We start from the raw sequence: 129,459 nt of genomic DNA on the forward strand, positions 1-129,459 counted from the left end.
AAGAAAGCTGCGCATGGGACGCTCTTGGACTTTCCAGCATGACAATGACCCTAAGCACAAGGCCAAGTTGACCCTCCAGTCATAACAATAGAAAAAGGTGAAGGTTCTGGAGTGGCCATCACAGTCTCCTGACCTTAATATCATCGAGCCACTCTGGGGAGATCTCAAATGTGCGGTTCATGCAAGATGACCAAAGACTGCATGACCTGGAGGCATTTTGCCAAGACGAATGGGCAGCTATACCACCTACAAGAATTTGGGGCCTCATAGACAACTATTACAAAAGACTGCACGCTGTCATTGATGCTAAAGGGTGCAATACACAATATTAAGAACTAAGGGTATGCAGACTTTTGAACAGGGGTCATTTCATTTTTTTCTTTGTTGCCATGTTTTGTTTTATGATTGTGCCATTCTGTTATAACCTACAGTTGAATATGAATCCCATAAGAAATAAAAGAAATGTGTTTTGCCTGCTCATGTTTTCTTTAAAAATGGTACATATATTACCAATTCTACAAGGGTATGCAAACTTTTGAGCACAACTGTACATAGATTATTTGTACTTTAAAATATACTCTCTCTCTCTCTCTCTCTCTCTCTCTCTCTCTCTCTCTCTCTCTCTGTAAAAGTATCCATTAAATTATTTATTACATTTATCACTCATCCAAACTTCAATGACCATCATAATTTCAGGCCTGTTTGCTCCATGTGTGAGCATTTCATTCGAATCTTCAGATAATTCATTAAAGTTCACAAACATTTTCCTAACTGTAGGTTGCTTTTTGGCTACTAAGAAATATTTATATGTGAGTTCATGATGTGTGCATTGAAATTATTCTGATTTTCAGGAGTGGGTATGAAACTCTGAATGAGCGAAAGGTTCATTAGAGGTCTTGTAGTGTCCACTAGAGGGTGAAAGATACTTTTGGTAAGTATTTTACCTTATCCATTTGGCCAATGCTCTGAACCCACTTATGATCTATTTACAGGTAAAGACATCTTTCATTTATTTGATTTCAAAGCAACACATCAGTTATTTGAGAGCAAGAGAATGCAGAATTTCATCTTCCTAATGCAAATTCAGGCGAGGCATTTCTGTGTCCCCATGCATACAATTTTATTTTCAACTTGAACCTGTTTTGAAGCTGTGAAGTCCATGTTTCGGGTGATTCAGATGATTATCCCTTTAAGTGCCATGGTTTAGGATCTAGACTTCTAACTCATAGGTTGCAAGCTCACTCCTGGCACTTTGTAACTTGAGTTACAGCAATAAATTAATCATAGAAATAATACAATTCTTAAATATTTTGCTAATACCTTCATAATTCAGCTTTTTTGCTTTTTTTTTTACACCTATAAAAACTACATACATATAGTTTCGTCTATTTGATAAAACAAAATGCATGTTTAAGAAGAATATTTAAAACTCAGCATAAACGATAAGCATACAGTATACTGTAGCACATCACAGTGGCTGAATTATTTCAAATGACAATTTACATCCTGTTGCTTAGCAACTAGAAAACCAGCCCTTCATACCTGCCATGTTTGCCAACTGGAAAGACTAAATTAAATAATTAATTTAGAGTAATGATTAGCACAACTCCCAAAGCATCTACTGGAGCAATCAATAACTGTAATTGACCAAAACCCCATTATCTTTCTGAATAACTTTATCTGCTTTGCACACAGGGGACTGCGGGCGAATGTGGCTTATAATAGTTAATTGGAAGTGTGTCCAGAGCAATATAGTGCAAGAAACATCTTTAGCACTATTTGGATAGGATTAGTTTTCCTAAACAGCATTTGAGTTACAAATATTGATTCGAACAGGGTTTGGATCTTTGTAGTTCTTGCTAAGGTGGGAGGATGTGGGCGTTATGGAAAGTCGTGCTCTGGATGCATGCATCATAAAACCAACTGAATAATAAAAGATGTCTATATGGCATTAGCTATATAATTATAACATGATGTATATACAGTAATTAAGGGAAGGAATTAATTATAGTGAAGATAATATCTAATGCATTTGCACAGTTTTCGGGACTCTCCTTATTAATATATATATATATATAGTTGCAATCACAATTATTCAGCCCCCCTGACCAGCAATACATTCTGGTGATGTGAATTAAAACACATCAACTAAAACCTCAGTAAACAGTCAAAGTAAGTTTTTAATACAGATTTGAGTGATTTTGAGAACAAAGAGTTCAGTTTACCCAAATTTTAAAATAAAAAATAAAGAATTTTCTCCACAAATGTCATGTCAAAAATATTCAACCCCCAAAGTCAATCATTTGTGGAGCATCCTTTATCCTTAATAACAGCAAATAAATGTTTCAGGTAAGTGTTCTCAGGCTTCGGACATCTCTCTATTCGAATTTTTACACAAAAGCTTCCAGCTCATTGACATTCTTTGGTTTCTGTGCTGCCACTGCTTCCTTGAAATCCCAACAAAGGTTTGCAATGGGATTTTAATGATGGACTGAAAGGGCCATTTAAGGACATTCCACGACCTATCCCTGAACCAGATTTTGGACAACTTGGATGTATCCTTGGTGTTATTTTCTTGCTGGAAAGTCCAGTGATCACTGAGCTTCAATTTACACACTGAAGCCATCAAAGTTTTCATGCCAAAATGGCCTGATACCTGAAAGAATCCATGGTGTCAGTCACATAGTCAGGATAGCCGTTTCCTGCAGCCACAAAACATCCCCATAACAGGACTGACCCACCTCCATGCTTGACTGTGGGGATGGTGTCGTTCATGTCATCACCTTGTCATCTTACTCCAGACGTACTGCTGACCCATGGGTCTGAAACTCATTTTCAGTTTAATATCATACGTCTATAAAACCTTCTTCCAGGACTCCACAGGTCTTTCCTAATTACTTCTTGAATATTCAAGTCAACATTTCCCTTGGTGAAGTTTTGCTTTCTTCCACACCCCAAGAAGGTTGCTGTTGAATGGTGCTGAATGCTGCTGCCAGCATTGTCTACTGGAAATTGAAGTGGCTTGGAAATGTACTTTTAGCCATGACCTTTCTTGTGTAATGAAATAATCTCCTCTATTAGCTTCTGAGACAGATTATTTCTAATTGCATTTTTTGCATACAACGCAAAACTTAAATTTTAAAACTTAAATAAGTGCCATTGCAGATTGATGACTTAATTTTGTTTTAAAACAATTACTTGTGTAGCCTTACATATTTAAGAAACAGCCACATGCAATAGGGGTTGAATAAATATGACATGACTGTATTTAAAAAAAACTCCTGCTATTTAGAAATATTAGGTTATATATTCACACTATGACTTTGAATGTGTTACTCAACTGATATAGAGATAAAGTTAAAAAATTCTGGGTCATCAGAAAAGGGGGGGGGGGGGGGCTTAAGTCATAAGTTTACATACACTTAGGTCATTAAAACTAATTTTTTAACCACTCCACAGATTTAACAATAGCAAACTATAGATTTGGCAAGTTGTTTAGGGCATCTACTTTGTGCATGACACAAGTAATTTTTCCAACAATTATTTAAAGACAGATTGTTTCACTTTTAATTGACTATATCACAATTCCAGTGGGTCAGAAGTTCACATACACTAAGTTAACTGTGCCTTTAAGCAGCTTGGAAAATTGTCAAGCCTTTAGGCAATTAGCCAATTAGCTTCTGATAGGAGGTGTACTGAATTGGAGGTGAACCTGTGGATGTATTTTAAGGCCTACCTTCAAACTCAGTGCCTTTTTGCTTGACATCATGGGAAAATCAAAAGAAATCAGCCAAAACCTCAGAAAAAAAATTTGTGGACCTCCACTAGTCTGGTTCATCCTTAGTATGTACAATAGTATGTATCAACAATAGTATGTAAGTATAAACACCATGGGACCGTGCAGCCGTAATACCACTCAGGAAGGAGATGCAGTCTGTCTCCTAGAGATGAATGTAGTTTGGTGCAAAAAGTGCAAATCAATCCCAGAACAACAGCAAAAGACCATGTGAAGATTCTGGAGGAAACAGGTAGACAAGTATCTATATCCACAGTTAAACGAGTCCTACATTGACATAAACTGAAAAACTGCTCAGCAAGGAAGAAGCCACTGCTCCAAAACCGCCATAAAAAAAAAAAAAAAAAAAAAAAAAAAAAAAAAACAGACTACAGTTTGCAAGTGCACATGGGGACAAAGATCTTACTTTTTGGAGAAATGTCCTCTGGTCAAATGAAACAAAAAATTGAACTGCCATAAAAACCATCATTATGTTTGGAGGAAAAAGGTTGAGGCTTGCAAGCTGAAGAACACCATCCCAACCGTGAAGCATGGGGGTGGCAGCATCATGTTGTGGTGGTGCTTTGCTGCAGGAGGGACTGGTGCACTTCACAAAATAGATGGCATCATGAGGAAGGAAATTTATGTGGAAATATTGAAGCAACATCTCAAGACTTCAGCCAGGAGGTTAAAGCTCAGTTGCAAATGGGTCTTCCAAATGGACAATGATTAAATGTTATGACTTGTGAAAAACTGAGTTTAAATGTATTTGGCTAAGGTGTATGTAAACTTCTGACTTCAACTGTATATATTAATTGTAACAAATTAATTCTTTTTCTGTATTTTTTCCCCCAAGTTGTGCGAGAAAAACAGAGATGTGTTCAATTCGGATGGAACTGAAATCACAAAGTAAGCCTGCAAAACAAAAATTTTCCAAACCTTCTCACAGAAATCTAGTCCTGTCCAAACAGCTTCTGCCTACCAACCCAATACATGACAACAGTTCTATAGCCAACAGTAGGCTTTGATTCCAATTTTATAAGAATGAATTTTTATACAGTATTATAATATACTGTATATAATAAAAACTAAATTTGAAATGCATTAGTTTTCTTTAGTTTTATTTACATTCCCCACCCCTCATAAATCTCTGCCCGTGATTTGAGCATTTCAATAAATTGAAATGAGAAAGGAGAAAAAGTAGGGAAGACGACAACAGCAGTTGTACACTGGACAATCGTTTTTCTTTATTTTTTGTTTCAGTTCATAATATCTGTTTGTTGGGGTTTTTCTTTTTTAATTTTCATTTCAACTTAAAATTTTGACACTTATAAAAGACAGCATCTGCATAGAGTTCTCATCTTAAAGATCCATGGAGAAAAGAGGGTAGAGAGATCGTGAGAGAAGGGAGGAAGATAGCAAAGGGTTTAGGAGAGGAGAGGGATACTGGTACGCCACACTAACCAAACAGAACAGCAAACAGTATTACAAGAGAGAGGGAAGAGAGGGACAATTAGGTTGTTTGTTTGTATCTTTTTCCTTTTTTTTTTTTTTACAATACGGTACACACATACACACACAGAAAATAAAAGACAGAAGTTGCAATTCCAGTCAAAGTTGCAGAAATCGATTTAATTTCTTCCTTCCCATCCTCGGTGCCCATCGCATTGTGGATTCTGCCCTGATTGCACTTTCAACTTAGATCCTAGTGGGCAAGAAGTCATTTGGCAACACATAAATCAACGGTTGGAACCAGGGTAAGTGGCTGCAGTTTCCCACAAGTCAGCATCCATCAACTGCTTTTGTATGCATGTGTGAGAAAGCCCTTTTCTTTGTATTGCACAGATGAGTGTTGTTCTGCTTGCTTTATTGAGCATTTTTTCATTGTTGTCTCATTCTACCTTCATGTTCCAAGTCGTTCAAGACAGAGCGATATTCTTTGTATGCGAACAGAGTTTATTGAATCATCCCCTGACCAGGATAATACACGCAACTACATCAGAGCTTTCGAGTTTGTCATGCTACAATCGATGCACTCTCTAAAATGTATCTACAACACTAACCAACACCAATTGCAAAGGTGTCCTAACATACACCACGCAATGGGCCTCATTCAGAAAACAATAACAAATTTCTGCATACTTGCATTCAATTCAATGGGACAGTTTACATACGAATAGATTTCTAAGAGATGAATAAGGCCCCCTGTACATAAATTGATATAAATTTGACATTCCCAATGTGTTTGTCCTCTGCAACGGCGTTAAAGGCAAGAAAAAGTGGTCAAACTTTCAAAGTGCCTGGAAGCTACGGATGGTGATGTGTACATTTGACCTGTAGACCTATAGATGGCATACATGGAGGGAAGCACTTTTGCTCAGAGTTGAATCGCTAACGGCTCTCTGAGTTAACACAATATTGTATTGAATCTGATGGTAAAGCGTTGTTCCACTTTTCTCCGTAATAGAGCACCCCTGACATCATCAAAAACGAAAGATGTTGCTTTAAGATGAGCGAGCGGTCAATAGTAAAAAGCTGACCAGGGCAAAGAAAAAACAAACCAATCAACCTCACAACTTTGACAGGAAATATTTTAGTAGTTTTATACATGGACATGCAAGTCTTTTTTCTCTCTTTGAAATATTTACAATAATTACAAGACAAAGATTCAGTTCAGATTGACAAAATCGCGAGCATTCAATATTACCACTAATATAACACAACTTCTCGGGATTCTTTAAATCATCGTAGTCATATAATTCATCACATTTGATAATGGTATAATTCAATTATGTCATCCCCATCCTGTCAGCCAATGTTTACGGCGTCTTCCCCAGCTAATTATAATAATATATTCATCACATCATCGCAGGTCGTCCTTTGTAATAACCATGCAGATGATGATCATTTTGCTGACATCACAGTTTGAGCACCATCTCTACAAACCATTTCCTCATCCTAAATCTAACACTAAAACAAGAATACTGGTATGAAGTTTAATGGGAATATACATAAAAGGAATGACACAAAAGGTTATTAAAATAAGGAGTATTGTGGCTGGGGCTGTTGAGAAAATCACAATTGCAGGGTGCTCATTTGTATTAGCTGTGTACAAAGAAGAAGACATTTGTTTATCGTAACAAACGTCTTTGAGAGCTGTTTGTCGGGTGCAATATATCGACAAGACAGCTAAAGAAAATACTGGTTGTATCACGAGAGTGAGTGAATTAGATCACTCTCATTTTAATCAACAAAGCTGTTAAGTTGCATTCTTGCAGAGTATACAGCTTTGTTGATTATAACGGAAACGGTCTAGCTTTTGTCATGTCTCATCGCTCGCTTGCAACGTAGATTGAGTGTAAGGGATTTTTTTATTACCTGCAATATTGAGGCACTCAACAACCCCACCCAAAAAGACTATTATACAGATAAACTCTAAAAGATACATTGTTTTTTTTCTTATATATATTTATATATATATATATATATATATATATATATATATATATATATATATATATATATATATATATATATATATATATAAAATTAGTTTATAATTATCACTCATTTACAAAATGCCTTCTCAATGTGCTGTGTTATGCCAGTGCTGTCTGGTCATATCAGTGTTCGTGTGACGAACATCCAAAACAGTGTTGAAAAAATGAAAATAAGACAACTGAGAAAACTTCCATCCAGATGTGTGCCCATGTTATTACACCATTTTTATTTAATTGTTTTTTTTTTAAATTTTAACCAGAGCTGACCAAATGTCTATGTCTAATGTACTGCCAGCACAGAGGAAGCAATGCAAGTGAGTTGAACAAGGGTAAAAGGGCAACATAACAGCAAACTTGGGGCTAAAACAGACACACAAAAATTGGAACATTGTTGGGAGATATTAGTTTTGTACGAAGCTGTTTTTGGAGAAAGTGCTTTAAAACGAACAAGCTTGTGTAGTATACATTATACATATATTCTTCAAAACTCATAAATAAAGGAACAAATTCAAAACCTTTTTATTGAGAACTGTGTAGTTTGAATGCAGCGGAATTGAAAACATAATAATGTCTACGCAAGATAGTTCACAAGATGTACAGGCGGGGAGGACTACACAATACAATTGACTGTAACATTGTGCTCTGTACTCGCATAACGCTTTGGCTTTTTAGTCTTATTACTTTTCTTAACATTTGAATGAAGTCGGCACAAAACTGGAATGCTATAGTTGCATACCACAAACCTGCGGACCAGAGAAAGCCCTTGCGCCTGACAACGGTTAGTGATCCGGTGCGACCAAGGGCTCCAACAGCAAACAAGCACACACACACACACACACACACACACACAACCACACACACAAATGCTCATGCTCACATATACAGCAACGTGTACGTAAAAAAGGAAAGATGCGGAAGGGCACGCACACATGGCCTTTGAGTTGCACAATTCGACACTGCAGCACACGACTCACGATAAAGAATATTATCTTTACGAAAGAATTCACATATCATCACCAGTTAAGCACAACAATCAAGTTGGGAAAACATCCGGAAGAGGGGAAATGAATAAGATGCGCAAAAAATGGTTTCACACAGAGTGTTTCCAGAGGGGCAGGAGGAGGGGGGGATATGTAGTTTTACACCATGGACGTAGCAAGGAACAAAATATGCGACAACAAACAGGGATTTTGTATTCATGTACACATCCACCAGGGACTATGGTAAAACTCCAGCATTGTTAGGGGAACTATTAAAATATGTCAATCCCCCTTCCAGCCAACCCCTAGAGATCAATAATAAATAGTCGTAAATGAAAAAAACAAACATTGAAATGAAACGAAGAACAGTACAACCCAAAAAATGTGGCGGCATAAGACATTGTTTTCTTTGATTGTAAAGTGCGCACATGATCGAGAGCCATGCAAACTAACAAAGCGAAAGTTGCATGCGTTAACAAATAAGGGCCTTCCAGCTATATCTTCAACTAAAAACAACACCGACATACATATTTACCTCATTTTACCATACATGTAAGTGATTTGACACTAAATACACAGAAGTTTCAAAGAAAACATGCTGGACGTTACTGGAATGATTAAAGCAAAATAGTCCCGGCCCGCTGCCTCAGGCTTTGTAAAAAGTGTACAGTTTTTATCCCCAATTCATTCTTGTACCCTACTACTTTGCTTTGGGTAGGTAAGGGGGTGGTGGGGCTGGGGGGGCTCCTGTTATATATTCTGTGACAGGCAGTATGCAGAAAATGAATTCAATAGTTAAAAAAAAAAGAAAGAAAAAGAGGAGTGCACTTTCAGAGTTGGTTCAGTTGTGCGTGTTCTTTAACGTAATGAGAATGAGGACAAGGGCTTTCTAAGTGTGTAATCTCTCAAAGTCTGACACTAATCTGAATCAAGCGAAGAGGGATTGTGAATTTGGTGTCAACAAAAGCAAAAAACAGAGCTAAAGTTTGGTTTTGAATTTTAGCCCTTGAATTTAAATCAAGCAGTACATAATGAACCGAGCTGGCACTTTCTGTCCAATAAATCAAATAAATCAATCAAAGGGAAACAATGTATAGAGTAATACAGCTGTTTGATTTGTATTTCAACAAAATCTTTGGACAGAAACATGGCAAAATCTAAGCTTCTTATTCTAAGCTAGTGTTATCTTGAAATCCTGACAAGGGATTGTCTCCCTTTAAGGGAACTGCTAGGATGGGCGTTCTGAGCTAAATTTACGTATGGATTTATTTTATGTAATATAAAATTTGTCTCCATATTTAGTGACTGCATAACAAGTGTTTTTAATCAGTTACTGTAACATACCCATTAATAAATCTTACTACACACGTTTCTTCAACTGAACTGAGGAATGCATACGCGCCCACTGAAAGCATCATCAGGGTCTGTACTGACCCAATCTAGTGTTTCAGATACGTAGTATTAAATAAAGGGTGTTTATCCTGTCTCTAGTTTCAAAATGTATCATTTAATAAGCCTCCATCTCCATTAACTAGCACCAAGGTGAAAAACATCAAGCAAAGTCTCAACTCTAATCAATCCCTCAAAAGCAAAAAATGTTCTGTTCAAACTTTTCATTTATATTAAAGCAAATGTAAATAAATATGCAATTTATGAAAAACAAAAAAAGAGTAAAACAAATGATGAGCTGTAAACTAACATAAAATATTTCAGCAGAACTAACCACCTTCCAGAATATAATGTTTAGGCAAGGCATTGCTTCAAGTATTAAAATGTCCTAATATATTTTTCAAAACTTTCCTTATTTTAAATATGAAGTCTTGAGAACAATGTAGTCATTGTGTCTCTTTCTTAATTATTCCCTTTCTCTTAGTTCCTCTTGCGCATTTTAATAAAAAAATCAGGGGCAATTCACTATCAAAACTGCATAGTTTAACAGTTTGCGCAATGCCACCCTACACCCTCCCATTGTAACTTTCTAAATGCGTAAAAATGTCGCGACATTTAAAATGTGAAACATCAGGTCCTTCACTGTCTACTATCTAATGTACAGCAAATGAAGATGTTGGCAAGGCCACAACAACAACAAAAAAAAAATCATCATCTTTATGTACAAACTTGTTGATGTCATGACTTTCAATAATTTATTTATGTGCTTCTTAGATCCTAGTTCTTTTTTCTTTGCTTGTTTAAGGTTGCCCACAAAAACTATTAAGACAGAAATTCAGCTATGAGGTTAATAGTGCTGTTACACTCACTGTAACACTCCGATGTCACTGGATGTTAATGATCGGTAATAAATCGGCTAACAACGTAATAGAGAGAGATTTCATTTGAATGTAAGCAACCACTTTAGGCCATTGAAATCTGACTAATTCTACAATGTATAAATATCTAGGTATGTTTCTTAATGCTATAATGGTTTGCCAAACACCATGTTCTGCCGGAACATAAAACAATTTAGCAGTCGCGGCCCCCCCCCACCCCCCAAATGAAAGCACAGCTAAAAAAATAAAAGAAAATAACAAAAGTTGATTTGTATTCCTTTACAGGTAGTAACCCATGTGCTGCTTTTATGTTCAATACATATACATGTACAGTTTGTAAATATGTTTATTTGAACCCACTTTTGAATATATTTAAATCTGTTAGTATGTAACATCTCCTTTGTTATTTATTTTTTGTTTGTTTTGAATATTAGATTTTTAACCATATCCAACCCCCGTTTTAAGACAGTTTCCTTATCTCATGTTTTAAGTGGATAAAACACTCTTTTCAAGTGTTCGTCTGTCTTCAGGTCGATTAGAAGCCCAGGGTTCCTCCGATAGTGGACGCCAAAACCACTCCCAAAATTACACAGCAAATGATGATCATGATCTTCTTCTGCAGAGGGAGAGAAGGAAGGAAGGAAGGAAGTCAGAGAGATGTGTAAACAACAAGCCAACAGAACATCAGTCTTGTTTTGTTCATCTAGCTACTCAGTTATAAGTTCTGGGCTCTATGGCTATTAAATAAAAGACATTTTTTTAGATGGCAGCATACAGTAGTATACACCCAGAAGAAAATGTTATTGCTCAGAGGTTACTCTTTCATGGCTCAAAAGACTTAATGGGGTTCTCGGTTTTGTTAAATCTAAGTATTAACATCTCAGATGTTTCTGCTAAAATATCTTGAGAGTAATGAAAAGCCTAACAGAATGAACATTAAATTGAAATGCTTGTGGCTACTATTAAAAAGCTTGATTGGTCATGCTGCAGACATAAAACTGCGTAAAATGAAACATGCAGATTTTGATGCCAATCAAAAAATTGAAATGTATCCAATATTCATGTAAACATTCAGGTTCAGTTTAATAACTGATTTCATGGATCTGTTTATTGCAACATTTGGTTTATGAAAGGAGAATTAAAGCTACAGGATATTGCTGTAACAATTAAGATGACAAACCTTTTCATAACATGTAAAGATAATGTTGTAAGAAAATGGTGGGCCATTTTCTGTAATGGAATTGGCAATGGATGAATTATCATTTAACCAGTGGTTCACTAAAAGGCAACCACACAAAATCTGCAGTTTGACTCAAGTGAAACAAAAAGCATCGAAATAGGTGGCATACCACCATGAGAGAGCTATCTGTGGCTTTTGGACCAATGGCCGTTAGCCAGAAGCAGCAAAACTGTCAAGGGGTTCTGGGAGTTCACCAGCAAATGTTTGCTGGGTGTAGACAACATCTGTTGAGGAACCTATGAGTGCTAATTGCACAATCTAGTTTTTTCTTGCATGGTTTAAGTCTGTGGTTCTCAACTGGTTTTGCTTCAGAACCCATTTTTATGTCAAGTGCCTACCCAACACAAAACCAAATGGGTAAACTATATTTAATGTAATTTTGGTTGTTGTTTGGTTCATGGTTTTCAATGATGTGGGCATCTGCTTATTTTGGCGTTAACAACAAAAGATATGGGAAGCGTTTTCTCCTCCCTATTATTTGCAATTTTACAACCCCAGTTCTGTTGGGACATTGATTTGTAAATTATATTCACCCTGTGCTATATTAAAAGCACTACAACAACACATTATTTGATGTTTTACCTTGCGAATTATTATTTAATTTTTTTATTGTTGCCTTTGGTGTTGTTCTGCTGGAGAATGCTGGGACATCCCTTAAAAAGATGGCGTCTGGATGGCAGCATATGTTGCTCCAAAATGTGAACATATCTTTCTGCATTAATGGTGCCCACACAGATGTGAAAGTTACCCATGCCAAAGGCACTGACATACCAAGACAGACACTGGCTTTTGGACCTGACACTGATAACAGCTTGGATGGTCCTTTTCCTCTTTGGCCCGGAGAACACAACGACTGTTTTCTCCAAAAACTATTTGAAATGTGGACTTGTCGGACCACAAAACCATTCGATTCCACTATTCAACTTTCCGTCTCAGATGAGGCTGAGCCCAGATAAGTTGGTGGTGCTTCTAGACAGTGTTGATGTATAGCTTCTGCTTTTCATATTAAAGTCTTATCTTGCATCTGTGAATGCAGCGGTGAATGGTGTTGACTGACAAAGGTTTACCGAAGTATTCCTGAGCCCATGTCATGATACCCATTACAGATATATGAAGTTTTTTAAGACAGTGAACAGAGATCACATGCATTCAGAAGTGGTTTTTGGCATTGCCCTTTACACACTGAGATTTGACTGGATTCCTGTTATTTCAACTTTTTAGACTGTTATGAGTCCTAAATTGCCCGTCTCAGCTTTTTTGGAGCGTGTTGCAATCAACTGATTTGAAATGAGTGTATATTTTCAAAAACCCATAACAATTAAATTCCCCAGGTAAAAGCCAGGTCTGCTAAGCAACCAAACTGGCCCGGTTGCTAGGGAGGGTAGAGTCACATGGGGTAACCTCCTCGTGGTCGCTATAATGTGGTTCGCTCTCAGTGGGGCGCGAGTTGTGTGTGGATGCTGCGGAGAACAACGTGAAGCCTCCATGCGCTATGTCTCCACGGTAACGCGCTCAACAAGCCATGTGATAAGATGCGCGGATTGACAGTCTCAGACGCGGAGGCAACTGAGATTCGCCCTCTGCCACCTGGATTGAGGCGACTCACTAAGCCACCACGAGGAGTTAGAGCACATTGGGAATTCCAAATTGGGGAGAAAAAGGGGAGAGAATGTACAAATTAAAAGGTAAAATATTAAATAATGTGCTATTGTACTGCTTTTAATATAGCATAGGATGTTTAGAATTTACAAATCACTCCTTTTTTTCCCATACAGTTCCAGCTTTTCCTGAATTGGGGTTGTAAATGCACTATTATATGGTTAATTGATTTTCATCATTTTCATTTAGCATTGTTTTCCCCGGCTGTCTACTACCCTTTCAGAACAGACCTGCGGCTCATTTTGGGTTGCAACCCACTAGCTGAGAACCACTGGTTTAAGTCATAAGAGTGTTTAGGAATCATTTAAAAAATGCTCCTCTTGTTTTTGTTAAACATGGAATATGACAACTTATGACTAAGCCCTGGTATATCCTCTAGGCACTGAAAGCACGAATCATTGTACATAAAGGGCATATAATGAGGTCAGGTGTAACAGCTGAAAGGGACAGCATGTTTGTGTCTTACCTTGCGTGCCTGACTCTGGTATTTGACAGCCTTCTTGGTGTCAGAAACTGCTCTCTCTACATAGTCCACAGAGTGTTCCACGTTATATTCAATTCTGTCAATCATCTCTCCCTGAGATTGACACAGATACAAAAAAAATTCAAAATATCAACATACTCATATTTAATTAGCTTCTTAAATATTTAGGCTAATTTGATTATGCTTTAAGCTACAGTGCAGTAATCTTATTCTGTTGTGCTTGCTCAAGGGCACGTACTCAAGCATCACCTTGAGCAAGCACTTAACCCCAGGTTGCACAAGGGGAACTGTCCTTGTAACTTAACAAGATGCCATTCATACTGTCACGTAAACAATTTCCAGTGGCCTTAGTCAGAAAATTACATTTGAAAGTGAGCATCACTGTCCCTTATAAACTGACTCTAAAGGGTTCAGAGTCTCATATGTGGCCCATTGGTACATATGCAGCCTGTTAATTTTAAATGGGAATGTTACCCTGACGATGCAGCAGCGAAATTAGTATTTATAGCTGTTAAGATTGTTTTGGCAAGTAAGCACCACAGTGCTCATCCACTTTTTCAGATGTCTTGGTTCCTGAAGTATTTTCCCATTCTTTTTTCTATAGGGATTTAATAGAATAAAAGAGTTCAGATGCTGTTGATAGAGCTTAACTTCAGCTTTTGGCGAGGAATTGCCACACTCAATAACATGATCACAAACAGGCAAAATTACTTTCGTAGAGTGACGAAACTTTGCTAACAGCCTGGTGGAAGTGACCTTTGTAACGGGATTCCATTGCTCACTTGTGTTTGGAGCGACCTTATGAATAGTGATCCCTTCCCGGCCCACAGTGCCCTTCACTGACACAAAAGTGACATTTAAAAGTCGGTATATTTCATTCTTTGTTTTACCTGGCTCTCCACCAGCATGGCCATGTCCACGAACATGTCGTGCAGCTCACGGATGCTGTTCTCCAGTTTAATGATCTCGGTGTGTCGAGTTTCAATCTCGTTTAGAGCTTGCTTGGTCATCTGGGAGTCCATTTTGATCTGTTCAACAGAGAATTTGAGAGACAGGTTAACGACAGCAAGTTACTGCTATTAAACATGCATTTGCACAACAAGCAAGGATGGTTCACTCCTAGAAGACAATTCTTTTTACCATACAAAATATAATTGTAACAGACAACAAATCATGAAATTTTACTGATTATGATTCTATGAGACTATTCAGAGACTAAAGTCATAGTAAAATCAAAGGAATAGTTCACCTAAAAGTGACAATTTTGTTAACGACCCTCATGTCGTTCATACCCTATATTATTTTGTTTCTTGAGTGAAACACAAAATAAGAAGCTCTTTTCCATACAAAAGGAGATGCTCTTTTTCCATACAATGAAAGTGGACAATGACTATTCCTCACACAAAGCTATCATAAGACTTCTGAAGACTGCATGAGTTGTATGGACTACTTTAATGATACTTTTATAGTGCTTTTTTGTCCTTTTTGGAGCTTGGCAGTGTTAGTCAACAGTTTCTTTCCCCGTATGGAAACGAGAAGCTCTGAAATTCTGCCTTATATCCTGTGTGCTTCATAGAATTTATAAAATATAACAATGTTGGAACAACATGAGAAGAATTCACTCAGAATTTTCATTTGTAAGCTAAATATTCCTTTTAATATCAAATGATTGTCGACTATTAAACTCACATCGTCAGTGAAGATGGCAAGCTTCCCACTCTCCAACATGTCTTCCAGTTCCTCATTGGTAGTTGTTCTGCCAGCTAATTAAAGTTATTAGAAGTACATGGTATCATTATGTTGTATTCTGGGATATCTTAATATTGTGTTTAAGAGTTTTTAAATCTTCATTCCAGTAATGTGGAGGATGCTTTTCAGCCTGTGTTCGTGCATGCGTGTGGGTGTGTTCGTGCTTGCGAAGCTCACTAATTTCCAGTTGTCTCTGAATGCGATCCTTGCAGCGGTCCCTGTATTTGGACTGCGTGGTGTTGTACTCTGTCATCACTTCCACAAACTTGCGTGACAGTGTGGAATGCTGTGGGAATAAGGTAGAGGGGGTTAGGGATGTGAAAACCTTGCTGGTTTTTTTTTCTCCATTTAGCAGATCGGTATGTGAATGTACTCGCAAACAGTAGGCGGCTCAGGATAATATTGTGGGCTTGGAGTGATTGCTGTGAAAATAGGGTCCTGCTTTTGCTGCAGTTTGAGAGGCTACCACTCTGGTTCTCTTTCTAAACAGCAGATGGCACTAAGGAAGGTGTTTCACAGAGCTCCTCAGTGGGAGGGCAGAGGTCACAGGAAGTGTGATTGTCTCTGCCTTTCAAAGAACATAATAAATATCCCGATATCCCATTTTTTGAATATCGCTTTCATTTTAGAGAAACATTATTTACAACAACGTGATGACTTTTATAAAGCTTTCAAAATATGATTATTTCCAAGTGATTTATTTTTTGAATATATATATATATTTTCTATAATTTCAAATGTAGATAACCAAGAAAAGAGAGCACCTTTAAGATGACTCAACTGAAAAACACAATACGATTATTGTTAGGGGAAAAAAGATCATAATTAGATGAAATTATGGTTTGCAATCAAACGCTCTGCGACAACTCTTTCCGGTTCTACCGTCACCACGAAAATAATTTTTAAGTCTTGACAATGTCATATATGATTAATTATGCCATGAAATGTGTATTTAAGCAGCAACGATGCAAAATATTACATGATAAACAATGAAGATGTAATCGTTGTTTTATTTATCTTATCCTTAGACTTTGAAAGTGTTACTTTATACTAGGGCTGCACAATATATCATTGTGGCAGAGCGGAGGGCGGGGCCAGGTCGTGATTCTACACACCCGGCTCCTAATCAGGCTGATTAGCCCGAGAGGAATAAGGGCCGACTGGAGACGGCAGTGCGACAGAGAGAGGGTTACGGACAGCTGTCCGATACCTGTGTATGTTTGTCTTTTTGGTTCAGTTTATAATTAAACTATTATTTATATTATCAAGCCGGTTCTCGCCTCCTCCTTTCCATTGATGTGTGACACTGGTGCCGAAACCCGGGAATGAGGAGGGATGTGCCGTAGTAGAGTCCTCGCCACTACCATCCACCCCAACGGAGCAGTCGCGGCCATCCGCCGGGGGACGGAGGAGCCCGGCTGCCTGGAAGTGGAGGAACGGCCGCCAACTACGAGGGGAGGAGGGGCTCCTAACCGACCCCCTGGAGCAGTCAGGGGCGGAGGAGACCCCTACCAGCCGCTGAAACACGGCCTGGTCTGAGACCGCCGACCGTGAGTGGGGAGGGGCTCCTGGCTGACCGCCTGGAGCGGGAGAACCGCTGCCAGGGGCAGGGGAGAGCCTTCCTTCCACCGAAAACGCAGCGGGGCATTCCGTCTGCCAGGGACTGGAGGACTGCCTCCGAACCGCCTGGGGAGGTGCGGCTGTCATCCACCAAAAGGTGGAGGAGTGGCTGAAGACCAGGCTACGGTGTATCGGAGAACCGGCAATTGAATTTTATTTTCTCTCTCTCTCCCCTGCTGCTCTGTGTTGGCTTTTTCCCTCTCTTTTTAAATGTTTTTGTTAATTTGGCATGATAGCCGTTACGGCGTGTAGGTGCCACATTTGTTTTGTTTCCCTCCCCTTGTCCCCTCTCCTGATCCCGGCAGACGGGGCGGAAGGCACACCCTCCCCCAGGGAAAGAGGGGGGGATGTACGTCATGCTGGGGGCTCCCCGGCCTGAGAGAACGGGGGAGGAATGTGGCAGGGCGGAGGGCGGGGCCGGGTCGTGATTCTACACACCCGGCTCCTAACCGACTGGAGATGGCAGTGCGACAGAGAGAGAGTTACGGACAGCTGTCCGACACCTGTGTGTGTTTGTCTTTTTGGTTCAGTTTATAATTAAACTATTATTTATATTATCAAGCCGGTTCTCGCCTCCTCCTTTCCATTGATGTGTTACAATCACATTTATTAAAATATCACAAATCTAAATTTTAAAGACCATCAAAACAACATTTATTATTGAATTTTGTGATAAAATTGACAATTTGAAAGCTAAGACTAAAATTGTGTTTCTCCAAAAACTACTTCCGACTTTTGATGGGAGTGCTTCACATTTGTGTATATGCAGCTAATGGTAAAACGGTATATATTATACGCAGTCTATATGCAATTTGGAACAAAAGACAACTACGATTGTGATCTCTGGGATATAAGTCCTTTTTTTATACTTCTGATAAACTTCAATATATTTGAGTGGTGGGGGTTCCAATATTCCGCACGCTCCGATGACGTCATCATAGGATTATTGCATCGCATATTGAATATTGCCATATTCAGCTACTTATCGCATATCACATATTTCCTCCATATCGTGCAGCCCTACTTTATACATTTAAAGGGTTTCTATTCACCTGTTAAATGTTGATTGTTGTTTGACGTCACAATTATTTCATCAATGTATTGTAAAGTAGCTATATAAGGAATATTGTTTTGATTCCAGTTTCATAAATAAACTTTTACATTTAAAAATGTCTGTTTCCTCCATTCATGTCAAATACTTCAATTTATTAGATTCATTAATACAAATTCTTAAGATTGAGAATTTATTACCACTTACACTATTTTATGCCATAATATGAATAACTAGGACTATAATCGAATATTAATAACATCAATAAACATCCATTATGAGGGCATCTTTTACCCCCACATTTTGTATTTTGAGGGCATTTTTGGTGGCATTTTTGAGCCCTGAGCTCCCGTAAATCTCACCCTGTTTGATTCACATTCAAACTTTCACATACCTGCGTCTTGCGGATTCGCAAATCTGCAGACGATCTGTTCAAGCCCTCCTCCTGCTCGATACTTTGTTCGATTGCTGAAAAACGGAAATAAACTGTTTTAGAACATTCTCTTCAGTTTTCCTATGCCAAATCCAAGTTTATGAATATACTGTAAGCATGGGAAATATTACCTACTCAGCACACTCTAAATATTGACATATCATATAGCAGCTGTCAAAGTATGGTTACCAGGTTTCAACAGTTACTATGGTTGCAAAGCAACTACCACGTGATCAAATTTGCTGATGACATGAAAGTAATTGCTGTTCCAATGAAAGTGCATACACTCAAGGTGTCAGACAACGTGGTCCCAGTTGTAATAACGAGTTCTTAATCTCAGAAGGACAGTAGATCTCACTGTCCACTTGAGAAGACAATGGTATTCACACACTATTCACTTGTGATGGAGCAGTGTGAACCATCTGTCATTGGTTACATCAGGAAGAGTCTAGAGATGAACTTGCTATCAGTCGGACCATCAGTCAGTATGTTTTGTGCAGTTATAATCGAGCTACAGCGGGTTATTGCGTTGTCAAGCAACAGTCTTCATCTTTCTGTCCAAGTATACATGACACAATGCGTAATTGAATTTTTGAAGAAAGGATGTCTAATACGCTGGGGTAATTGCACATTGTGTGTCAACTCTGTCTTTCGGAGCAAGCGCACAACCCCGAGGCCAATTGTCCAATTAACGTGTATGTACATGCTCGACGAAGCTGAGCTATAATTGCATTATCTAGTTCTTTCTGTTCTGACTTAAAAATCATACTGGTATGGTTTTCGTTGGACTAAAGAGTTTACATGACATGTTAAAAAAGTCAAATTAGTTTTACTGAAATCGAACTTTAAAAGTACATGTTGCCCCAGACATTGCAACAAATAAGAGCTGTGTACTGAAAGAGACACAGGTCGTCGTAAACTAGTTGTCGAGAAAAGTAGACGACTAGTTTGCGACATGCTTATATTTTCTGTCGGCCTCATGAGCAGCACTTGATTCGTTTCAGGGGTCTCAGAGCAGTATGCTAGAATTCGTCCCGTATAATGTGCTTTGTACTGTTAATGCAAAGCTCTCCAGTTTCAATTTATTTTCTCATTCTCGTAATTCCAAATATATTTGGCTGTTCCATAGAAAACAAATGACTCGCAAATACACAGAGATGCAGTTTGTGGATATAGGAAATTTCCTGCTGTTGTAGCCATAGATGAAGCACAACATCAGTCACTTGATCCAAGACTAGTCAAAACTGACCCAAAGTATTGACTATTACTAATGTTCAACTACTTGGCCTGCCCTGATGAATGATAATATTATCTATGAGGTTAGCCAATCATAACATAGGTGATTTATATATAGCTTAAAGGTCTTAAAGGTACAGTTGCAAAGGCTGTTTAATTGTAAGGGTCAGAGAGATGGTGGAAAAGATTAAATTAAATTATGAATTATTGTAGATCAGAACTCATTTTTAATTTTCTCAAATTGTCAGTCTGTTAGTTACTGAAAATGTTCACTTGTTGTTGGGGTGGGGTGCAACTTTGAACCCATATGTTGTTTCTAGGGTGACATTCACTTCAAATGCGATTAGTCACACCCTTCACTTGTATAGGATTTTCTATTGCACAACTCCCTTAGCCTCAGGTAGCTGCATTATGAATCAAAGATTGTGCCTAAATTAGCTTTGCCTACTTGATGAATTGCATACAGACCTTGCAAACAGACCTGAACTTTTATATTTCTCTCACACTAGATTCAAAGAGTAAAATGTAATTTAAGAACATTTATCATATCTGTGAGGAGTAAGGTGACATTTTCACTGCCACATTATTAGATCTTAAAGGTGAAGTGGGGCTAACACTTTACAAAAAGGTTCCATTCGTTACCATTAGTTAATGCATTATATTTTGTATAGATTTTTTACAGTATTTAAACTACTGTTAATGTTAGTTAATAAAAATGAACTATGCATGAACTAATGTTAACAAATACAACTTTTGATTTTAAAAATGTATAAGTACTGTATATGCTGAAATTAACATTAACCAAGATTAATAAATGCTGTAACATTTTTGTTAAATTGTATCTATGAATTTTGATCAAATTGCAGTTTTTCTCAATCGCTTTGGCTCAATTCTCAAATGAGAATAATTTTTTTCAAAACAATATGTTAAAATCTCTGAACAATTAGTTTCTTGTTCACACTAGATTTGAATTTCTTATTCATTTAAAGCAAATTGCACGTGTTTTGGCACATGTGTGCAAAAGAGTAAGTACAATTATCTACAATTTGCACAATAACTAAATGCACATGGCTTGCTGATCAAAACCGATGAGCTGATTCTCAGTGAAATTGTCATACTCTTCACAACTTCTAAACATTATTTCATAGTGTGAGCCATCACATGCAAAATGATCCATTCAATAATCAAATATGTCAGACATACATGTATATTCCATAAATATCTATGACATGGAATGATTGTGATGTCTGCTAAATCTCTGGCCAGACCAACAAGAGCGACAGGATGTCCACCAAGAAGATGGGAACCTGTAGTGTTACGTACTGTGAGGAGGTACAATTTATTGTTTTTTACAGAACTACCATGGGGTTTTTTTTTTCTTCATTTTTGCATTTGTTTTTTGCATGGATGTCATTTTGTGGCAGTTTTCTGTTCACTCTATATGACTTTACATGTACGAAATGTGTAAAAATGGACATGCAAATGTGAATTTTCTGTTTACATGTAACACATTGCTACAAAAATACATTTACTGTATACATACAAATGTGCATATCCTTTTCTGTATACTACAGTATTGTACAGTATTGACTTTCCCCAGTACACTTTAACCTACTTCTGAAATCGGGATCTAAAAAGCTCAGTGTGATACACAATAACACTCAGCTAGACAAAACTGACATTCTTGTATAGTGTAGTAAGCAGTCAGTGTCAACAAAAAAGTAGAACAAAAATGAAACGTGTATATAGCAAACATTTCCAGGGTTGACTGCCATGGTGAAAAAATATCTAAATATTTTGACCAGTACGGCTCACACATTTACAAAAAACTTCATTTTGGTGGCATTGGCCAATTTACTGACACAATAACTAGGTTTTGAAGCATGAATTAAATGTTTTGGGTGAGTTATTACATTTTGCAAACAGGCAATAGAGTTGTGATGTCTCATAAAACAGTTGTGACAATTGCACTCACAGTTTAGAGAATGTTAAGACTGTTTCAGAAAATGAGCCAAAGTGATTATTATCGCATAAATATTCACTGTTGTTGCATTTTTTCTGAAAATAAGCATACACAATTCTAAATGTGTTAGTCAACCCAAAATTGCATTTAAAAAAAAAAAAAAAAAATTTACCTTTTAATTTAGAGCGCACTTTATTGGCTGTCTTCTTAATGTCAGCTGTGAGGTCCTCCAACTCCTGCTTGGTCTCTGTTGAACAAAAATATAAATACAAATGATAAGGCTTATAAAACAGATAATGTTACGTTTTTAATGTTAAAGAGCACTGGTTACATATCTTCAGTACAAGGTGACAACATACTGTCACCATATACACATTAATCTATATAACTGAACGTGTGCTACATTAACTCCTCATTAGCCTACTGGTGTGATTGAAAAACAGGTCTTTTATAGACATCTGAGTGGTTATGGAGTCAATCAGATGACAATCTATAGTTTTAAAATGTATAATATGTAAAGCAGATAGATAGATAGATAGATAGATAGATAGACAGACAGACAGACAGATAGATGATAGATAGATAGATAGACAGGCAGACAAACAGATAGATAGATGATAGACAGATAGCTAGATGATAGATAGATAGACAGACAGAGACAGACAGACAGACAGATAGATAGATGATAGACAGACAGACAGACAGACAGACAGATAGATAGATGATAGATAGACAGACAGACAGATAGATGATAGACAGACAGACAGACAGATAGCTAGATGATAGATAGATAGACAGACAGACAGATAGATAGATGTTAGACAGATAGATAGATAGATAGATAGATGACAGACAGACAGACAGACAGACAGATAGATAGATAGATAGATAGCATGCCATATAAAGTTCTCATTTAAAAAATTAAATAAAATAGTCTTCCGGTTAAACGGTGGATGTGTGTACATATTGAGACTGCAGGCTGCAGTCATATGTTGATTGATAGTTACTGCAGTGCCATTCACTCCTTGGACACCAGCTCAGCCTTTTCAACTCTCCACCTACACACTCCCTTTCCCTCTGACTAATCCAATCCCTCACTACTTTCTCTTATTTCTCCAGCCATGAAAGTTTGATGACCATGACATTTCTTCATCTCTATGAGTATTAAAACCTACGTCACTATATCACCAGGGAGCGATCAGGCATTTATTAAGAAGTATAATAGAATAATGCACTTACAAATTCAAATGGAGATTGGGTGAATTATCTGTGAACAATTGTTGACTGAAATATTAGTTTTGTCAGCATGTTAAGGACCACAAAAAAATCACTTAACAAGCATGTTTTTATTTCCTGTTTTGACATATTTCCTATTGAATCAGAACGTTGCAGCAGGATGTACAGTATTAGACGGCTCTGCCATTTTTTTATACGAAAAAGGCATAACAAATAGTGAATAACTTTCAGTTTACGTCACAGCTGACAACTTGCTATTGCGATTCAGAAGTAGGTGGAACTAGTGGACTAGTCTCATTCTAGAGAGCACTGTATTAGACAAAACTTTGGATACGCCTGTAAATGATGATGTCCTCAATGTTTTTATTCCGTTTTCTTTGAAAAGAAAGACTATATTTTGAATGTGTATATCTGCTAAAAGATACTTTCATAAAAAAATGTTCACCTCCCAAGCCACTCCAATGGACCCTTGTCACACTTCCGGGTTTTGGAAAGCGGAAGTAAACGATTGCAGGGTGAACTTAGATAGCGGTGAATGGGAGTGAATGGGAGACCATGTCAAATATAGTTTATGCTTACACATTTGCTCCAACATAAAAAAATAAAAATAAATTGCCACTATTACGTCTCCACAACTGTATTAGAAACCTCATCACATCTGTGGTAACTTGTTTTTAAAAACTAATATACAGTAATAATATACTAAGTATAATGTTATAAATTTACACTAAATAATTTAAAAATTGCAATTATAAAAAAGTTTGCAAGATTTACGCTGCGGAAATGCATCATCACAGTCTGTGAAAAGTGTCCATTTCAGTTTCATGGACTTTAAGTTATCGACATGTACTTACTAGGGCTGGGCGATATGTAAAAAATATTTTAGAGATAATTGCCTTAAAAAATATCACGATATCTGATTACATCGTCAGCCCACCTGCCGAGGGTCGGTGAATATTTCTGCTTTATTGATTTTGCTTTAAAAATTTTATTCATATATTGAAACACAAAAAACTTAAACAAAAGACATTTCTAAATTCAAATTGCACTTTAAACTAAACGAAAAAAGCATTAAAATAATGAAGTGATAAAAAAATCTAATTTAACCACCTCCCCAAATCCAAACATTTACCATCTCCAACGGGTCCATTTGCATCACGCAAGCATCCGTCAACGACAACAGGTGGAAAATTACTAATAGCCTACAGATTAAGAACTTAAAACAATTATAAATGTAAAGACAATGATAATCAAAATAAATAAGCCTAATAAATTCCCTTAATAATGCTGAAAAATGTGTGTTCTTATCGAATTTGTGTTTGTATTGCATTTTGGTAATAGCCTACAGTTAATGCTGCCAAAAGAAAAGAAGAGAATACTCAATTTTAGGTTCAAGGTGAACATGTCTTGTATTGCTTTATGATTTATTCACTTTCGTCTTTGTTTCTTTAATACAAAGATATATAATACATTCACAATGCATGCTAAAATAAAGTGAACTAAAGTCACAGCACCTCCTGAGATAATCAGAGATCATTTGCACCATTCTCATAGATTACATTATTCTTGCAAACAGTTTTCAGATGAATGAAACGAGTGAAAACTCTTTACATGTGCTTGCTCCATGAGACACAAGACCTGTTCCAGCTTGCGCTGCATGCCTCTGAACAAACAGTGAATCAGACAGAAGCAGTAGCTATGTTTCCATCCAAGTTGTGAATTTTATTTATGCGAAAAATCAGAATATCGCAAAAACTACGTTCGGAAAAAGCCGTGTTTCCATCCCTTGCGTTCAAAAGAACAAAATCGTCACTTCCAGGGAAACTGTAGCGACTGTGATTATTTTATTCATAAAATACTTGCGGTTTAGGACGCGCGGACAAAACTTTAATAACTCTTTCATGACTGGAAATGACAGCACGTCTCACACAGTTCTGGGAGCACTATGTGTGTGTGCGTTCCTCCATCTTGACTTTGCGGTGTGGATCTATAAGATATTCTTTAAAAGTATCAATAAACCTTTTTTTGTGTTTAACTTATTTGCTCTGCAAACTCTATGCAGGCTTTGGATTTTTAGGACACCTGTATTTCAGAATGACCAGGGCAACAATTCAATTGCGATGATTGGTCCGCTGGTTCTTCCAGTTATGAATGAATTATTCAGTCACATGATTTGTTTGATGCGCATCTTGTATTCCTGTTAAATTCAATAGAAGTTTATTCTGTAAATATGTTTCCATCATAGTTTATGTTCATTTCTTCTTATCGAATAAAAGATGTATCCACCTCAAAAGTTTTCCATTCGCATTTTGGAGATTTTATTCGCATCTTGGTGTTTCCATCCAGCAGATTTGATGCGATATCCTACAATGCGCATAAAAAAGCATTGATGGAAACACAGCTATTGACGGCTTTTCTTTTGTCTGTTCTTAAAAATATAATAAAGTGTGTTTCTTCAAGTGCGTGTCTTTGGGTCTAACAGCATTTCTTGTCATGTGTCACTCCGAGACGTCTTGCAGCAGGTCGCCTGCCTGTTGCAGGTAGATGAGCAAAATTACCTGCGCATGATATACATTTGGACGAGGAGCTCACGAACTGGATTCAGCCTCGTTGCATTTGGCGGGTGATAGTTTCACACCCTGGTCACTGTTTAATATATTTGGTGACTTCCCAGATCCATGGTTTTGCCATTTCCCGATATTGTCGATCATGTGTGTTCGGAATCGGCATCGGGATCTTTGTAAGACATCGTCGATATCTGATTACATCGTCCTATCGCCCAGCCCTAGTACTTACAGATGAGTTTAAAACATGGGCAGTTGAAGCAGCTAGATTATGTGATCTAGCTCTTAATGACCATAAAAAACAAATGAACTTATTGTGCCCCACTAACTTCTAACTTTTCTCAGTTTTAGCATATTTAATCCCCTAAACCACATACAACATTTTGGGAAATATAACAACACATACCACCAAAGAAAAGGGTATAAGGATGTAAGGGTTGAGGATTTAGTAATTATACAAGCACCATACTTAAACGCTGTCACCGCTTCCACCTGGCCATCAATATTCTAACTCATACTACTGATCACTTTAGAGGGTATGGATGGTGCGCGGATTGTGGGGGAGGGGTGATAAATTGTACATCTATACATTGTGCACAGTAATCAATCGCACTGTTTGTCATTTTATATAATATACTAGTATCATTTCACGTTTGAGCAAAATTGTTCTTGGGTATTCCTACGATTTTTATTCAAATTCACCAACAGAAAAATATTTTACAATTACAACACGGCTCTCTGGAATACTTGGAATTCTGATTGGTCAATCATAACATTTTATGGTCAGATATTTTTGTATAATGACTGCTAAACTATATTATTTACCATTGTCTAAGGCATTCCGTAGCCATGCTACTTTTACTTCTCTCATAACGCTCTGTGCTTTCTTCTCACATAATAAAAATATTTTTTTCACATCTATTTATTAATTTATATGGTGAGTAGCAGTGTAGTAAGTAGGATAATGCACTGTCAGCCGGTCATTATCGCAAAATAAACCCCTTCAGGTTGATACAAGTCCTGATCATGCTGTTGGGGTTTAATTTCTAATAATGACTGGCTGAACGGTCATGCCTTACATAAACACGAATGTACTGTACATGCCTTACATATACATTTACATACATACTTTAGATACAGCATATCAAATAAGATGAATTTATGTAAATGTCTCCATATGATTTCATGATCATATACAGTATTTGTAAAGAAAATCTAAAACTGGCATATCTAGATCCTGCTTAATTGGGAAGACACTCCATTGTCCCAAACCACATCAAATAAATTCAAAATCAGTTGCTTACAATATTTAGAAACCATATTCTCTTTTTTTCCAGAAAATCACAGAATTTCAAAATAAATTAATGAATAAGTTGATCAATTAATTGATTAATAAAAAAATTAAAAAAAACTTTATATGATTATTTGAAATTATAAATGTAATCTGTAATGTTTCCTGTCCATTTTAACTTAAAAAAATATATATACATATAATAATAATAATAAAAAGTACATGACAGCAAAACGGTATAAAAAAGCATTTAAAGGTTACGTTTTTCTTTAAAACAAATGATCTATTTTGTCACTCTAAACATACACTATACACTAAAAGTGCTGTAGTCAGGGTGTGGCTATCGATTTAACAAAAGTGTAATTTATCCTGTCACTGAGTTAGCATCCTAATATTTGCACACTGCTTCACTGTTGTTGTGCTCACGACCAGCTAAATTCTGTACCGCTCTTTGCTGTTGTATGAAAACAAGCCATTGTCTCATGTCAGCTCTTTTTGCTCATGTGGTCGAGAGATCGATTTTAGCTACAGGGGTGTTTCTTGTCACACCCACTATTGAACAGGACAGCTATAAGCAGCACTTAAACAGCTAATAAATATGATTTATTTGTATCCATGAGCAGCTGCCACGTATGGCTGAAGTACTTCTAGTCTGTACCTGTGTGACCTGTTCAAAAACACGTTTTGGGACACAATATTTTTATCTGGAATGCTGATAAGACTTATTGACTAGATGAAATTGTCAATGAGGAAAAGTAAAGGAAAGTCACTGGTTGAAGCAGCAGTTTGTATGATCCAAAAAGATTGCATCAACTTTGGCATTGGTATATGACCATATATGTACCGGTACATATAGTATGGCTATATTATATGATATACCATATCATATTATAACAACATATAGGTGTTGCTGTAGAGTTCATTCAAGATATTTTCTCTTTTTTACAAAAATTTGTTGAGCGCGTTTACATGCACAAACTTGCACCAATTATGCTTAATAAGCCGACAATGTGTGTGGTCATGTAAATGTCTTAAAAGGCTTTTCTTTATTGGGAAGCATCATAAATGGTTAAGCAAAAACCGATTGATACACAGATTTTTGCCCATTTCCCAGATTTCGCATTGCATGTAAACACCTTTACCAGCATTCTTACTGGCTTATCCAGTGCGCGCAAGTGTTGTGCGCATGCCTGTTTACGCTTTGATGTCAAAAACAGAGAATAATCATATGATTTTAAAGGGATAGTTCACCCAAAATGAAAATTCTCTCATCAAATACTCACCTTCATGCCATCCCAGATGTGTATGACTTTCTTTCATCTGCTGAACACAAAAGATTATTCTAAATTTTAGAATAATATTTCAGCTCTGTAGGTCCATACAATGCAAGTGAATAGGTGCCAAAATTTTGAAGCTCCAAAATCCACATAAGGGAAACATAAAAGTAATTCAGAAGACTATGGTAGTTAAATCCATATCTTCTGAAGCGATAGGTGTGGTGAGAAACAGATCAATATTTATTTCCTTTTTCCTTCACTTTCACTTTCTTCTTCTTCTGTTTTTGGTGATTCACATTCTTCGCCCCCTACTGGGCAGGGAGGAGAATTTATGATAAAAAAATAACTTAAATATTGATCTGTTTCTCATCCACACATATCATATCGTGTCTGAACACATGGATTTAACCACTGGAGTCATATGGATTACTTTTATGCTCCCTTTATGTGGATTTTGGAGCTGCAAAATTTTGGCACCCATTCACTTGCATTGTGAGGACCTACAGAGCGGCAATATTCTTCTAAAAATCTTCATTTGTGTTCTGCAGAAAAACAAAAGTCATACACATCTGGGATGGCAGGAAGGTGAGTAAATTATGTGAGAATTTTCAGTTTTGGGTGAACTATTGCTTCAAGTCTCATCATGTAAACGCGGTATTCTTGTGTTGTCTGATTTTTTAAATAAACAGATTTTTGATAGTTACAAGCGTATTGGTGTGCATGTAAATGCACTCTGTATCCTGAATAATCCTGAAATCTTACATAGCCTAAAGTGTATGCTGATATCTACATAAAGAGGTTTGCAGTTTCTGCAGGTTTAAATGTTATTTTTGGCCACATATCACATCCCAGTGCTAAATGCATTTAACATTTGTCTATCCAGTTAACAGTAAATACACATGTAAATCTGAGAATTAACACTTATAGCAACACGTATATGTGTTACAGTCAAATGAACATAAAACTTAAACAACCAGTGAGGAATGGCATCATCAAAATGCTAAAAGATCATTTTTACTTGCTAACGTCAATCACCTGCAGGGCAACATAAAAAAATGTTGGGTTCTCATTTTAGTCTATGCTGTAATTTTGATGGCCAATTTAGTCATTTAAGCTGATTGGGAGAATTGCTTTAATGAACTAGAGCAAAGAGGTAACCATTAGTCACCCAGCGAGCCAACAGAGGTTTCATTTCTTGCTCAAGGTCACAACTGCAGCCTTTAGAATTGAAAAGGGAGAGATTTGAAGATGTGCTTTTCTTTTAGCTTATCTTGCAACAAAATGACTTTTTCATATGCATAGCAGAAGTTTTAACTTGTTACAGCAGCATATACACCAAAATGTAATAGATTAAGGAAAATAAAACCTCAGCAAAATGTTGATCTAAATGAAATGCCTCAGCTTTGGTGGCGGTACACTGAAAAAAGTGGGAACCTGTAATTGTTACCTCAGTACTAACCCATAAAAAGTACCTTTGCTAAATTAATTTGGCAGGTAAATTTAGTCAGATTAAATTTTTTTTGAATTGAATAAAACCAGCTGATTTAGGTGTTACCATGCAAAGCATTTTTTAGGTTACATTACAAAGCATGTTTTACATTGATCTTAAAGTCAAGATGAAATCCAAATTATTTAATTTCTTAATACACGTTCCTGGACTTACTGTTTGCAATAATAACCTTTAATCAAAATGTGAGACACTGAAAAAAGTGGTTACCTGTAATTGTTATCTCGAGGATATACAGTATGTCCACTTACTCTAACCCATAAATATTGCTTTTGTCGGAGTAAAACTTGTCAGTAAATATGTCGGGTAAATTTAGTCAGATTAAATAACATTTTTGACTCAAATAAAACTAGTTAATTTAGATGTTACCGCATGAAGTAAATTTTTTTAGGTTACCTCAGAAAATTTTTTTTTGCAATGTAGTTTAAAGTCAACATGACAACTGACCATATTTAATTTTATTCATTTTTTCTGGTCCTATTGTGCACAGTTCATCTGTGTGAATTATTCCAAATAAAACAAATCTTAAAAGTAATCTTTTATCAAGATGTAGCTTTAAGTAAACATCAAATCAAAATTGACCCTATTTAATTTCTAAATACACATTCCTGGTCTTTTTGTTCTCTATTCATCGGTGCAAATTATTTCAAATAAAACTATTGTTTGTAATCGTAATCTTTTATCAAAATGTAACCTGCCCCACCTCTGAAACAACTTTAAGGTGACATCATGGATCATAGCCCCTCCTCTCCAACCACCAGGCTTCATTCTGGCATGCAACGCCCCCTTTTAAAAATCCAATCAATTCCCTATGGATAAAATCAAATCCCGCCCTCCTTTTTTCTCTCGTTATATATCCTTTTGCACCCTAAAATGCATCAGATTGCAGAAGTAAAATGATTTGCGAATGACCTATCATGTTGACTCTAATGGAGTACCCGGGCTGCTAACATGTTGTGGATTACTCTCTATAAGCAGTGACCTGAAACTGACGAGTTACTGCGATCAAAATAATACTAAATCATTTGGGGGTAAGGGGGGATGGTATTAAAACTCTTAGTTATGGATCCAAAGCAGCTAACACAAAGGTTGCAAGTTTAATTCCAAGTAAGGATGACACATGTTCTTGGTGGGCCAAGTAAATAAGATCATATTCCTGCTGTTGAATACTTGTACAAGGCATTCTAAAGCACTTTTCAATAAAAGGCCGCTGCTAAATTACAAATGATAGCACAGTGTCCATTGTTTCCTTTTTGTAGTTATTCCTTTGAATAAATTCAGAGGCTTCAGTAGGAAGACAGAGAAATGGTCCTTGGCGATAAGCCTTGAATGGTTTTACAATATATGCAATACGTATGCATAAAAAAACAAGCACAATAAATACCAAAAACACAGTTTCTACACACAAACACACAACATGATCTGCAACCAGAGGAGAATAATACGAGGAGAACAACTAAAGTAGGAAGCTAGACGAAATGTAAGAGTTAATTTCTTAAAAGGGTAGTTCACCCAAAATTCTGTCATCATTTACTCACCCTTATGTTGTTCTATTGTGATTAAACGATGACAGAATTTCCTTTTTTGGGTGAATTGTCCCTTTAAAGACCCCATTAAATCGAAATTGGAGTTTTGTGGCATTTATGGTCCATGCATGTCTCGAGTCCTTATGTTTGGGTACTCTGAAAGTTGCTAAAATTAACTTAAGTTTAACTTAAATTTACAGTCTTTCTCTTCTGGGAAAACAGACCAACTTAAGGGGCGTATCCTAATTTTTGTCCAATGAAATATTCTCTAGAATGAGAGTGTCCCTCCCCCTAATACAACCAGCCACTGACTGGCAATAGAAAGTTTAGCAAATCATTGCTCACGACTGTGACGTAAACTTAAGGCTATTGGCTATTTAACATTAAATATGTTCTCCTCGTTTTCTCTTCAAGTATCTGGTTTACACTGACAGAGATATTGAGACAGACACTCAACTTTAACAGGTTTCCTTGGACGATTCCTTCATGCAGCATGATGAAAACAGACAGGGGAAAGCAAAAGAAAGGAGAAAAAGAAAGAATAGAAAGAAAATGTTCTTCCATAAGCATGCAACAACTTAAAACAAGGAAACCATGCTTTGAAAATAAAGTGAATGACATGCTGTCAAATGTACAGGATAAAACCAAAACTGAATTGAAACAAAAGTGTCAGACACAAGAAGACTATTAAAGATTCAATCATAGCAGTTGAGTCATTTTTGACCCAAGCAGGGGCAGTCTGAGGGCACACTTCCATAAAAGTCTAATTCAGTATAGTATATTCAGTCTGAGGGCACACAAGAAAAGTGATATCTGAATATTGGCATTATGATTGTAATTGTGTCAGCATGGAAATCAAATCAATTACGTCAAGAGGAAAGTTGAGAATTTTTCTGGGCCTTTTGCCCTGGACACAAAAAATGGAGCCTTTATATGGGAAGTCTTTATGCCCACATATTATTTACATCTAATTTTTGACCCTTACAAAAAGCACTGCTGCGGTGCCATGGTAGTGATAGTATCAGATGGTAATATCATTGTATTTTGATGTCTCCCATGGCACTGAGTGATTACCATATTGTAATACCAAATACTATCCCCTCTGTCACTTATGAGGTTTTATTTAATTTAGGATGCAACCTTACAGTAGAGGCCATTCACACCAAAAGCATATTTGCATCTGTCTGCACTGTTTTCCTATTGTTTTCCTATGTAAACATGTGCTAGACAGATGTCTTTGACCGTTGCTCCCCTTCTCGCTGTTTTATCAGCGACCTTGTGCAGGAGCGTCACGTCTTTAAACAGCATGTCAACTTAAAAAGAACTTCAACTGTTAAAAATGTGTCTCAAGACACCTGCATTTGGCTCTATTTATTTATTTATTTTCTGCTCCCCTTTTCTCCCCAATTTGAAATGCCCAATTCCCAATGCGCTCTAGGTCCTCGTGGTGGCATAGTGACTCGCCTCAATCCGGGTGGCGGAGGACGAATCTCAGTTGCCTCCGCGTCTGAGACCGTCAGTCCGCGCAATTTACCACATGGCTTGTTAAGCGCATTACCGTGGAGACATAGCACGTATGGAGGCTTCACGCCATTCTGCGGCATCCACACAGAACTCACCACACGCCCCACCGAGAGCGAGAACCACATTATAGCGACCACGAGGAGGTTACCCCATGTGACTCTAACCTCCCTAGCAACCGGGCCAATTTGGTTGCTTAGGAGACCTGGCTGGAGTCACTCAGCACGCCCTGGATTCGAACTCTCGACTCCAGGGGTGGTAGTCAGTGTCAATACTCGCTGAGCTACCCAGGCCCCTGCATTTGGCTCTATTAAATAACACCCGTTATGCTTCATTCCTGAATGTTTCACGCACCCATCTTTGTCATCGGATAAAAGAGGAACAAAGAAAGAGAAAGGAGCTGTTCTCACCGAACGTGCTCTTGCACTATAAAAAAAAAGCTTCAGCGCTACAAATAGAACAGAACGCAGGTGCCTCGAGATGCATTTTTAACAATTGAAGTTATTTTATCTTAAACACATTTTCCTTTTTGCTATTTGCATTTTTACAATCCAGCTGCATAAGCCAGATCCCGTCAGATAAGCACCCGAGAGTAAATGAGGTTGTCTGACTTGTATTACAACAATTTCAATGCATCGTCAATTCCAATAGTCTGTGTCATAGCTCATGATAGATCTGTTCTATTTGTGCACAACGTAGCCCGTGAAACCCATTTATAAATCAACAACAACAACAACAATAATAGATATATTAAATATCTACGATGAAACCTATGTTCAGTGGCCCGCAAGAACCCTGAAATTCCCTAAAAAATGTTGTCTTCCAATCCGACCCTGGCGTTTGAGAAGGCAGTTACCTACAGTATGTAGGCAGTAGTCAGCAAGGCAGCTCACTAGGTTTTGGAACAGAGCCATAAACTCTGACTTGAGTTTTTCATGACTTGAAACTTCCCTTAAGCAACTTAAAGATTATTTATCTGCCAAATGCATAAATGTAAAAATGTAAATGTACCTCTCAAATATAACTAACAGTAAAATAACAGATTCAATGTAACATTTCTCCACAATTAAATACCGTTGTAGCCTTACTGTTTTAACAGTTGACTTACTGTTTTACAGTTGACAATTATAAGAACAAGTTCTAAAGAGTTGCTCCATTAAAATTACCTCACTCATTAGTCACAGAAAATAGAGTAATGACTTGAACACTCATTTGCTGTAAGATCGTTGCTGGGGAAAGCTGAGGTGAGCAGGATTTTTTAGCAACATTTGAGGACTGAAGAAACAGAAGCACTATACATGTAGATGCAGTGTGGGTTGGTGCACTATGAGGTGTGTGGGTTGGATCTAACACACACTTGGAACTATGTGGCTGCAGCAGTGGCTTTTATAGTGTGAGAGGCACAAATGCAAGGTATCAACCCACATTTCAACATTTTCAACATTTTCAACATTAAAGCAATAAAATACACAGTTGCCCAAAAAATTTATTTTCCAGGAACATTCCGGGTTCAATACAAGTTAAGCTCAATCGACAGCATTTGTGGCATAATATTGATTACCACAAAAATTATTTAGAATCATCCCTCCTTATAATAGAAGTGAATGGGGGCCAATTCCATATTTTTTATATTAAAATAATCACTTTTTCAAACATATAGCCACAAGACATGAACAATATGTGTGTTAACATGATTTTAGTGTGATCAAATCACTTACTAACTTTTTCTGTGTAAAGTTATAACCAATTTTACAACTTCTTTGCCATGACAATGTAATGTCAACAAACCCTAAAATGACTGTAAAAGTTACGATTTAAACAACATCAAAGCTCAAATAATACATGAGTTTTAACAGAAGAATTAATGTAAGTGCTTTTATAAAATTATAAGCTTAAAATTTAAATTTTTGTGGTAATCAATATTATGCCACAAAAGCTGTCGATTGAGCTTAACTTGTATTGAACCCGGAATGTTCCCGGAAAATACATTTTTGGGCCACTGTATATTATTCCTGTGTATTTTATTGCTTTTAATGTTGAAAATGTTGAAATGTGGGTGGAGGTGATCGCTATTGTAACAATTTGTCATCTTGCTCTGAGATATAGTTATGCATGCACAAATGTGTGTGTGTGTGTGTGTGTGTGTGTGTGTGTGTGTGCATGCGGATGGGTGGATAGATACAGTAAAGTCTGGAGGGTGATTTGGGGGAGGTAAAACATGTTGATTTGCACGTTTTTATTGCTGTGCCTGAAAGTCTCACTGATGAGGTGTCACATACATTCGGCCTGTGAACTTTACAGCTCGCTGCAAAAATATATCTGAAATACATTTCTAGGTCCTCAACATGATAATGATACAGGTGTGAAGCCTATCCCACCAAGCATAAAATATATTGTTAATATGATCCTAGACGAAATAGTGTCTTAAGATAAAACAGGCACAAGTTTTTCTTGTCTTTTTCCACACCTGTTTTACCCAGAATGTGATTGTTGCCCTTTTAATAATGTAGAGGCAGTATTTTCAGTGTGTACACTGAAACAGTATTTTGAATAAAAATGGTGTGCATAAGGATATTGAATGCTGATTTGTGGAACTCACTTTCATCAGGGTTGGGTGCTGCTAGAATGGCACTGTGCTGCTTCTTGACCTGTTCTACATCCTCTGACAGCTTTTCAATACAGCCACGGATCTCCTCTACCTGTCAAAAGAATATACATTAAAATAAATGTTTACAGATAAAAAATAAAAAAATAAAATAAAATAAAATAATAAAAAAGAGAGAGAGATTTATGCTGTAAAAAATTCTAAAATTACAAACTTTAATTTTAATAAAGTTTAATTGCTGCCGTAACTAAAATCAAAGTGGTTTCACAATTATAACCTGCAGTGAGAATCTTAAAGCACATTTTTGACTACTTTAAATGAGTTTTCAGAGTTGCAACTGGATTATTTTCAATAATTACAAAGTGGTCAATGGGCAATGAACTTCAGCACCACTTTGTTTTTACTTAAAAAGTTCAGGCGGCAAATAAACCTTTTTCTTTTAAGTAAGGTGATTTATATATACATATAAAATTCAGATTTAAATATATTGCATTATTGTGACAGATGAGTAAAGCACTAATTAGAAAAAAACAGGCTTTAGAAGTGAATATATTGTCTATTTTATTCCCATATCAATGAACAGAAGCCTACAGTTGACAGCAATCCATTTTATTTTTGTGTTCACCAATCTGTCCTGTCCTCAGAGGATGCATTCATGCGTTCCGTCAGCACAATTTTTAATATGCGTCAGACGGATGCGTTTTGAGAGTCTAGTTCCCTATCTGTCACTCACTCAACATGTGTCGATGTAGTGACACTAGGGGTCACCCTTGGGAGCTCCAAACACCTCTGATCTTTGAGAAAAGGCCAATGGGAATTGGCAAGTGGAATTTGCATGCCACTCCCCCGGACATACGGGTATAAAAGGAGCTGGCTCGCAACCACTTATTCAGATTTTCTCTTCGGAGCCAATCGGTTGTGTTCAGTGAGCTGAATTCCTCTGCCAATCCATTCACCTTGAAACTGTTGGATTTACGGCGCATTACAGTGGTTTCTCCCCCTCGTGCACTGGTGGAGTGCAGAGAACACCTCTGGGCGCTTCAGCAGCTAAAAGAGTATATTCTTCTACTGAAAGAGTATATTTTCCTTCTAAAAGAGTGGCACTGACGGAGAGCGTCTTTTTAAAGATGCCTTTCCGTCTGTGTTTAATTCCTGGTTGCGGACTTTCCGCTTCCGACAGCCCACAAGATGGGCATGGCCACGTGGGACACATCGCGTGGTCATCACGCCGATCTGTCGCCACTTGTTCAGCCCTTGGATGGACCTGGCATTTCTATGGGCAGGGGTTCCCCTAGAGCAGGTCTCCAAGTCAGGCTGGGGCGCCGTGTGCAACGGGCACGCAGCCGCCAGCTCCTGGACTGGGTCGCGACTGCATTGGCACACCAACTGCCTCGAGTTTCTGGCAGTGTTGCTCGCCCTACGAAGGCTTCGGCCGTTGATCCAGGGCAAGCATGTGTTGGTCCGGATGGACAACACAGCAACGGTAGCGTACATCAACCGCCAAGGCGGCTTGTGCTCCCGTCGCATGTCGCAACTTGCCCGCCGTCTCCTCCTCTTGAGTCAGCACGACTCAAGTCGTTGCGAGCCACTCACATCCCGGGCAACCTCAACAGCACTGCGGCCGTGCTGTCATGGCAGGTCACGCTCAGGGGAGAGTGGAGACTCCACCCCCAGGTGGTCCAGCTGATTTGGAGTTGATTCGGTCAAGTGCAGGTAGACCTGTTCGCTTCCTGGGAATCCTCCCACTGCCCGCTCTGGTACACCCTGACTGAGGCTCCCCTCAGCACAGATGTGCTGGCAAACAGCTGGCCCCATGGGCTACACAAGTATGCGTTCCCCCCAGTGAGCCTACTTGCACAGATCCTGTGCAAGGTCAGGGAGGACGAGGAGCAGGTCGTCCTAGTAGCACCCTAATGGCCCACACAGACTTGGTTCTCTGACCTCACACTCCTCGTGACAGCCCCCACCTGGTGAATTCCCCTGAGGAAGGACCTTCTTTCTCAGGGACGGGGCACCATCTGGCACCCGCGACCAGACCTCTGGAATCTCCACGTCTGGCCCTTGGATGGGACACGGAAGACGTGGAGACATGATCACTCAGGCTAGGGCTCCCTCTACGAGGCACCTGTATGCCTTGAAGTGGCGTCTGTTCGCTAAGTGGTGTTCTTCCTGACAGGAAGACCCCCAGAGATGCACAGTCGGGTTGGTGCTTTCCTTCCTGCAGGAGAGGCTGGAGGGGCAGCTGTCCCCCTCCAGCTTGAAGGTGTACGTGGCCGCTATAGTGGCTCACCACGATGCAGTTGACGGTAAGTCTCTCAGGAAGCACGACCTGATCATCAGGTTCCTTAGAGGCACGAGAAATCTGAATCCTCCCAGACTGTGCCTCATTCCCTTATGGGATCTCTCCGTGGTCTTACGGGGCCTGCAGGGAGCTCCGTTTGAGCCCCTGGAGTCAGTTGAGCTAAAGGCACTCTCTTTGAAGACTGCCCTCCTGACTGTGCTCACGTCCACCAAGAGAGTAGGGGACCTGCAGGCATTCTCTGTCAGCAACACGTGCCTGGAGTTCAGTCCGGAATACTCTCACGTGGTCCTGAGACCCCGACCGGGCTATGTGCCCAAGGTTTCCACGACCCCGTTTCGGGATCAGGTGGTGAACCTGCAAGCGCTGCCCCAGGAGGAGTCAGACACAGCCTTGTCGTTGCTGTGTCCGGTGCGCAGTTTGCACATCTATTTGAATCGCACGCAGAGCTTTAGACACTCTGAGCAGCTCTTTGTCTGCTTTGGAGGACAGTGGAAAGGGAGTGCTGTCTCCAAACAGAGGATCACCCACTTGGTCATTGATGCCATTACCTTGGCATTTCACATCCGGCCTCCTTGGCCCTGACCAATGGTGCCTCTTTAGCAGACATCTGTAGAGCAGCAGGCTGGGCAACACCCAATACCTTTGTGAGATTCTACAATCTCCGGGTTGAGCCGGTTTCATCCCATGTATTGTCAGGTACAAACAGGTACGTTTGCGGGACAACTTGCCGAGTGTACCGCTTGTGCATAGCGCCTTTCTCCTCCTGGAGGGGGAGATATGCACTTTTTACCCCCTAGCCATGTTCACAAGACTGTGGACCTTGGATGTCCTTCCTCCTTAGCCCTGTGGCAGGTGAGTTCACAGAGAAACTCTGTGGGCCCTGTACTGAGGTAGGTGCTCCACATGCGCTGGTTGCTTGTCTGTAACCCCGTGTGATATATCTTCTGTGAGACGGTTTCCCTGTTGGTAAACCTGTGTCTTCCTTGGGCAGAGTCCCCTCTGCTACCGGTCGCCATGTTTGTAGAGCTCCATCCCCTCTGGGTAGGACCTACCACTGGGACTTCTCCACATGCGACACTGCCAGCAAAATTCGGTAAGACCATGTGATGTATTCCACATGATTACCTCCCCTTCGGGCAGGGTGTGGTCTCCACGGTGTCTTCCCCTTGGGAGGTACACACCCCCGACGCGGACACTTATGGCCCCCAGCTGATCGATTTCCACTCTTTTTTGGGGAGAAAAAAGAAGAGAAGAGGCCACGGCTGGGGTAGCCTGTCCCCATTTTTGGGCAGTCGACTTGTCCCCGAGGTGCGAGGGACCGTACGATGCTCGTAGGAATGTTGGGGAGGTTACGTGACGGCCAAGTGCACTGGCTACGAGGCACGCAATGGTCTGCCCATCTCGCATCGCCAGTCCAAGTAACACAGTTCAGCTAGTTGTGGCATTTCATATAGGGACCCCTAGTGTCACTACATCGACACAACGTTGAGTGAGTGACAGACAGGGAATGTCCTGGTTACTTTCGTAACCTCTGTTCCCTGATTGAGGGAACGTGACGTTGTGTCCCTCCTGTAACAACACTGAACTACCCGCTGAAATGGCCTGAAAAACCTTGTCTCTGCTCCTCAGCACAAAACTTGAATGAGTAGTTGCGAGCCAGCTCCTTTTATACCCGTATGTCCGGGGGAGTGGCATGCAAATTCCACTCGCCAATTCCCATTGGCCTTTTCTTAAAGATCAGAGGTGTTTGGGGCTCCCAAGGGTGACCCCTAGTGTCACTACATCGACACAATGTCTCATTCCCTCCATTAGGGAATGGAGGTTACGAAAGTAACCAGGACGTTTTCAACATCATAAACACCACATTTATAGGATGTCGTGTCCAGTAGTTGAAACTTTTAAAGTCACGCCTCGAGATCCCTGCCTTCTGTTGGGCTTCGTCCAGCTGTCAAGAACACGTTCTGGAGGGGGGCCTGGGTAGCTCAGTGAGTATTGACGCTGACACCACCCCTGGAGTCACGAGTTTGAATCCAGGGTGTGCTGAGTGACTCCAGCCAGGTCTCCTAAGTAACCAAATTGGCCTGGTTGCTAGGGAGGGTAGAGTCACATGGGGTAACCTCCTTGTGGTTGCGATTAGTGGTTCTCGCTCTCAATGGGGCGTGTGGTAAGTTGCGCATGGATCACGTAGAATAGCATGAGCACATACGGAGTCTCTGCAGTGTCATGCACAGCGAGCCACATGATAAGATGCGTGGATTGACAGTCTCAGAAGCGGAGGCAACTGAGACTTGTCCTCCGCCACCTGAATTGAGGTGAGTAACCGCACCACCACGAGGACCTACTAAGTAGTGGGAATTGGGCATTCCAAATTGGGGAGAAAAGGGGAGAAAAAAAACACGTTTCTGTATGACCGGCTCTCATTCTGTGGCTGCGCTGCTTGTGAGGTTTGCTGAGGTGGCTGGCTGCCCCCTGCTGATGGGTTTTTAACAAACACGTTACATGTACTTTAAGCTTGAATAGCTCAGATGGTAGGAAAATATGTACTTTTAATATGGAATTTGGGTACGGGTCAGGAGGCATGATTAATTACGTAAATATTTTATATAATTAATCACACTAAATTAACACATTAAATCAATAGCCCTAGAAGTAACATGAACAATAGTATTTTGATAAATTAACATTAAACAAGATTAATAAATGCTGTTTTAAAAATTCATGTTGATACGGAATGCATTAAGTAAACAGAACCTTACGGTAAAGTATTACCATTTTTTACCATATTACCAACGTTGTACTGTATGACAGAAACATTGATGTTGAGATTTGATGTTGTAATTAATGACAGATTCTAAACTCTACTGCCTATAAAAGTAATTATTAAAGTGAACCTGAACACCTTATACAGTAGTTGGTTCAAGTGTGTGATTAGAGCTGGAACTAAACTCTGACTTCATTTATCTTGACTTCAGTGCCAATCTACATATGCAAAACAGTGCTAGTAACTCGTAGAAGGATTTGACATTTACCCTAATCTAAAGCTTACCTGTTCAAAAAATTCATCCATAAAGTGGTCTCGGTCGACATGAACGACTTCCTCATCATCGTCACTGTCCTTAGCCTGTGACAAACAAAAAAACAGCAGTTAGGATCTCTGTTTAATAATCTCAATACTAGAAAAGTCCAATTTCTTGAAGAGAGATATCACATGTGTTAAAAGGGCAGAGTACTAATAAACACAAATGTTGGACAACATTTAACAGTAAATGGTATCAAAATAGGAAAATATTAAGTGTACATTTATATTTATTCATTTTGCAGACAATTGTATTCAAAGCAATATAGACATTAGGAATGAACAATGAAAGTGACTGATCTTTAGGAGACAATAACATGAGAAGTATAGCAATACAAAGTTCCAAAATTTGCTTGGAAAAGGATGATAAAGCAATATAAATCAGAGTTTCTTTCATGTTTTGTATTCCTCCTCTGAATAATTTTCATTCTTAAACCACTGATGCTTATGTTGGCTTTACTCAATAGCTCAACCAAGAACACAACGATAATGGACCAGAAATACTTGATATCAATATTGCCTTACAAAGCTTAAACGCAGTAATTACACCAAAACTAAAACTGAGAAAATGACTTAAAAGTTTTTTGACTGACCAGCCAAAAATGGAGTATGAAATAGTCTCACTCTATTTTGTCTGAATCTCAGCAAAGTTGACTCAAACTGTTACAGGACAGATCATATTCATAATCAAAAGCAAACTGATTTCAGTCATAAATCAATTTTGACGTAATGTGTTACTGCATTGACAATGCTGTTCACAGAATGGCATTCATATTTAACAAGTCCAGACTAGTCCTCTGTTTCATTTAGGATAAATTAGGGCAGCCTAATAAACTAAAGCAAATCACATGTTTTCAGATGAGCTACATTTGATTGTCTTTTACATATTAGTATGAGAATTGGGAATAGCTGGGGGGCTATCTCAGATAAGCTGTATAGCCAATCTACTCTAAACAGAACAGGATAGTAGTTAAAAATGATAGTATAAGATAGTAGTCTAGCCATAAAAACCACCCCCCTTCCCAACCTCTGCAACTCTCCTAGGAATCATAAGCTCCCCATTTAATGAAAATCGTTTCCAACTCTATAAAAGAGCTATTTCACAGAGAAAACATACATTAAACTGACAGTCAGGAGGTCAAACTGGAATTTGATCATTTACTGTAAGACTCATTTGGAATTCCATGTGCCTTCATTAAAACTCAATGCAATATACCCACCAAAAATCTACTCAGTTAATTCAATTAATGCATGACTTGCATTACTCATAGCTAAATGATATTGGCATTATATTCATGCTGTATAGCCAGTGGGGAACTTGCTCCCCCAGCTGAGCCTGGTTTCTTCCAAGGTTTTTTCTCTCTCCACTAACTAACATCTGATAGAGTTTTAGGTTCATTATTACCACAGAAACAAAAATGACTTGAATTGTTTGTGGAAAATGTGCTGAGATTACAATACCCTGCTAAAGTAGGGACATTATTGTTGTCAATTAAATAAAAACTTCTGTTTTGAGTTATTTTTATTAACACCTCAATCAGGCTTTTAATAGCTATTGAACTGTATAATAAAAAGCTATGAAACAAAACAAAGTTTAGATATTACATTTGTAGAGAGAACAATGACACGGCATGTTAACATCTAATCAAACAATTAATAATGTTTAGCTTGATGTAGAATGAAGTTAAGTTGCAGCTGAAATCCAGCCAGGTCTCCTAGTTGAAATGCAGTTCACAACCCATTTGACTTCCTTGATCTGACGGATATCTAAGGGAAACATGTTCATTTGCTTTATTGGCAGTGTTGATGTTAATTGCTGTCTGGCAAATCGGACCACATGGTGCCGGCAAATATAAAACTGTAACTTAACCCAAAATTAAAAATGAAGCCCATTTTTTGGCATTTAAAGCTGATGTGTAAATTTTTTTCAATGTTAAAATTCATTCTCATATCCCAGCTTAACAAGCAACCAATGCAAACGTAATAGGCGACCACTGGGAAGATGGGAGGAGTTTTCAAGAATCGTGATTATTTTCGCAAAACTGTTTGATGACAGACAGATCTTACAGTGAATTCGGAAACAGTAGTTTGACTTTTCTTGAGCTAAACTTGGTCTGTGCTTACCGAAATTCGAAGCACTGCCCCCAGTGGCCGAAGCAGGAAATGTTTTTGAGCATAAGGGCACATGTGTTCTCCAGTTTCCAGGTGAACTGCCTACAAAGCGGCATTATAAGCAAGTTTTAAAGTGAGTTGTTTTTAGCTGTAAATCAGAGGTGGGGAACTTTTTTCCTAATAAGGGTCATTCGAGTATTTAAAAAATTATTTGCGGGCCATACTTTTAATTTCTGATTGTGGGTTGAAAATATCGCACACATTCCATCACGTGTTCATGCACCAAGAAAAAAAAATAAGGTCTTTCTATTATACAATATTTTGCTTTGTTATTATTTGTAATTATTTTTAATAATTATCATTAAAGAAATAAATCTAATTATTTCTCGAATGGCCTCAGGGGCCAGGTAAAATGGTCTTGCAGTCCTTATTTGGCCAGGAGGCCTGACGTTCCCCACTGCTGCTGTAAATGATGTAATACAGTGAAGAGGAATGCATGTTGTATTAACTTTATCCCCAAACTCCAACCCTAAACCTAAACCCCTAAAATCTGTTTTAACACAGAAGGTAAACACTTAAGGCCTCAATATACTTCCGGAGAAGTTCCTTTTTGTTGTTCGTTAAACAGCCAAGCAATGCTATACTGTTTCCAAACATTCAGACACCCACCACGCCGCTGTAGGAGGCATTTAAAGGTACATTTAAATATGAGGACGCTAATGTAAAACCTTAAAACCTTAACCAGTGTGTTAAACTAAAATGTGTTATCAATGACTTTATGCCTCATTCTATGAGTAGATTTCACATGAGGTCAGTAAAAGAAGCCATTTTTATCAATCGATGATGATTTGAAGTAATATATATGCGGTAGAAAATTTTTAATCTGTCTTGTTTATATTCTGAATTCATGACGCTAATGCGCTAACACTCTATACACAGCCATTATATGCGCCGGTTACACACTGTTATTGTGATTTATAATGACACTGATACTATTGCAAATATAAGTGTATAAAAGTGAAAATGTTCAGAATAAAGACAAAAGAATGATCATGGGCATATCTTACTTTAGACAGATGTGTGATTGGCTTTCACTGCAGATGGCACATGAGTGAATGGGCACTTGAGAGTATTTGAGAAGATATGATTCCTTTAATAGACTAATTAAACAAAAAGAAATCACATGACATGGTCTTGGAAAATAAAGTGAATGATTGTACAGATGTAGGTAAGTTGCACCAGGTCGCTAATAACTCTACATGCCAATGTGCTCATGCTGACTGATTTTGACTCACTAAACAACATAAACAGAACTTGCTGTCTGCATAAATGTAGGTGGAGCTCCAAGTCACATCTACCGATGATGTAGACCAATAGCAGTAAGGTGTTTTGCTGTCGAATAGAACTTTCCCTAAAAGTTCGCCCCAGTGAGCTGTTATGAACCACCGAAACGAACACAAAAACACCTTCTTTTTGGCCATATTTTGTTCTAAATGACATCACCCATTCATTCTTCAATTTCGTAGGAGGTATATCGAAACCTTTAAACTGATGTGAAAATGGGAGGTGGCAGTAACTCAGTAACTTGGCATAATGGGGCTGATGTCAGGGTACTGGAGAATTCGGTAGCAACATGCTGACTTCCCTAATGATCATGTTGTTGGTGACGCTAGTGGTGCAGAAATTACACCCTTCCACTTTAATGTTGTGAAGTTGTGAAATTTTTTTTTTTGTGAAGTTGTGAGAAAAAGTCACTCTCTTTTGTGTCTTTCTTCATTGCTGTTATTACGGAGTACTTAATTATTCTGGTACTTTTGCTCATCCCTGCTGGTTAATGCATGAACTGAATGTTTTTAACCTTGGGTATTTTTACATTTACATTTAGTCATTTAGCAGACACTTTTATCCAAAGCGACTTACAAATGAGACACATAGCAAGCAATTTGTTATATAAAGTTTAACACCATCTGCAGTATAGGACTGCCATGCAAGACATAACCCTACTGTGAATCTGCCAGTTGAGTGATGGATGCATCAGCCTGCTTATCTGCAACTAACGTCATTTAATTCATGCAGGGGCTATTTTCACTCACCTGTCATCAGATAATAGCGATAAAGTCCCTTCCCCCATGAGCAAAGGTGAAATTGCCCTATGTCTACTTTTAGCTTACTGACAATTGCGCATTGATTTGACATTTTAGCTCCCCGATTTTATTTTAGCTGCCTGGTTCTATGCATTTCCACACAACAAGAGGATTGCATGTCAAAGCACAATGACATAGTAGCAGAAAGCTGCTCTTTTGTTGTCTCATCAGCCTTGCTAATGTTTACTCTCCTGCCTCTCTCCTTATCTGGCGGCTCGCTGGCCTCCCTGCCCCCTCAGCATCTGGTTTCTGGGGAGTGGCTTTGCCATTGGTCCCCTGCTCTGTGTACATAATGTCTATAGTACTGCAGTATGAGTCGCTAATGACCTTCACAAAAAAAATTCTATAGCAACAGATTTCAGTAACACAAGAAAGGCCCAGTGGATTTCTGCATTTGAGGACTGTGTGTGTGTTGGGGGGATCATTCTATAAAATGCGTGCCAATTGTTTCCCTCATATATATGCGTGTAAAAACTTTAACATTGAATGGCTAATGGCTAAACACCATGTTAATATAGACATTTTTCTAAACATGTAACAAAAATACATTAACTTTATTTTAAATTTTTATTATATATTTTTTTATATTTGTATTATATATTTTAATATTATTTTATTATTATTTTATTTTTTATTTAGGCTTGATGGGTGCCCGGCCGGACTGGAGGGGAGGCCCACAGAAAGGCTGTTCCATATTGTAGAGCGCATCTAAACACGTTCAGCAGGAGACACGAAAATAAACACGGTGACAGTGTTTAAAAAGCCGCCAGGCTAGCGCACATTGATGGAATAACTGTCTGCACCCACCCCACCCACTCCCCTGTCACCTGTCCGGCGGGGGGCACGGTGTATACGTTTTGTACCGAGCCCAAGGATTTCTAACGGCAACCTTGCTCCCAGGCACTATCAAAACATTGATGTTTATATTCTGAGCGGCCTGCTCAGCTCCACCCATCTCTTTCTATCTAAACCTATAGCATGAGTTTGTGGCATGGCTACTTGTTGTAAATCGGGAGAACATCCATGGCATACGTGTTACAGAGGAAACTAAACTTAGCTTCGGCAAAATTCGAAGACTTGCTAAAAGACACAGAGACTGAGAACAGAGTAAAACCAGAGTGAACATTTACAAGGTGGAGGACTTTGAGGGAATTTTTGGGGTTCGATTCTTTCCATGTTGCTTCTCAACAGGTAAGCTACACTCTGGTATTGCCACACAAGTTAGCTCATTACTGTCGAGCTTCCGATAAATTCATAAAATACTCGGAATATGTATTGTTACGCTTACCAGTTACCAAGAACTATCCTGCCTCTTGTGCTAGATCCCCCTCACATGAGCTGCCGTTCAATCCGGCGATGTTATCAGATGTGCTGATTCCTCTGCAACGCTTTCTGTCCGGTGTGTATATGTTATAGTGGTCTTGTTTATTACAATGTTAAACGTTTATCACCTTTTATTTAGTATGGCCTATTTGTTCATAGGGAATCAGAGAGTGCGAAAGGGCATGATGAGTCTGAGTGGTGTTGGCAAATCTTGTTTGAAAATATACTGTATTTATGTAATTTCGTTTAGTGCACAAATTACACAATTCACCTTTAAAGTATCCAGTAGTATGTTTTGTTATGTTTGGTAGTATAGGAGACGATCTCTGGGATTGCATAAGTGTGAGTAAATGGTAAGATAATTATCATTTTGGGGTGAACTATCCCTTTAAACATTATTTGTCTGATAGGATGCATAAAAATCTCCCAATTTAAACTGGAAAAGGCAGATTTTGGTAAAAAACAAAAAACAAAATGTCTACAAAGCTGGCAAGCACAGATAATGTCTGGGGGAGAAGAGTTTGGAGACAATAAATCTCTTACGCCGTCAGACAAGGGTCACAGTGGGACACCAATAAACAATTCATATCGCTTTGAATCACTTTTGTCTTTGAGCGACAAGAAGAGATTCTTCACCAAAACAAGGGGAGACATTTAAAGAAGTTTTTTAGAGATATACTGCATTTGGTGCTACCCCACAGTGCGTGAGCTGGGGAACAACCAGAACAAAATGGAACTTTACATTGGCTTGTAATTAAGTAGCTCAGAATTTATTTATTATAAGCATGAAGGGCAGACCAAGTTTATCCATGGTGGGGCACACCACACTCTCCTCAATATTTACAAAACAAACTAACGTCCTTTACGGTTCAGGGTAGGTGTAGGACAAACTTACATTTCCTTTACAGCAACCCAAATATTAATATATTAGAAAACCTTGATCGTGTTCTGCTGTGCTGTTCTTTTTCACATTATGCATTGGCTTTCTTTCTTAAAAAAAAAAAAAAAAAAAACACCAATGTATGCTGGGGGATATGTCACATCTACTTATTTTCTGCCTTATGACAAACCCAAGGTCATAATAGTCTATTTGGTTACACAGCTACAGTAGTGGCTAAGATTGGTTTGAATAGACTAATATTAGATGTCAGTGAAATGCATATTTGTTGAAAGTTTTATGTGTATTATGTTGATATTTTCAAAGTAACACAATGTAAGTGTTACAGACAACAAGGGATTTCTACTATCAGCTCTCTATAAGGAATGGGGTAGCACATAGAGTAAAGGTTTACTAAGGTTATACATATACAACTTTCAGTGCATTCAATTATATACATTTTATTATTATGTGTGTTCCCTGGGAATCAAACACATGACCATGGTATTGTTAGTTGAGCTACACGTTATGCTTTCCAACATAAAAAATCAAAGCACAGCAGAACCTCTCCAGTGTCCCAAATTGTACACAAGCTCAATTACGTCATTGATACGCCAGGACAGAAGACAGGTTGGAAGAGTAGGTCACAGTTTTGAACCGTTAACCATCAGGAAACCCTCTCATACATATCAAACTCACACAAATGATGGTTTAGGTAGAAGATGTAGATGAAAGCCAAGAAGCATACCACATCTGTGCAAGGTCAGCATGATCACATAAGTATTTGTAGATATTAAAGTGTCATTTTATCAAATGTACATACATTTTTGTACGTTTGCATAGACATCTGTACAATAACGATGTATTGACAGCTTTTAAAACCTAAACCTTGTTTACGTTTGAACAACTTTAGAGACATTCATATGTTTATGAATCCTTTGGGGTTCAAAGAATCACACACATCAGGAAATGAGTAAAACATGCGTTAATATTACATCGTATGGTGTACTTGGCTATTAATCACCCTAGTGAGCTGTAGTAACTGCACCAACCAAAATGTGGCAATTAAGTAAAAGAGTTTGAGGATTAAGAAGACCAGATCTTTTTGTCATTGAAGAGAGGTGGTTGTACTAAATACATACTGACGTTTCGGCAAATGGAGATAAAGTATGGAGGCTGCTTTACGTAGGTCATGCTGAATAATTCTAGGCATGTCTGAGGAAATATGTTGAGTCTTCAAATGCAGCCAAGACAGGCCCAAGCTGCTAACACATTTCTGTTTGTTCTAGTTGGATTGAACATCGTGCAAACGTTTGGTCCATTATCTTAATGCGTGCTTTGCCAGGGTAAAATAATTTCCTGTTTAGGATGGAAAAGTGGCAGAGGGAGGTAAAACAGCATGAAAGTTGCACCACTATCGAGTAGCAGTGCTGCGCCGCTGCTGAATCTACAGTACAGTACCATGGCAAAAGGAATTATATTTGAGATAAAAAGAATAGGTACTGCAACAACAACAAAAAAAAAGAAAAGAAAAGAAGAAGAAAAAAATTGTCTCTATAGCGTTGTCTTCGCTGGCTACTCACGAAAACATTAAGTGTGACTAGTGTAGTCAGATTCGCAGATTCGTTTCAAAACAGTAATCCACTACCAATAAGCAATTACTTCCATAAGACTATAATCAATCTTCATTGGAAAAGTAATCACAATACTAATTACTTTACTTTAAAGTTACTTACTAAAACAATATTCACGCTACTTTCAACACTTTTCACGCAAGTCATATTCTCAGCACCCCACGTTTCTCCCTAACAGTGACTTATTACGGGTCGTATGGCCTTTGGCTGTCACAGAAATGCAAAGAGGTGTACATACAGTAAAAACAAAATTCATGTTTAAATTCTACATAATCCTACATATAAACCCAACACGGCAAACAAATGACTCTTACAAGCCTTCTTTTATTGAAACCCTTCAAACAACTCACAAATTTAGCTAGTTATCAGCTTGAATCAGTCTAAAGCATCCTTCACTGTATTAACTCAGTGAATCAGTGAGAGCGGTTACTGAATCATACGTTATTACTTTCAGTCGTGTCCGACTCAAAATGAACCAATAACTGTTTGATGTACTTAGATCCGTGAGACTTCGCAATAGCTTTTTAAAAGTTTTTTCAATTTAAAAAAAACATTGAACTATAAATAAAATCTATTTGTGTTTATGGATTATGTAGGGCTTGTACTACTGTGATTTCTGAAGAAGATTGTGAGAAGTCCCAATGGCACTCCATTGACCTATTTCACCAGGAACCTAAGGAGGTAGTTGGCTTAGGTAATTGACTTGCCTACACAGAAAGCCAGGAATGTTTCCTGAGATGCACAGCTTGGTATAAATCAGAATCAACAGATCGGAGCCCAGATCCCACCGTGATATTTACCTTTAAATAATTAAAGACTTCCCTTTTATGCTGTCAAGATAAAATGATATTTCATGTCTTTGTTGTCACCGCTAGTTACCATCTTTTGAGCTGATTCTGCTAGACTAGGTCTATTATGCCACTCATGAGATTAAGTGACCCATAATTTATAACCCACCCCAGCTCACCTAGTGTACCATTACAAAAAATGAAATGAATGTAGTTGACTAATGCAAAATTCAAGTTGTCTGATGTGCTTGATATCACAAAATATGTTGTTTTATTGGTATATTTGCAAAGCAGCTGTAACATAACTACTAGACAGGAAACGCCATTTTGTTGTAATGGTTTTAGTGGCGATGTTAAAGTGTGGTGGGTGGTGTTCAGCAGTGGGGACGTGACATTGTCCCTGCAATAAAACTGTCCTCACAATATACTGCAGGCACAATTGTGCCCACACAGTGATTGGAATAAAAACACACACGATTTGGTTTTTATGCAGCTAGATCTACGTGTATGTACAAGACTTATATCTTGGCAATGTCTTATTAGGTCATTTGAGTAATCTCTTCATTTACTTTTTATGATTAACATTGTACAGGAACATCTTTTAATATGAAGCTAAGTTGTAAGTTGTTAATAATGTGATAATGTGATGAAACCTAAGATGCTGCTGCTTTTAGCCATTATACTCCCAAAATCTGAAACTTTCTACCAAATGAAGTTACAAATGTAAGTTTGGAAGGAGCTTGTTCATCTAGGCCTGCCAATTTTATATCAAGAATACAATATACTGCACAAGCCACTGCTTCCCTCACAACGGTGACGATCTCCACCTCTGTATAATGGCTATACCAGTTATTATTTCAATTTGTCTTTACATTTAGTAAACGCTTTTGTCCAAAGAGGCTGACACTGTTACCCATGCTATTCTATTTATTTCTATAGTCAGACTTTCCTTTAGCTGAAATCGGTATACGTAGACTGAATTTTAAAACACTGCCCCCAGTGGCTAAAGCGGTAACTGTTTTAGAGCATATAAACAAGTGTGACATCCATTTATATCCAGGAGAGGTCACCAGAAGCCAGTTGTAAAGAGAATTCTTTTCAGCTGTACAGGGTATAAAACGGTGAAGAGAAATGAAGAGAAACAAAATTATTTTATTTAATCCACCCCCCAACCAAAACCCAAATCTAACCCTAACTATTAGTAGAGACTAAATGCAATGTTACGGATAAAAATGCAACCTCCTAATCACACTTGTGGTCTGTGGTCTCCCACGCAAGTGACGCAACACACTAACTGTCATGCCATGAGGGAAAGTAACTGTTGTGGAGCAGCTGCAAATATGTCCGATAAGAGATAGGCCATGTCAGTGAGTCCGCATACTGTTGCCGATCCTAGGGTACCAGAACTTTCGGAAACAGCAGTGTGATCATGTTGGATTGTCTGGGGATGAGGGGGGTGGTCTCAGAGCTCAAGCCCAGTCCCATGCCCGAGCCCCTCCATTATGGACAGCATGGCAAATCAGTTTACCTTAATTAACTCTTGGACTACATGAACCAGAGAACTCCTGAATGTCAGAAGTTTACATACACCTTTTTCACAAGTCCTGACATTTAATTGTAGAAAACATTCCCTGTCTTAGGTCAGTTAGGATCACTAATTTATTTTAAGAATGTGATATGTCAGGATAAGAGTAGAGATAATTATATATTTCATCTTTAATTTCTTTCATCACATTCCCAGTGGGTAAGAAGTTTATATACACTTTGTTAGCATTTGGTAGCATTGCCTTTAAATTGATTAACTTTTGTCATATGTTTTGGGTAGCCTTCCACAAGCTTCTCACAATAAGTTGCTGTAATTTTGGCCCATTCCTCCAGACAGAACTTGTGTAACTGAGTCAGGGTTGTAGGCCTCCTTGCTTGCACACGCTTTTTCAGTTCTGCCCACAAATTTTCTATCGGATTGAGGTCAGGGCTTTGTGATGGCCACTCCAATACCTTGATTGTATTGTCCTTAAGCCATTTTGCCACAACTTTGGAGGTATGCTTAGGGTCACTATCCATTTGGAAACGCATTTGTGACGAGCTTTAACTTCCTGGCTGATGTCTTGAGATGTTGCTTCAATATATCCACATAATTTTCCTTCCTCATGATGCCATTTATTTTATGATGTGCACCAGTCCCTCCTGCAGCAAAACACCACCACAACATGATGCTGCCACCCCCATGCTTCACGGTTGGGATGGTGTTCTTCGGCTTGCAAGCCTCACCCTTTTTCCTACAAACAAAACAATGGTCGTTATGGCCAAACAGTTCAATTTTTGTTTCATCAGACCAGAGTAAATTTCTCCAAAATTAAGATCTTTCTCCCCATGTGCACTTGCAAACTGTAGTCTGGCTTTTTTATGACGGTTTTGGAGCAGTGGCTTCTTCCTTGCTGAGCAGCCTTTCAGGTTATATTTTACTGTGGATATAGATACATGTCTACCTGTTTCCTCCAGCATCTTCACAAGGTCCTTTGCTGTTGTTCTGGGATTGATTTGCATTTTTTGCTCCAAACTACATTCACCTCTAGGTAACAGAATGTGTCTCCTTCCTGAGCGTTATGATGGCTGCGTGGTCTCATGGTGTTTATACTTGCGTACTATTGTTTGTACAGATGAATGTGGTGTTTGGAAATTGCTCCCAAGAATGAACAAGACTTTTGGAGGTCCACAATTTTTTTTCTGAGGTCTTGGCTGATTTCTTTTGATTTTCTCATGATGTCAAGCAAAGAGGCACTGAGTTTGAAGGTAGGTCTTAAAATACATCCACAGGTTCACCTCCAATTGACTCCAATTAGCCTATCAGAAGCTAACTGGCTAATTGCCTAAAGGCTTGACATCATTTTCTGGAATTTTCCAAGCTGCTTAATGGCACAGTTAACTTAGTGAATGTAAACGTCTGACCCACTGGAATTGTGATATAGTCAATTAAAAGTGAAACCTGTCTGTAAACAATTGTTGGAAAAATTACTTGTGCCGTGCACAAAGTAGATGTCCTAAACGACTTGCCAAAACTATAGTTTGCTAGTATGAAATCTGTGGCATGGTTAAAAAATGAGATTTAATGACTTCAACCTAAGTGTATGTAAACTTCTGACTTCAACTGTATATATATATATATATATACTATATATACTGAAAAAAAAGGAAAGCAGCTCTATTGAATATACTAAAACAGTACACTTAAAATCAACCTAATACATTTATGTTTGAGATGAGAACATAATTATATTGTGTAAAGTACAAGTAAAATTCAACACAGTCATAAAAAAGTTATGATTACATTGATATGAAAATGATCAAATTGATTCAGACTTCTAATGGATAGTGTTCACTCAACATGATTTTTACTGCTTTCTCAATTTCCTTAATCAAGTTGAGTTAATCCAACACAATTCTTTAATATTTGTTCTCAACTTAATTTCACTGTGTACAATCCAACTATGTTTACTTAATCCAATTATGTTTGGACTATGTGGAAAAAGATTTATTGCATCAAAGTATTTCTGAAACGGGACAGGGGATGAGAAAAATTTTGAAATTAAGTTATAAAATGTAATATATTTCTACACAAAATGAAAGAATTAGGAGACTTGTTAGTGTTTAATGTTCTGTTATGTTGTGATTTGGAGAAGTGTCTGTCATGGTGGATATTTTTTGGAGATTACCATTGTGGAAAAGAGTAAAGCTAATGATTAGGTGAAGGATGGGTGATTAACCACATTGTACTTTGCTGAACAATATGTGTATATTCAGGGGTGGACTTGCCATCGGGAGAACCAGGGCTTTTCCTGATGGGCCGGCCACGAAACGGGGCCGAATGGGCCGTGATAAGCTGAAATGGGCCAACGCGTTATGCAGAACGGGCCACAAAACGGGCCACAAAAAAAAAAATAAATAAATATTAATAATAATAATTTTTTCTTTTTTTTTATTTCCAAAAATTCTACTATGCAGATTCTCCACATCCATTCAAGTTTTTAGTTACATTGAATTGTTGAAGTGGGGCTTTCCTTGAAGTGAATGTGTGCCTGTTTTGTTTTTTCTCTACATAATTTGATTTACTTACCCACAATGCATGTGAAAAAAGCCCTTGGCAGGGATGGAGCAATAGTGAGTATGCTTAGGATGCGAAAGCAAGCGTGTATGAGTGTGTGGCAGGGAGAATCAAGAGCAGGAGAAGTGTGCAGCTGTAAGGGGAGGGGTCAGGAGAGTGCAATGTGAGGGGGATGGGGAGAAATCCAGAGCCCTCTACAGGGAAAGAGGGAGTGGTGGGGGAGGGGTGGCAGGATAGATGCAGAATAAGTTGTCATCGAAAAGGGCGTTTAAAAGAAGTATCTCGATCTGAGCAGGTCATGAGGGCATTTGCCAATGGATACAGCACTTTGTAAATGTATAGCCTCTGCAAAAATCATTTTCTAAATCAGTATTTTTGTCTGGTTTTCCACTAAATATATCCTTATAACAAGCTACATATACTTGTAATTTTGCTTCTCCTGAAATACATGTATCTTTTTTTTAAGGATGTTTAGATATTTTAACTGGGAAAATTATTTTTGCAGTGTACCACATCCATGTCGGGTTCTCTCTGAATAATGCTTTGAGAAATCAGGTGCAGGGGTGATGCAGAAATAATCCTGCATCCCTGCCGATGGCCCATCTGCGCTGTGAATAGCCATTGGCCACAGGCATCAGAACTGAAACTGCGGTTATACCATTAGACAGTAACCTTTAGCCTCATAACACTGCATTAGGTACTGTTGACAAACACGCAGAATGGCAAGAAATGGTGGAAAATGTGATTATATTTCCAAAGTGGAAGTAAATCACATTTACACTCTAACCCATGGGTTCTTTTAACAGAATAGAGCATTCTGGGATAAATAATATTTTAGGGGTCGCAATAAATCGTGCATATTATCTGGCACTGCAACACCACGCTGCAAAAAATACATTTCTTTTTCAAATATTTAAACACCTTTAAAACAAGATAAATTTACTTGAGAAGAAAAATGTTCAAGGAACAGGGTGCGAATTACGTTGGGTTGGAGCAGAGCCCTCCAACCCCCTGTAACAAATTATCTTGTTTTAAGGATGTTTAGATAGCTTTGCTTGAGAAGAAGACTGAAGACTGAAGTTGAAAACCCCCTTGAAACAAGAAACAACAGATGTATCATTTGATCCATGAGAAAGTGAAGTTCAATTAGGCCCTAAAATGAAAGAACATGGAGTGATATTTACAGTGATAGTCCTTCTCTGAGGTTTCAATCACAAGTGAAGACACCATGAGCCAGAGAAAAAAGGCGTTTTTTTTTTTTTTTTACTGTTCAGTGAAGAAAAGTTGGGGTGTTTAGGTGTAGTTGAGAAAGTCCATGATATTCTAGAATAATCTAGTAAACATTATTTAAAAAATGTACAGTAAAACAATATTTATAACTTGTACATGTACTGTTTTTTTACATTTATTTTATTTTTTTATATTAAACATCATTAACCAACAACTAACATGAACTACCAATGAACAAGAGAATATTTGAAAAAAGAAACATTATTTTAGAATTTACCACTTTACATGTTAAGAGATGTTTTTACTGGAAAACAAAAATAGCGCTTTGGAAAATGTTTTAAGTCCAATAGGCCCCTTTAAAGAGGAAAAAAAGTGGCTGTAAAAATAGGTGATAACTGAGTATAATGGGTGATGAGGATGCATTAGAGTGTGTTTTTTCAGAGGTATGTGTTGTCTTTTAGTAGTGCATGAAGTGCTTTCCTTTTCACCCAAGGGATGGGGTTATCCCCAGTTCAATTGTGCTATAAACTGAGGCTAATAACAAGAAACCAGACACAGACACCATATACTGTATACAGCATGTTCAATCAACGGACCACTAGAATAAGAGGATGTCAGAAATCAATTGAGGCCAATGTTGTGTGAACTAGTCTAAATAAAAGGCCTTAGACAAGCATTTCACTATAAAAAATTGTTTATTAAAGGTAGTGGTTGTCTAATATGGGTTGTTTTGATCCAGATACAAATATATAGAGATATAATTCCAATGTATATAATGTAGGCTCGTACAATTTAATTTTACGCACAAAAAATATTTGTTTGCATATTTTTAAGATTCATTTCAATTAGTGTAGTGTATAGTGTAATCTTTAACAAACTTAAATTAATTATAGATATTACAGTTTCATTTGCTGTTAATGCCTGATCTTCTGTAAAGCTGCTTTGAAACGATGTGTGTTGTGAAAGGCGCTATACGAATAAAAATTACTTGACTTAGTACAAATTAAAATACAATGTATTTAGTTTTTTCTTTTTATTTTATTAATTATTACTCAATTCAATTTAATATCATTTTTGTAATGACATTAAAATGCATAAATCTTAAAATTATTTTTTTCAGTGTAGCAAATTAGCCTTATATGTTGAAATTAAATGATTACAAAATAATTACTAAAAATTGTGAATACAGAAAGTGGGCTGATGCAGAAAAGAATCAGGAAATACCTGGACTCTAATGTATGAAAAGTCATTGAACTTTACTGATTCAAACAGTGTCTGAAAAATATCATTCTGCATTGTTCAGCAAAATCTGGAGCAAGGCCAATAGACAGACAGAAAAACTTAGAAAAGACAGAGTTAAAAAAATCATAATGGAAAACTTAAAACAAAAGAAGGAAAAAAAAAAGACCTTGAATGCCATGAAATTTTTGCCAATGAAACATGCAAGTCCATGCAAGTGATAGTGCTTATGTGACTGATTTTTTCAACAATTTATTTATAAAATAGTTTTCACCTAAATTAATCTTTAATAATGGCATGAAATGTCATGATTAACCAGTACAATTTTAACTAGTAACCTATGTATGTTTTGTTTCCCGAATGTAAGTTTGAAGTGTTATTATAGTTTTGGATTTTTTATTTCATTTTTATTTCTATTTTATATTCAGTTTGTCATATAATTTAATTTTAGTTTAGTTTTCATTTGTTTATACACTTAATCTGTTAATTTTAGTTTAGTTTTGGACTTCTCACTGTTTACTATTTTCCGTTCAGTTAGTTTTAAATTTAGTTTTAGTATTTTATGGCTGCCAAAGCTAGAGCATTTACTGGTATAATTTAAAATGTCTAATGCCATTACATTTCTCAGGACAGTCTTGTGTTACCTCTATCTAGTGGCACTGTCAAGTTTAATTAATGTAGATTGTAAATGTTTTGAATTTCATATGCAAGCATGGGTAAAGCTCGACCCATACTGTATCCATATGTATTTCCTAAAGTGGTTTAAAATCATTGTGATGTGGTGATAACCGAATACAGCTGGCTGGATTATTTTAACCAATTTTATACATGAAAGGGCCCCATCTCTTTAAGACGGTGTTATAATCATTATTTATCTTACATATCAATTCTTCATACAACACAGTTTTTGTCAATTCCCCCAACCATTCGTCAAAAGGAATATTTCCAATATCTAAGTATTATTCTATAACCTGTGAACAAAGCCAGTCTCCACCACTGAATTTTATACTCAATCTACTATCTCTGGTAATATATCCAATAAACAGAGAGCTGAATTGCATTAAGTTTTACAGCAAGTACATCACTCATAAATTTTATAATATGTGACCAAAACGTTCTTATATTTGGACATTCATAGAACATATGTACTACAAATGTTCCTTTAATAAGAACTACACCTCTAGCATATATCCATATCTTTTCAGTAAAGGTGTAGCCATTTTACAAGGTGTCCAGTACACTCTATTCAATATTTTGTAACTGATTAATCAAGTCTGCATTTCTTGAGAGTTTTTATACCATGAACCAATGACCTCTTGCCAGGTCTCTTGTGCCATCTCGTACCAAATATCTTTTTCCCACACTCTCTTAAAATTGATCCCCCTTTAACACATCCTTAAAAAAAATTATTCTGGCCTTAATCCATTCAACCCAATGAAGATGCTTCTTTTCAAATCTGGGATTTGGTCAAAAAAGGGTTTCCAAAGACTCTTCGTCCTAGTATTGTGTATTTCTTCATTTTTGCTCTTGACTAAGGTAGGAGACATCCTGAGTTTTCTATAAAGGTATAATGTCTGGTTATGTGGCATTTGAATCCCAATTAAAAGTGTCAAAAAATGTACCATTTCCAAAAGTGTCCCACCCAAAACTAAAATTAATTCAAAGTCATTTTTATTTTATTTTAGTTAGTTTTGGAGTTCTGAAAAAGTATTTTAGTCTAGTTTTTTTTATTTCAATTATTGAAAATGTTTTAATTTAATTTTTGTTTTAATTTTCGTTAACTATAATATCACTAGTTTAAACATCTAATGAATGTGATATTACAATCATTCAGACACTGAGAATAATTCAATTAAAATTATGTCATTTTGAGTTAAGTCTGTCATTATTTTAAAATGATGAGTACATTATCGAATGCCAGTACTTTAATAAATGATATCCAATGCCAGTGTCATGTATTCGCTGTTTTTGCTTAGACTTTTATGTTGAAATTCTTGTTTAGTTCCTCGTTCCTGTTAGCTTTGTAGTCCTTTTGTAGTTTCATTTTATGATTGTTTTTTCCCTGATTGGTTCCCCAGGTGTTCCTTGTTCCCTTGTTTGCCCCTCTGTATTTAAGCCCTTGTTTTCCCTGTTTTCTTTGTCAGTCTTCACATGTATGTCATGTTCTGTTCCTGGTTCCTGTGTTTTGTTTTCATTTTATTCTGAGTTGCCTTGTTCATCTTTTGTTTACATTAAAAGCTGCATTTAGATCCTCCATCCTCCCCTGCCTTGTTACAGAAAGACTGACCAAAAATGGATCTAGCGGCTGTCAGAATCCTGCTCCTTATGTGAGTCCAGTTTAGGATCACGTCCGTGAGTTTTAAGAGCTAGCGAATTTAGTGCGCTATCCAGACTGCTCTCTGGTGGTTTTCGTCCGGTCTGGATAGGGCACTGAAGGAACTAATACCTCTGGCTGATCCTCACTGGACACTCTACGAAGAAGACCCTACCTCACAAATTGTCAGCGCCCACGGCCAACGAGCCAGCGCCAACGAGCCAACGCCCACGCCTGCAACGGCCTGTCCCAGAGCCAGTGTTGCCAGCCTTGTCCATCTCAGAGCCAGCGTTGCCAACTTCGACCATCCGGAGGAGAAGAAAGGCTTCTGTTCCCGAGTCTCTGCCCATGCTCGCGACCACGGAGGTCGTTCCCGAGTCTCTGCCCATGCTCGCGACCACGGAGGCCGTTCCCGAGTCTCTGCCCATGCTCGCGACCACGGAGGTCGTTCCCGAGTCTCTGCCCATGCTTGCGACCACGGAGGTCATTCCCCAGTCATCCAGGACTCTTCGTCTCGAGCCTCCCACGTCTCCACCTTCCATGGCTCCGCCCCCCCTTTGAGCCTCTTCAGCGGCTCCGCCCGCCTTACCAGAGACTCCTCTTCCAGCGGCCCTGTGGCCGCCTCCCAGACCTCCTGACCCTGTCTCGGCCCTGCGGCCACCTATCAGGACTCCTGACCCAGTCCCCACCTTGAGGTCATCTGCTCTGGTCTCCTGGCTGTCCGCCTGATCTGCTCTGGTCTCCTGGCCGTCCGCCTGATCTGCTCTGGTCTCCTTGGTCCTCACTCGCAATGGCTCTGCATTGGTCCTCACTCGCAATGGCTCTGCATTGGTCCTCACTCGCAATGGCTCTGCATTGGTCTTCTGAGCTCCCAGCTCCACCTCAGCCCTCTGAACCTCTGGCTCCAGCTTGGTCCTCCGAGCCTGCAGCGACGCCCTGGCGCTTCATCTCTCCGGCTCCGCCTTGGTCTCAAGCCTCCCTGACTTTGCCTTGTTCCACTTGTGCCCCCTTGAATTGCCTGTTTGCCCCTTGTGCCCCCCTGAACTACCTGTTTCCCCCTTCCCCCCCCACACACCATGGACTTCTTATTTATTTATTTATTTTGGATAGTATCTGGAATCCGCTCCTTAAAGGGGGGCTCTGTCATGTATTCCCTGTTTTTTTAGACTTTTATATTGAAATTCTTGTTTAGTTCCTGTTAGTTTTGTAGTTTCATATTATGATTGGTTTTTCCCTGATTGGTGTTCCTTGTTCCCTTGTTTTCCCTGTTTTCTTTGTCAGTCTTCACATGTATTGTCATGTTCTGTACCTGGTTACCTGTGTTTTGTTCATTTTATTCTGAGTTACCTTGTTCATCTTCTGTTTACATTAAAAGCTGCATTTAGATCCTCCATCCTCGCCTGCCTCTTTACAGCCAGATACATTTAATACAACAGGTCTACTTGGACACAATGATCTTACAAGCTGGAATGGCAAAAAACAAACAAGTGTATTTAATAATTAAACGTAATATGAAAAAATAAATGTATTAAGACCAATATATAAATCAAGACACATTAAAGAATTTTGACATTCATGTCAAATATAATGTAGAAATTTAGTATAAAGAAAACAGCTCAAGGAAATGCAGGAATCATAAAATGTCATGTTTTGAAATGGGGCTGACACCTCGACCTCATGCCACTACTTTTAAAACCCTTTCCTGTATCCCCATCAGAAAAGCCATTGCTTTTTCTCTTTACTAAATAATGACTTGGCTATGAAACAGCTATCTGGTTGAAATGACAGTAAGCCGCTAGAGAATAAACAACATACTTGCTGACTCATCCACAGTCTGCAGTCAATTTAAAGAATAAATCCTCCCATAACTTTTAAAATCATATGAAACATAAAATTAAATTACACATCAGGGTAGTGTTGTGTGGGAGTGACTAAATGGAACTAAATCAAAGCTGGTTAGGGAATAAAAAATTATGATTAATTCTTATGGTTTAATTAATCTAACCTCAGTATAACTGGCTTGATGTTGATGCTCGACTTGGTTTATAATAGATTATCCAGTTGTATTATGAAAGTTACATTAGATGGTTTGAAAAAAGTACACTGTAGAAAATAGACACATCCTCCAAGTTACAGGAAGTTTTAGAAAATTGATTATTTTTGACTAAACAATGACTAAGCAAAATTTGTGCACAATGGACCACATCTAAACTCAGCAAAAAAAGAAATGTTCCTTTTTCAGGACACTGTATTTTAAAGATAATTTTGTAAAAACCCAAATAACTTTACAGATATTTATTGTAAAGGATTTAAACAATGTTTTCCATGCTTGTTCAATGAACCATAAATAATTAATGAACATGCACATGTGGAACGGTCGTTAAGCCACTAACAGCTTACAGATGGTAGGCAATTAAGGTCACAGTTATAAAAACTTAGGACACTAAAGAGAACTTTCTACTGACTCTGAAAAACACCGAAAGAAAGATACTCAGGGTCCCCACTTATCTGCATGAATGTGCCTTAGGCATGCTGCATGGAGGCATGAGGACTGCAGATGTGGCCAGGGCAATAAATTGCAATGTCCGTACTGTGAGACGCCTAAGACAGCGCTACAGGAAGGACAGCTGATCGTCCTCACAGTGGCAGACCACGTGTAACAACGCCTGCATAGGATCGGTATATCCGAATATCACACCTGCGGGACAGGTACAGGATGGCAACAACAACTGCCTGAGTTACACCAGGAACGCACAATCCCTCCATCAGTGCTCAGACTGTCCATAATAGGCTGAGAAAGGCTGGACTGAGGGCTTGTAGGCCTGTTCTTAGGCAGGTCCTTACCAGACATCACCGGCAACAACGTCACCTATGGGCACAAACCCACCTTCGCTGGACCAGAGAGGACTGGCAAAAAGTGCTCTTCACTGACGAGTCGTGGATTTGTCTCACCAGGGGTGATGGTCAGACTCGCATTTATCGTCGAAGGAATGAGCATTACACTGAGGCCTGTCCTCTGGAGCGGAATTGATTTGGAGGTGGAGGGTCCGTCATGGTCTGGGGCAGTATGTCACAGCATCATCGGACTGAGCTTGTTGTGATTGCAGGCAATCTCAACGCTGTCCGCTACAGGGAAGACATCCTCCTCCCTCGTGTGGTACCCTTCCTGCAGGCTCATCCTGACATGACCCTCCAGCATGACAATGCCACCAGCCATACTGCTCGTTCTGTGCGTGATTTCCTGCAAGACAGGAATGTCAGTGTTCTGCCATGGCCAGTGAAGAGCCTGGATCTCAATCCCATTGATACACAAATATTTACACATGCTTAGTTTGCTGAAAATAAAAGCAGTTGAAAGTGAGAGGTAATTTCTTTTTTTTGCTGAGGTTAGATATGAGTGAAATATAATTTAGCACATCATAAAGTTACTTGATTATCTGCAACTTAAATTCATACAGTCCGAAGTTTACATACATCTTAGCCAAATACATTTAAACTCAGTTTTTCACAATTCCTGACATTTCATTGTAGAAAACATTGCCTGTCTTAGGTCAGTTAGGATCACTACTTTATTTTAAGAATGTGAAATGTCTGAATAATAGTAGAGAGTATGACTTATTTCAGCTTTAATTACTTTCATTACATTCCCAGTGAGTCAAAAGTTCACATACACTTTGTTAGTATTTGGTAGCATTGCCTTTAAATTGTTTAACTTGGGTCAAATGTTTTGGGTAGCATTCCACAAGCATCTCACAATATGTTGCTGGAAATTTGGCCCATTCCTCCAGACAGAACTGGTGTAACTGAGTCAGGTTTGTAGGACTCCTTGCTCACACATGCTTTTTTTAAATGACCAAACAGTTAAATTTTTGTTCCATTAGACCAGAGGACATTTCTCCAAAAAGTAAGATCTTTGTCCCCAAATGCATTTGCAAACTGTAGTCTGGCTTTTTTATGGTGGTTTTGGAGCAGTGGCTTTCAGGTTATGTCGATATAGGATTCATTTTACTGTGGATATAGATACTTGTCTACCTGTTTCCTCCAGCATCTTCACAAGGTCCTTTGCTGTTGTTCTGGGATTGATTTGCACTTTTCACACCAAACTATGTTTATCTCTAGGGGACAGAATGCGTCTTTTTCCTGAGCATTATGATGGCTGTGTGGTACCATGGTGTTTATACTTGTGTACTATTGTTTGTACAGATGAACGTGGTACCCTCAGGCATTTGGAAATTGCTCCCAAGGATCCAATTTTTTTGAAAATCTTTTGATTTTCCCATGATGTCAAGCATAGAGGCACTGAGTTTGAAGGTAGGCCTTAAAATACATCCACAGGTACACCTCCAATTTAGTACATCTCTAATTGGCTAATTGTGTAAAGGCTTGACATCACTTTCTGGAATTATCCAAGCTGCTTAAAGGCACAGTTAACTTAGTGTATGTAAACTTCTGACCCACTGGAATTGTGATATAGTCAGTTAAAAGTGAAACAATCCGTCTGTAAACAACTGTTGGAAAAATTACTCATGTCATGCACAAAGTAGATGTCCTAAACAACTTGCCAAAACTATAGTTTGCTAATATTAAATCTGTGGAGTGGTTAAAATTTTTTTTTTACTTCTGACTTAAACTGTATATTCATCATCATCAGTTCACATCTTCCCCATATCAGGTCCATGTTAACCTTGATGATATTGCTGTCAATATTCTTTTTATGTTTTTGTCTATAGTTCTTCAAAAGAGAAAAGTAAAGTAAAATGGACCTATAAAAGAATGGATCAACAGTAATGAGGTTATTGATTGGTACCCCTCCCCAGTTCCCCATAACTGCCAAGACTGGAAAACTGTTAATGGTGAGGCAACCATAAAGAAATCCACCAATAAATAAATAAATAAATAAATAAATAAATAAATACAAAAATCCAGTTACTTCAGTGGAAGCCCCAACTCTGTTGGAAAGTCGAAAAAACTTAAAAGTAGATTTTTTCTTTTGCTGTTGGAGTAAAAGGGAACGCAAAAATAATATTTGCGGTGGTCTCCCATTCACCGCAATAGACGTTTACCCCGCTGTAGTTTACTTCTGCATTACAAACCCATAAATACGGAAAGGGTCCATTTATGGACACAACTTGTTTGCTCAACCAATAGCGTGACTTTGGGCTGGGACTATCTGTTTGGTTGATCAATAGCAGATGGGGAGAAATTATTAAGAATCCTGTTTTAAAATAATAATTAAAATGTAACACTGGTGGCGCAGTATCATTTAGCTCTAGTTTCCTCACAGTTACAACCAGATTCAGTAACACTTTATTTTGATGGTCCCAAATAGATATTTAACTGACTATAAGTGACTTATCAACTGGCTTGCTATAGCTAGTATACAGTGTTTCAACAAACATTCAGTAGACTTTCAGTAGCCTGTATATAGATCTTTATTAATGACCTTTTAATGAACTGATGTTCTCAACAATAATGTAAGTAGGTCATTAATAGAGATCTATATACAGGCTAGTGAAAGTCTACTGAATGTTTGTTAAAACACTGTTTACTACCTACAGCAAGTCAGTTGATAAATGTAAGTAGGTCATTAATAGAGATCTACTGTATACACAGGCTACTGAAAGTCTACTGAATGTTTGTTGAAATATTCTTTACAAGCTATAGCAAGCCAGTTGATAAGTCACTTACAGTCAGTTAAATATCTATGTGGGACCATCAAAATAAAGTGTTACCCCAGATTCAACTCGTCAACTAATTAATTATGAGCCAAACATCTCTGAGAAAAAAAACAAATAAAACTATACAGTCTTATATGGAAACATTTAGTTTTCAATTTAATCTCTGAGCATCCTTGCTAGAGTACCTATGTATAGCTCAGCTTTCTGTGTGCCCAAAGAACCAACCAAATCAGGTTATGCAGCCAACCCAACTGTAAAGTGTCAGCACTCTAAATTCATTTTATAGTATTAGAAAGCAGTTTTACCCAATTCCTGCGCATCAACAAATCTACTCTCCATTCATTTACTGCAATAATCCCACAACTGAATACCTAAACATTCATTTATCACATGACATAATGGCTTTGTGATGCCCCCCATTCATCATCCATCTGCTATGGTACCTGTGGCCACCACCTCTTCTTGCTCTTTCCTCCTTCATTTCTTTTTTTTTTCCTTCTCATATCTCTTTTCCAACTCTTTCATTCCCACAGTCTGAGATTTTGGGAAATTCCACATTCCACATCCCTCTCTTAACCACTATTTCCCATACCTGGTGTTTCATTTGCCGAATATGATACCTGGGGAGAGCTATCCATTAGAATTTCCCATTAATTTTAAGGCAGTTGCTCGGCCGCAGGAAAATGACGTACTAAAAAGACTGACTGGCTGATGGCACCACGAGAATATGCACTGTTCCAAGCCCTTCCCTAGCAGGGTATATTAGAACTCCTTGCTCAAGGCTAGAGCAAGAGCTGTGATGTCAATGATAGCTGACAGTGGAAAAAAAAGGGGTTTTTCATGCTTTTAAAAAACTACACACGTATTCACACAGGAAATCGACATGTTGCTTTATAAAGTTTATGTACCTATAATTAATCCCATTCAGCCGAATTACTGACAAGCAGCATCCCCCATCAGACATTTTTGCATCAATTTTAACATGATCTAGGACAGGGGTGTCCAAAGTCCTGCCCACGGGCCATCTGCGGTCCTCCAACTGCTCCGATGCGGCCCGCGAGAGACTTTAGAAATAGAACAGAATTAGCCCACTATGGAGAAATTATCTGAAATTCATATTCTGGGCACTGGATGTCGCTATCACGTGCAGCCACTATTCACAGCACATCGTCTCTGCTAGTGCGTTCTGTGTAGTCACCAGCTTCATCCACTGGTTCAACAGAGTTCAACAGGAGTTTGGAATACTCCTTATTTCATTTATTAAAGGACTGACATCAGGTTAGATTCTTTACTCATGTACTTGTTCTTGTTAAAATGTCCCGAAACCTCAAATCATACAACTGAGTAGAGCTGCTGTTGTGCGACACCCAACACTCTGTAGCAGATCTATATGTTCTTTGCAGTGTCACTGAATGGACGTAAAAAATATAAAAAATGTGAATAAATGAGTATACTATTTTGTATAAGACGCATCACTGTTCCATTATAAGAGTTCTTTGTGAGTGAAATACCCTATCATTTATTTACATGTAGGGCCTACACAAGCATACTATAGAGCGCAAATTATGATTAAAACTTGCATAATATTAAGCGTACAATATAAAGATTATGCATAGTGGCAATCTAGTAGCTTCTAGACATTTTTAAAATTTTTACAGCAATGCGGCCCGCAGCACCTCATTTTTTTCTGCATTTGGCCCCCGACCGAAAATGTTTGGACACCCCTGATGTAGGGCAACCTCAGAGACCCGGGTTCTGCTCCCACAGAAACCAGGAAGTAATTGCGTTCACATACACAATGGTAAGCACGATTGTGAGGTTTCATTTTCGCTTTAAAATGACACTTTTACTTCACTGACGGTTAGGCTAAGGGTTGGGGTTTGGGTTAGAGTGTATGTTAATCAAATATGCATTCCTATTGACTGTATTACATCATTTACAGCAAAAACAACAACAACTAGATTTCGCGGCACGCTTTGGACATTTCACCCAGAAACTGGAATCTCAGACATGGGCATACGTTTAACAACATTTCCAGCTTTGGCCACTAGGGGGCAGTGAATCAAATTTTGCTTAACAGATTTCAGCAGCAGAACTTTTGACCTACTGTTGCAGAATTCAGTGTGATCAGTCTGAAAAGAATTGGGTGCTGTAGAAACCTCTACCTTAATCTAATGAAATTTTGCTTTTCATATGTTGCCAGTAAAATAATAATAATAATAATAATAATATTTCGTCAGAATACACTGTTACTTCTGAATAACCATCAATGGAAAACATCAATTTTGCCTGGATAATGGTGTAGTTATCTACCAGCCAAACCTTGACCCCCCGTCCATCAATGACACTACCTCAGCCATCCTCATATCCATGACCTATCTGTTGCATTGGTTGCAACAGTGGCCAACTTATTATTTGTATAGTCCCCTCTACCTATCACTCTCCTAATTATTATCTACCTGTTATGGCCCCCTCGGCTGACAAGGCACCTACTGTGCCTACTTTCCCCATGAGCCAGCTGCAGTGTTGTTTGCTGCTTATCTTTCTGATACTTTCTCTGTGAGTCCTGTTGTCTGCCGGGGTTCCTCCCCTGCTTCTATTCCATCTGTCTAGAGAATTAATCCCCCACACATTCTTAAAAAAAACATTTTGAGTATCTAACAGGTAAGCAGCTGATCGGCTCAAAGAAGTCATTTATAAGCCACAACTGTATATATTTCCTTTATCTCTTTGATACATTATATCAAACATATATACACACAGACACAATGAGTTATGAATGAAGACACAGAGCAAAAAGACTTTGCCAGTAAGCTCAGAGTTCCTAAACAGTCTATGGACATGCAGTTTTTGGAGAAGATTAATTATGTAGGCTATGTTCAGAATGTAATACTAGCTACAACAATGTGCAGTGTACACTGTATTCTACCTACTATTTTTTGTCATTAACAATTTTTATTGATTCCATACTGAGATTTAAACAAACAGCACAAGAATACACAGAATCAACTTTTATCAATTATATGCTCACCCACCCACCCGTCACCCAACATACATCCCAGTGGTCAAACATTGAATAATAACAGACACACATATAAACAGACAGACCAAAGAAAATACTCGATGAAAAAAAAAAAAACATAAAATTAACCAACAAAAAAGAAAAAGGGTTCCACATATTAATTAATTTACATATATTTAATCAAAATTGTCCCTCTCCACTGCTCCTCCCTGGCAACCTTCTAGGAAGGCCAAATAAGTGCCCCACTTCTTACCATAAGCACCCAAACTGCCCAGCCGTCTATGTGACATCTCTTCAAAAGCCGTCACTCTCCCCAACTCGGTGCACCACTCATGAAATGAGGGTGCACCAGCTGACTTCCATCCCCTAAGAATTACCTGCCTGCCGATCATCACACTGGTAAGAACCCAGTTTTTTATATATTTGTTAATTATGTTAATACCCGACCCATCACCCAAAATGCAAAGTCTGGGGCAAAATAAAATCTGAGTGCTCAAGACCTCACAGATAAAATTCTGAACCCTCGACCAACACTCTTGAATCTTAGTACAGAACAAAAAAACATGGGTTATGTCCCCATCCTCCAACTGGCATCGCCAGCAAGTAGGTGTGTCTTTAAGGCCAAGCCTATACAATCTAGAGGAAGTCCAATAAAAACGATGCAGAATCTTAAATTGAATGAGGCGCACCCTTGCATCCTTAGACATAGACTTGACATTTTTCTAAATCCTACCCATTCTCCATCTTCCAGTACTAAATTCTTAAAGTCTCTCTCCCACAACTTCTTAAGGGATGTTAAAACCCCATCCCCTAGATGCTGAATTAGCCAGGAATAGTACGCTGAAGCTTCATTACCTTTTCTAAAAGCAGCAAGCACCATCTCAAGAGTGTCTGCCACTTTAGAGGGCTGCGTACTACACCCAAAGGTGGTACAAAGTAGATGGCGCAACTGTAAGTACCTGAAGAATTGAGATCTGGGTATCCCAAAACCGCTGTATTATATTTTCAAAGGATCTTAATGCTCCATTTTCATACAGGTCACCCAGCAACACCCTTCTCAATCCATTCTGTCCAGCAGAAAGGGGACTTGTTAATGTAACCAAATACTTGCAGAAACGTTTAGGTAAATGCTCAAATTGAACACGCGGGAAACTTTTGTCCACACTAAATGCATGTGTGAGATAACGGGATGTGTCTTTACTTCTCCGGGCAGCTTGGTAGAAAGACTTTGCAATGGCAAGACAGGGGCAAGGACCTCCTGTTCAATAAAGAGCCAGGGAGGGGCTCTCTCAGGTTGAAGCAACCAATGTGCCAAATGTCTGAGACCGAAAGCATAATAGTAAAACAAAATCTTGGGAAGACCTAACTATGTAACTTACTGGAATGCAACCGAGGGCGTTTACTATTCCAAATAAAGGATTTAGCTATACTACCAAGTTGTTTAAAATAAAAGAGGTGAACTTCAATGGGGAGAGACTGTAGTAGGTAGTTAGGGTTAGTTTATTGTTTATTTTTATAATATTAACCTTCCCAGTTTTTTTATTAAAGGGACAAAATTAACTCTAACTAAATCACTCAAATTTGCTGGAAATAAAATGGCCAAATAATTCATGCCCTGCTTGGGCCACTGGAAGGTGCCTGGTTGAAAAGCCGTTACAGGGCAATATGCTGTCAGAGCCAAAGCTTCGGATTTAGACCAATTCACTCTGTATCCTGAGAATTTAGAAAATAAATTAATAATTCTGTGGAGGCAAGGCACAGATCTAGTAGGGTCGGAGATGAATAATAAAATATCATCTGTGTAAAGCAAAAGCTTATGTGCCACACTTCCCGCCACCACCCCTGGAAAATCATCTTCTTTTCTTATCGCGGCTGCTAATGGTTCCAGGGCAAGACAGAACAATAAGGGGGAAAGAGGGCAACCCTGCCAGGTGCCCCTATCCAGAATAAAATAATCTGAAATTAGTCCATTCATTTGAACTGCCGCTACAGGGTGTCTATAAAGTAACTTAATCCACCCAATAACAGTATTCCCGAACATGTACATTTCCAAAATCTTAAATAGAGAATCCCATTTTACCATATCAAATGCCTTTTCGGCATCAAGTGAGATGGCAGCGACTGGAGTCCTATCGTTCACCACTGCCCATATGACATTAATGAAACGCCTAATGTTATCAGAAGAGTTACGGCCCCGAATAAAACCCACCTGATCTATACGTATAAGAGATGTCATAACTTTAATTAATCGGTTGGCCAGAATTTTTGACAATATTTTAATGTCTAGCTGGATCAGGGAAACTGGATGGTAACTCTTTCACTCACTTGGATCCTTATCCTTTTTAAGAAGCAGGAACTTCAGAACTATTTAGTCTGATAACAGTTAAATCATTAAAGTAAATTCACATAGGCTGAGATCGGAATGGCATTGGGATATGGCAAAAATAGTAATAGTAGTTGGAAGTAACATGTTCTCTTATCAGTCACATTTCAGCTCCAGCGTGTTTACCTTTCCCTTTGGAAGCGTGTTGTGTCAGCAGCATTGGAAACCTTGTTTCGGATCCCAATTTGAAATGAGTAAGTAATCGCATTTGCATAATCAGTGACAAAGCATGATTAGGAGGTTGCATTTATCCCTCTAACATTACATTTTTACTCCACTGATGTTTAGGTTTAGGGGTACAGTTTATAAAATATCCATTCCTATTCAGTGTATTACAGCCTGTACAGCTGAAAACAACATGCTTCACAACTTGCTTTTGGCACCCCTCTGTGGACATTTAATCTGGAAAATGGAGCTCACATGTGCCCATACCCCCACAACAGTAACCGCTTTGGCCACTGGGGGCAGTGTTTCACATTTTGATAAGCACAGACTGATTTCAGCAAACGAAAATTCAACCTACTGTTTCTGATTACACTGTAAGGTCAGTCTGATCGTAGTATGCCATTCCAAACTCTGCAATACTGTACACAGTAAACATTATAATTATATACTGCAGATATTTTTAAAGTAGTACGTTAGTATGCTATTCTGAACATCGCCAAACTGTCTATGTGTACAGTTAGCACTCAATTAGGATCAATTAGCACAATGTGCCGGACCCCTGCTTCTCTGGACAAAATAGCCAAGATACAGTGATGATGTCACTTAGTCTTGCCTTTCTGGTGCTTCTGAGTAAATTAAATCTCAGGCTGCCAACCTTCAACATCATACCTGCAGTTTCTAGCAAAATGATTATCCAGAAATCATAATAATTAAAGTTTTGCATCGGTAAAGGTTGAAAAATGACAAATAATTATAATCTAAAATAATGCAGGACAATAATAACATCAATAATAAAAATAATAATAAAATCAATGTATCTAAATACTTCTTTTTGAAAGATGCAAAACAAACCAAGATAATGAAACTCAGTAATTATGGCATCTTTTCCATGCCATTATTATAAAATGAATCACTCAACAACAGTCAGTTGTAACTCAAATATTAATTTGGGACTAAATTGACTGTACTTACTCATTTGTTATGTCTTTTCTTGTTATTTTGCTTGCTTGTTTGTTTGTTTGTTTGCAGTCAACATCAAACAGTTTGCCAAGTTTCTTTCCGATTCCCCTGTTTATTCTCATTTATTCATTAGCCAGTCCCCAACTGGATGCAGTATATTTATTGTGTGGCAAACTATGCCCTACATTGATTTGAGTTTATCAGCAAGGAGTAGTTGACGCATTATGTCCATTATCTTTTTAGTCATTTATTTTCCCCTTTACATATAATTTCGACAAATGCATTTTTAAAAGTACAAATACTCCATATAATTAAAATGGTCATATAAACTGCATAAAGAATGACCTAAATGTTGTATAAAATAGTTTTAGGTATTGGTATAGCAAGTCATGTGTCAACTTTCCATAATCATCTCATGTCAGCGACCCATAATCATATGACTAAATATGAATTTTAATATTCTCAAAACAAATCAGTTCACTTCAATTCGATATTTAATTATGGAGGCTATACAAGCAGGCAACAGCATCCAGGCAGGTCTTGTAACCTATTCTAACTTTCCCAGGGTCTTGCAAGCATGACTCGCTACATGACAGGCTGACAGATTACTCATCTAACTTACTCTTAATATACATCATTATGAAGGCACAACAGAAACATATTTCCTATAACTTGTTTCACTCTCAGTAACGCAAGTATAGTTCACTCACTGTACAATTTACATTTAGCAGCTTAAATACGCCTTTACCTCTGAAGCCTGTTAGCTGAGAGGCAAAGAAAGAAAGAGAGAGACAGAGGCTGTGAGACAATGAGACATTCAGCCTCGTCTCCCTCAAGGACAATTCAGGGCACAGTGAAGCACATTGTGCATGTTTATTATCACAAGTTTATTTAGAACAATTTTGTTCAAATATCATGCTTTTTATTTAATATTTATTGCCTGCTTGCTCTATCACATTAATGCTACAATGCTGACATAATCTGCATCCACTTTTCAAAAGACACAGGCATCAATGGCCATCACTCATAAAAAGATATAGAATTACAAATTTGACTTCTCACACATTTATATCCACTTGAAAGGCTATATATTATGTAATCTCCAAAATAAAATATATAATCCATACTATGTTTAGCACGCAATAATTTTTTTGCAAGCTGTTAGTATGTAATCATTAGAAAATAAGTTTACTAATCTTCTTTGGAGTGTTGAAGAAAGCCATTATATAATATAAGCCAATAGATGAGTGAAAACAGTTTGGCCACCTTGGAACAAAATACATCCCCACCTGCTTACAACGAATATACAAGAGGAAAAAAATACTTCAGGCTGTAATTATCTCATTCAGATCTCTCCCCTGTTCAGCTATGCACACCATAAAAAAGGCTTTTACTGTTTCAAACTAAAGCTAATTTTGAAAAGGGCAAGGTCAGTGAATGCTTGTCTGATTTCTCCTTGCTTGTCACCGCTATGCACTGACACGCTCGCACTGCGCAAGCCCACAGTCCAAGTACCGTACACTTCCCTCACCGCGCAACCAGTACGTCACAGTGATGCTGACGATTACATACACGACATCAGCCACAACATTAAAACCACCTGCCTAATATTGTGTAGGTCCCCTTCATGCCATCACAACAGCACCAACCCATATTTCAGAATAGCATTCTGAGATGATATTCTTCTCACCAAAATTGTACAGAGCGGTTATCTGAGATACCGTAGACTTTGTCAGTTCAAATCAGTCTGGCCATTCTCTGTTGAACTTTCTCATCAACAAGACATTTCCATCCGCAGAACTGTCACTCACTGGATGTTTTTTGTTTTTGGCACCATTCGGAGTAAATTCTAGAAACTGTTGTGTGTGAAAATCCCAGAAGATCAGCAGTTACAGAAATACTCAAACCAGCCTGTCTGGCACCAACAATCATCCATGTGATTATCTAATCAGCCAATCGTGTGGCAGCAGTGCAGTGCGTAAAATCATGCAGATATGAGTCAGGAGCTTCAGTTAATGTTCACATCAACCATCAGAATGTGGAAAAAATGTGATCTCAGTGATTTGGACCGTGGCATGATTGTTGGTGCCACATGGGAAGGTTTGAGTATTTCTGTAACTGCTGATCTCCTGGGATTTTCACACACAACAGTCTCTAGAATTTACTCCGAATGGTGCCAAAAACAAAAAACATCCAGTGAAGGGCAGTTCTGTGGATGGAAACGCCTTGTTGATGAGAAAGTTCAACAGAGAATGGCCAGACTGGTTCGAACTGACAAAGTCTACGGTAACTCAGATAAACGCTCTGTATAGTAGTGGATCCTGGCATAGGCGATATAGACAGGCGCCTTGGGCAGCAACACTCTCTGGGGTGGCACAACAGGGTACCTGATCGATCACCTCTACACAGAGCTCGCAAGATCGCGATGGGAGAAAGGTGCCCCGAAATGTGCCACCCTGCCCCTGGCTCGTGATGGCTGAAAGGTGCCCCAAATCGTGCCGCCCCCACCCCTAGCTCGCAAGTTCGTGATGGGAGAGAGGTGCCCCAAATCATGCCACAGAGCTCACAAGATCGCAATGGGGAAAATGTGCTCTGAGTTGTTCCTGACAGGCTACTCAGCCTAAAAGGCTCCAAATGGTTAGGATTATAGATGTTCAGAATGTAAGATAATCATAATCAACTGTATAGGTACACCGTGACACAGGATCGACTCAGTGGCCTTGAGAAAATAAGTATCAACCATGTGATTGCTGGGCAGATTTGACAAAGTCATTGATGACTGAATTACGTGAAATAGCACAAGCAGCAATCTGTAAGTATTCTGCCATATATAGTCTTTATTTATTGACTATAATATAATTGTGCAATTTAAGTTCTGTATATATAATATACATATTAATATAATTTGCCTAATATATATATACTATTTACACATGTATATTGTTACTTCACTTCTATATTCATTGTCTAGTTATCCCCAAAAATGAAAATTCTCTCATCATTTACTCACCCTCATGCCATTCCAGAAACATGGCTTTATTTCTTTTGCAGAATGCAAATGAAGATTTTTAGAAGAATATTTCAGCTCTGTAGGTCCATATACAATGCAAGTGAATGTTGGCCAGAACCTTGAAGCTCCAAAAAGCACATAAAGCCAGCATAAAATTAATTCATCCAGGGTTTAAATCTATGTCTTTATAAGTGTGGGTGAGAAATAGATCGATAATCCATTTTTACTCTAAATCTCCACTTAAACTTTCAGATCTGAAAGTGAAACTAAACAGGCATCACATGTGACTTTAAGATGTGAAAGTGGATATATATAGTCAAAAAATTATTTAAATATTTTCTGTTTCTCACTCAAACCTATTATATTGCTTCTGAAGACATGGATTTAATCACTGGAGTCTTATGGACTACTTTTATGCTGCCTTTATGTGGTTTTTGTAGCTTCAAAGTTCTAACCAACATTTACTTGCATTGTATGGACCTACAAAGCTGTTTTGGCGGTACGAAGGGGACCTATACAATATTAGGCAGGTGGTTTTAATATTGTGGCTGATCGGTGTAAAATGTGATTATTACCCAATCATGTCGCATCAGATTCGCGTTGAACTATTAACACAGTTAGCTATAAGCAAGACTAATAATAGCCTATATATTTCTAAAAAGAAGTGTGGCGACGCCAGCGTCAATTCAGCGTCTGTTGGGCTTTGGGGAGTTTGCACGCGCATCACGTATAATTGCGAATTCTGTAAATCCAATTACTGGTAGATTACACTTCTTTGCTGCGCTTGATAAGTAAACGCTGTTATCAGATGCTTCGGGTCTGCAGTGGTCTCCAGGGGAAGTCTCGGACCGATTCAGTTTGGGGTTTTTATACTAATGACTTTTAGAAGCAAGTGGCTCACCAAAGTCTCACACAGTTCTCACTCTACAGTGTCACAACGGTAGTGATATTGCATGTATTTCTGTTGGCTTATGAAGTTGTCATTATTTGTGCAAACATTTTATAAATATATATAGATATTTAGGCTACACCCCCCTCCCCTCGTTCGGTCCCTCACGAGCGCACCACGCACTCGCGCGCACACTGATTAGTGCATTGCACTGGGTTCAGGCGTTTCCTTTAAGATATTATATTGATCTCTAGCGACGGAAAATTTGTGGAGGTTGGCCGACGCATTAAAGCCGCAAGTCCCACCTTTGATATTATTCAAGAACAAATTAAATTAAGAAGTCGCGTACCGTCGCGACCACACATAGAAATACTTTGGCGGCCATGTTGTATTCATATAGCTCAATCGGGAGATACATGCAACAATATACCCGTATAAACGCCTTTTATGTTTTAATATAGGGGCAAACTGGCAAAGAACAGAACAATGCACGCTGCTATAGTCGCATATCCCACCCAATGTTCCAAATGCGTCCAAAGATTACATGCATCCAGGGATAGCTGATTGAGCTTTAGTGTGGAGGTAATCAAAATTCCCTGGTGCAGAGCCCTTTGCAATATCTAAAAGAGTTAAGAGCGTATGGAACAAGGATACCCGGGGCAAATGGATGTTATTTTTTGTTAAAAAAAATAAATAAATAAAAATAAAAAATCTAGGTATTAATAATTAATCATGCCGTGATCACAGAATTTGATATCGGGATGGTGCGTAGCCTTTCGATGTAAGGAGACAGCCTATAACTGTCCGCAGCTATAGCCTACCCTAGATCACACTCATGGGCAACATGTATCAGAGGTAGTGTGTTTCTATGCATGCTAATGTGGGGGGCTCTTTGCGCGAATTACGCCATATAACCCGATTTGATCGATACATCGATACGCCGTCCATCACACATGGAACGCTGCTCGCTTAAGTAGCGACATTATAACCCGAACATATGTACGGTTGCATTTTGAATTAAAGACAGAGAGAAAATTGAAAAATGTATTTGCAATTTTGTTAAACCGTACCATACCCGTTAGTGCTCAACCGTGAGCGCGCGGCACTGACATGTCAGCCGCTGACGCCCGGTTGCGGTGAAGAGATGGAGAATAAGGGAGGAGATGAGCGATAAGGCTTCATGGAGGAAACGGTACAAAAATGCAGACTTACACTTCGTAGTTCCTGCGTACGATCCTTCATTTTTTCCCCGCCGTGCTGGCCAAAAACGTCGCTTGAGATTTCCGCTTCGTTCGTGTATTTATTATCAAGTGTCTGGCTCCTTTTAATTTTTGTTTCCACAGATTCGGGTGGTTTTCAAAGAGGGGACGCCCTGTTATCCCCCTCTGCGCTATTTCACGACTTTTTCCTTTTCCCCTATTCCTGGTTCAGTGATGGTGCTTCCTCCGTGGCGGTGCAGTAATGCCCCGCAGCGCGCTCTGACTCCAGCACACGAATGCGATTCCGAACGCGGTACTGATGCTGCAAAAAAGAGGTGGGGGCAGGGGAGCGATGCAGAGGGATGGAGCGCCTCTGCGCATGCGTCGCCGTCTCCTCTCCATCCCTTTCACTTTACCTGCCGCCCCTCCCCCAGTCCTCTCTCTTTCTGTACTGTGTCTCCGCAGCGCGTAATAGCCCGACGCTCTCCATGCTAAGCAAGGAACTGTAGTTTGTTGTAAGCGGAATGAAAACGCAGAGGGGCATTCCTGTTCTGTAGTACCTTTTGTACCCTGTAACTCTGAAAAAATGAATTATTAGGAAGTATTTCTCTAAACAGTTATATCAGACTTAACGTAACATGCTTGGGTCATGCTCAAGCGCTTAGATGTTATTCATTAGAGCTTGTTTATTTAAATAATGGCAACAAAATGAACAGAATGGAAATGACGCACGATGCACAGTTAGGGATTGATAGTTTACATGAGAGAGACGATTTTAAAATATTCTGCTTTTTGTACCAACATTTGAAATTTTGACATCATCAGATACATTTCTGTAATTTTATCAAATGGGATGGAATGTGGGACAAACCATATAATAACACAAAACACAACTGGAGTTTGTGCCATTGTTTTCCCATCAGAAATGATGTCACCTCCTGGAACAATAGTAACTTATATAAGTATAAGACAAAAGAATGGAAAGTGATATTGAGGACGTTGCTATAAAGCTATAAATTGTTATAAAAAGCTATAAATTGATTACAAATGAAAACAATATTGGCAAAAACATTTACAGATACAGGAAAAAACTACGTTTAAAGGCTAACCTCAATCAACAGCAATAGACCTTTTTCACACTCCGGGTTTTGGAAGGCGGAAGTAAACGATTGCAGGGTAAACTTCAATAGCGGTGAATGGGAGTGAATGGGAGATCACAGCAAATATTATTTTCACTTACCCATTTGCTCCAATAGCAAAAGAAAAAACCCACTATTACATCTGAATGACCTTCCAGAAGAAGAAGAAGAAGAAGAAGAATAATAAGAGCGGTGGATTAAGACAGTCAGATGGGAGAAGATGCCAAATTTACTGTCCCTCTCTCTGCAGCTGTAATAGAAACCCCCTAACAGCTGTGGTAATTCAGTTTTTAAAATTAATTCCAGGGTAATATAACACAAAGTATAATGTTATAAAGACAGATATGTGCCTCATACTCAAAATATTCTTTCAATGACATTGCAGTGACAATGAATGATGTTTTAATGGTATTGAAGGATGTGCTTCAGTCATCTGTGCACCACTATTGTAAACGTAAGCAGGTGATAGAACAATAGCACATTATTTGCTGTTGATTGAGACATTTTGACCACGAAGCAATTTTATCTCATTTTAATGTAAGATTTATTTTTATAGGACTAGTCTCACAAAGCAGCGTTAAAGAGGTTTGGGCCTAAATCAACTAAAAACAGTGGAGGGCCTTATGTGGATACTTCCTGGGTAGGGTAGGGTAGGGTCTATCCTACAGAGGGTGCTGTGTGGCTCAAAAAGTGTTTGGTCCTATTTGTAACATAAACATTCCTTAATTCCTCTGTGTTTTTATGCATTTACTTGAATTCGTAATGCATTTGAGATATTAAGCAGCACTTGGCAAAATGTATCAGGTTAGGTGGGTTAGGGTGTGGAGACCCACACTACCCCATGACTATTATAGAAGATGTCTAAAAAAAAATTGAGATTGAGAATCAGTTGAAACCTATTCTAATGTAATGTGCATAGACAACTAAGCATTGACTTCCTAAAGAATGTAACCACTGTCAATGTGTTTTTTTCAAAACCTTGCTCTGTTTTTTCGACATGTCAGCATTTGCCTCAACCAATGACGGAAGTTTGGGCGGGACTTTCAGTTTGTCCGAACAGTTAGTCAGGGTGTTTGGAAACATCAACATTATTTTTGCATTTCTGTTTGGTGCCTCTAACGGTGCAGAAATCACACACTTCACAATTTAACGTGTTTATTGAAAGTAATCCTGTAATCACTGTGTTAAAATAAGCAGTTGAAATGTATCTTATTAAAAACTAGTTGCTGAGATGGTCCTGAGATAGTAGCCACTTTTAAACATTAATTATCTAATAAAAATAATAAAAAAGCATAATCTAGAGTATTATTAGAGAAAAGAAGCATTTGTGGCAAAACCATTAGATTATTGAAATGAAATGGGCTGCTCTCTGCCAATGGGGTTGTAATACGTTAAAGTACTGTCACCATCTGGTGTCGGAGCATATTTCTCACAGTATGACCCTGTAAGACTTGGGCCACACTTTGCAGTGAAGGACACTTTAAGAGAGCCGTGCTTAAGTCCAATAGTTTTCTGTACATTGTTTCCTTGCACCGGGACTATAGAACCCTTTCCCAACAGATCATCATCCCAGCGGTTGTCACGGTCCCACACCTCAAATACCAATGGCCTGTCAGGTAGATGTAAGAAGTAAAATGAATATTATTAGAGTATGAAGTTTCTTTATGTAGAGAGACATAATCACTCTTGTTGGAAATATGTTTTTTAATAGAAAAAAAAAAAGTATTTCCAACAAGATTCCAAAATCAAAACATTGAAGTATCAAGTCTGAGATTCCCCCAAATTATGAAAACTGATTATAAACAAGATTTCCAATTGATAACATGCTTCTAATGTCCTCCATGCAATATTTTTACACTGTATAACTATTCTATTCTACCAGTTATCTGTTTGGGTCAATTTGATTGTATTTTTCTACAGCGTGTTTTTGCTGTTGTCAGATTGATCCCAAACAGAAACAACTTCGGATCAGAGTTAACTCTCTTATAGGTGAATACCTATTTGTGATACAACAGATGGTTAACACTTCAATAATACATGTCTACTGGGTTTTGATTTGATCAGGGGAATATAATTAAAGAATTTGAAGGGGCAATAATTATGTTGACTTTTAAATTACCACTATTATTTTTACATGAACATCACTGGGGTCTCTGGGACCCCAAGCATAAAGAACGTAAAATAAATCTCAACAGAACATAAATGGTAAAAGTTATGCTCACAAACTGACTTTGCAAACATAACCACTACCCTATTGAAAAAAATGACAAGTTAAACCAGCTTGAGATGGTTTGCTGGTTTAAGCTGGTCATGCTTTCTCTCCCAGCCTGGCCAGGAGAAAAGTGCCCAAAACCCATAAGACCAAAAAAGCTGTGTTCAGCAGTGTATTTTATGTCTTTATCATTCACTCACGTTTTCATCATCAGATCCACGTCTCCAAGTTGAACATGGTAGTTCCACTGAGGAAAGTTGTTGTTCCAAATCACAGGGCTTTCATGTGGATTATTTTTATAGATAACTTTTACATAACCATCCGTTTTAGAGAAGTAGTCTCCCCACAATCCTGACGCACTCACTACTATCACGTTCAAAGTTGCCACTCCTGACTTGGTTGAGCAGCAGTTACCATCCACATTACTATGACCACTGCATTTACATGCACAGTTAGGTTTACGGTGACCCACCTTGCAACTGGAGGGGCAAGCAACTGATATGGCACTTTTGGTGATGTAGTTGCTGATGGCAGCCCGTAGACTAGCTTTTCTGGCCGAGTCATTTTGCATCAACATATGCAGTGAGCTCAAGGTGTAGGACACAACTCCAGGGATCTTCTTCAAGGACTTGAGCCAAACGCCATAACCACTCTGGTTGCTTGGATTAAAGAGGATGTCTTGCTGCTCACCGTTACCCCCCAATATTTCAGTATCGCGGTCAGAGAAGGCGGCGCTGAAGCTTTTTCCCCTCTCTAGTTTTTGTTTTTTGCCATTACAGTAGCTTGATTGTCCGCTCACCTTCACGCCTTTGATGATGCCAGACGCCTCTGCCGATAAGCAGTTACTCACATCTTGCACTGAAAGACCAGTCATGGCAACCTTGCAGGTCTGAATTGCAGTGGTTGTGTGTACTCGACCGCCCAGGTCGACCCTTCGCAAAAAGTGCGTTCCGTAGATAGAGATAAAATGGTTGTACGCTGCCTCTGACTTGCTGTTAAATTGAACAGGAAGGGCTCGGAGGGAACTGCTAAATTCTTTGGTCAATGGAGGAAGAGCATGAAGACGAAATCTGAGATGAGAGATGAGCAAAGGCTATGTGTTAGTACTACGAATTTTGGTGAAAGAAAATCAACTCTAGTTAAAGAGATCAACCAAAAATGAAAATTCTCCCATCGTTTTCTTATCCGTTTTCAAGTTCCATCCAAACCTGTATGATTTTGTCTCTTCCTTGAAACACCAAAAGAGCTGCTCTTTTCAATGAACCAAAGGACAAATAGGCACCAAAAATAGGCTTGATCTCATGAAAATTACCTAGCTGTGGCAACATTTTCCTAAATGACATTTTGTGGTTCATTACGCATATCACGGCAGTTCCAAGATGAAATGGCCACTGTGGCAGTAAAAGCGAGTTAAATGTTCTCCCAAAGAGATGAGGTTTTTAATGTTAATGCTTTATCAAGATTTAAATAAACAAAGCCTACCTCCCTACCCTAAACTTTAAACCTAAACCTAACCAATAGTGTCAATTGCAATTGCAACCACGTAATTTTGTGGTGCTTCTATGACATTTTTGGACTTGCAAGTGCAACGCTCCATCAGTTGAGCTATCTCGCAACTTCATCATGATGGAATAAGCTTGTAAGTTGAATAAGTTGAATATGTAATGCAAATGTTAAAATGTATCGTATAGTGTTTATGAACTGATAATCTGCCATTTTTACTCATGATTTGTGTGAAAGAGAATAAAAGTCGTTGTTGCTGTCACACATTTAGTGTTCATTCCAACAGGAAAAAGCTGCAATACATAGAACGAACCACGTAAAAATAATTTTGCAAAAATGTAGGTATACGGTGAGCTCATTATTCCATGAGAACAGGCAGAATTGTATGGGAAAGAGCAACTTGGACATTCTGCTAAATTCCTTTTGTGTTCCACAGAAGAAAGAAAGTCATATTGTTTTCAGTTAACGATTATGGAATTTTCATCTTTGGGAGAATGATTCTTTTAACATTTTAAGTTGTAGTTACTGTAAATATAAACAAGTGCCCCAAAAACCATGCACACACACGTATATACCCAGACTTACGAGTAATAGCGACAGGAGATGGTATGGCTTGTGTAGGAGTACTTGTCTTGAGATGCATGGCTCTTGGCAAACCTCGCTGACCTCGAATGAGTGCCACCTACAGCCACGCCTGCCACTGCTGGCACACTCAGCCCCACCTTCCAGCTGACACTGGCTGTATTGGTGGTGTCTTTAAGAACTGAGCTGGCTGACTCGTACACTTTGGCACTGAGGCTTTGGCGGCATTGCACCTTAATACGCCAGTCAACTACTGAAGCAGGCAGCTTCTGTTGCTGGTTGAGCAGTTTATTTTCACACTTGGTGCAGTTGCCATGCTCTTTTCCAGACATGTAGTTCCACACATCCACCACGAAGGCTCCGGTGGTCTTCATTCGCACGATGTCAAAGCCCTCTCCCACCAAATTATGCCCAGGCACGAATGGGAGCTTCTCACATTCAGTGCTGGGGGCCGTTTCGCAACACAGGGCAAGGGGGAGAAAGAGGAGCAAAAGAAGGGGAGCCATTTGCACTGCAGGTGAAGAGAGACAGGGGATTAGAATAATGTAAGACTTGTTCATTATTGTATATCGTTTATATAGACTTTATTCACGCTAGCGCCATCTTTGATTTTTAATGGGAATGAAAACTAGGCTGTGAGGGATAGACCTACAGTCTCTTCAATGGCATGAATGGTATAAAGCTGTATAATGCTCCTAGATCACATCTGATTTTCCTCAACTCATGTTGTCTGGAGTTCTTTGTATACTGAACGATCTTGGACAGATATTTTGTTTTGTCCGTGGAACGATCCAAAAAAACTTTAAACTGCAGTACAGCCCACAGAAGAGGCTGTAAGTCTATCCCTCACAGCCTCGATCATTCCCATTAAAAATCAAAGATGGCACAAGTGTGAATAAGGTCTGAATACTTTTAAATATACTTTCATATATACTTTTATAATTATACATTTTATTTTATTTGTTTATTTATTTTGGTGTTCATGCAACTCAAATTGTACACAACAAAGAAACATTATCGTACATGTAGCCGAAAAAATGTATACAATCTTTTGATCTTATCACAATCACAATTCATAAATTCAAGAGCAAGATGATTATTTAACAGTACCTAAATCGCATCAACTTAACAATTAATTAATACAAACATTTACCACAAATACCTTCATTTAAGCAACTTATAAACACATAACACTGTTTAATAATGCAATTTAATACATCTCTAATTCATTAATACTTAAGGATCCAATCTTTCATACCTTTTGAGCACTTCATTTCTAAACAATCTTTTAAATGTATTAATTGTTTTACACAATTTTAATTAACATCCAAGATTATTCCATAATTCCACCCCCTTATAGAAATGCATCTGTTTTTCAATTCATTCCTAACTCTATTGCTTTTGTTAAACACACATAATCCCTTTAAATTATAATGACTCTGTCTCTTAACCAACCATTTTTGGACATTTTGTGATAATGTACAATTATTAGTTTTATGCATAATCTGAACAATATTATATTCCACAAGGTCATTCAATTTCAGTATCTGTAATTTTAAAAATAAATGACTTGATGCTTCTCTATAATTACTTCTACAAATAATTCGTATTGCTTTCTTTTGAAGAATAAAAATTATATGTGTGTACGTTTTATAGGCTGTTCCCCAAACTGCAACACAGTATGTTATTTAAGGAATAATAATTGAGCAATACAATGCATATAATGCCTTTTCATTTAACCTGTCCTTTACTCTATGCAGAAGTGCAATCAATTTTGCTACCTTGGATTTTACTCAATTAATATGTGATTTCCAACATAGTTTTTCATCAGTTATAACTCCTAAAAATGTAATTTCTTTTACTCGTTCAATTTTTGTATTTTCAATTATTATTTGTCGATATGTAGTGATCACTTTATTACCAAATATCATGCATTTTGTTTTTCCAAGATTTAAGGACAATTTGTTTATATCAAACCATTTTTTTTTTACCTTTTTAAATTCTTGTCCCCAATCTTTAATACCCTCTAAATTCTCATCACAATAGAATAAACTTGTGTCATCTGCAAACAAGATACATTTAAACAACTTCGATACTATCCCAAGGTCATTCATATACAAAATAAATAATTTTGGACCTAAAACTGATCCCTGCGGCACTCCGCATCTTATCTGCATTAACTGTGTTACCGTATTATTTAAACTTACATATTGGTACCTATTTTTCAAATAACTTGTTGTCCTAGAATGAACAATACCTCTAACACCGTATTTATATAATTCCATTAGTAATAATTCATAATTTATGGTATCAAATGCTTTCTTTAGATCGATGAAAATTCTCATCACATAGTTCTTGTTATCAATTGCAGTAACTATTTCCTCTACTGATTCCGTTAGTGGCATTTCTGTTGAAATATCACTATCATTTTCTCAGCCTCATATCGCTTTTTATCTGCCTCAGCATCCATTCACTTTCATTGCATCTTTTTACATACAATGAAAATGAATGGTGACTGAACATTCTGTCTAACATCTCTATGATTTTTCCACAGAAAAAAGAAAGTCATATGGGTTTGACACAACACAAGGGTGGGTAAATGATGACAGAATTTTCATTTATGGGTGACTATTCTTTCAATAATTGTTCTTAAGTTGTGGTTAAGTTTGCAAACACCTGAATGGAAATTCTGAAAGAATTTCTGATGCGTCTATTTCCAGTTGAAATTGTTATCCTACAAGCATCAACATTGGATTATTAAATAATATATGCCATTCAAAACAGTTGAAAATGTGTTTTAAAAATGTAAAGTAATATAATTAAAATAAACAAATAACCAATTTCTCACTAAATATGGGTAAAATTGCATCCAACAGCAACTTACACTCTGAAATGTATAGCAACAATTTTTGTTCAAATATTGTTTGTTTGTTTCACCTTAAGTTACTTAAGGACAAAATTCTTATTTTCAGTAACAACCTGGCAAATACAAATGGCTAACCACTAAAGTCCAAGTTTGTATTTTGGCAACATTCAGAAACATTTTATCTTAATGCATATTAATGCAAGTTAATATTTTTGGAATATAGCCATTTTTCAATAACTAAACATGTTGGTAATTGAGAAGAATATAAGGCAATACATAGCAATATAGCAATATTCCAAGTAAATATTTGACATGTAGCCTAATATTCTTCTCAATTTCCAACCTGTTTAGTTATTGAAAAATGGCTGCATTCCAAAAAATAATAACTTGCATTAATATGCATTAAGATAAAATTTTTCCAAATGTTGCCAAAATACAAAAGTGGACTTTAGTGGTCAACAGTTTGTATTCCTATTTACACAACAGAGCCCATTCAGAAAATCAGATAAAAATTGGACTGTTACTACATTTTAAAGTGCTTTTTTGCCTACTATCTTGTCAAATGATCTCTGAAGGGGGATTATAAAATCATCTCCAAAAAGGATGTATAAGCAAATGGATGTTAGATTAATAAATCATGTAGAATTCATGACTTACAACTAGTAGGATTTTTGATTGAGGGCAAGCTATGCATAATTTTTACCATCACCCATGTATGTAAATACAAATGTCATTACAACAAATGTACCAAAAAAAAAAAAAAAAAAAAAGAAAACAACTGAATATAGACACTCTTAAAGCAATACTTATCTTATGATGTAGCCTATCAGAAATCACAAGTCACACATTCACGTTTTCAAATGCAGTGCAATTACTTAAAGATTGAAGTAACACAGCAGAATTGTTGCTATAAGGTGCTAAAGATGGTACATCAATTTTTTTCACTGAACTGTTTCTTAAAAAAGATACACAATCTAAACATTAATTCTACACTGTACCACACACACACACAGACATATTAGAGACAGTTAAATTGTGAATAATTCAAAATTCCTTTACAAACTATAAAAATATGAATAAATCAAGCTTGCAATTTATACTTACCTAGTTTGAGAGGTTGCTCTTAACAGTCTTGGTTGAACAGTAGGGCAGGGCAGAAGTTTCAGTTAAATAACACTCATGTTAAAAAAAAAAAAAAAAAAAAAAGGAAAAAGGGAGCAAAAAACATGACTCAGAAACACCTTTGTTCATGTTAAAACAGTAATATGTTCCCTTCACACTCATCTAACACTGCAAACTCAAAGAAACACAAGCACATATGTACACCCTTAAAAACGTTGTTTATTCACCTTTTGTCTTTATGGAATAAATGAAAAATTCAGGACATCATCCTGGTGTCATAAATTTTAGCAAAATGATTTTAAGTGGCTCGTACGAATCGCTGCAGTGTCCTGGTGGAATGAACACTAGAGGCTCTACAACTTTTATTCACTTTCTCACAAATTACGAGTAAATCGGCAGATTATCAGTTCATAAACACTTACTTTTCGCCCTGTTTCTCCACAATGCTATCTTATGACATCTAAACATATTTACTATTGTGTATGACTTGCAAGGCTATGTATTTTAACATTCACATTACATAACCAACTATATTTACTAACTTGTTCAAGCACAATCATATTGCAAAGTTGCTTAACTGATAGAGCATTGCACTTGCAATGCAAAGGACAGGGATACGAGTCCTGAAGAGCGTGCAAGTGGATATGTGAGCTGGAAGTGTCATAGAAACATGACAAAATGACATGGTTCAGCAACTGTGTGTTTTTATATCACATTTGCTTTTTTGAAACTATTGGTTAGGTTTAGGTTTGAGGTTTAGGGTCAGGTGGTCGATTTTGTTGATTTAAAACTCAATAGAGTATTAATCTTAACCTAATCTGTTTTCATCTCACATTTGCTGTTTCAGGCACTGTCGGTTAGGTTTCGGTTTAAGGATTAGGACCCTTTATTTCAATTGTGCTGTTTGGGTGTCCACATATTTTTTGTCCATATAATGTAGATGTAGAAGAGAACCCTTCTCAACTGTAAAATTAGATGCACTTTCTACAAATCAATCGTGACACATTGTCTTCCACTCCCGATAATTACTGCAAGGGGTCGTATGAAACAAGATTTAATATCAGTCTTGATTCTCTTCTGTCTGTCTGCTGAATTGAATGCATTCAATTACAGACTGTTGACCTCCATACTGGCTGTGATTGGCATCTCTGGATCTGGATTCTATTGGTTCTTATCTTACTTAAATGAAAAATCCTACCAAGTCAATTGGAAAGGATCACTCTCTGCACTCTATGCTCTCACTGCACGAATCGGAGTATACTCATGTGAACCGACCGCTTATAAGACTTAAAGGGATAGTTTACCCATAATTCTTTAATTTTGTCATTATCTATTCAGACTCATGTTGTTCCAAACATGTATGCCTTTCTTCTGTGGAAAAAAGGAGACTGTTAGGGCAGAATGTTAGGGAGTGACAGCCTCAGTCACCATTCATTTGCATTGCATATAACTGTAATGTTTCAGTCTTGTCTTGTGGCTATTTTTGAAAAAGTGTGTATTTTATTGTATATTCCCAGGCCCTGTGCACTTCCATTGTTAGTGCCTTACTGGAACCACTTTTTTTTCCTTCTGTGGTGTCCTTTAAGGATACTTGAAATATCAAGAAGTCTGATGACTCTTGACTCCATTTCATACAGGTCATCTTACTAGCATGCTTCAAAAATGGAATGAATATCTGACTAAACAGTTTTAGAGAGAAGCTGCGGTTCTTCACATCTTTCATCAGCATTGTTTGTATAAATGGTGTCTAAACCACTGTTCCTCTTTAAAGATAACACCAAAGCAAATCATTTGCCTTTGCCTCCAATCTTCTTTCAGCCATTCACGTATCAAAAATACAATTACCTTTGTTTTTCTTGAAATATAGACTACATTATATAGTGAGAGAAAGTCTGGATGTTCTTGGCTGAATATATGTTTTTCATTGTCTCAAAAATGTGTCTTTTTTAGACAAATATAATGAAGAAAAAGCAGCCATCAAGTGGCCAGAATACATAGAAACTTCTTTAATAATGTTAAACCCTCACAGACCCAAGTATTAATATTGATTAAAAAAAATCTCCTCTTTGAAAGAGTTTTTTGGTTTTTGGAAATACATTGCACAGTGGTAACGCTGGGCATTTAGGGTTGCAAAATGTCACCACTGTTTTAAAGACAGTAAGTGAAAGTTCTGAGTTCACACCACAATTCAATACACAAAAGAATAAAAAATTATTTATTACAAGCAGTAAGGGAAATTTCATGAACAGTTAAGAAATTTGACTTATTTAAAACTAAAAAGCACTATGGATATTGATCATATATTTTCTGGTATGATCAAAATAATACAAGAAATACCTTATATTTATATTAAATAATATCTCTTTGTAATGTATATTTATTACATCATGAATACAATAAAACAACAATATTTGTAATGATGGAATAGCACAGAAAACAGCTGAATATAATTTAGAATTCTTTATATATGATTCACTGAATAGGCTGCATTATGACAATATAGAAAAAGCTTGTGCCCATAGTTGCATTTTGCTACGTTTGTCTTAAACTTATAAAAGATTTTATTTTTGGGGAATGTAAACATCAGTTCATCAGTGATCAAATGTTTGGAATAAAGATGAAAAAATATTACAGGTCAAATACTTTAAAAATGTGTAACTAGTATTTTTCCTTTTTGTGTGACAATGCTGTTGTGACACTGTTCAGAGTGCCACCTATTGTTATGTTTTCAACCCCAATTCTGAAAAAATTAGGAGAGTATGGAAAATACTGATGGTCCTTTTCCTCTTTGGCCCCGAGAACATGACAGCTTTTTTTTCCAAAAACTATTTCAAATGTAGACTAGTCAGACCACAAAACCATTCGATTCCACTGTTCTATTTTCCATTTCAGATGAGATCGAGCCCAGAGCAGTCGGTGGCGCTTCTGAACAGTGTTGATGTATGGCTTCTGCTTTGCATAGCAAAGCCTTAACTTGCATCTGTGACTTGTTACTGACAAATAGGGTTTGAAAATAACAAAATGTCAATCAACCAATTACAGGTAGTTCATGCGCATTGGCATGTAGATGAGCAACATTTCCTGCCGCTGCACAAGAACTATCTGCATTTGCCATCTCTGAGTGACATATGACAAAAATAAATGCTGTTACACACAAAGATGCATGTTTGAAGAAACACATTTGATTATATTTTGAAGAACAGACAAAATGTTCTTCTGTATCCATTACAGATGAATGAGGGTTTTTAAGACAATGACGTCTGAGGGATCTGAGATCACATGCATTCAGATGTGGATTTCCAGCAGGAAAACGCCAAACCACACACTGCCAGGATTACAAGTGCTTTGCTGTGTAAGCAGAGAGTGTGGGTGCTAGATTGGTCTGCCTGCAGCCCTGATCTGTCTCCAAATGAGAATCTGTGGTGCATTATGAAGCATAAAATATGGCAACGAAGGCCCTCTATAATTGCAAATCTGAAGACCTGCATAATGGATGAATGGGAGAAAATTCTGCTTGCTAAACATTTCTTCAGTGCCCAAATGCTTAATAAGAGTTATTAGAAGAAATGGTGATGTTTCACAGTGGTAAACACTCGACTGTCCCAACTTTTTTGGAGCATGTTGCAATCATGTGATTTGAAACGAGTGTATGTTTAAATAAATAAATACACAAGGTAAAACATCAAATAATGTGTTGTAGTAGTGATTTTAATATTGCAAAGTGTGAATAGAATTTACAAATCACCCCTTATTGTTTTTATTAGCATTTTCTATATTGTGCCAACTTTTTAGGAATTGGTGTTGTAGTTTTTAACCCATATTTAATAAATATTTTTAATTGCTTTAAGCAAATGTTGCAGTTCTGTTAAGCTGGTTCTCTGAAGGTTAAAAAGCATCCTAGATGGCACTTCAAATGGTTGAGAGAATGTCCAGAGTGGGAGCTGTAATCTATAGGCAAAGCATATTTATGATTTGTTTAACATTTTTTGTCACTACATAATTCCCTTATTTCCATGTGTTATAGTGTTGATGACTTACTATTATTCTAAAATGTGGAAAATAGTAATAATAAAGGAAGAGTAAGCATGTCCAAACTTTTGACTGGGTGGTTTAGAAACTAAACTTCTTATTTACTTATTTAAACAATAGAGACGTTTCACTCGGTACATTTAGAAAACACAAGGTCACTTGAGGTGAATGTAATATCCTGAATCTCAGATTTACAGAGTCTGCTGAGGGAACATTGGAGATTGATTAGGTAGTTGATGTTTGCATGTTTTTGTGAGATGTGGAACACTGAGTGAATGTCTTTGGCATGCTGACTCCTCCAGAGAGACACTTCTTACCATTATGGTGGCTTAGTTTTATTACATTGATCCACAGGTAGTTATTCTGAGGGGCTAATGTAGGTCAGAGGAGACCAAACCACTCTGAGTGGAATTTCATTGTTTATTCATAAAGATTTCATCATGATATTTCATTTTGCCCAGACATTATTTCCTTGAATATCATACTTGAATTTTTCAGCTAAGACATGGATTCAGTCATTACAAGTGAAACTGATTATGATAAATGAATAAAACTGATTATGATAAAATCATGTTTACATTTTTTGAAGACATATGAGTGGTGATTGACTGTGCCAAACACTGTGCTGCAATGGTATGGTGGTTGCCAAGGTGTTGCTATGCAATTGCTAAGGTGTTCTGATGGTTGCTAGAGTGTTGCTAGATGGTTGTTAGGGTGTTCTGGGTGGTTGATCACTAGCCCAAGTCCAAAGAGTTCACCCCCACTTCCCCCAAGATCAATTTTCTAATATTTTATCACCAATTTCAGATTTTGGTAAATCCAAAAGAATGTCTCCTCAATAAGCCACATGATTTGATCATTCATGTTTGTTGCACAACCGGTGAATGAGTTAAAAGTTTTTAATACTTTGGTTTAGAGGTTTGTTCAAATATCTAGTTTTCAAGAACAGTACGTTTTCTCCAATGGTTTCATTCTGCCATTGATTTGATAGCAATGAAAACACTTCATATGAGTAAATTAATTTCTTCTGAGGCTCACTTTTCATTCACCACAGTCTATTTAGAACATAATGTTTTTTGATATTTTTCGTGCCATTGTATTATTTTTCATTTTGTTTTGTTCAGCTGAACAGCTATTATGAGCAAAAGAGCCATGATACCCCTGGCACACCAAAAAAAAAAAAAAAAAAAAAATGCACATTGGGCATTAAAAGTAGACTCAACTATTTTTGACCAATTTATAACAGGCAAAGTTTAATAAAGGTGTGAATAGCAATAATTTTCTTTCCTTCCTTCCTTTCTTTCATTCATTCTTTCTTTCTTTCTCTCTTTCTTTTTTGATCATTGTGCATTCAAAATTTATATGGAATTGGGATCTATACCTCCTGGTTACCAGTGCCATGCAGCATCAGATCTTTGTTTAGTCTGATTGTGATATAGGCCATGAACACTTGCTGTGGAATGTGGGTTAACCCATTTACACCAACAGCGTAGCTGAGTCCGACCCAGATGTTACATCATCGTTCTGACAGGCCTGTGGACAGAGAACAAACTTTAGCAATGCAGGATACATCTGGATACACATGGACTTATGGCTTTTTACCATTCTTCTTGGTTCAGGAGCTAAAGGTAACGTGTTTAATTTTTTATGTTAAAATTCTTTCACTTATATTAGATGAGATATTATATTAGAGGCTTAAATAGGTAAAATATACCTCCCTAACCTAAAACTTTAACCTAAATCTAACCATTAGTGTACTAAAAACAAATGAGGGGGGAACAAAACATCCTTACCCTAAACCAATACATAAACGTAACCGATAGTGTGGAAAAAGCAATTGCGACACTTAAAAAAATAGTCATTATTACTGCAATTCTGTTTGGTGGCGCTGAAATTACATATTTCACCTTCAACACAACATTGAATTATTTTTTAGGCTGCGTTGAAGACAGCTGCAGGGGGGCTTGTTTGATTTCTCATTCTGTGCTGCACTTTATGTCCCTTGTACAGGTCACCGAGTGCAGTGACAGCGAAGTGGAAAACTTGCAATTGTTCTTAAATGCCTGGCAAGCTGCATCTCAGAGTTACTGCAGTCCCCATGCTGACTAGAAACGACACAAGAACCAGGGGGGTTATACGTGAAAAGCACAGACCAGAGTGTGTTTTCCTTCTGGTTTTCTTTTTTCTCTTTAAAAGCAGCTATAATATTTATCTTCAGAAGTTTTTTAGGTATTTAATCACATGTTTTCAAGTAAGAAAGACTTCTTAAGATTGCAGACACCTTCCAAAACCTTAATACACTACATGATCAAAAGTATATGGACACCTGCTTCTAATCAACAATTTTGGCTATTTCATCTAAACTCATTACTAACAGCTGCATAACATCAAGCATACAGCCATCCAAGTAATAGAATGGGGCAAACCTTTTCTGTTCCTGCATGACAATGCCCCGGGGCACAATGCGAGGTCCATAAAGAAATGGTTTACTATGTCTGATGTGCAAGAACTTCACTGGCATGCACAAAGCCCATACGTTAATGGAACAGTTTACCCAAAAATAAAATGATCTCGTCATTTACTCACCCTCATGCTATCTCAGATGTGTATGACTTTCTTTCTTCTACAAAACACAAAGAATTTTAGAAGAATATTTCAGCTCTGTAGGTCCTTACAATGCAATTGAATGGCTACCAAAATTTTGAAGGTCCAAAAAGCACATAAAGGCAGCATAAAATAATACATACAACATAGCAGTTTAATCCATGTCGTCTGAAGTTATATGTAAGGTGTGGGTGAGCAACAGATCAATATTTAAGTCCTTTTTTACTTTTTATTTTAATAAATGTATTATCTTCCTTGAGGTCCACTTATAATTATAGTAACGTTTTTTTTGCACCAAAAGTCATAATTTAGTAATATATAATAATTTTCCTTCCTATCTCTGGCCCTCTGTCTGAAATGCTCGGTTTTGCTCTCTGGCCCTTTAAAACTTCAATGTAAATGCCCATTGTTATGATTGGCTAACATCGTGCTGCCCTTCCTATACAGCCATATTTGAAATGCAATCCGAAGAAAATGAACAAACTCCACAAGACAACAACATTTATAAAACTAAATTTCATGATTTACATTCTGTATAGCCCACATCCAACACATTTCATCTGAATATATTAAACTGTTCACTCAAGTCGCACCATAAACTATCAAACAGCCATGACATATTAAATATTTATTTTAATTTTTTAATTTTTAATTTTCTTCCAATTTGGAATGCCCAATTCCCAATGCACTCAAAGTCCTTGTGGTGGCATAGTGACTCGCCTTAATCCGGGTGGCAGAGGATGAATCTCAGTTGCCTCCGCGTCAGAGACCGTCAACCCACACATCTTATCACGTGGCTTGTTGAGTGCATTACTGTGGAGATGTAGTGCATGTGGAGGCTTCACGCTATTCTCTGTGGCATCCACGCACAACTCACCATGTGCCCCACCGAGAGCGAGAACCACATTATGGCGACCACGAGGAGGTTAACCCAACATGACTCTACCCACCCTAGCAACCAGGTCAATTGGTTGCTTAGGAAGCCTGACTGGAGTCACTCAGCATGCCCTGGATTTGAACTTGCAACTCCAGGTGTGGTAGTCAGTGTCTTTACTTGCTGAGCTACCCAGGCCCCCCTATTAAATATTTATTTATGAAATTGTTCACTTATGTTTTTGTGGTCCAATAGTGTTTTAACTGCCCCATCTTTCAATAACTGTTCCTTTGCCAAGCTTAAATCATATTGTGACTGAATATGTAAACATAATTGAGTGGGCTAAAGCACACAACTGGTAAGCAGAAGGTTGCTGGTTCAATCCCCACAGCCACCACCATTGTGTCTTTGAGCAAGACACATAACTCCAGGTTACTTCTGGGGGGATTGTCCTTGTAGTAATTGCACTGTATTGCTTTGGATAAAAGCATCTGCCAAAAGCATACATGTAAATGTAATGTAATGCAATCCACAGTGAACTGGCTTCAACAGGCCAAAGCAGAGACGCTAGTCTTCACATCTTCAGTGTTTGTTTACACACAGAACGGCATGTGTTTCTCCCAGTCAGTGGCAGCAGAATGATACGCCTTTTTGTACCTTGGCACACATCGCTGGAAACGCATCAAAACGATCAAAGACATCCATCTAGTGCATGTTTACAACAATTTAATATAGCACAGATGGGTGGAAAAACGTTCAGGATGCCTTAAAAACAGCACAACAGCAAGACAGCAATCAGGGGTATCCTTTTTAGAGTTAGAACATGACATCGCGTCTTTTAAAAGCGGTGTGAGATGAATGATAACAGTCAAAGCCGTTCATCTAGTGTAGAAAAACATTTAAATCCATTTAGGCACATGAAGGTGTCCTGTTTAAGTTTCCTTTGGATGAATCTCCCATGACAGGTCCTTTCTCCTCTTCACCTGTGTGACTGAGCACCAGTGGGTGGGGCCAAGGGTACAATGACGAAAAATAGGCATTGATGTCTTACTGAAGAGGTAGTCATATGCAGATGTATTTGGTCCTTGTGACATCACAAGTTCCACAAATTCCAAACGGCCAATCTCTAGAGTCTGGTTTAAATAAATGCTCTTTTTCTATTAGGGGTGAAGTTTTCAGTTCTGAAACTTACAGTATGTTTTTATAGTACAATGACCTCTTATATGTCAAAAGAGTAAGCAAAATGTTATTCCTCATATCATGAACCCTTTAAATATCAATCTGTTTCTCACCCACACCTATCATATCATAATTAACATCTGCTAAACATCTTAAAAAGATGTGATTTACAAGCATTCTAATTCATAAACATCCCAAAGACATCTGCTGAATGTTTATTGACATCTGAGAGTAAACTTATAGACGGATTGCAGAGGAGCAAACAACCTAAAAAAATAAAAAATAAAATAAAAATAGGCTACGTCTTCCAGATATACAGTAAACACACATCAAATAGATTTCTGGGTGATGTACGTGTGCTATCAGGGTAATGATGTGGGATGAATAGATGAAGCAATCTGATCATAACTAAATTAATATTCATGAGCTACGCCTTTGCCATAGTAGGACTCGTAATTTCGGGGCCTCATGGTACAAGGTGTTTATTGCACCTTGTCACCCCTGCCATAAACACACTGTAGCTTCTCTCCACCTCTGCAATGGGACCCACAAGTGCTTGCATAACGTAACCTCGATGTCAGGTTGCCTCTCATTCGACAACCAGATTAAAACATCTGCTAAATAACAACAAATAAACAAGAATGACCCTCTTGGACCACTCTACTTAACCAACCTTCTCGCTTTTGCGCAAACTTGAGTTCCGTCACTTTTGTCACGAACATGAGACCACGCCCCATTTTCATTGGCACCCCCTGGATTTATTTGTATTCTTGCCATTTTTCAAGAAGGAAGCCAAGTTCGGAAATGCATACTACTATACTACTCTTACTAGATCTTCCATAGACAGATATGGTTGAAGTAGGGTAGTATGGGTAATATGCCATTTAGCCAGATATAGCATTAGGCTGAGCTCCAAACTGCCAGCAAACACATACAAGCCCCTAAACTAACCATGTGTAGAAGTGTCGGGCCCTTTTGAAGTTGGCCCAACCCCCTTCTGGAATAACACCGCCCCTTCTAGCATTACTCCACCCTCTTTTGCAGATTCCGCCCCCATTTGAAGATTTCCGGCCTGCAGCAATACCAACTTTTCAGTTTTTTTTTTTTTTTTTTAATGCTCCCCTTTTCTCCCCAATTTGGACTGCCCAATTCCCAATGTGCTCTAGGTCCTCGTGGTGGCGTAGTGACTCGCCTCAATCCTGGTGGCGGAGGACGAATCTCAATTGCTTCCGCGTCTGAGACCGTCAATCCACGCATCTTATCACATGGCTTGTTGAGTGCGTTACCGGAGAAATAGCGCATGTGGAGGCTTCACGCTATTCTACGCGGCATCCACGCACAACTCACCACGCGCCCTACCGAGAGTGAACCATATTATAGCGACCATGAGGAGGTTACCCCATGTGACTCTACCCTCCCTAGCAACCTGGTCAATTTGGTTGCTTAGGGGACCTGGCTGGAGTCACTCAGAACACCCTGGATTCAAACTCACTTTACTTGCTGAGCTACCCAGGCCCCGATTTTTCAGGCTTTTGCTGTTTTGATAAATTTGTGAGATGCTGACGTTTACATCACCAACATTTCATTTTACCGAATGACAGACAAAAACTTTAGCTAGTAATCACCACTAGCAGTGAATACATTTACTGTATGAGAATTATTTGCATAGCCATGTTTAATTCATGATGAGTGCTCTCTGTCTCTGTTCTTCTAGGAAGTTATGTGCATTTCAAGGTACAGATGAATTTTTTTTAATTATACTCTCCAACCTGGAACATCAAGGTAAAATGGATTTATCAACTCATCCTCAGACTGATTTCTTCTGGTTAATGGCAGGCAGCAGTGGTAGGGTCAGGATTGAGAATTTTGAGACTCCATATAGATCTAAAACTAGAATTGCTTGCTCTAAAGTTATTTTTGAAGTCTGGTTCTGGATGATGATTTTTGGACCTGACACACTGAATACACTTTAGATTTGAGTTTAAGAGCCACACTGCATTGACCTGAAGTGATGGAATACAGAGGTTTATTTAAAGGTCCTGGCTGACCAGAGAAGAATAGGTTTCCCCATAAAGAGTTTTGACCTTAAATTTTGTAAAGCAGCATTTACCAGAATTTATAGTTAAATTTAGTTCATTGGTTTTTATTTAATTAATTAATAACTTAAATATGCTCAGAATCATATTATTTAACCCTAATCAATTTAATGTTTAATTAATTAAATCATTGTTTTGTTCCACAGCTCTCAGCTGAAAAAAAATAAAATAAAATAAAATAAAAATAAAATTGTTGTGTAAGCTATGTAATGGCAGAAGAGGTAGGATATGATGGATAAATATAAATAGAATAAGCTGTGTTTTGCACATAATTATTGCTCAGTTTTAACTGTTCATGAGATGGATAGCCTGAGGAAAGAAACCGTTCTTGTGCCTGACAGTTCTGGTGCTCAGTGCTCTGAATAGGCTGTTTTAGCGGTGTGGTCAATTTGATAGCCCAATATTCATAATTTATATTGTAACGACATAATGGAATATTAATATAATACAGTAGTACTGCAATAATACAATATATAGTAATAAGGACAAAAGTTTTTTTTTTTTTTTTTTTTTTTAAATCTTTGTATGCACTAAACACTATAATTATGTAAAAATAATAAATAAATAAAAAATAATAATAATCAATGTCTGAACTTTTTTCTCAGTTGGAATTACAGGTGCATCTCAATAAATTAGAATGTCGTGGAAAAGTTAATTTATTTCAGTAATTCAACTCAAATTATGAAACTCGTGTATTAAATAAATTCAATGCACACAGACTGAAGTAGTTTAAGTCTTTGGTTCTTTTAATTGTGATGATTTTGGCTCACATTTAACAAAAACCCACCAATTCACTATCTCAAAAAATTAGAATACATCATAAGACCAATAAAAAAAACATTTTTAGTGAATTGTTGGCCTTCTGGAAAGTATGTTCATTTACTGTATATGTACTCAATACTTGGTAGGGGCTCCTTTTGCTTTAATTACTGTCTCAATTCGGCGTCACATGGAGGTGATCAGTTTGTGGCACTGCTGAGGTGGTATGGAAGCCCAGGTTTCTTTGACAGTGGCCTTCAGCTCATCTGCATTTTTTGGTCTCTTGTTTCTCATTTTCCTCTTGACAATACCCCATAGATTCTCTAAGGGGTTCAGGTCTGGTGAGTTTGCTGGCCAGTCAAGCACACCAACACCATGGTCATTTAACCAACTTTTGGTGCTTTTGGCAGTGTGGGCATGTGCCAAATCCTGCTGGAAAATGAAATCAGCATCTTTAAAAAGCTGGTCAGCAGAAGGAAGCATGAAGTGCTCCAAAATTTCTTGGTAAACAGGTGCAGTGACTTTGGTTTTCAAAAAACACAATGGACCAACACCAGCAGATGACATTGCACCCCAAATCATCACAGACTGTGGAAACTTTACACTGGACTTCAAGCAACTTGGGCTATGAGCTTCTCCACCCTTCCTCCAGACTCTAGGACCTTGGTTTCCAAATGAAATACAAAACTTGCTCTCATCTGAAAAGAGGACTTTGGACCACTGGGCAACAGTCCAGTTCTTCTTCTCCTTAGCCCAGGTAAGACGCCTCTGACGTTGTCTGTGGTTCAGGAGTGGCTTAACAAGAGGAATACGACAACTGTAGCCAAATTCTTTGACATGTCTGTGTGTGGTGGCTCTTGATGCCTTGACCCCAGCCTCAGTCCATTCCTTGTGAAGTTCACCCAAATTCTTGAATCGATTTTGCTAGACAATCATAAGGCTGCGGTTCTCTCGGTTGGTTGTGCATCTTTTCTTCCACACTTTTTCCTTCCACTCAACTTTCTGTTAACATGCTTGCATACAGCACTCTATGAACAGCCAGCTTCTTTGGCAATGAATGTTTGTGGCTTACCCTCCTTGTGAAGGGTGTCAGTGATTGTCTTCTGGACAACTGTCAGATCAGCAGTCTTCCCCATGATTGTGTAGCCTAGTGAACCACAGGAAACCTTTGCAGGTGTTTTGTGTTGATTAGCTGATTGGCATGTCACCATATTCTAATTTTTTGAGATAGTGAATTGGTGGGTTTTTGTTAAATGTGAGCCAAAATCATCACAATTAAAAGAACCAAAGACTTAAACTACTTCAGTCTGTGTGCACTGAATTTATTTAATACACAAGTTTCACAATTTGAGTTGAATTACTGAAGTAAATGAACTTTTCCACGACATTCTAATTTATTGAGATGCACCTGTATATACGTTGCCAGCTCAATTTCCACGTGCCATACGACGCGCGTTTGAATCTGTAGTAATCTAGAATTTAATTATATTCGCCCCGCCTTCCTTTTAGATCATTCAGTGGCTGTTTTACCGTATTTAAAGAAGTGGAGCGCACCAATAAGCGTTTTGTTCAAAATGGGTGTATCCCTTTCAATAATTTTGCTTCTAGCCACTCAAAATAAAATACACCGACTGTGTGCACAGTGTGAATAAAACACAATTTGAAACCAATTTTCTATGAGCACGAACTAAGTCATGCATATACCAGTCAGTGTATAATAGGTTAAAGTGAGGTACCAATGTTGAGTATAACTTGGAATTAATTTCTAGAGGATTTAAGTTAATGGTGTAATTTTACGCATATCGCGGCGCCGTTTTGCGACCCTCTTCGTCATAACGCGGCGGCCCGTTTCAGCTTATCGCCGCCCATTCCGCCCAGTTTCGCGAACGGCCCACTGGGAAAAGTCCCGATTCTCCCCATGGCCAGTCCGCCCCTGTTTCTGGGTTAAGTGCGCAGACGTTATCGTATCTGGGGCAAAATGGCATTGTGGCTGTCTGAGGATCTGTACTTGTGCACTACTTGGATTCCGTTTGCGACTTCACGCAGTGCAGTACGGTACTGCATCCAAAGGGGCGTGTACATACACGATGCATTTTAAGAAAAGGGAATAATAACTGTTCGTTTCGAGGCAGACAGCTGTTTAGGAGGACTTCTGTATATTTAACACTATTTTGGGGGGTGGGAAGAGGAAGAATGAAAGAGGCCTTCCAACGGAGCGGTCGTAAACATGAACGGTGCACTTTACATTTCGTTTTTCCAAGGTCAGCTGGAATCCGCACTGGAGCAGGTAGTGCAGCTCGCCGTTCAGGAAATCACCAAGACTGTTGGGGCCACTTTGAATTCAATGTTACTGGAAACGGCCACTAAAGAGCAGGAAAATCTGCGTTTGAGGGCGACCCTTCAGTCCCGTGAGCTGAAGTACGTAGGCAAAGGAAAAAGCAATGCGTCTAAGGGACGAAAAGACACGAACGATGGAACAAAGCAACGCACCCCGAGTCAGAGCACTGAATGTGGCATGCAGTCTGAGACGCTCAGGCGTGAACAGAAAGGGCGAGCAGTTGGTAAGGTTATTTGTGTGCACTTGGTTAAAAACTGTGCTGTAAATAAACCAAAGGAAGGTAAATGCTTTGCTATCCTTTTAAATAAAATATATATTAAGGAGGTGCTCAAAATCTGTGGGTTGGTGCGCAGTGACGGGGTTTATAAAAACAAGGCTAAACACCATTTTGAACGGAAGGAGGAAGTCAAAATAAAGTCTGCTTGTGCACCCATCCATTCAATTCCCTAATGTGGTTAAACGCCCCTATTATTTAGAAACTATTTAGCACGAGTGACGCTGTTGTTAAATCCAAACCACATGAGGATTAGTCCAGTTTGTATTTTATTTAAAGTCCAACTTGTTTGTTTATTACAATTTTGTATCTACACAAAAGATGTTCCGTGGTATTGTTTATGCTGTTGAAAAGAACAGGTTTTTAAAGACGGGAATGAAAACGAGGCTGAGAGGGATAGACATAGTGAATTTTGCCAATACCGATAACTAAGGTAGTGGGAACAGCCGATAACCGATTAATCGGATGATAGTTTTTAAAATAGAATTGTAGAAAGTCAAAAAAAAAAAAAAAATCTTATTTTTTCCTTACTATGACGGGCACAGACAAAGAGTCCTAAATGAATAAAACCCCAGATGCAGTTTATTGTTAAACCAAAATCACCAAAATAACATGAGAAAAAGATTTGGTGCAAAACACGTGACTTTCAAGTATAAACAAGCCCGCAACACACCGGGGACTCTTATTTTGAAATGGCGAAATGATAAATAAACGATAGTTCCAAAAAGCAACTATCGGCATGAGTAATCAGTAAAACCGATATATCGGTCTACCTCTAGTCTCGTGCGCTTTTAAAAGGTCCTAGATCACCTCTTATTTTCCTCAACTTGTGTGTTCTGGAGTTTTTTTTTATCTTCTGAGAAGTTTTTGTAACAATATCATATTTTGTCAGCTGAATGATTAATATCATTTGAAACAACAGTTAAATCCATTGAAGAGACTGTAAGTCGGGGGCCTGGGTAGCTCAGCGAGTATTGACACTGACTACCACCCCTGGAGTCGCTAGTTTGAATCCAGGGTGTGCTGAGTGACTCCATCCAGGTCTCCTAATCGACCAAATAGGCCCAGTTGCTAGGGAGGGTAGAGTCACATAGGGTAACCTCCTCGTGGTCGCGATTTGTGGTTCACACTCTCAGTGGGGTGCGGAGAGTAACATGAGCCTCCACATGCGCAGTTTCCATGGTGTCATGCACAACGAGCCACGGGATAAGATGCGCTGATTAACGGTCTCGGAAGCGGAGGCAACTGAGACTTGTCCTCCGCCATCCGGATTGAGGTGAGTAACCGCACCATCACAAGGACCTACTAAGTAGTGGGAATTGGGCATTCCAAATTGGGAGAAAAAGGGATAAATAAAAAATAAAAAAGACTTAAGTCTGTTGCTCACAGCCTCGTTTTCATTCCCGTCAAAGATTAAATATGCCACTACTCTGACTGAAGGGGCAGTCACACTACACTTTGCTCTCCATTCACTCCGATTGAAAAGCATCCGAATGCGGGAGGCCAGAAACGCAAGATCATGCAAAGAAATTTCGTACAACGGCGTGTACCAGAGTTCATGCTTGGTGAACTCTGAACTGCGAATCTGGGTGATGAGAGAATGCGTGGCCAATAGAAGACTGAAATGTCGCACACTGACCTCTCTGCACAATTGAAAGGATAGCCAGCCCTACATATTTCAAAGCTGCGTGTTTTGTTGTTGCTTCTAAGTGAGTAGACGTTATATTGTACAATTTTTAGTATAATATTTTTTGTTATTTGTGAAGTGTTATTTATTAAAACCAGAAGCCCTCTCTCATCATGTCATATCCTTGTCCGTTGCATTGCCCGAAAGAAATTTGCAGGCTCAAAGCCTACTGTGACTGCCCCCTTAAAGTCTATACTTTGCTTTAGGGGTTGTTTTTATAAACTGGTCATTTACTCTTAAGGGAGGAAGTGTGCAAGTCTACCATAATTGTTTCAAGGAGTTTGCAGAGGAACAAGGCTTAGTTTCGTACTGCAGTTACCAGTTGGTATGTTTTGTCTTCGTTGCGAGCGGATTCATTGGAGGACGTTTTTAATGTCTGGTCTTTGAAATTATTGTTGGTCAGCAGTCTTCAGGCCTGAGTAGACATGTATACAGAGGTGGTTTGGACGCAGTGTCTGGATTGGGGGATGACGCTTCTGTTGTTGAGCTGCACCTTAGCGCTGCTTTTCATACCACAGTGAAGGGAGTCATGGGGAGGGTGCCTTTCCCTTGTGTTTTATCCAATGGAGGTGGTCAGGGGACGCCACACCTACCCAACCCTGCAGAGGGTATCCATGGTAGTGGTTTGAGGGGGGAGTATTATCATGAGAAGTCTTCACACAGCATAGACAAGGGACTGCAGCCAAATGGAAAAGGAGCACAACAGAATGGCTGTGATCCACTTTTCTGTTATAGCCTATAACATGGTTCAAGAAATAGGCTACTAGTGCATACAAAGTTGTAGAGTTTTGTACAAAAGGAGCCTGTTCAGTCTGTTTGATATGGATACACTCATGGAGTCAAGTGAATCAAGGTCAGACAGACACATGCATTAAACTGATCATCATAGTTATATGGCCCACAAAATCCTTTGAATAGAGAGCATTGACTTGGAATCTATTCAATCTGCATTATTTACACTGCAATTTTTTTTTATTATTTTCCTGTAAAAAACATCCTTAAAACAAGAAAAAAGTACTTATAGCAGAATGACATAAGATTTTAAGTCTTGATTCTAAAGCAATCATAACTATTTGCCAACAGTGTAAGAAAAATAAACTTGTTTTCCCTTTGGATCAAGTTTTTTTTTTTTCTTACCCCATTAGCAAATTGTTTTTGTTGTTAGCATACATTTGACTTAATTTGGATTTCTCAGAAATCAAGACAAAATATCTTATATAATTTTGCATTTTAAGTAAATGCGTCTTGTTTTGAGTCTGCCGAGATATTTTTTTTCTGGAAATCAATACCCTGTAAGAAAATTATATTGTATAATTTATATGTGTAGCTGCAGTAAAGTCAATATGAAATCAAAATTAACCCCATTTACAGTACTCAATTTAATTTTTTCTCCCTAATTTGGAATACCCAATTCCCAATGCGCTCTAAGTCTTCGTGGTGGCGTAGTGACTCTCGAATCTCAGTTGCCTCCACGTCTGAGACCGTCAGTCCGCGCATTGTATCATGTGGCTTGTTGAGTGTGTTACTGCGGAGACGTAGTGGAGGCCCACGCTATTCTCCGCGGCATCCACGCACAACTCACCGCGCACCCAACCGAGAGCGAGAACCACACATTATAGTGACCACGAGGAGGTTACCCCATGTGACTCTATCCTCCCTAGCAACCGGGCCAATTTGGTTGCTTAGGAGACCTGGCTGTAGTCACTCAGCACGCCCTGGATTCGAACCAGGGGTGGTAGTCAGCACTGATACTCGCTGAGCTACCCAGGCCATGTTTTAGTCTTTTATTAAAATGTAGTAATTGCTCTGCCTCTGAAACGACTCGTTTTTGGCTTCTGTCACCAAGCCTTTCTTAAATTTCTACCACTCACCTCAACCACCTGTCATATAGAGACCGCTTTTCACTATGCACTCAACTGCCAATGGATTAAATCAAGTCCTGTCCTACATTTATGTTTGCCATTTGAATATCCTGTTTCATTTAGAAATACATCACATTGCATGAGTAAAATGGGTTGCGAATGCTGTTAAAGTCAAGATGAAACTTTACAACTGATAGGCACTGAAGTTTATTGAGACTGCTCCACAACATTTTTTTTTTTTTTTTTATAATAACTGATTCAAAATCATGTCTTGAAGCATTGGAAGCTACTAAAACTGATCACCCAACAATCGTGAAGATTTTAATCAAACTGTCATTTCTTGAAGCAAAGAGTTTTAATATTATTTTCTGCTGGGTATCTCCAGTAATGAACAAGCAGAAAGAGCTGCCAGAGAAGCACTATCTACTGAACCAGTAAAATGCCCTATACCTTCCACAGATCTGAAACCAACTCTGAATGTATATATCAAAAACAAATGGCAGTCGGAGTGGGATCAATGTTTAAACAACAAATTACGAGAAATACATTTAGTTGTTGGAACAAGATATGTGTTCCCTTTTAATAATCGCTGGGATCAAGTCATTTATACATGATGCCGGATAGGACATACAAGACTCACACGCCAATTTTTACTATCAAGCGAAAATTCACCAAAGTGCTCATCTTGTCAGAACCCACTAGCCATTAAACATATTTTACTAGACTGTCATACCTCTACACATCTGAGGAACCTGTATTATTCAGTTGATTCTTTTGAAAAGGTTTTTAATCAAGTGAATCCAAACTTAGTTTTAAGGTTTTCGGAAAAATGAATGTTAAACACCTCATTTAACTTATTTAACTATTTTAAATAACTAAACCTGGTTCCCGCCATGAATATAGCCATAGAAGTTGGCATGGCGTGAAAAATGAAAGAAACAAACAAACTTTACAACTGAATGTTACTACACCAACCATTGATTATTCTTCATGGTTTTGGGGATTCATTATGTAGCTGAACAGTGACTTAGATTACATTTATAATTCCCTCATGCAAGTCAGACCTGCCATGCACGGCAGTATAGATTTGTCTAGTTCGGACTTGGAACAAAATAAAATAAAATGAAGTGTTTACTTTGCAACTAAATAAAGGATGCCTATTGTTATTTATTTTAATATACTTTAATAGGAAAATGTTCCTGCACATTGACTTAAGTATGTGTGTGTATATATATATATATATATATATATAATATTAGTAGTGAATCAGTTGATTGGTGTTATTTTTGTAATAAATATTGCTAAAATTAAATGAACACTTATCTTGCACAATATTGACACAAAATACACTTAAATATTTAAAAATAGACAATGTGCAGTATTATTATCATCATTATATTGGTCTGTCACTTATATGTGTGGCAATATTTGTGTTGGTGTATCATTATCTAAGGATGTTCCAACAGTAAAGCAGTAAGTGTCATTTGCTGGCATTCTTGGGCTATTAGACGTAATGTTGTTGGAGTATTCTTATGGTCTAATCAAAGTGAGCTTCAAACAGTCAATTGTAGAATGGAGAGGACTGCATGCTGTGTATTTTAAAGACCTTATTGCTGCAGGGAGGTGGATGGGAATGCCATTACTTGGAGGGCCTGAAAGGTTCATGCTTGCACCCATCTTAAAATCTGAACCTGCAGCATTTTCCTCCAATTTACTTTTAACCCACCAGCACCCCGTCGCCATTAGTGACTTCATGGCTCATAACTTAAAACATCAATGCAAATGTCTAGGATTTGCTTTGGGTTATTTTTTCTCTCTAAAGTTTCAGTGTTAAATTTATTAATAGACTTTTTTATACCTGATAGGTCTTGTGTCTTTTTGTCTGCAGTATTTCCGCTTAAAATTACACATCACTTCATATTCTTTGTCCATTGCTTTCAGATATAGCTTGTATATACAAACGTTCAGAAATAAGCCACAACACTTTCACCACTGCTATGAGAAATACCGTCTTTATTGCATCCAAATGATTTAAAAACTGCAAAACTGTCATTGAGGCAGATTTTTTTTAACCCATGAGGAGAGTAACTTGCATGTGAAATTTTAAGGCTTTCACTGAAACGAGTAGCTGACGTTTTGATTATTGCAAATGTAACTGCAAGTTGCAAGGCAAAGTATTCGCAGACCCTTCGCACATGCAAAGTTTGTTGAATTTTCACCATAGGAAATAAAAAGTTCTAGCTGAATAATAAAAATAATAGACCAGTTGAGAAAATCAAAGAAGTTTGTTCTGATTTCCAGCCCAAACCCTTGACAAAGAAAGAAGTCAAATGTAAAACGGTCATTATTATGATATAGTCCCAGTGATCATGAGCTGCATTGCACCAACAATACCAAACCGTTGGAAGCAAATGTTCTCATTGTGTCTCTGGGTTTCATTCATTATGAAGCTATGACAGAAAACACCAACAATACTACTATTTGTCCTGAAATTGCTTTCTTCAATTTTATTTATTAATTTTAAGCATAAATCTCTTTAATTTAAACAGTTCATTTGGTAATTCTGCACAGAGAAGCAGGGCCAACATATGTTAGGAAAAAGCATTTGTAGTGGCATTTTAGTTGAATTGCGTTCAGATCTTGACACTAGCATAATTGAGTCTCTAGATCTGAGCATTTGCATCCTCAAAGCAAGCAGTGAAAAACAGTAGGTGTGATTATCGTAAATGTCAGTCAGTGGTCTTATTGCATGCAGTTCAGTACAGTACATTTTAAAAGGCAACAAAACCATTAAAGATCATAATATCACAGTAAACATACTGAATAATGTAATGTCTCTACTCTGTGTCCATTTTAAGGTCAGTTAAAAGCTGTTATGGAACACGTGTTGGAATTCGCTATTTGTGAGCTGACCAAAATTGTGGAAGATAGCTTTGACGACCTGCTCGTGGAGTTCACCAAGAAAGAGCGGGAAAACCAGATACTGAAAGAGCAGCTACAGGACAAGGACAATGAGGTGGTTGCTGCAGAAACAGAAGACTGTGAAAACGACTCAGACTCTCCAAGCAGTTCCAAAGTGGAAAGGCAAGAGTCACAAGGCGTGCCGGACCAATCATCACTCAAAAAAGCATGGGAAAAGGAACAGACGGAAACCACCAATGGTACCAACTATTTTGCTGATATGTACTATTAATAAAAGGAATATTCTGGGTTCAATTCAATTTATGCTCAATCAGTAGCATTTGTGGCATAATGTTGATTACCACAAACATTTATTTCGAGTCATCCCTCCATTTCTTAAAAAAAAGATAGATGTTACAGTGAGGCACTTACAATTGAAGTGAATGGGGCCATTTTTGGGGGGTTGGGGTTAAAAGGCAAAAATGTGAAGCTTAAAATTGAATAAAAGCACTTTAATTCTTCTATTAAAACTTGTTTTATTTGAGCTGTAAAGTTGTTTAAATCGTTTAGGGTTTACAGCATTAAAGGTGCTATATGTAATATTTTTAAGGTACTAAATCATAAAATTACCATAATATGTCATTAGAGAATTAGGAAACATGCTAAGTTGAAATACTGGCTTCTCCGATAATAATGCTACAACCAGTATATTCTACTTTGAAGTTTCCATTCAGGGCTGGAATTTTTGTTTATGTTTTGGCCTTGTGATCCCCCCCACTGCCCACTCATCAATAGTATTTAGACACTGCCGGGTTGCCAGATTTGAACAAGTTTGCAGGCAAACAACACTGCGTGCTGCAGCCATGGAAGCCAGCAAACGAACTGGATCAGAGATAACAGATTCCACCCGACCTAAAAAGCCTCGCCATCTGTCTAAAAACCACCATGACCAGAGGCATAGTAAACAAGGATAAATATTGGAGATGCCTTTGGAAGATGGAGACAGCTTAAAGCCCAGAAATCCTTTAAAACGGATGCTGAGTTGGCTAATTTGCATGTCAACGTTCTGGCAACCAGCATGAGCTTCGAGTCTGGGGCGGGGCAGACAACTCCAATATTTTGAGTTTGGACTGCAGTACCCATTTCAAATGCTTGCTGTCAATCTTACATATAGCACCTTAAGTCATCAGAGAAACTAAGTTGTAAAATTGGATACAACTTCATGCAGATAAGGATATTTAGTGAATTTATCACACTCAAATCAAGAAGGAACAAGTCTAAAAAAATTTTTGTGGTAATCATAATCAACATTATATATCTGGTTGAGCTTGTATTGAACCTGGAATATTCCTTTTATTTTGTATGTAACAATGGAAACAATGGAAAAAATCCCTTGTTTTTGTTTAGAACAAGATGTCTTTTCTAGCAGGGCCTGAAAAATAAGTCATTCTTCTACAACTCATCTTCTTTTACTGTTTTTCGCTCAATAGAAGCAGACAAGCAGGCTGTCATTGCAGTGGCCCAGGACTGGGTACCCATATTAGATAAAGTCTTTGGGCAAAAGTGGTGCAGCGACCTCTTTCAGATCAAAGAGGTCACGACCAGTAAGGAGGAATGCACTGGGCTTGGCTCAGGACCGATGAGCGACATGAACAGTTTAATTCGGGAGACTCTCATGCCATCTTGCCTGGCCTCTCAGAGGAAGCTGGAGCTTGAGGTGGGGCAGCTGCCGTGGTTGCAGGCAGAAGATATGGAGGTTGTTTCTCTATCCTCGGACACAAAAGGCATTCCTGTTGTCAGTTCCACAGGTAGGCTGCACTGTGCTGATGATCTGATACTGTCTGGTAGAGACTGATTAACAGGTTTTTTTATTTATTATTATTATCATTGTTTTTAACCAATATGAGAGGAATTCACTAAGAATGAATTGTGCTTGGTAAAAGTGCTGTCACTAAAGGAATTATGCAAATCAGGCAACAACGCAAAACGCGGCCACAAAATCTATGTTGAACACGATATGCACCTCGCAATTTTGATTTCGCAGGCCACTTCTGAAGGATGCAGCAGACCACTGCGATCTGACACTCTGCCGGGACTGTACAGCATCACTCCACAACTGTAATCCATACACCTGAATCATCTCTTTAACGTGCTGAAAGCACGTTTTAACTTGCCACGCATATGGATATATGCCAGTGTGACGAGGAGGAGGATGGGGCCGGGCCGTGAGTGCGCACGCCCGGCCCTAAGTCAGGCTAATCAGCCGAGGAGAGGGATAAAGACGAGCCGGATGCGGCAGTTCGAGAGAGAGAGAGAGAGAGCCACACGCAGCTGCCGCATCCGGCTCATCTTTATCCCTCTCCTCAGCTGATAAGCCCGATTGGGGGCCGGGCGTGCGCACTCATGGCCCGGCCCCACCCTCCTCCTCGTCATGGCGTTCTTCAAAATTCATGATCTTTATTTAATGAATTTCTGCTGCCATGAGCAATAGACAATGTGCTCAAACATCTCTTTTTAATAAAATTCAATTTACCACCTTCTTTCGGCATGCGGTATTAGTGCAATCTTCATTGCGCCAGGCAAATAGCATGGAGTATTTTGAAATAAAACACAATATTTAACACTCAAGACGCAGCACTATTTTTGGCGATGATTGCGCATACTTAAACTAGTTTGCGGGTGGTTAATGAATAAAACACTCTACTCTTAAGAGGGGCATGTAAATCAAGGGCATTAGAAATGGATGTATTATGTCTAGGGAGGATGTCAGTGGGACAGGTAAGTTCAGTAATATCTGTAAGGTATGAGGTTTGTACTGATGCATAAATGGATACAGGATCAATAGATTTAAAGTTGCAGTAGGTTATAATGGATTTCAGACATGACCTGGAGAGATGGGTTTCACAACTTAGTTCAATAAATGAATGATCAGACAGTACAGTCTGAGAGCCGAGCACAAAGACATTACTTAAACCAGCAGTACAGACTAGGTCTAGGGTGTGGCCACAAGAGTGTGTAGGGAAGTCAACATGTTGTACTAAATTGAAACACTCAAACACAGACATGAGCTCATGGGCAGCAGCGCAATCAGTATCTACATGTTTGTTGAAATCGCCAAGTAACAATACAGATGAACACATAGCAAAAATTAGAGTTCACAGCTCATTCAGATCACTGAAGAAATTAGACAAAGATTTTGGTGGGCGATGGACCAATAACTTTTAAAAACCAGGTATTCAAAGATGCTAATCTCATGGCAGTCAATGATTTTAGCATGTAAGCTGCTGCAATAGACAGCAGCCAGACCACCACCCCTGGAAGTCAGGCGAGGTTTAGCCAGGTTAGTTGTATTCATGGGGAGTTAGCAGGTTCATGTGGAAATAGTCATTGGGAATTTGCCATGTTTCAGTAAGCAGCAGTATATCTAGGTTTTTATCAGTTATTGTGGTGCAGAGCAGTGTGACCTTTTCTGTAAGGGACCGACAGTTAAACAGAGCAATGGCAGGATGTAAACAGCCACGACACGTAGATCGGTGTTGGTGAGGCAGTTCGCATGGAATAACTGTTAGGTCATTTCTCCCATGATGAGCAGCAGGCTCAATCGTGGGCAGTCATATTTTAATCAAACTACAATGATGCACTCTAAGACTTTTGATGGATATTACAGTTTCATTTTCTGTTAAAGCATGATTTTCTGTAAAGCTGCTTTGAAACGATTTGTGTTGTGAAAAGCGCTATACTAATAATGGCTTTGCTTGATTTGACAGTAATGTAATTGTTATTTGATGCTTTTCTTTAGAGACCCAATTAATGGGCCCATTTATTAGTAGACCCGTTATTAAAGAACTGATTTAGTAGAACAGTGTGAATATCGGTCAAACAGGTTATCACTATCTGTTCTATTTAGAACTATAATTTGAAGTTTGAAGTTTCTCTCTTTTCCTGCTTTTATCTGTAGGCGATAATTCTCTAATCAGATCTCCATCGATGTTGCAAAGACTCTTGACTCTCCCGTCCCAGTTGCTTGAGGATGATGAGCAGTCCATGGATGCTGCTCCCAGTCTGGAAGTGTCCCTGGATCCGTCAGATTCACAAGTCAGCAAAGGACCAAAGAGTGATCAGATCCCAGCAAATAAGATAAAAGAGCAGAAGAACCTCGAAGAGGATGACGATGAAGACGAGACAAGAGCTCATGAATTGGATGAGCGCGAATCCTCAAAACACAAAGGTAGGAGGAAGTCCCATGCTTGCAATGAGTGTGGCAGGAAGTTCAGCCGCATGCATCTTCTCAAAGCCCACCAGCAAACACATGAGGAGATGCCCAATCAATGTCCACAGTGTGGAAAGAGTTTTTCCCAGTCGTCAAAGCTCCAAGCGCACTTACGAACGCACACAGGCAAAACTATATGAAGAAATGTAGATGAGAGGGGAACAAATTCAAATGGGAAATTATGAATGGAACAGTGATGGATAGATGTTTCCCAGTATTTGTTGATTCTATGAGTGGCTCAGCTAAATCATGAGCAGAATTCAATTCGGGGCTGTCAGATTTGCTTCGAATTCAGAATTTGGTGCTCAAGGCTGTCAAAACTTGGTTCATGGAGCTTTCAAATTCATTTGAATTTCTGGTGAAGGAAATCTACATCACATTGTAGCCCTTTTGCTTATTTGAAGGTACTCTGAGGGAAAAGAAAAAAAGAGTTTGTTATCCTTCAACATTTATTGAAAGAAATGCCAGTAACTACAAGCTGTGTATATCCAAACTGGGTGTATAGACCATCACAGTAAGAAGAAAAGAATTCCTTTTTCTGTGGGCAAATAATTTCACAATACAAATTTTAAAACTTTGTAAATATTTAAAAGCGATGTATAAAACTGAATGTGAATTTCAACAATCTAGTCAGTGACTATAGCTGAGAAATCCTAAATGGAAAGATAAGAGTGTGCAGCAAAGAGTAGACAGTTTCTGAACTCTTTGTGGGTCCTTTGCCTCATGTTGGTCTTGTATTTGTTTGTACAAATCTTCTGAATGTGATAAAAATAAACCAGAGATTATAGAATATTTCTCCCGCGATCAAATCTACCATTTCTGACGGTCTTCACTGACGTAGAACTCAACATGAAATACCTCTTCAAAACTATACTTTCAGATGTCATATTGGATTCTTTTTGATTATTAAGATGTCGATCCAACAAGATGTTACAGGGTGGCTTACAGCTTTTGACTTGAACTTTAACACCGTAAACATGAATCTTTGTACGATGTAAACAGCAAGGTAGAAATCTTAATGTGTTATGGAGAGTGTGGATGAACAGTTACAGAAGGAGGACACCTTAATTGTTGTCACTGAAGTTATGACCTTGTGATGAGAACTTTACATTGGAATGGTTATTGGAAAGAAACTTAAGTTCTAAATGATTGCCCCAAATTTGTGTGCCCTTTAATTTCTTGTTTTATTGACTTGAAAATGGGGGTTGATGATGGGGGATTGGAGATCACATACTTTTTCTAGATTCCCCATCAGTATTCTCTTCTAGAGTAGCGTCTTCCTTTTGTGTAGTGTTTGAGTGTGTAAATACAAAGCTGTATCTTGAACTTGCAGAAATGTTAAGTTTCCTGTTGTGAATATATGGGATTCCCAGTATCAGTGGTTCAAAATATACTGTATGTGGAAATCCACTTGAATATATGGAGTCTTCCTCAGGGAAGACACTGTTGTCTTTTTCCACAGCTGCAGATGGACCCTACACATTTGATTTACACCCTGCATCAAAGGAAATGCTAACAGTGGAGTCCCACATTACACACATTCCCACTTACTGACTCGTAAAGTCACCGAAGTTCTTGGTCAATAATAAGCATGATTGAAAAGTACAAGGTGTTACCGTTACTTTTTGGATCAATACCTCATCGCTGGGACTGCGTCATATTTTTGGACTTCTGCAATATCAGGAGTAAGGTCCTGGTCAGAAAAGTTTACAGTGATAATTTTTCAAAATGGAATAGGACTGGCTTACCTGTTTGCCCACCTATTCTTCAATTTTGCATTTTTATTGTTATATAAATGTGGCTTCTTTTGTTTTAAACTACCTGTTTCGCTAAAATCTCCTGATGAGAAGGTACCAAGAGTTTGTGACCCAAAGATAAAAATGAAGGGAAACCTTTTTAGACAATACATACTTTTACAGAATGCAGTTTTTTGTTTTTGTGTTATGGGCCAATTTAAATGAACCCTAAACCCAAACTGCTGTCCAAATGTATCGAGTATTTAGGTATAATGAATATGGAAAACAGAAGATACACTGTAATTTTGTTAAGTGCATCATCTGTTGCTAGTGCCTAGAATTAACTGTTTAATAAGCTTATCTTTTAGGTGGTGGGATTGGGAATTCATTGTTAACATGCTTAAGGCTAGGGTACTCTTGGTTTTTCCACATGCCATTCCATCTCACGTACTCAAGCCCAAAGTATACTACGGTTTTAATGTATGCGTTCAATCGAATGCTCTAGCCGTTCAAAGTATACTTCATCTGACACAAGCAGTCGGTTCATGTGCGCTACGACTGCTTTGCGATGCTTGACTATTTCTCTTCTGGAGTTTAGACCCGTAAAGATGTCTTCTAGTCTTTCGGGTTGATTTTGGAATGGCATACTTCTGCAATATCTGTCTATGGCAAAAACAGTATGAGTAGTATGCAATTTCAAACTCTGATTCAAGTTACTGGCATTTACCTCTTCTTGCACTGCTTCATGAAAGCAATGGCCCAACTGTTAGTGTTGCCACCTTGTGGACCCACTAATTAGTGCAAACAATTCCAACCACAAGCACAGACTATGCATGCAGAGTATGCACGCTTAGAAAAATCCAGGCTATGCGAGTATAGTGCTCGCATACCCTACTACTACCCCTGCTAGCGTACACTGGCATATACTTTGGGCTTCAGCCTTTCAAATTGTACTCTTATGACTGAGAGCCCATATGGACGTGGATACTTTTTTAGCACAGTGAACGGCAGGCGCAAAGACGTGGAATGTCCATGTGTCTAGAAAGACTAGGCTGTGAAATGTGCATTACCCGCACTGTGCGAGAGATGGTCTGGCACTCGGAAAACCAGTATACTTTAACATTAGCATTTTTTTTTATTTGCAACTTTGACAGTGCTTTGCAATTTTGCTTATCTGTCTAGCTGACACTCCTGAACAAGCAAGTCTAGATATGGTCAGCTACATTACTAGTTCTCTTTTTCCATGTTGTAAGTCTGACTGATATTAAAGTATGTTACTTTGCAGCTAAAACAACTCAATACAGTATGTTTGATCTATGCAGACTGCAGGGTATGTACCAGGATGGATACCAGTTAAAGATTTTTGGCTAAATGGTCATTGCAGCTCATTACAGTGATTTTGATATAAATAACTAAAGTGAAATAGGTGTATTTGAAAGAGTGAAAATTTAATTTCACTGTATTTACATGTCCTGGCTTACTACATGTAGTTTAAATATGAATATTCAAAGGTCTTGAAATTTTGCCTCTGTCCTAATGCAATTAAATGGCCATATGTTTGCCAATAGCCCATCTATTTAATAAAAGGAGAATTAAAAAATAATCTTGGCATGTAAATCGCTTTAGGTCACACCTATTTATTCATTTACTGTTTGTGAATGTTTGATACACTCTTGTCAAAACTACATTGCAACTTTGCAGTAGGTTGTGTTCTCCACTCTTTAATGCCTGAAATAGTTCATTTGTGTGTTAGTTTTTGCATTCAATGGCTTTCATGGAAATCAGCATGGTTATAAAATGAACTGTGCATTAGAAGAAAAAAATGGACCTGCATTGATACCCTGTAAAGAAGCTTTTTATTTTTATTTTTTAACCCTTTTTTTTATTAAGCAAGATGAACAGAAAACTGCCAAACACTCATGCAAGTTTAAAAAACTTTGAATGCAGTAATTTGCCCAGAGAACTGCATTATTTTAAAAAAAACAACAAAAAAAAAAAACATTGGTGTTTTGTTTTATGTTATGCATGTTGACTTTTTTTTTTTTTTGTCAGTAGATATTTTGCTTTTTAAGAGACATATCAATTAAAAAAAATCTGTATTGCCATGCTTAAAAACAGATTGTTCTAATGTTGAAATACATCATGGAGCAATTATAGTTGTAGTAGACCAGTGGGATCAACTCTTTTCCATGGATAATGTTTAGTGGTTTTCGAATTTTACAGCAAAGTAGCTTTAAATTGATTTTATACCATCTGACCAATAAATGGCAAGTATTACTATGTGCTATTTTTTTCTTTTCATTGTTTCAATTTGTGGTTTATATTTTGCACTGTCTACCTGTTTCTGCACACATCTATACCTCACTTTAGTTGGTAGTTTGCAAGCATTACATAGAAATCAGATTGTTTGCTCAGTTCATTACCTCATGGTTTTATCATATTTACTTTTTGATCAAAGCATAAAATATAAGTTCTCTGTTAAATTTGTAATAGTGCATTTGGGTTTAGTTTTGGCGATATTTGCTAATAAGAAAAAGTTAATATATCAAAGTCAGTTTGGGCATACAAACTGTTTGATGCTCGTAGATGTACAGTATTATATAGAAAAATTGTGAAATTGGACAAATTCTAAAACATATCAGGGTCACAGTGAAAACAATATGAATAGTTAGATGGTAACTTACTGAAAATGTATGGAATGCTCCAGTTGATTATAAACCACACTTTTTGAGAAAGTCAAAACTAAATCCTTTCTTCCGATGTTGCATAAACTATTTGGTCAGTGGTTTGAGATTGCTTTTAGGGAAAATGTCTTATGTATATTTGGGTTTTTAATTGGATGATTTTCATTAAAAAAATTTAACAAATATATATATATATTTTTTCACCTTGAAAAATGCTTGTTGTCATAACCAGCATTTAATTGCTATGTTTCCAAGATTGTTTTATCTATCACTGAAATGTCTTTTAATGTGACTGGAAGTAATTGTAAAGTTGTATTATGGCAATACATTAAAAGGTGAAATTGTATCAATTATATCCTTTGTCATTTTATTTTCTGAGTCCCGGAGTAAACATCTGTTAACAAAATTATTACAGTACAATGAAAGTGAGTGGTGATCGAGGCTGTCAGTCTGTAATGTTCTTGTTTCCTCTGTGTTCAACTGAAGAAAGTCATACAGGTTTGGAACAACAAAAGGGTGAGTAAATGATGACAGAATTGTCATTTTTGGGTGAACTATCCCTTTAAATTTTCTGAAAACAAGAGCAGAGTTAGGATTTTTTTTGCTTCTCACATTTTCTGTTTGTTACACAGCTGGAATCACTAGAAATGTAGTTGCACAGATGGGCAAAAGGCAACCAGTCAAATTAACCTGAGGGTGTCTTTGCCTTTCTTTCTAATAAATATCTGCAGTAAACACCTCATGCTAGTTACAACTTGCCTTTAAAAAGAATTCTGGTTTCTAATACGTAACAGCTGTGTTAAGTTTTCAATTTGATTTTGTATCAGTTGTGTAAATGGCTCTACACTGCAGTGGATAAAGTCCAACTTCACAAAGGAACTCATGTTTCTGAGGGAATAAAATGATACAGATTTACAATGTTGTTTAAGAAATGTTCCTGGTGCAATACAAGTTGAGCTCAAGGAACAGCATTTGTGGCATAATGTTGATTACTACAAAACATAATTGATACATTCCTCATTTATTAAAAAAAAATAAAATAAAAGTGAATGGGACCAGTCCATAAACTGTCAATTTACATTTATGCATTTTGGCTGACACTTTTATCCAAAGCAACTTACAGTGCCCTGATTACAGGGACAATCCCTCTGAAGCAACCTGGAGTTAAGTGCCTTACTCAAGGACACAATGGTGGTGGCTGTGGGGATTGAACCAACAACCGTCCACTTACCAGTTCAGTGCTTTAGTCCACTACACCACCACCACTCCATAAACATACAGATAAATACACACTGTTTTAAAAGTAAAGCATCTAAACTCTCTTATAACCTTTACTGTGTAGCTAAAGGTATCCAATATTTCAACTTTGTTACATGACAACAGAACCCTATAATCCCAGTTCTAGATATAACTTTACATATTTAAGTTTATAAGTTAACGCTGTTTATGGACTGGCCCCGTTCGTTTCCATTGTATGTCCCCTACTATAACCGTTATTTATGTGTGAATCAACATTATGCCACAAATGCTGTTCATTGAGCTTAACTTGCATTGAACTCAGAACATTATTTTAAGAGCATAATAAATACAAAAGATAAACTAATATAATTATCTTCCCCACCATGAATTCTGAAACTGTTGCCACTAATTGCTGGTTTGCACTCTTTTATTGATTACAAGAAAGAGCACCATAATAAATGTGTAATATATAATGCAGTTTAATAATATAATAAATTAATAGATATTAATAATTAACTGTGGTGAGGAAGCTTAAAGGAATATTCTGGGTTCAATACAAGTAAAGCCCAATTGACAGCATTTGTGGTGTAATATTATCACAAAAATGTATTTCGACTTCTTTAGAAAAAGCAAAAATCAGTTACAGTGAGGCACTTACAATGGAAGTGAATGGGGCCAATCCGTAAACTTTAAAATACTCACTGTTTCAGAAGTATAGCTACAGGATGTAAACAAGATGTGTGAGAATGATTTTAGTGTGATAAAATTGCTTACTAAACTTTTCTGGGTAAATTTATTTCCAAATGTACAACTTTGTTGCCCTGACAACATAACGCAGAAGTAAACCCTGTAATTAATGATATAAACAAATTGATTGTGCTTTTATAAAATTGTAAGCTTCACATTTCTCACATTTCTCACAACCCTCCAGAAACTGGCCACATTCACTTCCATTGTAAGTGCCTCACTGCCTTGATTTTGCTTTTTTGCTTTCTTTCCCCCCTCCTTTTTTACAACCCCAGTTCCGAAAAATTTGGGACAGTATGAAAAATGCTAATGAAAACAAAAATGAGTGATTTGTAAATTATATTCACCCTTTGCTATATTGAAAGCTCTACAACTACACATTATATGTTTTACCTTGTGAATTTCATTGGTTTTTTTGTTTTTTTTACATTTACTGTAATTTCAAATCAGATGATTGCAACACACTCCAAAAAAATTGGGACAGTCGAGTGTTTACCACTGTGAAACATCACCATTTCTTCTAATAACACTTATTAAGCATTTGGTCACTGAAGACAAGTTTGTTAAGTTTAGAAAGTGGAATTTTCCCCCATTCATCCATTATGCAGCACTTCGGCTGCACAATTGTACGGGGTCTTCGTTGCCATCTAATGCACTTAATAATGCGCCACACATTCTCAATTGGAGACAGGTCAGGACTGCAGGCAGGCCAATCTAGCACTCGCACTCTCTGCTTACACAGCCATGCACTTGTAATCCGGCCAGTATGTGGTTTGAAGTTGTCCTGCTGGAAAATGCAGGGATGTCCCTGAAAAAAAAGACGGTGCTGGATGGCAGTATATGTTGCTCCAAAATGTGTACATATCTGTCTGCATTAATGGTGCCCTCACAGATGTGCGAATTACCCATGCCATGGGCACTGACACATCCCTGGCCCATTCAGACACTGGCTTTTGGACCTGACGCTGATAACAGCTTGGATGGTCCATTTCCTCTCTGGCCTGATAACACGACGGCTTTGTTTTTCAAAAACTATTTGAAATGTGGACTCGTTGGACCAAAATACACAGTTCCACTGTTCTACTTTCCATCTAAGAGGAGACCGAGCCCAGAGAAGTTTTGATGTATGGCTTCTGCTTTGCATAGTGAAGTCTTATCTTGCATCTGTGGATGCAGCGGTGAATGCTGTTGACTAACAAAGGTTTACTAAAGTAATCCCAAGCCCATTTTCATGATATCCATTACAAATGAATGATGTTTTTTAAGACAGTGACATCTGAGGGATCAGAGATCATGTGCATTCAGAAGTGGTTTTCATCTTGTCCTTTACACACTGAGATTTGACCAGATTCCTTGAATCTTTTAACTATATTGTGCACTGTAGAGGGTGAAATGGCAAAAATCCTTCCAATTTGTCTTTGGGAAACATTGTTCTTAAAGTGCTGGATTATTTGCTGTTGGCAAATTGACAAGTCTCGACCGATCCTTTCTCTTGAAGGACTAGGCTGTTTTTGGAGGCTCCTTATATACTATGACACGATTGCATTACCTGTTTTACATCGCCTTATTTCAATTCGTCAAATTGTTATTAGTCTTAAATTGCCCCTGTCTCAACTTTTTTGGAGTGAGTTGCAATTATCTGATTTATACTGTGCATTTAAAAAACAAACAAACAATGAAATTCACACGGTAAAACGTCATATAATGTGTAGTTGTAGTGCTTTCAATATAGCAAAAGGTGAATATAATTTACAAATCATTCCTTTTTGTTTTTATTAGCATTTTTCATACTGTCTCAACTTTTTTGGAATTGGGGTTGTAAGTAAAGGTGGGTTACGAGTAATCAACAATACGCCTCAAATACTGTCTATTGAGTTTAACTTCAATTATAGGAGTGCATTTTTTTCTGTTTATATATATATATATATATATATATATATATATATATATATATATATATATATATATATATATATATATATGTCGTTTTGCATTGTCCTTTTTATCAGTACAAATGTACAAAAAGGCTCTACAGTAGTAGTTAAATTTATTAGAATCAGAATCAGCTTTATTGCCAAGTATGCTTACACATACAAGGAATTTGTCTTGGTGGCAGGAGCTTCCAGTGTACAACAATACAAAAACAGCAGCAAGACATAGGTAATAATAAAAAATAAAACGAATTATACACATACGTACATACACACACATGGGTAGTGCAAACCTAATACAATATGTTATGTACATTTTCAGAGGAATGAAATGGCAGAAGAGGTTGGATGTGTTGGATAAATATAAAAAAGAATAAAATGTGTATTGCACATAGTTATTGCTCAGTGGGGCAATTCAACTGTTCATGAGATGGATAGCCTGAGGGAAAAAACTGTTCCTGTGCCTGACGGTTCTGGTGCTCTGAGCTCTGAAGCGTCGGCCAGAAGGCAACAGTTCAAAAAGGTAGTGGGCAGGGTGAGTGGGGTCCAGAGTGATTTTTGCAGCCTTTTTCCTCACTCTGGAAGTGTATAGTTCTTGAAGGGGGGGGGGGGGGGACAGGGGGCAACCAATAATCCTCTCAGCAGTCCGAACTGTCCTTTGTAGTCTTCTGATGTCTGTTTTTGTAGCTGAACCAAACCAGACAGTATTGAAGTGCAGAGGACAGACTCAATGACTGCTGAGTAGAACTGTATCAGCAGCACCTGTGGCAGGTTGAATTTCCTCAGCTGGTGAAGGAAGTACAACCTCTGCTGGGCCTTTTTCACAATGGAGTCAATGTGGGTCTCCCACTTCAGGTCCTGTGAGATGGTAGTGCCCAGGAACCTGAATGACTCCACTGATGCCACAGTGCTGTTTAGAATGGTGAGGGGGGACAATGTTGGGGTGTTTCTCCTAAAGTCCACAATCATCTCCACCCTTTTGAGCGTGTTCAGCTCAAGGTTGTTTTGACTGCACCAGACAGCCAGCTGTTTAACCTCCCTTCTGTATGCAGACTCATCATCATCTCGGATGAGGCCGATGACAGTGGTGTCGTCTGCAAACTTCAGGAGCTTGACAGAGGGGTCCTTGGCAATGCAGTCATTGGTGTAGAGGGAGAAGAGTAGTGGGGAGAGCACACATCCCTGGGGGGCACCAGTGCTGATTGTACAGGTGCTGGAAGTGAGTTTCCCTTGACTCACAAGCTGCTGCCTGTTCGTCAGAAAGCTGGTAATCCACTGACAGATAGACATGGGAACAGAGAGTTGGTGTAATTTATTCCGGAGAATAGCTGGGATGATGGTGTTGAAAGCTGAACTGAAGTCCACAAAAAGGATCCTTGCATATGTCCCTGGTCTTTCCAGATGTTGCAGGATATGATGCAATCACATGTTGACTGCATCATCCTCAGACCTGTTTGCTCGATAAGCAAATTGAAGGGGATCTAGAAAGGGTCCAGTGATGTTCTTCAGGTGGGCCAATACCAGTCTCTCAAATGATTTCATGACCACAGACGTCAGGGCGACAGGTCTGTAATCATTAAGTCCTGTGATTTTTGGTTTCTTTGGGACAGGAATAATAATAATTAATTAATAATAACTTTCTTTATTTATTTATCACACATTTGCACATATACAGTGAAATTCTTCTTTTTCACATATCCCAGCTAGGCTGGGGTCAGAGTGCAAGGTCAGCCATGATACAACACCCTTGGAGCAGATAGGGTCAAGGGCCTTGCTCAAGGGACCAACAGTGGCATCTTGGCAGTGCTGGGGCTTGAACCCCCAACCTTCTGATCAGTAACCCAGCGCCTTAACTGCTGAGCTACCACTGCCCCTAAACCTTTCTCTTGGAATGTATGTGAATACATTCTGGTTTCCACAGGACCAGAACCCATGTCAATAATGATTGAGCGTTTGAAGCAGCATGGGACTTCACACTGCTCCAGTGATCTATTGAAGATCTGTGTGAAGATGGGGGCCATCTGGGCCTGAAGCCTTCCTCGTCTTTTGTTTCTGAAAGACGTGGCTCACATCATCTTCACAGATCTTAAGTGCAGGTTGAGTAGCAGGATGGGAGAGGAGGGGGGTTGCAGGAGGTGTTGGTGTTTGTGTAAATTGAATGTCAGAGTGGGTGTGGGGTGTGAGATTGGGCCTTTCAAATCTGCAGTAGAACGCATTCAGGTCGTCAGCCAGTTGTTGGTTCCCTACAGGGTTGGGGGTAGGAGTCCTGTAATTTGTGAGTTGTTTCAAACCACTCCACACTGATGAAGGGTCGTTAGCTGAAAACTTGTTTTTCAGCTTCTCAGAGTATCTTCTTTTAGCCACTCTGATTTCCCTGTTCAGTGTGTTCCTGGCCTGATTGTACAAGACTTTATCCCCACCCCTGTAAGCATCCTCTTTGGCCTGACGAAGCTGCCTGAGCTCTGCTGTAAACCACGGTTTGTCATTGTTGAACTTTAAATAAGTCCTAGTAGGAATGCACATATCCTCACAGAAACTGATATATGATGTAACAGTATCTGTGAGCTCGTCCAGGTCTGTGGCTGCAGCCTAAAAAACACTCCAATCTGTGCAATAGAAGCAGGCTTGTAGTTCCCGCTCTGCTTCATTGATCCATCTCTTTACAGTCCTTACTACTGGCTTGGTTGATTTTAATTTCTGCCAGTAGGTTGGAAGAAGATGAACCAGACAGTGATCAGAGAGTCCTAAATCTGCTCTAGGGTCAGAGCGATATGCACCTTTATTGTCGTGTAGCAATGATCCAGTATGTTCCTGTCTCTGGTGGGGCATGTGATGTGCTGTTTGTATTTGGGCAGTTCACCTGTGAGATTTGCTTTGTTAAAATCCCCAAGAATAATAATAACTGAGTCTGGGTATTGTTGTTCTGTGTCTGTGATTTGATCAGCCAGCTGTTGCAGCACTGTGTTCACACACGCGTTTGGCAAGATGTACACACTCACCAGAATAAACTAGGGAAACTCCCACGGAGAGTAGAAAGGCTTACAGTTAATAAAGAGAACTTCCAATTTAGGACAGCACATCCTCTTTAACGTTGTTACATCTGTACACCAATTTTCATTGATATAAAAGCATGTTCCACCGCCTCTCGTTTTCCCTGTTAACTCCGCGATGCGATCCGCTCTGAACAGCTGGAAGCCCGACAGATGTAACGCGCTGTCCGTAATGGCTTCACTCAGCCAGGTTTCTGTGAACCACAAGGCAGCAGAGGTTGAAAAGTCCTTGTTTGTGCGGGTGAGGAGATGTAGTTCGTCTGTTTTGTTAGGAAGAGAGTGGAGATTCGCTAAATGAATACTCGGCAGCGCTGTTCAAAATCCGCGCCGACGGAGTTTGACCAGTGCACCGGCTCGTCTCCCTCGCCTGCGTCTCTTGTACAGCAGAGCTGTGCCTCCAACTAAAATATCTAGCAAAATGTCTGAATATTCAAAAACCGGGAAAATATTGTCTGGTACATGCTGTGAATGTTCAGCAGTTCATCTCTGTTAACTGACTGGAAAAAGATTACTAAACACAGGACAAACAAACAAAAAAAAAACAACAAAAGATCTGAGGAGCTCCACACCGAGGCAGCCATCCGCGGCGCCATCATGATGATTGACCTTAGCTATCATCACCTAACAATGAACAATACTTTTTTACAGCATTTATTAATCTGGGTTCATGTTCATTTGTGAAAATAAAATTGTTTATTGTTAATTCATGTTACTAATGCATTAACTAATGTTAAGACATCTTTAATTTAAAAAATATGGGTTATAATATTTCAATGGTTATATTTCACATTTAGGGTAGTGTAAAGCTTATTATGATTTATGATTAGCAATTCATTTCTCATTTGCAATGGAATTTCCTATAGAACTCTGGATTGACTGGAGCACATTGCACTTCTCCAGTAGGCTACTCAGCTTTTCTTATGATGTGTAACTGCTGATGTGACCGTTCTCTCACCAGATGATGATGGTGATGTGCAACCATAACATGAAATGAAACAAAAGCACATCTGGCTGCACAAAGCATTATCTATCCTCTTAGTTGCATGTGCATAAGTGTTTTTATTATTATTATTATTATTATTTATATTTTAATTCCAACGGACGTGCTTCCTCTTGAACGTAATCATCAGACACAAAAACAGACATTTTTCGGAAGTAGATGCTTCTCGGTAAACGTACGGCGGAACCGCTGCGCGCGCATTTAAAATATTTACGACGGAAGTGCAACGGCTGAAACCCGGAGAAGAGCGACAACGGGAGTGAAAACGAAGCGGAATTAGTCAATGAGAGGGAGGAGAGAGAAAGCGAGAAGGAGTATGTGTGTGTGTGTGTGTGCGTGTGTGTGCGACAGGGAGCTGGACGTGGCGGGTCCGACAGGGGTTTGAAGTGGGTTCCGCGTACGGCGCGTTGACGGGCTATAGAAAAAAAAGCAATGAACCGGGGAGACGTCAGGTAAAAATCGCCGAGGCGTGTTATATTTTTTTTCTTTTTCCTTTTCGCGTCCTGTTATTTGCATCGTTTTCCTCCTCCTGCCTCTCCTGATAAGCGGTGATGAAAATGTTCTTTAATCGCACAAGTCATCCACGCAACTTAACCTATATACGCTTCTATCGCAAAAAGCGTCGTTGCATTGTTCCGCAAAAGCCGATTTTGCGCGCAAAAGTTGCAGCTGTCAAAGCGGCTCGCTCAGTTCACAAACAAGATGGCCACTGGTTCGCACACGCTGAAGCTGTGGCATTTCACCCTCCTCCTGCCTTTGTATGTTCTTCATCACCACCGCTGGAAACATCGAAACGCGCCCTGCATGCCGATATATGCCATCTGTTCACCACCCGTTATGTGCTTGTTGCACACGTTCGAGATCTGCAGCCGTCGTGCATTAAACGGATATTTCTTGCAGGAAAAAAAAAAAAAAAAAAAAAAAAATGGAAAAAAGATTTATTGTGTGCATAAACGCCGCCAGTTTCAAGAAGGCTGTAGAAAAGTGCATGATGCGTGGCGACCTGGCAAATCGTCCCGATCAGATTTCACACAATGCATCTAATTCATGTTTCCTCACCTTTTTGTCTCTATTTTGTCTTCTTTTTCCCCCTCTTGTACTTTGAGGCAATCTGAGCACACGCATCCAAAATACACGACGATGTAATTATATAGTAACGACTCGTGTCGCACGTTTTTATGATTTCCCCCTCTTGAATTCGCTTGGTGTTTGTGTTTTGTGTGACAGTTTCGTACTAAATTCAGATGTGCACATCTGGCAGCGATAACTGTCCAATATGTCAGATAGGCTTTGCCATGCTGATGTGTAGATTTGAACTCCTGTTGTGTAATTAGTATTCTGTATCCACATTTTGTTCATTTTTCCATATAGGATGTTGTAAAGCTTTAAGAATTTATTTATTCAATTTAAGAGCAAAAACTGTACCAGCTGTGTAAACTAATTTTGTGATTTGCATGACTAGTTTTGTCACATGCCTTTGAGAACAGCCATTTTGAAATGACTTTTGAACTACATGCACAAAATCAATTTACTAAAAAGTCAGTCAGTGTTAGTATTGGTATTTTGCTGAGCGTTAACTTGGAGGGCATAACTTTTACCCATAACTCGAATAGCATAACTAGAATAGACTGAATTTTGACAGCTAGGCTAACTGCACAAGGGAATAGAGTTGTGGAGGTTATAAATAGCAAACTTAGTGTGGGCCTAAGTGTTGCTTAGCCACTGTATGCAATGTTTTGCAAAGTTATTATTATTATTTAATTTTCCGCACCTCTATTGTCACCAAAAAGAAATTTCCGAACACTTCCCGTGTCTGTCGTTGGTCGATCAAACAGATAGGACATCTCCAAACTCGCACAACTGGTTGAGCCGATTTAGCTGTTTTGGGCTGACTAGGATGCTTAAAGAAAGCAATGTTTTGGGTACACTTTTTGAGTAATGAACCTACGAATAGTTGCTATACATATGGTGCATTCTCATGTTGGAATCGCTGTAATAATTAAATCAAAAAAACATTCAGATCTTCATAGAACTTGTAATTACAAGTTGTAAATCAAGAATTCTATGAAAGCTCAGACTTGACAGTTGTGACTTCATGTTAAAAAAAAACAAAAAAAAAAACAAAAACAATATGACAGCGGCCTCAATTTTTATAGTTAATGAACACATATTTCTGTTTGATATGCCATTTTGTCATGTCATTATTACCTGGAGAGCTTACTTTGTTCACAGACATTTTGCATGAACATATAGAGGTGAGTTAATGAATTAGGGCGCTTACCTTACATATCTAAAATATAACTTTTCAACAATGTACCAGTAAACATTGAAAAACTTCTCCATGCTCTCTCTGTCTACAATTACTATCTTTTTAGCCTGGCAGTGAAAAATAATTAATAGGCTTAAACCGCATGAATATGTTTGTCCACCATATTTTTTTAGATTTCACAGTGCAACTAGTCCCGCATTTCCGAGATTCTCATTGGTCAATGCATGCCTAGGTCAGAGTGATGCTGTCAACTTTTGGTCACATGATGGAGCATCACTATCGCAAACACTTGCGTTTTCCCTCTCTGTCCTTCCGACGCACCATCCCCATTCCGATCCAAGAACAGCTCAGAATAAAATCTCAGAGTTGCCATCTCGTAATTACAGTAATTCCGACACGATGTGAATGCAGCATTTTATATTCTTACAGTTGTCATAAAAATTAAAACGTCACCTTTAAATAAGAGCTTTCCAATCTAGTGATGCAAGTCCAGTTTAAAGGCTATAGTTTTAATTGTTTTTGTCTTTGGTTTATTCCACATCCAGGAGCCAGGGGAATCATTGTTGTTCCTAACCCAGGCCAGAGGTTGCTGCGCCATCAGTGACGCACCCCCGCTTAGGAACCCATCATTTGTCTTGTAAAAGTAACACATATTACTCATAACGGAAGCTTTGGTCAGTTGGTGGACTAGTTTCCACCAGGATGGCAGAGTTGGAGACAGAAAGCATCACTTTAGGACTAAATAATTTAGTGTCCGAATGCAGCACTCCACCACTTGACCCCTTGCAGCCGGAGTGCACCACGCCAACCCTGACCATGCTCTCATCAGAATGTAGCACACCCACACTCAGCTCGCTCGCTTCTGAGATCGTAGAGCCCATGGCTATGTTGCCATGCATAAAGAGTGAGCCCGACCTCGACCCCATCTGCACGGTGGACCTGTCCATAATCCAGCCCCTGAGCACGGCAGAGCTTGGCTCCGAACAAATCAAGATGGAAATCAGCGGCCTTGACTATATCAAGTCTGAGCACCATAACGACCTACATTCCTTTCATTGCACGGAGCTGGACTCCTACAAGTCGCACTATGAACCCAGCCTGGTGTTTGACTACATCACCCACGTCTCAGATAGCCTCGAGTATATCAAATCAGAGCAACATTCTGACCTGCAGAGTTACTACACCACAGAGCTTAGTGCAATCAAGACCGAGTATGAACCTAACCTCATGTCCAGCCACCTCAAAACCGAGATGAATGGGTTGGAGTCGATTCACATGGCAGAGCTGCGCTCGGAGCTCAACAAACTCCGACCTGATGCCATCATTGATGGTATGGGGAAAATGGACTCTGATTTCCCCTCGGGAAATCTTTACGAGTTGATGTCTGTCCAGGTGAGTAAAGCGCCTGTCGCACACAACCAAACCAGCACAAAAAGCCACGGCCCACGCAAACCTCGCAACCTCACAGGTGAGAAACCGTTCTCTTGCACTCAGTGCGGAAAGAACTTCAGTACCTTGGGTAACCTGAAGACTCACCAACGAATCCACACCGGTGAAAGGCCTTACACCTGCTCCCAGTGTGGCAAGAGCTTTGGACAGGCTGGTAACTTGAAAAGGCACCAGCTGATCCACACGGGGCAAAAACCATACATCTGCGCACACTGCCCGAAAGGTTTCACCAAAGCGGATGATCTCCGCTCGCACCAGCGGCTGCACACAGGTGAGAAGCCTTTCAGTTGCGCGGAGTGTGGCAAAAGCTTCAGTCAAACAAAGGAACTCAAAGCTCACCAGTTGAGCCACACTGGTGAAAGGCCTTTCTGTTGTTCGCTCTGCGGCAAGAGCTTCACTAAAGAGACAAGTTACCACAATCACCAGCAAATTCACACAGGTGAAAAACCATACAGCTGCTCCCAGTGTGGGAAAACTTTCAGCAATTCAGGGGTCCTCAGAACTCACGAGAAGATTCATTCTGGCGAAAGACCGTTTGGCTGCACCCAGTGCGGCAAAAGTTTTGGTCGCTTGGGACATCTAAAAGCACATCAGCAAATTCACACAGGGGAACGACCGTATATATGTCAGCAGTGCGGGAAGAATTTCAGCCAGTCGGGTCACCTCAAAGCACACGAGCAAATTCACAAAAGAGAAAAACCAGATCTTAGCAGTGGCAGCAGTCTCAGTAACGATAGTACCTAAACACCTCATTATGTCTCAAAGTATTACACTTTTTTTCATTCTTTTTCTTTGTTTTATAAAAGCTACAATATATATATGTATATGTATATATATATATATATATATATATATATATATATATATATATATATATATATATATATATATTTATATAAATATATTATGAAATATATGTTTCATTATGTTTTCATATCTTTACAGCTCTTTTCTTCATTTTTTTGTTTGTTTGTTTTTTTTGGTACAGTTGTGACTGATTTTCTCTTATGAAAGTGTCTATGTTTGGGATCAGTGAGGTTACAGAAATATTTGTATCTTGTCTGATCTGTGTTGTAGTGAGTGCCATTCTAGTTTCTTTCCTCCAGTAAAATACTGTGTACACATTTTCTTGATCATATGTAATTCTTTAACCATGTACTGGAATTAATTATTAAAGAAACTAATGGAAAAAGTCTGCTGTTATTATTTTTTCCCCTATTTATTGCATTTAAATGTATTCATTTAGCAAATGCTTTTATCCAAAATGACTTAATTTATAATTATAATTAATTTTTTGTTTTCAATGAGGTCTTAGTTGCTCTTCAGCTGATTTTGAATTTATATGTTGCCCTGTCAAAAGGTGTTTATGAATGTAGATGATGTGTTGATCAACCCTTTGTATCTTCATCACTGTGGAATTACTTTTTACAGTGCAACAGGGAGAACACGTTGCAATCAAAGTTGGGATAATAAGATACAAGAAATATAAATTATCAGCTGGGGAGTTATTTGTCTTGGAAACAGTTAACATCAAATGCGTTGGACCAAGAAATTTGGATGCAAGGGACAGTGTAAATAACACGTTGGGTTTGATACGTTCATACAGTGGGGGAAGCAAGTATTGAATGAGGCTATTCACATGAAATTTTCACCAGACATCAGTATTAACTCAAGAAATCCACAAATGTAAAGAATTCACAACATTAAAGTCCATAAATAAAGTTATATGTAATAAAGTGGAATGACACAGGAAAAAAAGTTTTGAACACTCTAAGAAAAAGCAGTTCTCCAAGGCAAGGTAAGGCAAGGAACCAGCTGAAATCCATAAGTAGTTAGACGGTAATTATACCTCCTATCTGTGCAAATTAATATCAGCTGGGTTAGTAAATTGATGGTCTATAAAAAAGCTTTTCGTTACCAAGGTGTCACACAAGAAACATCTCATGATGGGTAAAAGCAAAGAGCTCTCCCAAGACCTTTGCAACCTTATTGTTGCGAAACATATTGATGGAATCGGATACAGACATATTTCAAAACTTCTGAATCTTCCAGTGAGTGCCATTGGGGCCATTATTCACAAGTGGAAGCAACATCACTCCATCATCAACCGGCCACGCACAGGAGCTCTTCGCAAGATTTCTGACCAGGGAGTCAGAAGAATAGTCAGAAGAGTAGCCCAAGAGCCAAGGACAATAGGAAATACACTCCACCGCCATGGCCTCTATGCATGTTCAACCCGCTAGACTCCATTACTAAAGAAAAGGCATGTCGAAGCTCGTGCAGTCTGGTCAGATGAGAGCAAAATTGAACTTTTTGGCTGTCATACTACACACCATGTTTGGAGAAGAAATGGCACTGCACATCACCCTAAAAACACTATACCAACAGTGAAATTTGGAGGTGGAAGCATCATGGTGTGGGGCTGTTTTTCATCGCATGGAACTGGCAGACTTCATATAACTGAAGGAACGATGAATGGAGCTCTTTACCGGGAGATTCTTGAGAAGAATCTGCTGCCATCCACCAGGATGATGAAAATTAGATGTGGGTGGACCTTCCAGCAGGACAAACTCTCAATTGGTTTCAGAGGGAAAAAAATCAAGGTGTTAGAATGGCCCAGTCAATCACCTGATTTGAATCCAATTGAACATTTGTGGAAAGAGCTAAAGATCAAGGTTCACAAGAGGGCCCCCTGGAATCTTCAAGATTTAAAGACAATGTGTTTAGAAGAATGGGCCAAAATCACACCTGAATACTGTAGCCGATTAATTTCTTCATACAGGAAGCATCTTGAAGCTGTCATTACAAACAAGGGCTTCTCCACTAAGTATTAAATTTCAGTTAGCATGTTCAATACTTTTTTCCTGTGTCATTCCACTTTATTACACAACTTTATTTATGGACTTTAATGTTGTGAATTCTTTACACGAGTTAATACTGATGTCTGGTGAAAATTTCATGTGACTAGCCTCATTAAAAATATATTAACTGAAAATGTTGATGCGTTCAGTACATATTTCCCGCACTGTATATACAAAGCAAACATTTTGCAAGTACATTCAACTCTTCAAACACTTTAAAAGAAATAATTGGAAAGATTTTGCATGCCTAAATTTTGTTTGCAGT

The 129,459-nt window shown here is 38.4% G+C and overlaps 4 protein-coding genes across 4 annotated transcripts; 2 read left to right on the plus strand and 2 right to left on the minus strand.

The window, feature by feature from the left end:
• Positions 1-4,997: 4,997 nt before the first annotated feature.
• LOC127420846 (syntaxin-1B) lies at positions 4,998-76,220 on the minus strand. Its single transcript, XM_051663408.1, has 10 exons — positions 75,945-76,220; positions 40,833-40,907; positions 35,479-35,578; positions 22,130-22,204; positions 18,720-18,793; positions 15,832-15,940; positions 15,595-15,668; positions 14,796-14,933; positions 13,888-13,998; positions 4,998-11,138 (listed from the first exon to the last, which is right to left on the minus strand). The coding sequence occupies exons 1-10, from the start codon at positions 75,972-75,974 to the stop codon at positions 11,058-11,060; spliced, it is 867 nt and encodes a 288-aa protein (XP_051519368.1). The 5' UTR covers positions 75,975-76,220; the 3' UTR covers positions 4,998-11,057.
• Positions 76,221-78,226: 2,006 nt separating this feature from the next.
• Positions 78,227-85,363, minus strand: prf1.3 (perforin 1.3). Its single transcript, XM_051663400.1, has 4 exons — positions 85,338-85,363; positions 81,371-81,878; positions 79,483-80,352; positions 78,227-78,679 (listed from the first exon to the last, which is right to left on the minus strand). Exons 2-4 carry the CDS (start codon positions 81,871-81,873, stop codon positions 78,415-78,417), a joined length of 1,638 nt encoding a protein of 545 aa, XP_051519360.1. The 5' UTR covers positions 81,874-81,878; positions 85,338-85,363; the 3' UTR covers positions 78,227-78,414.
• A 13,529-nt stretch (positions 85,364-98,892) lies between these two features.
• On the plus strand, positions 98,893-115,003 carry si:dkeyp-113d7.10 (zinc finger protein with KRAB and SCAN domains 3). Its single transcript, XM_051663404.1, has 4 exons — positions 98,893-99,457; positions 105,916-106,218; positions 107,449-107,766; positions 109,917-115,003. Exons 1-4 carry the CDS (start codon positions 99,124-99,126, stop codon positions 110,366-110,368), a joined length of 1,407 nt encoding a protein of 468 aa, XP_051519364.1. The 5' UTR covers positions 98,893-99,123; the 3' UTR covers positions 110,369-115,003.
• Positions 115,004-122,803: 7,800 nt separating this feature from the next.
• On the plus strand, positions 122,804-127,517 carry si:dkeyp-113d7.1 (uncharacterized protein LOC407709 homolog). Its single transcript, XM_051663401.1, has 2 exons — positions 122,804-123,067; positions 125,430-127,517. Exon 2 carries the CDS (start codon positions 125,587-125,589, stop codon positions 127,075-127,077), a length of 1,491 nt encoding a protein of 496 aa, XP_051519361.1. The 5' UTR covers positions 122,804-123,067; positions 125,430-125,586; the 3' UTR covers positions 127,078-127,517.
• Positions 127,518-129,459: the final 1,942 nt, after the last annotated feature.

The sequence above is a fragment of the Myxocyprinus asiaticus genome, chromosome 30, assembly GCF_019703515.2.
Source record: "Myxocyprinus asiaticus isolate MX2 ecotype Aquarium Trade chromosome 30, UBuf_Myxa_2, whole genome shotgun sequence".
Lineage (NCBI taxonomy): Eukaryota > Metazoa > Chordata > Actinopteri > Cypriniformes > Catostomidae > Myxocyprinus > Myxocyprinus asiaticus.

Excerpts from the sequence above, each read along its gene's own strand:
- LOC127420846 (XM_051663408.1), bottom strand. The coding sequence starts at position 75,974 with ATGAAGGATCGTACGCAGGAACTACGAAGT. Across the intron at positions 18,794-22,129 it reads AGTGCGCTCTAAATTAAAAG|CAATCGAACAAAGTATCGAG; the intron begins GTAAATTTTTTT and ends TCCGTTTTTCAG. Across the intron at positions 15,941-18,719 it reads TGCGAATCCGCAAGACGCAG|CATTCCACACTGTCACGCAA; the intron begins GTATGTGAAAGT and ends TTATTCCCACAG.
- prf1.3 (XM_051663400.1), bottom strand. The coding sequence starts at position 81,873 with ATGGCTCCCCTTCTTTTGCTCCTCTTTCTCCCCCTTGCCCTGTGTTGC. Across the intron at positions 80,353-81,370 it reads ATCTCCTGTCGCTATTACTC|ATTTCGTCTTCATGCTCTTC; the intron begins GTAAGTCTGGGT and ends CTCTCATCTCAG. Across the intron at positions 78,680-79,482 it reads GTGGATCTGATGATGAAAAC|GCCATTGGTATTTGAGGTGT; the intron begins GTGAGTGAATGA and ends TCTACCTGACAG.
- si:dkeyp-113d7.10 (XM_051663404.1), top strand. The coding sequence starts at position 99,124 with ATGAACGGTGCACTTTACATTTCGTTTTTCCAAGGTCAGCTGGAATCC. Across the intron at positions 99,458-105,915 it reads ACAGAAAGGGCGAGCAGTTG|GTCAGTTAAAAGCTGTTATG; the intron begins GTAAGGTTATTT and ends GTCCATTTTAAG. Across the intron at positions 106,219-107,448 it reads ACAGACGGAAACCACCAATG|AAGCAGACAAGCAGGCTGTC; the intron begins GTACCAACTATT and ends TTCGCTCAATAG.
- si:dkeyp-113d7.1 (XM_051663401.1), top strand. The coding sequence starts at position 125,587 with ATGGCAGAGTTGGAGACAGAAAGCATCACTTTAGGACTAAATAATTTA.